The sequence below is a fragment of the Coloeus monedula genome, assembly GCF_965178545.1.
Source record: "Coloeus monedula genome assembly, chromosome: W".
NCBI classification, from domain to species: domain Eukaryota; kingdom Metazoa; phylum Chordata; class Aves; order Passeriformes; family Corvidae; genus Coloeus; species Coloeus monedula.
Genome location: NC_138821.1, coordinates 3,782,689 through 3,926,867, shown reverse-complemented (window position 1 = coordinate 3,926,867; position 144,179 = coordinate 3,782,689).

Genomic DNA, 144,179 nt, shown 5'->3' with positions numbered 1-144,179 from the left:
AATAATGCCCTTTTAAAGCCCAGGTCCCATTGGCAAAGGGGCCTTCCCAATTTTCATCATCAATCGGTGGGTCAAAATACTGCTTGCTTCCTTGCCCTTATTCTTGCTAAGGCCAGTGGTAAGAGCTGTACCCATGGCATCTTAGTTTCTATCACCAGCTTCAGAAGGTGTTTCTTTATTTCTCTATTCATCCTTTCAACCCTGCCCGAGCTCTGGGTGTGCCAGGAGGTATGGAGGTTCCATTGTATTCCTAAAGCAGTCATAACCCCTTGAAGAATTTTTCCTGTAAAATGAGTTCCTCTATCTGAATCTATTGCTTCCCCAACCCCATATATTGGAATTATTTGTTCTAAAATTACTTTAATAACTGATCCTGTAGTTGCTGAAACGACTGGAAATGCTTCTGGCCACCCTGTTACCTGACATACTATTACCAGAAGATATTTAAACCTTCTCACTCAGGCATTTCGGTAAAATCCACCTGGCATCTCTGGAAGGGACGTACAGCCCAAGGCCTCCGTCCCCTGGCAATTTTCTTGGTAACCTTGTTATTGGTTTTAGCACAAATCAAACAACCCTCAATAGCTTGCTTTGCCAGAGTAAAAAGACCCACAGCAGCATACATTTTGAGGAAGGCTTCTGCCGGTCCTCGGGAGCCCCAATGACTCCTTTCATGGAGTTGTTTTAATAACTTTAAGGCCAGAGCTTTTGGTATCCACTGTTTACCATCTCTTGTAAACCAGTTATCCCCTCTTTCCCCTGCCCCACTCTTTTCAATTATCTCAAGCTCCTCTGGTGGAAAAGACAGTTTTTCTGGCAGCGGTGCAGTTACTGGGACCAAGGGGAGGATCTGAGAGATTTCTGGCAACAGTGCAACTTTCCAAGACTACTCATCAGCCAGTCGGTTACCTATTGCCTCCTCTGAGCACCCTGCCTGATGTCCCCTGATGTGTATAATTGTCACCCTTTTTGGTAAATTCACCACCTCCAATAGGCGAGAGATTAAGTGCTCATGAGCTAACGTTTTTCCCCTGCAGGTTAATAAACCTCTTTCTTCCCATAGCTTCCCAAATGCATGTATCACCCCATATGTGTAGAGGGATTCCTCGTGGAACAGGGGCATATGATACCCCAGAACAGTCTGGGCACCCCAGGGTTGCTAGGGAAGAACCACTGAAGGGGCCTCAGGCTGCAGACAGGCTTGAAAGACACCTGGCAGCAGGCAGCCTTGAAAATCCTTGGCAAAGTTACACACTGGTCGGCTCCCCCGCTGCTTAGAGGCTGTCCTGTGGGAATAGGGCGTGAATCTTTGTGTCTTGGGGTGACTTTATGATGTGTATCCCATATCTCTGCCCTATGCCCAGAAATTAACTTTGTGTCTTTCTATGCCTCTAAACTGAGCCTGAGAGGGGGAAGGAAAAACTGAGCAAAACTTTTTCAAAGCAGTTTGCAGCTTGTTCAAGGTCACACACAGATAGCAACTTTTTTTTCCCAGCTGCGGCAGGGGAGGGAGGAGGCACCCGGCTTGCTGTTTTCCAGTCAGCTTTTGGCCAGTTGTTCAGTTTCTTTTTCTCTGGAGAGAGACTGAGAGTTGAACTTTGCTTTTCCTTCCCTGGAATTTCAGATTTTCTCCCTTTTCTACTGGACTGCTTCAACCTCAGAGCACATCAGGAGGACTTTCCACCGAGCACAGAGGGCCTGGCCCTGGGCCAAGCCCCAGCTCCAAGGAGACCAAAGGGAGGACTCTTAACACTTTCCCAGGTTTTTTCTCCACAGCAAGAGATTTTATTATTTAGCATTATTTTCCTTTTCCCGTGTGTTTGTTAAATAAATAGTTTTATCTCTTTCACTTTCCTTCGAGGAAAATTTATTTTTTTCCCGAACGTGGTGGGGGAGGGGTGGTTGTGCCTTCTCTCAGAGTATATATTTCTAAATTTGGCCAAACCGGAACACTTTGTAAAGTTGATATAAGTTGGTGTAAGTAAACAATAAAGGGGAGCACGATGCTCAAATCGTATTGGTGTTCGTATCGTGACTCTGGCCGGCTCCCCTGCACTCGGAACCCCCCCCACTAAACCTGGCGTCCGAAAAGGGACCCGAGTGGTTTTTTGCTTACATGCAGTGTGTTTTTCGCTTAAATGCAGTAAGACTCCGAATCATATTATCGGTGTTGGAGCCTGTGGGAGCTGGATGCGGGAAGGGTCTCAAAGCCGAGTGATGCCGGAGACCAGAGCTCGCACGGCCAAACGAGTGCCCACAGGTAAGAAGCTATGGAGTATGAGGCTGGAACTCGCCTCCTAGCCAGTATCCTCTCTAAGAGAGGCGAGACTATAAAAGATCGAGATCTTAAAGCCCTCATTACGTGGGCCCGGGCACATGGATTTTTGAAATACACTTCGCTTTTGTTTTCGACCGAAGCGTGGTGGGAAGGTGGGCACACACTGTGGCTGTCCACAATTGAGGGTGGAAAGGAAAGTAAAGAAGCTAAAGCTCTCAGATTAACTTGGAGAGCTGTGACTAATGCTCTCGCAGAGATGAAAGCAGAGAGGACAGTGGCCGCGGTGGCCATGGAAGCTTTAGGGGATGGCAACTCCGGGCAGGAAGGTGATGGGGGTCTTACGGAGCGGGAGCCAGAGACCAGGGCGGAGTCCAGGGTTGCACGATTCTTCGGGCTGACCGCGGGCAGACCGATTAAGGGAACAGCAGCACCCATACGCTCCCTGTGGGAGCTGCTGGACTCGGCGGGGAAGGAAGTTACCCCTCCGAAGTCTGAGGGAGAAATGGCTGCAAAGGCGGAAGTGCAGGCTCCCGACCCTGGGGGCAGGGCACAGGCGAGCAGAGGAGAAACGAGCGGTCCTAGCTCCCGGCTGAAAGCGGCGGCACGCAACCCCCCTCTGCCGGACAGCGGATCATCGTCCGATGGCGAAGCAGCCTCTACGGCTTTGTCGCCCGCTGAGGCAGAGCCAGTCAGGGCTGCCCCAAGAGGAGGAGAACCACCGAGAGATGATGCATGAATTAATGAAGAAACTTGCTGAATTGTCTACACATCAGGACGCGCTGGAATCTAAGGCTTGCAAAACCACACCATCAGCACCGTGGCATCCCGTGGACCCACCGGTCAAGATAGCCACCAGAACTCCTACGTTCCCACTGGGAGAACCGGGCACAGTGCCTACGGCCCCTCCCTTCCCGCGATGCGGGGGTGCAGCCATCGCCTCCATCAGCCCCGACGGTGAGGACTGATCCATTGCGAAGGAGATGGAATGAAGTTATCCGTGACGCAATTATTGAAGGTGACTGGCACGCCTCGCTTGCCCTGTACTGATACAAGGGGACACTGCAAAGTGGGAACCCCATGATTGGAAGCTCTTGCAGCAAGCAAAGCAAACGGTCACCATACATGGCCTACGGTCCGAAGCTACACGGAGCATCCCACAGTTTACAGCAGATGTCCTGTGTCCTAATGATTGCATCAGCATCACACAACTGTTGTTAACCCCTTCACAGTTCCTGCTCTGGGAGCTAACGTTAAAAAGTGGGTGGTATATGTGCCCGCCTTGTGCAGACCGTGATCGAAGGCGGAAACAAGAAGGGGAGTTGCGTAAATTCTTGGGTATAGCACCAGACACAGAGGGGAATTGTTTTGACTGTCTTGAGATGAGGACATTGGCAGGCATCTTCGATCAGCTGTCCGCCCATTTAGATCGAGTGAAGGCAGTATGGAGTGTGGCAGTGTTAGGGTGAGAGAGCAGCACACAGGTTCATGTTCTGTGGCAGCATGTGGTGGACCCCAAGCACTGGGAAGCGACAAAGCAGCGCTGGGCCTGCAAACATTCTGAGAGGTTTGCTTCTCGTAAGCATCCTAACCGGGTCCCACGCAATGTCGACAGCAATTCAAAAGAGACAAAACATGTGGGTCACCCTAGCTGAATTAATGGGGCAAGACTCCATGTGTTTGAGCCTGGCCACGCCAGGGGACCCATTTCGCACCTGTTTGATCGGGGTCCCATATTTTAACCCGCAAGACTTTCGAGGGATGCTAGACTGTTGCAGTGGGGATACTGCAACACGCATATATCAAACCAGGAGTCCCGTGGAAAGGAAATATATATGGACAGACAGATTCTTGCTAGATGTTTCAGAGATGTTTATTTCTCCAGCCGCATGGCCGGGGCTCTGCCGAGGAACTGTTCCAGTCACCGGACCAAGGGTCCTTCTGCCCGCGCAGGGAACACAAACCAACCAATGGGAACGAGGCTGAGCAGGGGCAGGGAAACCCCGTGTCTGTCCCCTCAGGGCCCCTCTCCCAGGGCTACATGGCAGGGGAGGGACCCCAACACTAGACAACAGCTCCCTCATAGGGAACGCCACAAATAACGGCAATTGTTCAGGGCTGATCGGACTCAAGCCTGAGCAGCAGCGTGCCTGCTGGCAAGGTGCATTCTTGAAAAGCATCAATGTCACCATGGGGACACCAGAAGAGTTAGATCTACTGGGTTCCACAAACCAAACTGGGGATGGTTACATGACATTCAAGCCTCCCACTGCCAGTCAATTAAATGTTAATAAGCTCCTTTGGGCCACTGTTGACCCTCTTGCAGACTGGTTTCTGAGAAACTACGAGTCCGAAGCTATTTACTACTGAATCAACCTCACGGGTCAAGCCCCGAAACGCCTCCCCTGTGGTACATTCTTAATATGTGGGGACCGCGTGTGGAATGGGGTTCCCACCAGCCCACATGGGGGACCATGCTACTTAGGAAATCTCACTCTGTTCCATCCAAGCCTGCATCAACTCTTAAATATCACCCACCGCACTAAAACCAGGGTGCGGCGTTCAGTCCATGAGCTCAAATGTAAAAGAAATGAAGAGCCCGTCTTTTGGAGTCGTAGTACAATTTGGCTAGCATCTCTGTTTTTACCTGGTGCTTCAGCAGCCAGGGCTCACACAGTTTTACATAAACTTGCTTGCTGGGCGAGGGATGAGCTAAACATAACTTCGCAGATGCTTGACAAGCTAAGCGCAGATGTTACTAGTGTTAGACATGCAGTATTACAAAATAGGGCAGCCATTGATTTTCTATTAATAGCCCACGGCCATGGCTGTGAAGATTTCCAGGGTATGTGCTGTATGAATCTTTCTGACCACTCTGTCTCAATTCACAAGCACCTCTCAGACCTCCAGAGGGGCCTGCACAACCTTTGGGAGACAGACGACCATACTGGAGATTTGCTTAAGGGTCTGGGTATCACCAGATGGCTGCGTACCTTGGTAGTAGAAGGCTGCCGATTGCTATTTGTAGTTATATTAGGCTTAATAGTATTTGGGTGTATTTTTTCTTGCCTTAAAGCGGGGCTGCGAAAGATCATCGACCAGGCCTGGGTTGCCCAAAAAGAAAACGGGGGATGTGTAGAGGGATTCCTTGTGGAACAGGGGCATATGATACCCCAGGACAGTCTGGGCAACCCAGGGTTGCTAGGGAAGAACCACTGAAGGGGCCTCAGGCTGCAGACAGGCTCGAAAGACACCTGGCAGCAGGCAGCCTTGAAAATCCTTGGCAAAGTTACACTGGTCAGCTCCCCCTCTGCTTAGAGGCTGTCCTGTGGGAATAGGGCGTGAATCTTTGAAAAGTAGATGTAAGTTGGTGTAAGTAAACAATAAAGGGGAGCACGATGCTCAAATCTTATTGGTGTTCGTATTGTTACTCTGGCCGTTTCCCCTGCGCTCGGAACCCCTCCCCTGCTAAACATATGCATATTTAGAATCAGTAAAAACATTCACTCTCTTGTCCCGGTATAATTCACAGGCTCTCACAAGAGCATACAGCTCTGCTGTCTGAGCTGACCATGTGGGTGGTAACCTTCCCCCTTCCTTTAATACCCTTCCATTAACAGTAGCGTATCCTGTAAATCGTTTCCCTTCTACCAACCGTGAAGACCCATCAATAAACACATTTTCTCCCTCAGGCCAGGGACTGTCTCGCAAATCTTCCCTAGCCCGGGTCTGGAGATCTACCACTTGAATGCAGTCATGGGTTTCTTCCTGGCCCCCCTCTTTAGGGCTGTTCTGACAGGGGGCTGGGTTAAACACTTCCCCACTTTTCAATTCTAAGTCTTCCTGTTCCATTAAACAAGATTCATACTGTAATAACCTAGCGCTGGTCATCCACTAAGAGGCTGTCTCGGCTAACAAAGCTTTAACCTGATGTGAAACTTTAACAATCAGATACCCTCCTTACATAGGTTAGCAAAGCACAGTCCCGGAAGTGATGTCCTTGCTAAGGGGTGCTTACAGCTTCCTCTATGACCTGACAGAACCAATCAGATGGCCAGTTTGAATATGGACAATTATTTGAGCCACTTAAAGTTGTGACCACCTTTGTGATGCACATTTAAGAATAGAAACCCTGAGGCAGACTTTCTCTCTCATTTCTGGTGCTGGGGCAGGTGGCTGTGGGCCCCTTGTGGGGGCCAGTGGGCCCGGCCCAGGCCCTGCTCGGGCCAGGCCAGGCAGATCCATGGCCATCCTGGAGCCAATGGGCCCTGTTCCACCCACGGAACCCCCCCACAGCCCTGCTGTGGGCAGCCAGAGCGGCTCGGTTCCCCCCCCCCCTCCACTGCGATAAGCCACATTCCAGCTGCAAGGCCTAGGTGAGATTAACACTTTTAGTGCTGTGAAGAGCTGAAAACCTGAGGGAAGAGAAAGAGGAGATGCTTAAAGCTGAAAGTCTGTTGTAAAGCTATGATAAATCAGAGTACCAGTTGTAATTTCACAAAGATATGGGGGGTGGAGTGTTCAACTCGTGCTTGTTAGCAAAAGCACCTGCGCTGAGATAGGCAGATGCTGACGCAGCTGTAATTTCATGAGAAGTTTGAACAGGGAGCGATGGAAGCGATGAGGACTTTTGCTCCAAACGGGAAAGGAGAAAACCTCGGTTCCTAGAGATGCTCCCAGAGATAGTCCTAAAGATATAGATGAGGAAGACCCTTTGCTCCCAGGGAAGGAGAAGGGCCTCTGTTCTTACAGATGAAATGCTCCCAGAGATGGGTGAAGAGAACTTTTGTTTCTGAACGGCTCAACCTTAAAATTGTACCCCAAAAACCTTCAAGAGTAGACCCTCGAAAGCAGTTGTGGGAAAAGCTGCAAGTTGGGGGAAGGGACTCGCATGCGAGCAGAGAGACTCCTCTTCCTAAATGGACTGAACAAAGTTATTTGGAAGTGGGCGGCTGTCTCATTGTGATAATGCGTTCATAGCATGAGCAAGAGAGAATCCTCTTCCTAAATGGACTGAACAAGGTTATTATGGAAGTAGTAAACAGACTGAACATCTTAAGGGTTGTCTTTTTACATTGTCAGTGGGAGAAGGGAGGAAGGTGGGGGGAGGAGGAGAGTTCTGAAGGTGTGGTATAATTTTTTTTCTTCGTTTAGGTCTGTTAATAAACTTCTTTATATTCTTTCAAGTTTGGTGCCTGCTTTGCTTTTCTCCTAATTCTTATCTCACAGAAGGTAAACAGTAATGAGTATCTTGGGCCAAACCACTACACCTCCCATTGTCAATTTTCGAGCCTCTGTTACCATCAGAGCTGTGGCTGCACAATTCTGCAGACAATGAGGCCAGACTCTGGCCACTGGGCCTAACAGCTTGGAAAAATGAAAAACCGGCCGCCATGTTCCCCTGTGCTCTTGCACCAAAATTCCTTTAGCATGGCCCTGTTTAACATCCACATACAGCTCAAATTCCTTTTCTGAGTCTGGAAGAGCTAAGACTGGGGCATTAACCAATTTGTCTTTTAATTTTATAAAGCTTTGCTCTCCTTCGGGTGTCCATACCACAACATTACGACTGTCTTGGGTTAAAAAGTCATATAAAGGTCTGGCTAAAACAGAAAAATCCTCAATCCATGCTCTGCAGTACCCAACCAACCCTAAAAACTGCCATAGCTCCTTTTTTGTCTGGGGTAATGGTACTTGTAAAATTCCTTGTGTTCTTTCTGGATCAATACACCATAACCCTCCAGTCAAAATGTGTCCCCAATATTTAACCTTTTTCTCTACCAACTGCTCCTTCTTTTCAGATACTCTAAGCCCCTTTTTAGCCAGAAAATTAAGCAGCATTACAGTAGCCTCTTCAACCATTTTTCCCTGTTCCCCTGATAAAAGCAAACCATCCACATACTGCAACAACCTAACTCCTGAGGGTGGAATAAACTTTCTTAATATTTTCTGCAAGGCTTGCCCAAACAAAACTGGTGACTCTGTATATCCCTGCGGGAGCACTGTCCAGGTCAATTGTTTTACCATTTTGCCTCCTTCTTCCTGTTCCCACTCAAAGGCAAAATACTGTTTACTGTCCTCTGTAATTGGAGACCCCCAGAAAGCATCCTTCAAATCCAGTACTTGTTGAGAGTCTTTCTGAAGAATGGCTAAAAAGCAAAGGTCATGATAACACAGCAGGTTTAGTAAAGATGCAGACACTGAGTCCTTGAGCAAGAAGTTGCATAGATAACAGAATGTGCATTCAGATAAGTAAGAAGACAGAAACCATATGGAAGAGGAAGATAAGACCACCGTGTTTGCAGATCCCACGGAATAGCTCCCACCAATGAGGAGCTCAACTTTTGCAATATGTATGAGCTAATTAAAGGTACTATAAGTAAGTGTAGTTTTGAAAAATAAATCGAGACTTGCTGATCAAATTGCTTGAGTGCTTGTCTCCCGCGACTCCACCCAACAAGTACTGAATAATACTGATGTGAAGAAGGGATTTGATTCAGGATGGTATAGGGATCTGGAACAGTGGGATGCCTTGGTTTGACAATTTCATTTATTATTCTTAAATCTTGCACCTTTCTGTAGGTTCCATCTGGTTTCTTAACAGGCAGGATAGGGGTGTTGTAGGGAGACATACATGGCTCCAAGAGACCTGCCTTTAGCAGGGACTCAATGACAGGCTGTAACCCCTTCTTTCCCTCCCTCAAAAGCAGGTATTGCTCTTTAGACACTACTTGTCCTGGTTGCTTCAAAGTAACTTGGAAATGCTCGATGTCTAGTTTTCCATATTTCCCTGGGGCTGCCCACACCTCTGCGTTTATTTCAGCATAAGCCTTCTCAGACATTTTACACAAAGTTACCACAGTGTTAGACTCTGTGTCATTTTTTACAATACTAATTTGCATTCCCATTTTAGCCATCAAATCCTTTCCCAGTAAATTACAATCACAATTAGGAACAAACAGGACTTCATGCATTTCAAACCTATCCCCCACATCTACCAACAGTAGTTGAATAAAATGCACTCGCTCATCCTGTCCACTCACCCCTTGAATAATCAAAGATCTTTTTGACAATTTCCCTCCCTTAGGGATAAAATTTAAGGTGGATTGAGAGGCCCCTGTATCTATCAGGAAACACACCTCCTCTCAATCCGGACCCACCTTAAAAGTTAACAAGGGCTCTAGTGTGGTGGGTCCCTGGTATAATGGGACGCCCTGACACCCCTAGCAATCCATCTCCAGTATCCTCTGGACCTCCTTCTCCTGAGGGTCCTGCTGTCTCTGTGGACAGAAGCTCTCCAACAACGTCATTTCAATGTTAGAGAATCAAGGCATTCGTGTATTCTGGCCAGGATGTTGTTCTGTCCAGGATGAGGAAGGGGCAGTCAATAGCTAACTCATGTAAACACAGTTAACTATTGGGAGACAGCAAATGTTAGTTCAGACAGCAGATGTTAATTACAAAACCTAAGAAGCTGAATTCACCCTACTCTTGTCAAGATAGGGGGGACAAGGATCATCTCAGAGACTGCTGAATCATTCCTCAAAGGACTACACATGCCCAGGAAGAAAGGTGAAAAGTGCACTGTGAGGAAGACTACTGACCTGCATCAGAAAGACCCCCGAGGAAGAGGAGAGGCCTTCCTCAGCGCGACCACCAGGACACACAGTGCATGCGTGACCCATATACTAATGATATTAATGACTTCCGATAAATAATTTGTATAATCACGCCCGTCCCAAAGAATGTGATGACTATTCATAATTTAATCCATAATACTGTGTTGTAGGGAGCACCGGTGTGTGTGTTTGGAGGAGCGATCCCCACACACCCAGCACACCGAATAAAGCAAATACCCACTTCTCTGACTCTGTCTCTGAAGTGTCTCCTGGCCCAGTTTCAGCACGATTCATCTGGCACGCCAAGATGGGACCCTCTCTGCCCGGCTGCTGGATCCAGGGGTAAGCAGACCTTCCAGTCATGACCCCGAATTTTCAGGGTGTCATAGGTTAGCAAGCATAGTCCCGGAAGGGATGTCCTTGCTAAGGGGTGCCTACAGTTTCCTCTGGGAACTGATAGAACCTATCAGCTGGCCAGTTTGAATATGGACAATTCTCTAAGCCACTTAAAGTTGTGACCACCTCTGTGATCCACATTTAAGAATAGGCAAACTCCCCCTCCAAGCTCTCTCTCGTTTCCGGCGCTGGCACAGGTGGCTGCGGGCCCCGTGTGGGAGCCAGCGGGCCGGCCAGGCCCTGCCTGGGCCAGGCTGGGCCGGGCCACGGCCATCCTGGAGCCATGGACCTGTTCCAGCCGTGGAACCACCCCCCCCACTGCCTTGCCGTGGGCAGCCGGAGCGGCTCGGCTCTCCCCACTGTCCACTGTGATAAGAAAAATTCAACATTCCAGATGCAAAGCTGCAAGGCCGAGGTGAGATTAACCTTTTTTATTGCTGTGAAGAGCTGAAAACCTGAGGGAAGAGAGAGAGGAGATGCTTAAAGCTGAAATTCTGTTGTGAAGCTATGATATATCAGAGTATCCTGTTGTAATTTCATGAAGATATGGGGGGTGGAGTGTTCAACTCGTAAGCAAAAGCACCTGCGCTGAGATAGGCAGATGCTGACGTAGCTGTAATTTCATGAAAAGTTTGGACAGGGAGAGATGAACCAGATGGGGACTTTTGCTCCAAACGGGAAAGGAGAAAACCTCAGTCCCTAGAGATGTTCCCAGAGATAGTCCTAACGATGAAGATGATGAAGACCCTTTGCTCCCAGGGAAGGAGAAGGGCCTCTGTTTTTGTTTCTGAACGGCTCAACCTTAAAATTGTACCCCAAAAACCTTCAAGAGTGGACCCTCGAAAGCAGTTGCGGGAAAAGCTGCAAGTCGAGGGAAAGGACTCACACGCAGGCAGAGAGACTCCTCTTCCTAAATGGACTGAACAATATTTGGAAGTGGGCCGCTGTGATACTGTTTTCATTCATAGCATGAGCAAGAAGAGACTTCTCTTTCTGAATGGACTGAACAAGGTTATTATGGAAGTGGTAAACAGACTGAACATCTCAAGGGTTGTCTTTTTACATTGTCAGTGGGAGAAGGGAGGAAGGTGGGGGGAGGAGGAGAGTTCTGAAGGTGGTATAATTTTTTTCTTCCCTCTTTTAGGTCTGTTAATAAACTTCTTTATATTCTTTCAAGTTTGGTGCCTGCTCTGCATTTCTCCTAATTCTTATCTCACAGCAAATAAACAGTAATGAGTATTTTGGACCAAACCACTACACAGGGGGAGCTCAGCTGTCCTTTGGCTCACGGCGGGGGCAGACAAGGACCATCTGCACCAAATTAAGGTATTTGCTATTCCTTTTAAACACAGAAATACCTGCAGGTCCAGGGTTCGAGTCCCTGAGGGTGGTTGAAAGTCCCGAGGAAGACTGGGTTTCCCAAAATTAGTCCTGGGCAAGAGGAAAACTACTTTTAAAGGGGTTGGACCCCACTGTGAAAGGTACCTTTAAGGGGTTGGACCCTGCTGTCATGTGCTATTGTACTGCTATTTTTGTTTTGTCTGTTGCTATTCTGCTGCTGTGTGAGTGAGAGTGGGTGAGACGTGCTGTCAAAGCATGAAGCGAGTGGGGGGCTCTATCTGTGGTTCTGTACCCCGGCGACAGGCTCGGCCAGAGAAAAGCGAAGCGTTTGGCAAAGAGTGAATGAGTATAAATCATATAAACCAGTGGTTTGGATTTCAACCTTACTGTCCGAAGGGGGGGTGGATTTTTAGAGGAGAAAGATTTTAGTTACTGGATTTAGAACACCCAGGCCCCAACACTTTTCTAATATAGCCCCAGCTGACTTCCCTTTTGAAATCCCATGCCTAGTGTGGAAACTGTTGTGAAGCTTGGGTTTTTTGTACATGTATTAGAAAGTGGTATTGTCTATTAGAAAGAGTGAACAGTGTCCAAGTTGCTGGAGGAGAGAGCTTGGTATTAGACAAGAGTGGCAGAGTGTGGCTTTGTGGAAGGAAGGAGATGGTTCTCTGGTTTTGGGGGTTTTTGGCCGTGGAAGAGAGAAAAGAGAGGGAGAAAGGACAAAAGAGGCAATGGGATCATCAGAAAGTAAGGAAATAACCCGGAAAAGTCTTCTAGAATGCGTGCTGGCACATTGGAAAGAGCTGGGGGGAGTCCCTGGAGGGAATATGAAAAAGAGCATCCTAATTAAATATTGTAATCAGTGGTGGCCACTCTACAAATTGGATGATGGTGAAAAATGGCCAAAGAATAGCTCTTTAAGATATAACACTCTATTGCAATTAATGTTATTTTTAAGGAGGGAGAATAAATGGGATGAGACCTCCTATGCAGATTGTTTTTTTACCTAAAGGCGCAAACCAGAGTGGCAGAAACAATGTGGCATCAATCTGGCACCACAGGACTCCATGGTCCTCCTCTTAGAAAAGGAGGCAAAAGGAAAAAACTGCATGAAGAGGTGATGCTCATCATGCAATATTGGGCAAAGATGTTTAAAGCTCAAAGCTGAGAGAGACCAGGATCCCTTGGAAACCCAGGAGCTAATGAGGTGCAGTGGTGGCACCCTAACATCAGGAATAATGTCCCCAGAGCCCCAAACATCCTCAGAGGATAGTGGGGATGAAAGAACAAGTGAGACTGTCTCAGGAATATCATCCAGAACTAGGAGCAAGGCCCCTGTAGAGAAGAAGCTCATAGCACCACTTAGACAAGTGGTGGGGCCAGACGGAGGAATAACAAAAGTTAAAACACCATTTACAGCTTTGGATTTAGATACCTGGAGGGAGGCAGCCAGAATGTATACAGAAGACCCTGAAAAGGTAGCAAAGAAGTTTGAATTGGTTGTTAGAAATCAAGATATTGATTGGGATGATATAGACCTCATGCTATCAGAATTAACTGAGACAGAAAAAGCTGCTGTAGTATCCACCGCAAGAACACATGCGCAGGGACAGATAACTGCTGGGACATTGCATGGAAATGTAGATAACCTTTTTCCTACAGGAGATACACACTGGGACCCCAATGATCCACAAACATATCCGTTCTTGGTTAGATACAGGAAATTAGTACACTGGGGGCTACTAAATGCTATACCTAAAACAGTTAACTGGTCATCGTTATTCAGTATTCACCAAGAAACCACTGAATCCCCAGGCGCATTTATAGAAAAATTAAGGGATAATATGAGAAGACACACTACACTAGACCCAGCTTCTGAAATTGGGCAGCAACAGTTAATATCCTTATTGATGGGTCAATCAGCACCAGATATACGTAGAAAACTGCAAAAGATTAAGGAACCAGATAACCGAAACTTAGAGAAACTTTCTAGCAGGGGCATGGGAAGTTTATAAAAACAGGGCACAGCCCCACACAGTCGCAGTGGCCCAGGTCAGGGGATCGGGATTCCCCAGGGGCAGGAGAAGGCCCCCACCTAGAGGACAAAGGCAGCAATGCCCAGGCTCAGACCGATGTTTGTTATGCGGACAGCCTGGGCACTGGAAAAGAGATTGTCCTACGAACCATGCCGCAACCCCAATGACACAATCATCAGCACCGCCGGGACCAGTGACTGTAGCACAGCTATACCATGAGTGACGGGGACCGGCGGGTCCCTCCCTAGCTGACCTGCTGGTCAAAGTTAATCTAGGGGAACGGGAGGTGGAGTTTTTGGTGGATACTGGAGCCACATTCTCAGTCCTGAATCAGACTTTGAGTCCTGTAAGTAATGATTATGTCCAAGTTGTTGGGGCTACAGGGAAAACTGAGAAAGCCTATTTTTTGAGATCCTTAAAATTTACATTAGGCAAAAAGATGGGAATACACCAATTTCTATGTCTTCCAAACTCTCCTAAACTCCTGCTAGGCAGAGATCTATTAACCTGGTTACAAGCAAAAATAGAATTCACAGAACAAGGAATGAGACTACAGGTTCCTGAAGAAAAATTAATTTTGGCCTTCAGTTTAGCAAATGTCCCTGAAAAAGGAGGATTACCCATAGATGATGAGATAACAGATCAAGTGATCCCACTAGTATGGGAGGTCAAAATCCCTGGAAGATCAAAACGAGCTTCCCCAGTGGTTATTGAATTATTAGAAGGGGCACAGCCGGTGTCAGTCAAACAATATCCACTAAGGCATAAAGCACAAGTGGGTATAGAACCAATATGCCTCTGTGTCCTTTTTGGAGCAGTTCCCACTTTGCCCGGTCAGCTCTGGACGCAGCAGGCTGCAGGGGCCAGCCTCCGGAATCCGGGAGACCAGAGGTCTGGCTCGTGGGTCCTTCCACAGGACCACGGCAATAGAGGCAGGTGGTGGAAGAAGGAGGCAGGCTCAATTGTGGATGAAATCCGGAAGGTTTATTGTGTCTCCAAACAGGGGACCTCACCCCCCGGGGGTGTCCAGCAATGAGCAACCCTGAATGCGCTTGCCAGGGGTTTTATGGGGGGGTGGCGACAGGGGAGGGATGACAACGGCATCGAATCAGGGAAGGAGGACGGGTCTGCGGGATGAGGGACACACAAGGGAACCTATCTTGGGAAAGGAAGGGAGGGATCCTCCCCCCAAGACCAGTCACTCGACGCCCCTGACAGAACTTTCTGGAAGCTTGGGAGGGTCACCGGAGCGATTGGCAGGGGTCTGGGAGGAGACAAATAGAGAAAGCAGGGTTATGAACACGAAACCAGGAGGGTATAAACTGGGATGGTACAGTAACACAAAACCCAAAGGGGAGACCCGGACTGAACCAAACAAGACACACTCCCACATCTCCCCCTTTCTTGTTTTTTAAGATGGTTTAAAGTTCGGCTGGGGGTAATATTCAGAGTCTGGATAAAAGACCTCGAACTCTTGCAACTCAGGAGCCGTAGGTTCGAGCTCCGGTTCTTGCAGGGTCTTTGCATCCGGGAGTATCTCGGCTCGGTCAATATCCATAGGGGAGGGGGAGCTTGTAATCAACTTTACTAACATTCTCTAGAGGAGTCCAAACAAAATTAGGGCAACCAACAAAACAAAAAGAAAAATCAGTCCAGATCGGAAAATAGATCCTGCCCATCCGGAGAGTCCCCATTTGCTGAAGATGTCGCCGAGCCAGTCACCAGTTTCTTTCCGAATTTGCATCACCATGGCCTGCATCGTCTGTGGATGTTGTCCGCCCTTGATGTAAACATATGTGGTCTTGACCCATGGTTTGCGCCAGGACTGACCACACGTTTGCTGCCGGTTGGGGACTATCCATGGCGACGCAGGCCATGGGAGCAGCTGCAGGATGACAACAAGCTGCAGGCTTCTGGCGACGGCTCGGATGGACGGTGCAGGATCCATTTCTGTAGTCTCTAAACTAGAAAGAAACTCAAAAGGAAGAATATCAAAATTGGGAAGAATACCTGGGGGCGAACTTAGGGTCCAAAGGGGCGTAGGATTAACCCACTCCGGTTTTAGGGGGTGCTCGACTCCTTCCTCCGGTGGGCTGGGAAATACATGGTTTCACCCATTTTGATGGGATCCACCTGGGGCCCTCGGGGGTGGATATGCATGCCTATCCTTTCCCCCATGTAACTAGTTCATGAGGGCCCTGTATTTCCCAAGTCTCCAGGTCTTTAACCAACACCGGAGACCTTTCTTTCATTTGCAGCTGCTGAGACTGCCCGAAGTGCCGCACGATCGGTGGATTCAGGTTCTCAAAGGCACAGTTGAAGAAGTTTAGCGTGAACAGTGCCCTCGAGAGCCTGACAGCTGGGGATTCTAATTTCTTTGAGGAGCTTTGCCTTTGTAGCATCCTCTTGATATTTTGGTGAGCCCTCTCGACTATCGCTTGACCTGTCGGGGAATAGGGGATGCCTGTCTTGTGCTCTATTCCCCATTGCTGTAGGAAGCTCCTGAACTCATTGGAGGTGTAGGCTGGGCTGTTATCGGTTTTAATAACCTTGGGGATGCCCAGGGTAGCGAACGCCTGCATTAGATGTTTTTGGACGTCGCTAGCCCTTTCCCCTGTGTGGGCAGAGGCAAAGACGGCTCCAGAGAAGGTATCTACTGACACATGTACATACTTCATTCTGCCGAAAGAAGCGACATGTGTCACGTCTATCTGCCACACCTCACAACTATTAAGGCCACGGGGGTTTGCGCCGGTGCCAATGGCAGGAAGAGCTAATTGGTGACATTCAGGACGCTGCCATGATCGCTCTGGCCTGGTCATGCTTCAAATTGAACTGCCGAACCAGGGCAGGCGCATTCTGATGGAACAACTGATGGCTGATTTTGGCCTGCTCAAATACATTTGGAATCGGGGCCATCACGGCTGGAGCAGAAAAGGCATCTGCCTTCCTGTTGCCTTCCGCGATGAACCCGGGCAGGTCCATGTGTGATCTGACGTGCTTCACGTAAAATGGTTGCTCTCGGTGGGACACTAGGCTAACCAATTTTGAGAGCACCTCATACAAGGCTGTGTTGGAGACCTCTCGCAATATGGCATGTTCAGCTCTGGAGACTACCCCTGCTACATATGCAGAGTCAGTTATCAAATTAAATGGTTCGGGGAATCTTTCAAAAGCCCTGACTACTGCGTCTAACTCAGCAACTTGAGGTGATCCTTCCACCTCCTTAATATCAGCCTCTCACCACTGAGTTTGGGGGTCTTTCCAAGTCATGACTGACTTGTGGGACGCCCCAGACGCGTCAGTGAAAACGGTCAAGGCCTTTAAAGGTTCCTTGCTCCGAACTCTCTTTGTATTTAATTCAAATTGGATTTCCGAATTAAAAATTTTGTGGGCTGGCCTGTGTAAGGAAATTTGGCCTGTGTAGCCCTCCAGAGCGAACTGCAAAGCTTCACAATCATGAAGCAAGCTCTCCAACATTGCCTTGGTAATTTGGCCCGTTTGTGTCCTGATTGGTACGTGAATGCAGTCGAACTCACACCCCGACAGTTCCCTGATCCGGACTCTAGCTTTCCGGATCAGTTCAGCCATCAGCTCCTGTGGCTGTGTCATCCTTTTGGACCTGTGATGGCTGAGAAAGACCCACTCTATTATCAAGAGGGGGTCCCTCTGGTCCTGGTCTTCCTTACTCTTCCTCTTGTCCTCCCATTGGAAGACAACCCCGTGCAGGTGTGGCAGATTACCCAGGATGATGAACTTATGTCCTGGGTTGCAGTGTATTCTATTACCATCCCCATCAGCCTTTGAAATCAGGTGGGGCAGTGTTTCCTTGCCTCCTCCCCCCAGACTATCTTGCTGTTAATGGCCCATCATTGTCCTGCCGAATGACTCAGACATAACTCCCTCTGGACTACCATCTGTTAATGAGCTCAATCAACACCTGGCCTCATGACTCATTACCCCATTGTGAGATGCTCCACCCAGAGGGAGGAACCAAGCATCCCAGCGTGGATATAAGCTGAGGCTGAACACCAGAGAGGAGGCCTTTCCACTGGATTTCCAGAGGACAGGAGCTACACAGCCACCACTGGACCTTCTGAGGAAGAGCAGACCCTCTTTTCTACAGGATCACCGCTTCAGAGGACTGCAGCCACCATTCTACCAGACTGCTACCACCACCCTGCCTAACAGGGACTCAGGTTGTATCTTGACTCTGTCAGTTTGAACCAGTGTTTTGTTTTATGTTTTTTTTCTTTCCTTTTCTTTAACTTCCCCATTAAATTGTTATTCTGACTTGGTGCCTCCCACTGGTTTGTTTTCAAACTAGTACAACTTAAATGGCAAGTCAGGTCTATACCTGCTTGCTTGCCTGGTGGACATCAGGTGTTGCACCCTCTCCAGGGCTGTCCGTGCCTCTGGGGTAAGTTTCCGGGGAGAACTAAGCTCCTCTCCCCCTTTCAATACATCAAAAAGGGGGACTAGGTCTTCGGTGGACAGACCCAGCCACGGCCTTACCCAATTTAGTGACCCACACAGTTGGTGGACAGCTGCTGAGGTCTTCATATTTGTATTGATAGCCAATTTTTGAGGCACAATGGTCCGCTTTGTAATTTCCAGGCCCAGGTATTTCCAAGGTGGCATCCTTTGAATTTTCTCTTCTTGGAGCTCGAACCCTGCAGCAACCAATGCACTGATTGTCAGGTCAAGCACACTCGCAAGCATGTCATTGTCGGGGGCACATACAAGGACATCATCCATGTAATGAAAGATGATGGCCTCTTTTGCGGCTGCGCGAACTGGGGCAAGCAAGGAAGAGACATACCATTGGCAGATGGTCGGGCTGTTCTTCATGCCCTGCAGCAGCACTTTCCAATGGTATCTCTTCCTCGGGGCTTCTCGGTTGATAACCGGAACCGAGAAGGCGAAACGCGGGGCATCGTCAGGGTGCAGAGGAATTTGGAAAAAACAATCTTTAATATCGATTACTGCCAGGTTCTAATTTTGGGGAAGCATCGTTGGGGATGGCATTCCCGGTTGGAGAGAGCCCATGTCCTCTATCACGTCATTAATTTGGCGAAGGTCCTGGAGGAGCCGCCATTTGTCTTTGTTAGGTTTTTTGATGACAAAGACCGGGGAATTCCAGGGGTTGTCGGTCTCCACGATATTCCCCTTCTTAAGCTGCTCTTCCAAGAGCTTCTTGAGCGCCTCTAATTTCTCATTATAGAGCGGCCACTGCTCTACCCACACCAGCCGGTCCGTTTTCCAATTCAGTTTTTGGGTAGGGCGCCCTTCAGTGGCCGCCACGCAAAAATTTATTGGGGGGTCACGTATGTCAATTGTGACTCCCCACTGTTGCATGAGGTCTCTCCCCAAGAGGGGTTCCTTGTAATCCAATACGAACGGACGTATGTTCGCCAATTGTCCGCTCGGCCCCTTAATTTGCACGACGCTTTTGGACTGTTTCGCTAATTGGATGCCCCCAACACCCTGCACGTGTCCGGTCACGTTTTGCAATTCCCAATGAGCCGGCCATTCCCGTGTGGGAATGATGGTCACATCTGCCCCTGTGTCCAGAAGCCCCTTGAGATGTAGGACTTCTTCCCCTCTGTTGATCTTACAGTCTACCCGCGGTTTCCCTGTTCCTATTACATGTGTGGCACACACCGTCGGGTGTGGCCCTTCTGCAGGGATAGCCTGGGCGACCATCTGCCCTCTAGGCAGAAACAGAGGTGGACGGACACAGCGCAGCCAGAGAACGGGTCCTTCGGGACTGGATGTCATGAGTCCCGGAGCGACTTCGATCTCTGGTGGTGTGCATTTAACATCTCCAACAATGACATACCTGCTAGGGCTTGGGTCCCACATCCCCAGATCACCACCGACACTTACTGGTGCGGCGTGCCGTTGGTTTTCAGGAAGAGCGGTGTCGACAGCTGCAACCTGAAAGAACCATCAGCAGGAGAAGTGAAATCAGGCTGAAAAGTCACATCTGGTAATTTTGCATGGTCTTTTTTGGCACCTTTCTGTTCCCCATCCCCCTCACAGCCCGACCTTTTTATATTGTCACGCGGGTCGGGGGTGCGCTCCCCACTCAGTTTTTTTGTAACTGGCTCCCTAATCCCCCAGACCCTTGCTCCTGTTTAAATTGATGAAATTGCCGCTTGAGCGGGCAGTCTTTGGTCCAGTGCCTGGGTTGGTCACAAAGGAAGCAGGTGTTTCGGGTCTGCTGTTTGGCCCGCTTCTGGCTGTTCCTCAATGGAGGTTGTCCACTGCTTCGGCCCGTGGTCCTCTTCTGGTCCACAGCAGGATGGTTTGTTGCTGCTCCCACCGAGACCGCTCCTCGGGACCGTTGCTTGTCCGAGCTGGCAGGTTGCAGGTGCGGTGCTTTCGCAGCACAGACTTCTAACATGGCTTGGATTGTCGGCGGGAGGTCCAGTGGGAGGCTCAGGATAGCTGTCTTGCATTGGGAATTAGCATTTGCCATTGCCATCTCTGTTATGACCTCCTCTCTGGCCGCCAGCTGCCTGACCTGCAACTCTACTGCTCGGGTTAGTCTCTCTACAAACCGGAGGAACGACTCCGTGGGCTGCTGTCGGACCCGTGAGTAACTTTCCATGGGCGCGTCCGGTCTCAGGCCAAGGAATGCCTTACCGGCCAGTTCCTTGACCTGCTGCAGCACCTCTAGGGGCAGACTCTGGGCCTGCTTCGGCGCCAATGCCCATTCCCCCTCGCCGCTTAAATGGTCCATAGTTAATGCTTGGTTGTCAGCATCAACAGGCGTATCAGAGCTCTGCAGAAGCGCAGGAAGGAGTCGGCGGAGCTCCTTTTCCCATGCCGCCCTCCAGAGCAGAAACTCTGCCGAGGAAAGCAAGCACGAGAGAAGCTGACGCAGGTCAAAAGGCGTCATTACTGCTCCTGAGAGATTTGCCTTTAAAAGGCCACGAAAATATTCTCTTTCTCTCCCAAACTCTTTCCGTGCCTTGCAGAGTTCTTTGATCATTTGGTGGGAGAGGGGTTCCCAGTTGGTGTGGGTCATTCTCCCTCTCCTGGACCTTTGATAAAAAACCGGAGCCGCCGAAGGAATGGAGTCCAGTTCCGGGTTCCGGTCCTCAGGCCCCTCCCCTTCCGGCCACTCACCGTGGGAACCAGAAGGCCAAGCGTGGGAACCGGAAGCAGGAAGCGGGTGGCAACCAGACACAGACCTACAACAACTTCTAGGGGCGGAGCACGGGGGCGTGCACTGATGACAAGTGGGAGTGGCAACAGGGGTGGACCCAGCTTGGGTGTGGGAGGAGTTAGGGTACTGGGAGGGGTCATGACGAAAGGGTTTGGGACTTGAGAGAAAGGGGTTTTGGGATGAAGAAACGGGGGGAGGGCAAGAGGGGGTTTCTGTCATGTGACACCCGCCATCTTGTCCTCGTTGGGCAGGGAATCCATTTTCTAAGTTCTCAATATAACTAAAGCGAACCCGGGGTCTAACAACTGGGGAAGTTGGGGAATGGGATAAGCCCCGGGCAGTCTGGCCAGGACTGTCTGGGCGGGGGGGCCGAGAATCCCGAGGGGAGCCAGGGAGCCGGTAGCAACCCTGCGCAGCATCGCGGTTTGCTTCCTTCAGGATGCCCGGTTTAGGGGACACGGGTTTAGGAGAAGGCTTAGGGGTAACTGGGGAACTGGGGGCAGGCTGTCCTCCCCTCTCCTTTTTTGATTTAAAGCAGCCCGAATTTGTAGGTATAATAAAGAAAATCTATCTAGATCTTTTTCTTTTGTCAGTTCAGACTGAGCTATTTTTGCTCCCACGGCGTTCCAAAAGGGAACGCTTAAAACCGAACTGTGGGAGCACTGAGGGAAGTGCTGGAACAGCCGCCACACAAACGGTTTTAAACACCCTTTAGAGAAACGTTTTCCCCCCCCCTCCAGGAGTCCCGCAACTTGGAAAAATACCCCCTTTTGTGCTGTGGACAATTTTGCGCCCATAATCCACAGCACGACGTCTCGAGCTCAAAAACCAACCCTTGGACACTAGCTCCCAACAGAAACCAGAGGTGACCGGACACAGTCGCCCTGGGGCTGCGCAGAAGGCTTTACGGTAAGTTCCCTCCCCCGGGGAAATACTTACCTGCTGCTGTCCAGGCGAGCTCAAGGCGTCCCGATTTCCACCGAGGACGACTCTGCTGGCGCGGGCGGAACTACCGTCCTCCTCCCCAGGAGCGCAGCTCACTAAAACGGAGCCTGCTACAACTGGGGTAGCTTGACGTCCCAAGGATGCACTTGGAAGTCCAATCAGTCCCTTCCGTGGGGCCCGGTGGAAGCGGGGGCCCCGCGATGGGCGCCAAGCTGCCTCTGCTTCCTTTTTGGAGCAGTTCCCACTTTGCCCGGTCAGCTCTGGACGCAGCAGGCTGCAGGGGCCAGCCTCCGGAATCCGGGAGACCAGAGGTCTGGCTCGTGGGTCCTTCCACAGGACCACGGCAATAGAGGCAGGTGGTGGAAGAAGGAGGCAGGCTCAATTGTGGATGAAATCCGGAAGGTTTATTGTGTCTCCAAACAGGGGACCTCACCCCCCGGGGGTGTCCAGCAATGAGCAACCCTGAATGCGCTTGCCAGGGGTTTTATGGGGGGGTGGCGACAGGGGAGGGATGACAACGGCATCGAATCAGGGAAGGAGAAGGACGGGTCTGCGGGATGAGGGACACACAAGGGAACCTATCTTGGGAAAGGAAGGGAGGGATCCTCCCCCCAAGACCAGTCACTCGACGCCCCTGACAGAACTTTCTGGAAGCTTGGGAGGGGTGCCGGAGCGATTGGCAGGGGTCTGGGAGGAGACAAATAGAGAAAGCAGGGTTATGAACACGAAACCAGGAGGGTATAAACTGGGATGGTACAGTAACACAAAACCCAAAGGGGAGACCCGGACTGAACCAAACAAGACACACTCCCACACCAATAATTGCCAAATTTATCGATCAAGGGTTGCTGAGAGAGTGTAGGTCCCCCTACAACACCCCAATTCTACCAGTACAAAAGCCAAATGGAAGTTATCGGTTAGTCCAGGACCTGAGGGCAATAAATGCAATAACAAAAACACTGCATCCCATAGTAGCAAATCCTTACACTTTACTTACAAAATTACAAAGTGACTGGGTGTGGTTTTCAGCTTTAGATTTAAAAGATGCTTTCTTTTGTCTGCCATTAGCTAAAAAGAGTCAGGAAATTTTTGCCTTTGAATGAGAAAACCCAAAAACAGGGAGAAAAAGTCAGCTCACATGGACTGTATTGCCCCAAGGATTCAAAAATAGCCCCATGATATTTGGAGATCAATTATCCAAAAAACTGGAAGCCTGGACACGGCCACTTGGAGAAGGTACATTTCTGCAGTACGTTGATGACCTACTAATAGCAACAAGGACCTGTGAAGACTGCAAGAATTGGACTGTAAGTCTTTTAAATTTTCTGGGACTAAGTGGATATAGAGTCTCTCCTGAAAAGGCTCAGCTAGTCCTCCAGAAAGTTACATATCTGGGATATGAACTGGCAGGAGGGGAGAGACCCTTGGGAAATAACAGGAAGGAGGCAATTTGTCAAATGCCCCGGCCAACTACAACCAAAGAACTGAGAACTTTTCTGGGAATGACAGGATGGTGTAGATTACGGATCTACAACTATGGACTCATTGTGAAACTGTTGGGGTCTCCCTCCCCTGCCATGTAGCCCTGGGAGAGGGGCCCTGAGGGGACAGAGACGATGTTTCCCTAGCCCCTGGGCAGCCTCGTTCCCTATTGGTTGTTTTGTGTTTCCCTGCGCAGGCAAGGACCTTCGGTCCGGCGAATGTGAGAGTTCCTCGGCAGACCTCCGGCCATGCGGCTGGGAAAATAAACATCTCTGAAACATCTACCAAGAATCTGTCTATATATTTCTTTTCCACAGGACTCCTGGTTTGATACATTGTGTTACAGAATCCCCGCTGTAACAAATGGAGGTGAATTGCGAGCAGAACGATCCCTGATCCCTAAGCAACTGATTTGTGTGAGTAAACCCTGGAAACTTTGGATTCCTTTTCTTGGTTTTGTTTTGCTATTCTATATCTAAACTATGGAGGAACCATGGGAAGACTCTTGGCTTTCAGAGCTGCATATGGACATCTATCTTAAAATGATTCTTGAACAATGATTTGTAAATTTTAGCTTGATTCAAGCTCAAAAGGAACTGAAACACTTCCTGGCATGGTTGTTTAAGAACTTTTTCTATGTTTCTTGGGATTTAATTCTTACCAAAGACTTTTGGAACACCATTTGTACACAATTAATTTTTGAGTCAAAATATATGCCGATGGAAGAATATTTTCGTGAATATTATTTAATTACCGAGACTGTTGAGCAATGTCAGTTGTATCCTTGCGAAGTTAAAACTGCTTCAGGGACCATGCGGCCTCGGCCACGTAGACCGAGCCCTCTGCGCGAAGCCCCGAACGCGACCCCAGGAAGATCACGCAGGCACGAGCAGCTCCGGCAGCCCCGGCAGCCCCAGCAGCTCCAGCAATTCCACCACTGGAGCGAGCGAAAGAGAAAGCAAGAATGCAGCGAGACAGAAAAAAGCAGCCACTCAGAAAAAGGAAAAGATCATAGTAGCCAAAGTTTTAGGAATAGTAAAATGGTATAATGTTAAGCAAAATTATGGTTTTATAACAAGATGTGACAACCAGCAAGACATATTCGTGCATAGAACTGCTATTAAAAAGAATAACCCTGAAAAATGCATCCCAAGCTTGGGAGATGGAGAGGTGGTTGAATTCAAAATTGTACAAAGTAGAAAAGGGTTACAAGCATTGCAGGTCACTGGGCCTGCTGGTGTTCCTGTAAAAGGCAGTATATATGCTAAAAATCGTAGTCATGTTAGACAATATCTCCATTGTAGGCCCCCCCTACAGTCTCCCTTTCCTAATCCCATCTTTCCCTTTTACCCTATGTCCTATTACCCCCAGTGTATTCCCAATCCATTTTTTCATCCATGGTTTCCCTCACAAAAACATACCTTTGCCAATTGTTTCCCCAAAAATCCCTTTCCAATGCCGAGTGGGGGATGAAAAGGGGGAGGGAAGAAATTAAACCCTCTCCTGCCTCAGTTTCCCCACAAAGTATGGTCAGAGAGTTCTGTCTCCCTTCTGTCAGCCTTAAGATGTTCCACAGAATCTGTTTGGACATTCAAAGACTCAGGAGGGTGGTTTGTTTTGTTTTGAAACTGTCCTTGTTGTTTTCAATGTTAAGTTTTACATCTCTTTTCTTAAAAATAAACGGGTGAGGTGTTGGGGTCTATTACAGCTGGGGATGGGGTCCGTGGCTGCGACCCAGGAAGATATGACCGGTCCGGGGAGATGGTCCCGAAAGGAATCGACTGCCCGAAGTCTGGTATCTTCCTCTCAGCTGCTGGCAGAGGAGCCCTTGCAGAAGCTATCAGCTCTTTAGTGATTATCAGCTCGTGATTTCAGCTCAGCTCTGCAGGGCTGCCTCTTAGGCCAAACCAGACCAGAGAGAGAGACGAGAAGACCCGTATGGCTGGTTCCGCACGAAGGTAGCTTTATTGGTGGTTCCCTCCGGCGAAGGGAAGGCCAGTGACGAGCTCTCCTGTACAGAAGCGAACTGGTCTTCTTTTATAGGGATACAGGGGATCAGCAAGGGGACCAATGGGTTACAGAGGGTCTGGGACAGACCAATGGGTTACAGAATGATCTGCATAGGGTCTCCCAAAGGATTGTGGGTCTACTTTTCCTCACCATGACTCAAAAGTCCTTTCCTTTCCAGGGAGTCCTGCTGGGCGATTGCAAAATCTCTTATCTCAGCAGACATCCCTCCAGGGCAGTGGCTGGGCATATCCCACAACTCCCCCTTCTGTGTTTATTAAAAGGGCATTCTCAGCAGCCTTTTGGCAGCAATGTAGGAGGCAAGAGAACATAAGTAACACAATAATAATTACAATGAATACCCACAAAGCTCCCTTAATCAAAGATACAATCCATCCCGTTATTCCCCATCGTCCAAAAAGTCATTGTCTACTTTTAGGTCATCAAGGCTGTGGTGAGGAGAGCATCAATGTAGACACATTTCATCTTTGGGCAGGGATGGGGCTTCTGAGAGGGAATACAAGCAAGATTTTGTTAGCTTTGTGGTGAGAGGGGAGGTTTTGGGGTTTTTAGGGAAGTTTGACAAGGGTTGAGGGAAGGGGATATTTTGGGGTAGCAAGGGGTGATAACATATAAACTAGGGATCAGTTTTTCCAGGCTGTGTCTGGCCTACGGCTTGACTGTTTGCTGTAGCTTCTTGTTCAGCTTTCTGTTTCGTCTGCTGCTGTGTGGTGGGACGATCTTTTTCCTGGTTGGTGGGCATCTGGCGACGTTTTCGTCTCCATGCCGAGCTGGTCTGGTTTTGTGGAGGTCCTGTATTTGTCTCAGGAGAGTTCTTGGTGTTTGTAGTAGCAGTGTTTGTAGGGCCTAAGTACGGTTTAATGCTTTTTCCTGGGAACCACTTCGGGCCAGATGGTAGCTGGACACAGGCGTAGCCTCTCCCCCAGGTAATCAATTGGAAAGGCCCAGATACCTGGTGTGTTTCAGGGTCCTTCACCAGCACTGGTGGCTTCTCCGTGAGCTTAGCTTGGGTTGAATTTGAGAAGTGGCGGAGTACTGGTGGGTCCGGCTCTGACGAGGTACCATTTAGGAAGTTAATGACATAGAGAGCCTTACAGAGTCTTTCAACAGGAGACAAGATTTCCGTTTCTCTCCGTTGCTGGTTGAGGACTCTTTTGAGGGTTTGGTGGGTCCTTTCTACAATGGATTGTCCTGTGGGATTGCTAGGTATGCCTGTCTTGTGTTTTATTCCCCATTGGTTGAAGAAATCTTTTAACTTGTGAGAGGTGTAGGCAGGCCCATTATCTGTTTTGATTTCTTCAGGAACTCCCAGGGTGGCGAAGGCAAGGAGAAAATGCTTGATGACGTGGATGGCACTTTCTCCTGCATGGGCTGACGCAAACACTGCCCCAGAAAATGTGTCAACTGACACGTGCACGTATTTGGATCTCCCAAAGGATGGGAAGTGGGTTACATCAGTTTGCCACAATTGGCAGCTGTTCAGACCGCGGGGGTTGACTCCGGTACCCATAGATGGTATTTGGTAGTTCTGGCAGTTCGGGCACGTTGCAATGATAGCTTTTGCTTGATCTTTTGAAAGCTTGAACATTCTGACGAGTGCAGGAATGTTTTGGTGAAAAAATGCATGTGACAACTTTGCCTGGGCAAAGATGTCAGGGACGTTTGCAGTCTCTGCTGGCATGGCCAGTGCATCTGCTCTCCTTTTCCCTTCAGCAATGGGGCCGGGGAGGTCAGTGTGTGACCTCACATGCATAATATAGTAAGGCTGTTTTCTGTGCGAGATTAAATGGATTAATGTAGAAACCAATTGGTATAATTTTTGGTTGGAGACCTCCTTTAGAAAAGCATGTTCAGCCCTCATAGCTATACCAGCGACATAAGCCAAATCTGTGACCAGATTAAAAGGTTCATCTTTAAACTTCTCAAAGGCTCTGACAACAGCTGCTAATTCAGCAATCTGTGGAGATCCCTCTACTGTTTGGATATCAGATTCCCATTTCTGGGTATTGGGTTGTCTCCATGTCATGACAGACCGATGTGATGAACCATCAGTAAAGACGGTCAGAGCTTTAAGAGGTTTTCTACTTTGGATTAATTTTGGAATCAATTTAAAAGCTGCTTCACGGTAGAAAAGTCTATGTTTTGGCATGTGAACGGAAATTTGGCCTGTGTAGCTATCTAGGGCTAACTGGAGGCTCTCATTGGTCCGAAGCAACAGCTTCAGATCTTCAGTGGTCAATGGCAAGTATATGCATGTGAACTCACACCCTGCAAGAGAGCGGAGACGAGTTCTGGCCTTTTTTATTAAATGTGCCATTACTTCTTGGAAGGTGGTTAATCTCTTTGTAGGTTGATGGCTTGTAAAGACCCATTCAAGTATCAGCAAAGGGTCTCTGAGTTTAGGGTCCCATTGGAAGATCAGTCCATGGAAACAGGGAGCTTTACCCAAAACTGCAAACTGAAGAGGCAGGCTGGGTTCAATGCGATGGGCTTGGCGTGAAGACAGGGCTTCTTGAACTTTAGTGATGGTATCTCGGGCTTTAGGTGTGAGGACGCATGGAGAGTCCAAGTCTTTGCTGCCGTGAAGGAGGTTGAACAAGGTCTTCATTTGTAACTCCCAGTAGGGGGCGTATCCAATTTATGGATCCACACAGGCTGTGTAAGTCCCTTAGGGTTTTAGGGTCCTTTTTGATGGAGAGTTGCTGGGGTACGATGGTTCTCTCATGGATCTGGAGGTCGAGGTAAGTCCATGGGCTGGAGTGCTGCACTTTGTCTTCACGAATCTCGAACCCTGCTTCTTCTATGGCTTCAATTGTCTTTTTAAGAGTTCTGTCCAAGTAAGTTTTTTCTGATGCACAGATTAATATGTCATCCATATAGTGGTAAATGATTGCTTCTGGAAACAGGCTTCTGATGGGGGATAGAATGTGGGCGACATACCACTGGCAGATGGTCGGGCTGTTCTTCATGCCTTGTGGGAGGACGAGCCAATGGTACCTTCTGAGTGGGGCTTTATTGTTAAGAGAAGGGATGGAGAAGGCCAACCGTGGTGCATCCTGGGGATGGAGCGGGATGTTAAAGAAACAGTCTTTAATGTCTATGATGGCCAGCAGCCAGTCTCGGGGCAGCATTGATGGTGATGGCAGGCCGGGTTGGAGGGGACCCATGTCTTCAATGACCTCATTGATCTTTCGTAGGTCATGGAGTAGTCTCCATTTGTTTGTGCCAGGCTTTTTCAGTACAAAGACAGGAGAATTCCAAGGACTTGTAGTCTCAGTGATATGACCTTTGGCAAGTTGCTCTTCCACCAGGGCTTCCAGCGCGCTGAGTTTTTCTTTATCAAGGGGCCACTGCCTTGTCCATTTTGGGTTGTCAGTCTTCCAGGTGAGCGGGGGAGTAGATGGCAGCGCGCGTTTCTCAGTGGCCCCAGTCAGAAATCCTGGCTGGGAATGGTAAGAGTGGCACCCCACTGGGATAGAAGGTCTCTGACCCATAAGGTGATGGGGGCTCTTACCACGAATGGTCGGGTGGTCGCTATCTTGCCCTCAGGTCCTTCAATGACAACATTCCGTTTGCTTCTCATGGATACTGCAACTCCACCAATCCCGGAGATCATACCTGCCACTGGCTCCAGTTCCCAATTCTCTGGCCACTCGGAGCGGGCGATGATGGTCACGTCTGCTCCAGTGTCCAGCATCCCTGGGCGGTAGACCCTCTCTCCTTTACAGAACAAGCTGCACTCAATGGTCGGTTTGTTTGAGCCCACGATCTCTATCCACATTGCTGTAGGATTGAGGGGAAGCTGTTCTGGGCGGTTCTGTGGAAGTAAAAAAGCTTGAGCAATCGGTGTTCCCTGTGGGAGAAAGAAAGGTGTGTCCGTGCAGCAAAGCTGGACAAGAATCTCTTGTCCAGGGTGCACTGTTTGTATCTCAGGTAATACAAAGAGTTGTTCTGGACCATGGATGGTATCGCTTAGGATAAGAATGTCCCATGGGCCGTCATGCGGTCCATACTTTCCTGTGGGAATACGATAAAAACGCTTGTCAACAAAGTTAAATGGCAGTGATGTTACCAGTTGGCGTCTCGTTCCGATCGGTAGCGCTCCGTGTGTTGGATCCTTTTCATGTGTTCTGGGATCGCCTGGGATGATGGTGCCGGGCGAGGTCCAGCTGTCTGCTCTCAGTGGTCCGATGTGGAGTTCACCGCTGCGGCAGGGTAGTATGGCCTTTGATTTGTTGTCTGGGCCCGGGGCCTTGACACCGCACTCCGATAGAAGTTTTTTGGACGCTGCTGGTGCTGTTGCTGTCTCTGGTGCCTTTGGTAGGCGGCGCGGTGGTCCTGGGTGGGTGACCTTTGTGGGCAGTCCTTTATAAAGTGTCCAAGTTCGCCACAATAGAAACAGCGGGCATTCTCCTTAGAGGCTGCTGCAGCAAATGCACTGGAAACTCCCTCTGTGATGCCCTTTATAACTGCTTGGGTCATTGTGTTCTCTGTGGATGTGTGTCTAGTACAGGTCTCTATCATTTGTTCTATTGTGGGTTCTGTGTCCATGGGTAGGGCCCTCAAGATGTTCTTACATTGTTCGTTAGCATTTACCATGGCAAGTTTGCTCAAGAGTTCTTTTCGTCCATCCGGACTTTCTATCTGTTTTTCTAAGCTAGCTTTCAAACGATCAACAAACTGAATGAAGCTTTCATTTGCTGACTGTTTGATGTTAGAGAAATATTGTGTAGGAACAGAATCATCAGGGGTGAGAAACAGCGATGTCTTAGCTGCAATAGCTATGTCTTGTAATGCTACTTCAGGTAAGGTTGTAGCTTGATCTAAAGGTTTTTGGAGGTCACCTTCTCCAGCCAGTTGTTCTATTGTCCAATTTGTCTGATTTGCATCTTTAGCATAAGTGTCAGATAGTGTTTTTAAGTGTCTTTTCCAATGCCTTTCCCATAACATATATTCGGCAGGGGAAAGGATGCAGTTAATAATGTTTTTAATATCATGTGGTACTAATGTATAGGCAGAGAAAGTGGCTTCCAATAAGTTTCTAAAGAAATGTGATCCTCTCCCATGGTCTTTTGCTGCCTTGCTAAGCTCTTTGATTTCTTTGTATGGGAAAGGCTCCCATGTTTTTGTAGATAGGCCACCCCTCCTCCCTCTCCCTATAATGACTGGAAAAGCTGAAATTTTCTGAGCCAACTCCCAATCCCCCTCCCGGTTTGCTTCTCTGCGTGTCTGTGCCCACCGGTCTTCAGATTCAGAGTCAGAGCTGCTGCTACTGTCATCTGAACAGAAAGGATAGGCCATGGCAGGGCGGGGCTGGGATACAGGCGTAGCGCGGCGTTTTTGAAATGCCGGCTCTGCTTTACCCAGAGTGGGAATGGTGCGGGGTCGGGGGTGCTTTGAGGGGTGGGAAGGGGTCGTGTTATGGCAGCAAGTGGGTGGAGAGGTTGTACAGCAGGAGGTCGTTTGGGGGGGCAGATTACAGGTAGTGCCGGTTTCGCAATTCCATGTGGAGTCGGGGTGGGCGATAGGAGAGTGGGGGGGGGCAGTAGGCTCTAGGACAGCAGCGGGGGAAATGGGGATTGCGCAAGAACCCGTAGTAGGGGGAGGGGGGGGTGCAGGGAGAGGGGGAACATCAGCAGGGATTGCGCAAGATGCAGCTGGGTGGGGGGAGAGCGGGTGTGCCGGCGCCTGCCAGGGTGCCAGAGCCATGTGCGGTGGGGGAAGGGGGGAGGGAGATTCCATTCTATGGGCGATAGCCTGAGGCGGTGCCACGGATAGCTGCGTTCCGCCAGCGGCGAGAGGGGCAGACGCGGCAGGAAACTGGGACGCGGTGGGGTGGGGGGGGTCGGAGGCACCGCGGGCCGGTGCGAGAGGGGGAAGGGTGGTGTCGTGCGGGGAGGGTTGCGGGATACCAGGGGCACAGGGAGACGGGGCTGGGGGGGGTTCAGAGTCATCCACGCCGGGGAGGGGGGATGAGTCTGGGGTGGGTACCGCGTGCGCTGCCTGGGGGGTGACAGCGGAACCGACGGGGCGAGCGGGGGGGGCCGGGTACGGGGGGACCGCCGGGAACAGGGGATCGGGGAAGGGAAGTGGTGGGGCCCGCGCCCCAGCCGGGCCAGGGCCGGGGCAGCTGGCTGGGTCCACGCTCTGGCTGGCCAGTGCCAGAGGCGGAGAGGGGGGGTGGGAGGGGGGAAGGGCAGAGAAGGGGTTTGGCTGAGGGGGGGTTTTCGCACGACACGTTGTAACCAGTAAATGAAATAAAGGAATGAATTTGGAAACTGACAGGTTTCCCGAGGCTTGAGAGGAATACAGTTTGTTCCCCACACTGTCCCAGAAAGAATCAGAAAGAACAGAATCGATGGTAGCTTCAGGGAAATTTAGAGATAGCCAATTACTGAAAGATTTGAGATTTTTCTTAGAAAGAACACCTTTACAGAATTTAAAGTCAGATTTTAAGAGAAGAGTCAGAAGAAAGGGGTATAGGTCTCTCTCAGATTGGGAAAGGCTGGGTTTAGTTTGCCTTTGTCCCATCTTAGTTCCTCCCTCAGCAGAAAAAGAGAAAAAACAAAAAAAAACTTAAAATGCGCGCAAGACGAGAGCAGAGCCCCAAGTTTAAACTTACAAATCCCTTTTCTGGTGGGGCTGGCTCCTGGAAAGGTCTGCTGGGGGGATGGTCTGGCAGTTCGATCCTCAGGGACTGTGTCTTCGGTGGGAGATGAGGGACTCGAACTGTCCCCGTCCGAAAGGCCTGCTAAAACGTAGGTCTATCTTCAGAGGAGCAGCACACGAACGGCTGGTTCTGTCTTGGTGATCAAGACGCAGCTCAGGCCGGGTCCGGGTTGTCCAGGATCCAAGGCTGTTCGGGCGCCAGTTATTACAGCTGGTGGTGGGGTCCGTGGCTGCGACCCAGGAAGATATGACCGGTCAGGGGAGATGGTCCCGAAAGGAATCGCCTGCCCGAAGTCTGGTATCTTCCTCTCAGCTGCTGGCAGAGGAGCCCTTGCAGAAGCTATCAGCTCTTTAGTGATTATCAGCTCGTGATTTCAGCTCAGCTCTGCAGGGCTGCCTCTTAGGCCAAACCAGACCAGAGAGAGAGACGAGAAGACCCGTATGGCTGGTTCCGCACGAAGGTAGCTTTATTGGTGGTTCCCTCCGGCGAAGGGAAGGCCAGTGACGAGCTCTCCTGTACAGAAGCGAACTGGTCTTCTTTTATAGGGATACAGGGGATCAGCAAGGGGACCAATGGGTTACAGAGGGTCTGGGACAGACCAATGGGTTACAGAATGATCTGCATAGGGTCTCCCAAAGGATTGTGGGTCTACTTTTCCTCACCATGACTCAAAAGTCCTTTCCTTTCCAGGGAGTCCTGCTGGGCGATTGCAAAATCTCTTATCTCAGCAGACATCCCTCCAGGGCAGTGGCTGGGCATATCCCACAGGGGTCTCCTCCCCCTGCCATGTAACCCTGGGAGAGGGGCCCTGAGGGGCCAGACACGGGGTTTCCCGAGCCCCTGGTCAGCCTCATTCCCGATTGGTTGGTTTGTGTTTCCCTGCGTGGGGAAGGACCCTCGGTCCCGTGGTTGTAAGAGTTCCTCGGCAGAGCTCCGGCCATGCGGCTGGAGAAATAAACATCTCTGAAACATCTATCAAGAATCTGTCCATATATATTTCCTTTCCACAGGACTCCTGGTTTGATACATCGTGTTACAGAATCCCCGCTGTAACATGAAACCTTTATACCAACTCCTAAAAGAGACTGGGGGAACACACCTATGCTGGACACCAGAGACTAATAATGCATTTGTAACTCTGAAACGTGAGTTGATGAAAGCTCCAGCATTGGGCATACCAGATGTCACTAAACCTTTTCTATTGTTCTCACATGAGAGACAAGGACTGGCGCTGGGACTTTTGGCACAGAAGCTTGGACCATACAAAAGGCCAGTGGCTTATTTCTCCAAACAGCTGGACGTGGTCAGCCAAGGATGGCCCCCCTGCCTGCGTGCAGTGGCAGCTGTGATCCTGAACATAGAGGAAGCTCGCAAGTTCACACTGGGACAGCAGATAACTGGTTTTGTCTCTCACACAGTGTCAGCAGTGCTCACACAGAAAGGAAATCACTGGCTAGCCCCATCTCACTTTCTCAAATACCAGGCTGTCCTAGCAGAGTTGGAGGACATGAGTATCCAAGTAACTAACGTTTTAAACCCAGCAGCTTACCTCCAGGGCAAAGCTACTGAGGAGCCTGTACAGCATGACTGCATTGAAACCATAGAGGCAGTTTACTCCAGCCGCCTGGACCTAAAGGACTCTCTGCTAGAAAATGCGGAAAACTGGTTCACCAATGGGAGCAGTTATGTCAGGAATGGTAAGCGGCTCTCTGGGTATGCAATTACAACCACAGACACTGTCATTGAGGCAAAACGGTTACCTGTGGGGACATCAGCTCAAAAGGCCGAGATAATAGCCCTGACTCGAGCCTTGGCATTAGCCAAAGGAAAATCTATCAATATTTGGACTGATTCAAGGTATGCTTTTGGGGTGGTACACGCTCATGGGGCTGTCTGGAAAGAAAGGGGTTTATTAACCTCACAGAAGAAAGAAATCAAGCATGCTACTGAAATCATACAGTTACTGGAAGCAGTGGTAAAACCTTCAAAAGTGACTATAATGCACTGTAAGGGACACTCCCAGGGTAACACTATCCCTGAACTGGGAAATGCTATGGCAGACAAAACAGCAAAGGCAGTGGCTGGCTGGGATCAAATTCTAAGCCTTTGCTCTAATCCCTTCTAACATCCTTATGGGTGAAAAACTCCCACCATACTACACCGATGATCTAAATTGGGTACAAGAAGGGAAGGGACAAATAGGATCTGATGGGTGGGCTAGAATAAAGGATCTCATTGTCATACCCAGAAAACTGCTAAAATTATTCATCCAAAGAGAACATTCTAAGACACATTGGGGAGGTGATGCTTTACGTAACCATTTGAAGGACAAAGTGACAGCATCAAAATTAAAGGAAACAACTGAGGACATAACTTCCACTTGTGAAATCTGTCTTAAAAACAACCCTAATACCACTGTTAGGCTAAACACAGGAACTATCACTAAAGGAGTTTTACCAGGGGATGTGTGGCAAATTGACTTTTCTGAATTACCTAGGAAGGGGGGATACAAGTACCTTCTAGTCCTCACAGACACTTTCTCAGGTTGGCCAGAAGCTTTCCCTTGTAGGACAAATAAAGCTAGAGAAGTTGTTAAAGCTTTAATACAAGAAGTTATTCCACGATTTGGGGTACCCAGAGAAATTAATTCTGATTGGGGATCACACTTTGTAGCCCAGGTGGTGCAGGGAGTGAGTCATCTACTGGGCATACACTGGCAGTTACATACACCATACAGTCCTCAGGCAAGTGGACAAGGAGAAAAGATGAATCACTTAATAAAGCAACAATTAGCCAAAATTTGTCAAGAAACTAATTTATATTGGTATCAGGCTCTGCCCATGGCTTTGCTAAGAATTAGGGTAAAACCACAGCTCAAAGAAAAATTAAGTCCCTTTGAAATTCTGTATGGAAAGCCCTATGGAACAAATGTGATTCACAATGACAGTGTGGCTCTGGTAGGGCAAAGCTACTTAATAGATTATGTAAAGCATTTAAGTCAAAAATTACAATCAATATGCACTACAGTTGTTAAGTGTCAACCACCGCCACCTGATAAAGCCTTTCATACTGTGAAACCAGGGGATTGGTTTTATGTTAAGTCTCTTTCAGGGGATCCACTTCAGGAAAAATGGGAAGGACCTTATCAGACACTGCTGACCACTCATACAGCAATTAAAGTACAAGGAAAACCGACCTGGATCTATTATACCAGGACCAAACCTGCGCCAAAACCAGAGTGGGAGGCAAGAAGAACAGGACCTCTGCGCCTTCAACTACAAAAAATCAACACAACATGATTTGGACCATGCTAGTAATGTTGGTAATTGGGGTAGGTGCATGGAACCAGAATACATACCTTCGATTGCTCAAAGGTGTTGTTGAGAATTTTAATCTAACTGATTGCTGGATATGTTCCCAGCTGCCTGAGAATTCTGCTAGAGGCTCTCCTTTGGTTGGGGCAAGATTCCCTAATACAACAACAATCTATGCTGCACTTAGTACTAACAGGCTTTCACATTATGTCAACATATCCCTAGATCAACTTCAGTGGAAATTAGAGTTTGAAGAGCCAATAACTGGGTCCTCACCAGTATCCTGCATGCAGCGGTGCTGGGAAGAATCTGTACCTAAAAACTCAGGAGGGAATAAGACAGACTTCAAATGCAGGAACTTAACATTTATAGGGAGTTATGCTAACTGCTGAGAATTCTGGACCTATGGGGGGACCAACATGTAGAATAAGAATCAAACAGGACGAGGACCAAAGCCCAAGGGTTGGCCAGTGCCCACAGGGCAGGGTTGGTACTGGATACGTGGTCACAACGCCTATAAAGTTTTACCCTTGGGATGGCAAGGCCGCTGTGCCATAGGACCAGTATTTCCCGACATTACTGTTGTTTCTCAACTACAAGGCTTACTCCGGACTTTTATACGGAGGACCAAAAGGACATCAAACCCCTTAATAGATAGGCCCACTAGATTTCACAGCTTTGCCAGATGGTTTATACCCGGACTCGGGAGTAAGTGAACTAGAGAAAGCGATAGTGAGCCTTTCTGCTACTGTAGAAATCTTAATGAATGCCAGTGCAGATGCCATAAGAGTGCAGCAAATCAAGATTAAGAGCATCTCACAATTAGCCATACAGAATAGACTTGCATTAGATTTGCTGTATGCCAAGGAAGGAGGAGTATGTACAATTATAAATACAAGCTGTTGCAGCTATGTTGATTTAGACAAACGAATAGAAACAGATTTGCAGACAATTCTGGAAAAAACACGAACATTACATCAGATCACCTTGGATGACACTTCTTGGGGGTTTAAAGAGGTATGGGACAAACTTACATCATGGTTACCCAATTTATCCTGGCTTAAACAATTGTTTGTAATAGCTATTTGTGTTATTGCATTGTTACTTAGTGTTTGTATTAGTAGTTACTGCTGTATGATTGACTTGGGGTGACCTTATGATGTGTATCCCATATTGCTGCCTATGCCCAAAAATTAATTTTGTGCCTTTCTATGCCTCTAAACTGAGCCTGAGAGGGGGAAGGAAAAAACTGAGCAAAACTTTTTCAAAGCATTTTGCAGCTTGTTCAAGGTCACACACAGATAGCAATTTTTTTTTCCCAGCTGTGGCAGGGGAGGGAGGAAGCACCCGGCTTGCTGTTTCCAGATTACAGGGGTTTTTTTGGCCAGTGGTTCAGCTGCTTCTTCTCCGGAGAGAGACTGAGAGTTGAATTTTTCCTCCCTGGAATTTCAGATTTTCTCCCTTTTCTACTGGGCTGCTTGATTGCTTCAACATCAGAGCACATCGGGAGGACTTCCCACTGTGCACAGAGGGCCTGGCCCTGGGCCAAGCCCCAGCTCTGAGGAGAACAAAGGGAGGACTCTTAACACTTTCCCAGGTTTTTCCCCCACAGCGAGAGATTTTATTATTTAGCATTATTTTCCTTTCCCATGTGTTTGTGTTGGGGTTTTAGTTTAGTCTTAGGTTTTTTTTTCTGTTAAAGGAATTTTCTCCCATATGCATGTTGCTAGGGGACAAATAGCTGTACTTAAGAAAGACAAAAAAAAAGGAGTGGGGCGGGCCTGGCTACTTTTTTGTCTACACCTGGGTGTGGGGGCAGTTCGCTCTGAGCGTCCGGAGAGAGAAGCTGCAGAGAAAGGAGCTGCTGCTTCTTCTTTTTAGCCGTTCTTCTCTTCCTGCTGGAAACAACGCCGGGACCCCAAAAGCCGCTTTCCCTGCCCTGCTGGAGGCCGAGCTGTGGCTGCCCTGCCCCACTGCTGCTGCTTCGAGTTTTCGCTACGCTGTAGCCCTGCTCGCCCTGCCTGCCTGGGCATCCGTGGGGTTCTCCCATCTGGATACATCTCGCCTGCCACCCGGGATTTGCGTTCGTCCCTGCCGCTCTAGCCTGCCGCTTTAGCCTGCTGCTCCCACCTGCTGCTCCAGCCTGCTGTCCCTGAGAGTCCGGGATCGGCTGCCCAGGGGTTTGTGAAGCCTTTGTTCCTTCCCTTCCCGGGATCCCAGGCCGCCATTGCCCGCGTGTTTCCCGAGCTCGCTCCGGAGCGCCCCCTGCAGCCGCGGGGGAACCATCGCACCTGCCCTGCTCACCGGGAGCCGCCAGCGCCCCTGCCGGCTGCGAGCGGAACTGCACCCGAGGGGAAATAGCCTGACAGCCGAGAAGGCTGGGACTGGGTTTGTGTGTGCTGTTACTGTCATAGTTGTTGTTGTTTTGTTTGACTGGTTATATACATATATATATATATATATATATATATATATATAGTAAAGAACTGTTATTCCTATTTCCCACATCTTTGCCTGAAGGCCCTTGATTTCAAAGTATAATAACTTGGAGGGAAAAAAGGTTATATCTGCCACTTCAAGGAGGGCTTCTGCCTTCCTTAGCAGACACCTGTCTTTCAAAACCGGGACAGATCTTGGCGCCCAACGTGGGGCACGAGGGCATTAAGAGAGAGAGGTGAAAAAAAGGAATAACAGTTCTTGGATAACTTTATTTTGTGTGCCAGATATAGGAACCTTGTTAGGCTGCACTATGTGGTCTAGTTTACCCTGGTTCGGGTGGCATGTGGCCGTGGCTATATTCTTCCCCTTTGCAGCTCCTTACTTGAATATGGGTCCTCTGACTAAGGCTACCATTGCTGTTATCCAGCTTGCGTTATGGGTCGAGAAGGTGAGGAATTCATGGGTTTTTAGCTTCCTCCGGAATGTGGGCACATGGATAAACGGCTATCACACACTGAGCACATGTTTTTGGGGTTATGTTAACAATGGTACCTTCTGTGAGGAAATGACACCAGGGGAAGTTTTCCCCCAACCCCTCAACCAGTTCTTTGGGCCCACCCCATCAATTTTCGAAGGGTTTAAATTCCCTCTGAATATTAACCATCTGCTGCTGATAGGCCTACTCTATTTAGCACTCAAAGATAAGTTGAGATTGGCTTGGATATCTACCCGGACACCAGCCCCAGAGACTAGAGATCCTGCCCCAGAACCTGACATGGCCCCAGAGAGTAGAGTTCCTACCCCAGAGCCGGATCCTGCCCCAGAACCTGACATGGCCCCAGAGAGTAGAGTTCCTACCCCAGAGCCTGATCCTGCCCCAGAACCTGACATGGCCCCAGACACAAGAGATCCTACCCCAGAGACCTATCCTGCCCCAGAACCTGGCACGGCCCCAGACACTAGAGACCCCGCCCCACAGACTGATACCGCCCAACAGCCCACCTCAGAAATGGACTACCCAAACTGGGTGGGGGTACTGGCAAAAGGGATGCAAGAGATGTGCCAAGAGATGGGTCAGGTGCGCAAGGAGATGTGCCAGGAGATGGGCCAGGTGCGCAAGGAGATGTGCCAGGAGATGGGCCAGGTGCGCCAGGAGATATGCCAATTGCTAAGGGAATACACCTCCTCAGCTAGTGAAAAACCCTCTCCCTGCCCCAAAGAGGGTGAGTCCGATGGTGCAGCAGTAGAACCCACGGATGTTACAACCGTCCAGGCTTCAGCTGAACCACAAGGACAACCACAGCCAGCAGCAGTCGCCCCTGTGCAAAGGAGGAAGTGTAAGACCAAATCAGTACGACCAGTTAATGATGATGGGCAACCAGGGCCCTCACAACCAGCAGGAGAGCCAGAGCCAGAAATCATCACTGAGTCCCTGTCGCACGACAGTCTCCGTGCTATGCGAAACGACATTGTGCGAAGGGGGCGTGAGCCTTATACCACCTGGCTGCTTCGGGTTTGGGACCTTATGGGCACAAGTGTGCAACTGGATAGTGGTGAGGCAAGGTATCTGGGATCATTGACCCAGGACCCAGGTGTGGACCAGGTATTTGTGAGGGAGCCAGGGCCCCTTTCTCTCTGGGAGCGGCTCTTAATGAGTGTGAGAGAAAGGTTCATTCACAAGGAAAGAATGCAGGAGTACCATCATAGAATGCAGTGGAAGACACTCGAGCAAGGGATCCAACAGCTAAGAGAGGTGGCAATATTAGAGGTACTCTTTGGGAGGGATGGACAGCATGATAATGACCCCGATAAGGTCAGGTGCACAGGACAGATGATGTGGAACCTGGCAAGGCTAGGGCCATCGCAATACACCACCTTCATTGCAACGATTGATGCTGACAATACCCGAGAAACCGTGGGCTCTGTTGCCAGCAAGCTCAGGCATTATGACAGCATGATCAATGGCCCGCTGAAAGCTCATGTCTCTGCTGTGGTCCAGGACCTCAAAGAGGAGATGAAGGAGATGAGGAAGGAAATGAGGGAGGAGATGAGGGAGGAGATGAGGGAGGAGATGAGGAGGGTCAGTGTGGCACCAGTGCGAGTCACAGGCCCCCAAGTCAGAGCCCGTCGTCCCCCTGCTAGAGAGAGTGGGTACACCCCACGAGCTGAGCTGTGGTTTTTCCTGTGTGAGCATGGGGAAGACATGAGAAGGTGGGATGGGAAACCCACCTCTGTCCTGGCAGCGCGGGTGCGTGAACTCAAGGAGGGAGGCACTAACCGAGGGGGTTCCGCTAAGGTGAAGGTAGCCTCAGCCTCCAGTGACCGAGCTGCCAGATATTACAGAAGGGAGGATGATATGTCGGATCCCCTTGAAGGTACCTCGAGCATGTACACCCAGGGAAAGAATGATAACCAGGGCTAGAGGGGCCCTGCCTCTAGCCAGGAAGAGGCACGGGAGAACCGAGTTTTCTGGACGGTGTGGATCCGATGGCCTGGCACATCAGAGCCACAAAAATATGATGCATTGGTTGATACTGGGGCACAGTGTACTTTAATGCCATCGGGACATGTGGGGGCAGAACCTGTATCCATCGCTGGGGTGACCGGGGGATCACAGCAGTTGACCCTTTTGGAAGCTGAGGTGAGCCTGACTGGGAAGGAGTGGCAAAAGCATCCGATTGTGACCGGCCCAGAGGCCCTGGGTATTCTGGGCATAGACTTCCTCCGGAATGGCTATTACAAAGACCCAAAAGGACTCAGGTGGGCATTTGGTATTGCTGCTGTGGAGGCAGAGGGCATTAGGCAATTGAACACCCTGTCTGGACTATCTGAGAATTCTTCTGCAGTTGGGCTCCTGAAAGTGGAAGAGCAACGAGTGCCAATTGCCACCTCGACAGTGCACCACCGGCAGTATCGGACAAATCGAGATGCTGTGATCCCCATCCACAAGATGATCCGTGAGCTGGAGAGCCAAGGGGTGGTCAGCAAGACCCACTCACCCTTCAACAGCCCCATCTGGCCTGTGCGCAAGTCTGATGGGGAATGGAGACTGACTGTGGACTATCGTGCCCTGAATGAAGTGACTCCACCGCTGAGCGCTGCCGTGCCGGACATGTTGGAGCTCCAGTACGAGCTGGAGTCCAAAGCAGCGAAGTGGTACGCCACTATTGACATTGCCAATGCATTCTTCTCTATTCCTATGGCAGCAGAGTGCAGGCCTCAGTTTGCTTTCACATGGAGGGGCGTGCAGTACACCTGGAACCGACTGCCCCAGGGGTGGAAGCACAGTCCCACCATCTGTCATGGACTGATCCAGACTGCACTAGAAAAGGGTGAGACTCCAGAACATCTGCAGTACATTGATGACATCATTGTGTGGGGGAACACCGCGACCGAAGTGTTTGAGAAAGGAGAGAGAATAATTCAAATTCTCCTGCGAGCTGGTTTTGCCATCAAGAAGAGCAAGGTCAAGGGACCTGCCCGAGAGATCCAGTTCCTGGGAGTAAAGTGGCAAGATGGACGGCGTCAGATTCCCACTGAGGTCATCAATAAGATCACAGCAATGTCTCCACTGACCAACAAGAAGGAAACACAAGCTTTCCTAGGCGCTATAGGTTTCTGGAGGATGCACATTCCCGAGTACAGCCAGATTGTGAGTCCTCTCTACCTGGTTACCCGCAAGAAGAATGATTTCCACTGGGGCCCTGAACAGCAGCAAGCCTTCGCCCAGATCAAACAGGAAATTGCTCACGCCGTAGCCCTTGGCCCAGTCAGGACAGGACCAGAGGTGAAGAACGTGCTCTACTCTGCAGCCGGGAACAATGGTCTGTCCTGGAGCCTCTGGCAGAAGGTGCCTGGTGAGACTCGGGGCCGACCACTGGGATTCTGGAGCCGAAGCTACAGAGGGTCTGAAGCCAACTACACTCCCACAGAGAAGGAAATCCTGGCAGCCTATGAAGGAGTCCAGGCTGCCTCAGAAGTAATCGGCACAGAGGCACAACTCCTCCTGGCACCCTGACTACCGGTGCTGGGGTGGATGTTCAAAGGAAAGGTTCCCTCCACGCATCACGCCACCGACGCTACTTGGAGCAAATGGATTGCCCTCATCACGCAGCGCGCCCGAATTGGAAACCCAAGTCGCCCTGGGATCTTGGAAATAATTACGAACTGGCCGGAAGGTGAGACTTTTGGGTTATCTTCTGAAGAAGAAGAGGAGCAGGTGACACGTGCTGAAGAAGCCCCACCATATAACGAGCTACCAGAGAGTGAAAGACAATACGCCCTCTTCACTGATGGTTCCTGCCGAATTGTAGGCGCTAGCCGGAAATGGAAAGCCGCTGTATGGAGCCCCACACGACAAGTTGCACAGGCTACTGAAGGAGAAGGTGGATCGAGCCAATTTGCTGAGCTCAAAGCTGTCCAATTAGCTCTGGACATAGCTGAAAGAGAGAAGTGGCCAAAGCTCTACCTCTACACTGATTCATGGATGGTAGCCAATGCTCTGTGGGGTTGGCTGGAAAGGTGGAATAAGGCAAACTGGCAGCGCAGAGGAAAACCAATCTGGGCTGCTGAAGAGTGGAAAGACATTGCCACTCGGGTAGAGAAGCTATCCGTGAAGGTCCGTCATGTAGATGCTCACATTCCCAAGAGCCGGGCTAATGAAGAACATCGTAACAACAAACAGGTAGATCAGGCTGCGAAAATAGAGGTGTCCCAGATAGACTTAGATTGGCAACATAAAGGAGAACTGTTCCTAGCTCGATGGGCCCATGATGCCTCAGGTCATCAGGGCAGAGATGCCACCTATAAGTGGGCACGAGACCGAGGGGTGGATCTAACCATGGACAGTATCTCCCAGGTTATCCATGATTGTGAGACATGCGCTGCGATCAAGCAGGCCAAGCGGGTGAAGCCTCTGTGGTACGGTGGGCGATGGTCCAAATACAAGTATGGGGAGGCCTGGCAGATTGATTACATCACACTGCCTCAAACCCGCCAAGGCAAGCGCTATGTGCTCACAATGGTAGAAGCCACCACAGGATGGCTGGAGACCTACCCTGTGCCTCATGCTACTGCCCGGAACACCATCCTGGGCCTGGAAAAGCAAGTCCTTTGGAGGCATGGCACCCCTGAGAGAATCGAGTCTGACAATGGGACTCATTTCAAGAACAGCCTTATAAACACCTGGGCTAGAGAACATGGCATAGAGTGGGTGTACCACATCCCTTACCATGCACCAGCAGCTGGGAAGGTTGAGCGGTGTAATGGATTGCTTAAAACCACCTTGAAGGCACTGGGTGGGGGGACTTTCAAAAATTGGGTGATGCATTTAGCAAGAGCCACCTGGTTAGTTAACACCCGAGGCTCCACCAGCCGAGCAGGCCCTGCCCAATCCGAACCCCTACAAACAACAGACGGGGATAAAGTTCCAGTGGTGCACATGAGAGGTATGCTTGGAAAAACTGTTTGGGTAAAGTCTGCCTTGAGCAAAGACAAACCCATCCGTGGGGTCGTTTTTGCTCAGGGACCAGGTTGCACCTGGTGGGTGATGCAAAAGGATGGAGAGACCCGATGCTTACCTCAAGGGGACCTTGTTTTAGGGTGAACTACCCATGGCTCTGTACTTGTATCACTATCAGCATGTATATTTGTATATAATTTGGGTAATGCATAGATTTATATGGTTAAGAAAAAAGTTAAGTTTCATGTAACATGTTAGTATGGGAAAAAATTCGGGGTGGATAATGTTGGGGTTTTAGTTTAGTCTTAGGTTTTTTTTTCTGTTAAAGGAATTTTCTCCCATATGCATGTTGCTAGGGGACAAATAGCTGTACTTAAGAAAGACAAAAAAAAAGGAGTGGGGCGGGCCTGGCTACTTTTTTGTCTACACCTGGGTGTGGGGGCAGTTCGCTCTGAGCGTCCGGAGAGAGAAGCTGCAGAGAAAGGAGCTGCTGCTTCTTCTTTTTAGCCGTTCTTCTCTTCCTGCTGGAAACAACGCCGGGACCCCAAAAGCCGCTTTCCCTGCCCTGCTGGAGGCCGAGCTGTGGCTGCCCTGCCCCACTGCTGCTGCTTCGAGTTTTCGCTACGCTGTAGCCCTGCTCGCCCTGCCTGCCTGGGCATCCGTGGGGTTCTCCCATCTGGATACATCTCGCCTGCCACCCGGGATTTGCGTTCGTCCCTGCCGCTCTAGCCTGCCGCTTTAGCCTGCTGCTCCCACCTGCTGCTCCAGCCTGCTGTCCCTGAGAGTCCGGGATCGGCTGCCCAGGGGTTTGTGAAGCCTTTGTTCCTTCCCTTCCCGGGATCCCAGGCCGCCATTGCCCGCGTGTTTCCCGAGCTCGCTCCGGAGCGCCCCCTGCAGCCGCGGGGGAACCATCGCACCTGCCCTGCTCACCGGGAGCCGCCAGCGCCCCTGCCGGCTGCGAGCGGAACTGCACCCGAGGGGAAATAGCCTGACAGCCGAGAAGGCTGGGACTGGGTTTGTGTGTGCTGTTACTGTCATAGTTGTTTTGTTTGACTGGTTATATACATATATATATATATATATATATATATATATATATATATATATAGTAAAGAACTGTTATTCCTATTTCCCACATCTTTGCCTGAAGGCCCTTGATTTCAAAGTATAATAACTTGGAGGGAAAAAAGGTTATATCTGCCACTTCAAGGAGGGCTTCTGCCTTCCTTAGCAGACACCTGTCTTTCAAAACCGGGACAGTTTGTTAAAAAAATAGTTTTTATCTCTTCCACTTTCCTTAGAGGAAAATTTATTTTTCCCGAACCTGGTCAGGGGGGAGGAGTGGTTGTGCCTTCTCTCAGAGTATATATTTCTAAATTTGGCCAAACCAGAACAAATTGAGTGGCGCCCAACTGCGTGGCTCGAAGGAAAGTGAAAAACCCTGTAGTAATTACATTTTGGTTTGAATTTACTTATTCTGTGTTGGGGTAAAGTAGTCACCATACTGGTTGAATTCATAATGTCTCTCTGGCTTGATGTACTCATGTCTTTCTGGTACTTAGGCTTCATTGAGGTACTGGTGTTTTTTTGGTCCCTAGGGTTGTTTGCCTATCCACAACTTGCTCCAATCTTGTCCCTGATATGTAAATTTTACAGAGAAGGGAGACGAATCAGGATTTCTATCTTGCTGTGCTCGGTGATAATGATTTATAAGAAGTTAACAAAGGTACAGGCAGCTGTTTGAAGTGTGTATGATATGTGGTTTCTCCATCCTAACCCCCGTCCTAGCTTCAGTAGCCTGTTTTGGGAATTTATTAGTAATTGCACCCAGATTGTGAAAAGAGGAGGAGACAGGGTTTCCCTTCCCTTTAAATTTGATAGGTTATCTTTTGAGAATGTTCAGTATCCCCTGGATGTTAAAGAGACTACCCTCCTGGTACTTAATCTGGTAATCTTCCTCCATGTGATTTGCAGCTTGTCTAGAATAAGAGCTCAGATTTCCAGGGTGACTGCCGAGACACCTGACCCAGAGGTGGAAAATCCTGAGTGGTGTGGGGAATGGGAGGACATAGGCCAAACCCTAAAGAAATTCTCTGACCCGATAGTTTGGGATTTCCCATCTGAACAAATTCAGAAACCAGCTGAGGTGGGGAAATATCTGAAAGAGAAATACAATGAAAATTCTGAGAAAAAGATCTTTGCAATATGTTGGGCTTTGGCATATGCCTATCGCACATGCAGCAGGTAAAGGTAGAGGGGCCGGAAGATAAATCAACAAAGGCTGCAGACACCCCAGTCACTGAGACTGCAGCCACACCAGTGTCATAGGTTAGCAAGCGTAGTCCCAGAAGGGATGTCCTTGCTAAGGGTTGCTTACAGTTTCCTCTGGGACCTGATAGAACCTATCAGCTGGCCAGTTTGAATATGGACAATTCTCTAAGCCACTTAAAGTTGTGACTGCCTCTGCGATCCACACTTAAGAATAGACAAACTCCCCCCCAAGCTCTCTCTCGTTTCTGGTGCTGGGACAGGTGGCTGCGGGCCCCGTGTGGGGGACAGCAGGCCCAGCCAGGCCTGTTCCATCCGTGGAACCCCCCCCCCCCCCCCCCCCCCCACTGCCTTGCGGTGGGCAGCCAAACCGGCTTGGCTCTCCCCCCTCTCCACTGCGATAAGAAACATTCAACATTCCAGCTGCAAAGCTGCAAGGCCAAGGTGAGATTAACCCTTTTATTGCTGTGAAGAGCTGAAAACCTGAGGGAAGAGAGAGAAGAGATGCTTAAAGCTGAAATTCTGTTGTGAAGCTATGATATATCAGAGTATCCTGTTGTAATTTCATGAAGATATGGGGGGTGGAGTGTTCAACTCGTAAGCAAAAGCACCTGCGCTGAGATAGGCAGATGCTGACGCAGCTGTAATTTCATGAGAAGTTTGGACAGGGAGAGATGGACCAGATGAGGACTTTTGCTCCAAACGGGAAAGGAGAAAACCTCAGTTCCTAGAGATGGACCAGATGAGGACTTTTGCTCCTAATGGGAAAGGAGAAAACCTCAGTTCCTAGAGATGCTCCCAGAGATAGTCCTAATGATGAAGATGATGAAGACCCTTTGCTCCCAGAGAAGGAGACGGGCCTCTGTTTTTGTTTCTGAATGGCTCAACCTTAAAATTGTACCCCAAAAAACTTCAAGAGTGGACTCTCGAAAGCAGTTGCGGGAAAAACTGCAAGTCGGGGGGGAAGGGACTCACATGCAGGCAGAGAACCAACCCAGGCGGCTGTCTCGTTGTGATACTGTTTTCATAGCACGAGCAAGAAGAGACTTCTCTTTCTAAATGGACTGAACAAGGTTATTATGGAAGTGGTAAACAGACTGAACATCTTAAGGGTTGTCTTTTTACATTGTCAGTGGGAGAAGGGAGGAAGGTGGGGGGAGGAGGAGAGTTCTGAAGGTGGTATAATTTTTTTCTTCTTTTAGGTCTGTTAATAAACTTCTTTATATTCTTTCAAGTTTGGTGCCTGCTTTGCGTTTCTCCTAATTCTTATCTCACAGAAGATAAACAGTAATGAGTATTTTGGGCCAAACCACTACACTAAACTGGTGTTTCTGCCCGGTTACAAACCCAACCCGCTACAACCAGACAGCAAGCCCAAACCAGATGGAGAGTCTAAGCCACTGACAGTGGCTCCTGACACGAGGAAAAAACACAAAACCAAAACTGATTGCCCAGTGAAAGATGATGATGATGCAGGGGAAGGAACCTCAAAACCACCGACTCAGGCACAGAAACCATTACTGAGTCCATGTCCATAAAGGACCTTCACAGCCTAAGAAAGGATTACACCCGACGGTCTGATGAATCCATAGTAAGTTGAATGGTCCGTATTAGGGATGCGGCAGGTGATGATGTGATGCTGGACGGTGCTGAAGCGAGACATTTGGGATACCTGTCATGTGATCCAGTGATCGACCAAGCCATGATAAGGGAGGCTGACTCTGCCAGTGTCTGGAGACGGGTTTTGACAGGCATGATTGAAAGATATATATGTGCGGAGATGATCTCTACATGCAGCGAACCCCATGGAAGACCATAGAACAAGGGATCCAATGTCTGAGAGAACTAGGGGTGGTAGAGGTTGTCTTTGCAAATGACCCAGGATTGAGGAGTCCAGACCGGGCCAGAGTTATTCCATTCATGTGGCGAAAACTCATACGACTTGGGCCACAAGAATATGCTCCTGCTTTAGCAATAATGAAACTGGACTATGCTGTGAATGAGACCGTGCGGGATATGGCAGTGAAGCTCCGAGCATATGCAGACTCTGTGCATGGCCCAACACATGCAAAAATCGCAGCTGTGGAAACACGTCTGCAGAAAATGGAAGATACGATGGAGAAGAATCATCAGGAACTCAAGGAGATTAAAAAGTGCCTTCGCCAAATCTCGGCAGTAAAGATCAGAGATTCTGATGCCAAATGCAGATGTTCCCCAGAGAGAAGGAGCATCCCACGAAGTGAGCTATGGAAATACCTGTGTGACAGAGGGGAAGACGTGAAGAGGTGGGGTGGACAACCCACATCTGCTCTGGCAGCACGAGTGCGTGAATTGAAGGAGCGCAAGTTTCAGAAAGGAAGTTCTACCAAAAAGGAAGTAGCTCCAGTTGCCTGTAGCCAAACTGGGGGAAACGATGGAAAAGACGATGACATGTTCGATTCCCATGAAGGAACCTCTAAGATGCAGGCCCAGGGAAAGAAGGATAACCAGGCATAGAGGGGCCCTGCCTCTAGCCAGGTAGAGGTCAGGGAAAACCGTGTTTTTTGGACTGTGTGGATTCGCTGGCCTGGTACATCAGAACCACAAAAATATGATGCCTTGGTTGACACTGGTGCGCAGTGTACAATAATTCCACCACAGCATGTGGGGGTAGAATCTGTTTCTATTGCTGGTGTAACAGGTGGATCACAAAATTTGACCTTGGTGGAAGCCGAGGCGAGCCTGACTGGAAATGAGTGGAAGAAACATCTCATTGTGACTGGCCCAGAGGCCCCGTGCATTTTGGGCATAGACTTCCTCTGGAATGGGTATTTTAGAGGCCAAAAGGGACTCAAGTGGGCTTTTGGAATAGCTGCTGTGGAGACAGAAGGCCTTAAGCAATTGAACACTTTGCATGGACTATCAGAGAACCCATCTGCAGTAGCCCTTCTGAAGGTGGAAGAACAAAGAGTACCAATTGCTACCTCGAAAGTGCATCGCCGACAGTATCGGACAAATCGAGATGCTGTGATTCCCATCCACAAGATGATCCGCGAGCTGGAGAGCCAAGGGGTGGTCAGCAAGACCCACTCACCTGTCAATAGTCCTATTTGGCCTGTGCGCAAATCTGAAGGGGAATGGAGATTGACTGTGGACTATCGTGCCTTGAATGAAGTGACTCCACTGTTGAGCGCTGCTGTGCCGGACATGTTGGAGCTCCAGTACGAGCTGGAGTCCAAAGCAGCGAAGTGATACGCCACTATTGACATTGCCAATGCATTTTTCTCCATTCCTATGGCAGCAGAGTGCAGGCCTCAGTTTGCGTTCACCTGGAGGGGTGTGCAGTACACCGACTGCCCCAGGGATGGAAGCACAGTCCCACCATCTGTCATGGACTGATCCAGACTGCTCTGGAAAAGGGTGAGGGTCCCAGAACATTTGCAGTACATTGATGACATCATTGTGTGGGGGAACACTGCAAGAGAAGTGTTTGAGAAAGGAGAGGGAATAATCCAGATTCTCCTGGAAGCTGGTTTTGCCATCAAGAAGAGCAAAGTCAAGGGACCTGCTCAAGAGATCCAGTTCCGGGGAGTGAAATGGCAAGATGGACGGTGCCAGATTCCCACCAAGGTCATCAAAAAGATCACAGCAATGACTCCACCAACCAACAAGAAGGAAACACAAGCTTTCCTAGGTGCCATAGACTTTTGGAGGATGCATATTCCTGAATATAGCCAGATTGTGAGCCCTCTTTACCTGGTTACCTGCAAGAAGAACGATTTCCACTGGGGCCCCGAACAGCAACAAGCTGTTGCCCAAATCAAGCAGGAAATCCCTCATGCTGTAGCCCTTGGCCCAGTCAGGACAGAACCCGAAGGGAAGAACATGCTCTACTCTGCAGCCGGGAGCCATGGAGTCCTGGAGCCTTTGGCAGAAGGTGTCTGGTGATACTCGAGGTCGACCACTGGGATTTTGGAGCCGAAGCTACAGAGGGTCTGAAACCAACTACACCCCAACAGAGAAGGAAATCTTGTCAACCTATGAAGGAATCCAAGCCGCCTCAGAGGTAATTGGCACAGAGGCACAACTCTTCCTGGCACCCCGACTACTGGTGCTGGGGTGGATGTTCAAAGCAGAGGTTCCCTCTACCCACCACGCCACCAGTGCCACATGGAGCAAATGGATTGCTCTCATCACACAGCGTGCCCATATCGGAAAACTGAATCGCCCTGGGATTTTGGAAATAATTGCAAATTGGCCTGAAGGTGAAAACTTTGGTCTCACTGATGAAGAAGAACAAGTGATACATGCTGAATAAGCTCCACCGTACAACCAACTGCCATCAGAAGACACACACTACGCTCTTTTCACCGACGGTTCTTGTCGCATCATGGGGATGAAACGAAAGTGGAAAGCAGCCGTATGGAGTCCCACACGACGAGTTGCAGAAGCTACTGAAGGAGAAGGTGGATCGAGCCAACTCGCTGAACTCAAAGCTGTTCAACTAGCCCTGGATATTGCTGAAAGAGACAAGTGGCCAAAGCTCTACCTCTACACTGATTCATGGATGATAGCCAATGCTCTGTGGGGATGGCTAGAAAAGTGGAAAAAAGCTAATTAGCAGCGTAGGGGAAAACCAATCTGGGCTGCTGAAGAGTGGAAAAACATCGCTGCCGGAGTAAGAAAGCTGGTTGTGAAAGTCCGCCATGTAGATGCCCATGTCCCCAAGAGTAGGGCTAATAAAGAACACCAAAACAACAAGCAGGTAGATCAGGCTGCAAAGATAGAAGTGTCACAGGTAGACTTGGACTGGAAACACAAGGGAGAGTTGTTCCTAGCTCGATGGGCCCATGATGCCTCAGGTCATCACGGCAGAGATGCCACCTATAAGTGGGCACGAGATCGAGGGGTGGATCTAACCATGGACAGTATCTCCCAGGTGATCCATGATTGTGAGACATGCGCTGCGATCAAGCAGGCCAAGCGGGTGAAGCCTCTGTGGTACGGTGGGCGGTGGTCCAAATACAAGTATGGGGAGGCCTGGCAGATTGATTACATCACACTGCCTCAAACCCACCAAGGCAAGCGCTGTGTGCTCATAATGGTAGAAGCCACCACTGGATGGCTGGAGACGTACCCTGTGCCTCATGCTACTGCCCGGAACACCATCCTGGGCCTTGAGAAGCAAACCCTTAGGCGTGGTACCCCTGAGAGAATTGAATCTGACAGTCGGACTCAATTTAAGAATAGCCTTATTAACACCTGGGCTAGAGAACATGGCATTGAGTGGGTGTACCATACCCCTTACCATGTGTTGGGGTTTTAGTTTAGTTTTTTTTCCTGTTAAAGGAATTTTCTCCCATATGCATGTTGCTAGGGGACAAATAGCTGTACTTAAGAAAGACAAAAAGGGGAGTGGGGCGGGCCTGGCTACTCCTTTGTCTACACCTGGGTGTAGAGTCAGTTCGCTCTGAGCATCCGGAGAGAGAAGCTGCAGAGAAAGGAGCTGCTGCTTCTTTCTTTTTGGCCGTTCTTTTCTTCCTGCTAGAAACAACGCCGGGACCCCAAAAGCCGCTTTCCCTGCCCTGCTGGAGGCCGAGCAGTGGCTGCCCTGCCCCGCTGCTGCTTCGAGCTTTCGCTACGCTGTAGCCGTGCTCGCCCTGCCTGCCTGGGCCTTCGTGGGATTCTCCCATCTGGATACATCTCGTCTGCCACCCGGGATTTGTGTTCGTCCCTGCCGCTCCAGCCTGCCGTTCTAGCCTGCCGTTCCAGCCTGCTGTTCCTGAGAGTCCGGGATCGGCTGCTCAGGGGTTTGTGAAGCCTTTGTTCCATCCCTCCCGGGATCCCAGGGCACTGGTGCCGCGTGTTTCCCGAGCTCGCTCCGGAGCGCCCCCTGCAGCCGCGGGGGAACCATCGCACCTGCCCTGCTCACCGGGAGCCGCCAGCGCCCCTGCCGGCTGCGAGCGGAACTGCACCCGAGGGGAAATAGCCTGACAGCCGAGAAGGCTGTCACTGGGTTTGTGTTTGCTGTTACTGCCATAGTTGTTGTTGTTTTGTTTGACTGGTTATATACACATATATATATATATATATGTATATGGTAAAGAACTGTTATTCCTATTTCCCACATCTTTGCCTAAAGGCCCTTGATTTCAAAATATAATAACTTGGAGCGAAAAGGGGTTATATCTGCCAGTTCAAGGGGGTCTTCTGCCTTCCTTAGCAGACACCTGTCTTTCAAAACCGAGACACCATGCACCAGCTGCAGGCAAAGTGGAACGGTGCAATGGATTGCTTAAAACCACTTTGAAGGCACTAGGTGGGGGAACTTTCAAAAATTGGGAGCAGCATCTGGAAAAGGCCACCTGGTTAGTTAACACCGGAGGTTCCACCAACAGAGCTGGTCCAGCCCAATCTGAATCCCTGCATACAACAGATGGAGATAAGGTCCCAGTAGTGCATGTCAGAGGTCTGTTAGGAAAGACTGTGTGGATAAATTTTGCCTCGAGTACAGACAAACCCATCCGTGCGGTTGTCTTTGCCCAGGGACCTGGTTGCACATGGTGGGTAATGAAGAAAGATGGAACAACGCGTTGTGTACCGCAGAGAGATCTGATTGTTGTGTGAAAACCACCTGTAGTGTGAAATGCCAGTATACCCCTGCTTGCTGATTGTCACTGTCACTGTTCGTATATAGCTATATATATATACGTATATATAAATGTGTGTGTAGAATTAAAATGTCTTAGTTTGGGCATTGAGCCAGCGATATGGGATAAGGTGTGGAATGTCTTGGCGTGATGTTATGATCTGTATCCCATATCGCTGCCTATGCCCAGAAATTAATTCCTGTGCCTTTCTATGCCTCTAAACTGATCCTGAGAGGGGGAAGGAAAAAACTGAGCAAAACTTTTTCAAAGCAGTTTGCAGCTTGTTCAAGGTCACACACAGATAGCAATTTTTTTTTTCCCAGCTGTGGCAGGGGAGGGAGGAAGCACCCGGCTTGCTGTTTCCCGAGGACAGGTTTTTTTTTGGCCAGTGGTTCAGCTGCTTTTTCTCTGGAGAGAGACTGAGAGTTGAATTTTTCCTTCCTGGAATTTCAGATTTTCTCCCTTTTCTACTGGACTGCTTGATTGCTTCAACATCAGAGCACATCGGGAGGACTTCTCACCGGGCACAGAGGGCCTGGCCCTGGGCCAAGCCCCAGCTCCGAGGAGACCAAAGGGAGGACTCTTAACACTTTCCCAGGTTTTTCCCCCACAGCGAGAGATTTTATTATTTAGCATAATTTTCCTTTCCTGTGTGTTTGTTAAATAAATAGTTTTATCTCCTTCACTTTCCTTCAAGGAAAATTTATTTTTTTCCCGAACCTGGTGGGGGAGGGGTGGTTGTGCCTTCTCTCAGAGTATATATTTCTAAATTTGGCCAAACCGGAACAATGATATTATATACTTGGAATCGCGATGCTTATGCTCAATGGCACAAGCACAAACTTAGAGATAATATAGAGAAGGGTACTTACTTTAAAGACATGTGAGATTTGTAAAGAATTACAATTAACCAAAGAAAAGGGGGGATTGAGGAAGGGGCAGTCAATAGCTAACTCATGTAAGCACAGTTAACTATTGGGAGACAGCAAATGTTAGTTCAGACAGCAGATGTTAATTACAAAACCTAAGAAGCTGAATTCTCCCTAATCTTGTCAAGATAGGGGGGACAAGGATCATCTCAGAGACTGCTGAATCATTCCTCAGAGGACTACGCATGCCCAGGAAGAAAGGTGAAAAGTGCACTGTGAGGAAGACTACTGACCTGCATCAGAAAGACCCCCGAGGAAGAGGAGAGGCCTTCCTCAGCACGACCACCAGGACACACAGTGCATGCGTGACCCATATGCTAATGATATTAATGACTTCCGATAAATAATTTGTATAATCACGCCCGTCCCAAAGAATGTGATGACTATTCATAATTTAATCCATAATACTGTGTTGTAGGGAGCACCGGTGTGTGTGTTTGGAGGAGCGATCACCACACACCCGGCACACCGAATAAAGCAAATACCCACTTCTCTGACTCTGTCTCTGAAGTGTCTCCTGGCCCGGTTTCGGTGCAATTCAAGGATGTGAAATAGGAGTTGTGGGAGCAGTGCCAAACACTTAGCATCCTGTTCAAGATTAGAACAAGAAAATGTTAACCCTAAGGGCCCTGCTAAATTGGGTGCTTGCTGAAGGATGCTATGGAATGTCATTTCTTGACAGAACATGGCCGTGTGGGTGTGACTGTGTGGCTTATTTTTGCTCCCTGTTCTGAGCTTCCCCTCCCCCTCCCAATGACACTTGCTCCTGCCATGTGCTCTGACCTCCTTTGTTCTAAGCGCCAGCAAAACCAAATGTAACTCAAACTCTTTAGCAGTGTCTGATTGGCCGGTCACCCTGGGTCCTCCCCCAGTCCTCCCCTTTCCCCTTCTCCTAATAAAAGAGATGGTCGAGGGAGGCCCCGCCCTCTCTTGGCTCAGCTATCTTCCTGTGAACACCTCTTGTTGTCTGTCTCATTTGAAAGCTTCTAACTGCCGGAAATTGAGCGAGCAGAGAGCTATATTTCTCCCTCTTTGCTTCTGCTGAAGGTATTTGCTTTGCAGCTGATACAGGTACAGATTTTAGAGCTACTAAAGTGTGCTAGATCGCCCGTGCTACCTCTCTAGGCTGCTCGAGGCTTTCTAAGGCATTAAACTACTAGCCTAGCTGGTATAAAGCTGAAAAGATACCTTCCACATTTGGCGCCTAACGTGCTATCTCTGAACTCCGGTTCTGAGAGACTTTCAGGGTGTCCCGGCAGCTGTGTGTCTGCTGGAGTTAGCTCTGCACGTCCTGCTGTGCCAGCTCTGTGTAGCGAGCTGTTACTTTTTGTGTAACAGTGAGCCCAGAGCCTCAGCCTGTACCCTCCCCCACACCACGTGGCGAGGGAACGGCTGGTAAGCAGAAGACCCTTCTTGCATGTTTTTTTTCTCTGGACCTGCTTTCCTGTGGTAAATCCAGAATTCTGGTGAGTATTTCCCTGCTGGTTTAGGGGCTCCTGTCTTAAGCTGGTGCCGGTGCAAACTTTCTCTTTTTTTTTTTTCCCTCCTTTTTGCAAATAAGGGGTTGAGGTTTGTGGTGCTGCATTCATAATGGGATCTGAAGTTTCTGCACACCATAGAGAAATATAGCACCAAGTTCAAAGCTACCTTTCTTTAACTGGGCATAAATACCCTAAATATCTAGTTCAATCTTTTGTACAATGGCTTTTTCAGTACTTTCCTAATCTGACCTCCGAAGACATAAGATCTTCTGAATTTTGGGATAAGGTGGGGAGAAAACTCTCCTCTCTTAGGCGTACAGGAGATGAAACAGTTTCAAAATTCTTTCCTCTCCCATTACTAAGTTATACTTTGCCGGAGAAAAAAGCAGTACATTAAAAGCCTCTTCAAAAGGCCCCTGTTAATTCCCTTACACCCTCTTCCAACCCCTCTTCCCCTACGCTGGAAAACACAGCTAGAGCAGACTGCTTTTTAGCACAGGAGAGCTATCGTCCTCCTGGCTCACCCGTGTTTCCTCAGCACCCTGCCTTGGACGGGAATCTGGAGCCAGTACAAGGACCTTTCCAACCCCTTTTCTCCACTCCTTTGTCCCCAGTTTCTAGCCCTCATGTTTCAAGCGCACATAAAAACCCCTTCTCCCCTGATCTCTTTGTTCCCAGGGACAGCCATTGCCATGTGCACGCAGCCCGGGAAAAAACCCCTCCCCCCAACCCCTTTTCTCCGAGTTTGTGTGTCTCCAATAATGGCGGACGCAACATTTCTTCATCCCCAAACTACACCTCCCACAATCCCTTTCTCCCCCACCCCAAAAATCCCTTCTTGTCCCCATCCCCTCCCACTCCTGTGTCACAACCTGACCCCGCCCCTAACCTCACCCACACAGCGTCGTGTTTCACCCCTCCCTCTGTGCCTGCCCATGACTCAAGTACCACCCCTGCCTCCCACAACCCGCCCCCAATCCCTCCCCTCCTTCAGCCGCATCTCCACCTCCACTCCCCACCCCTGCTTCTCACAGTCATGGGACTACCTCTCTAAATCCGGGAACCCATCGCTACCAGGAAGTAACTCCAACTGCTTCTACTATGCTCTCTCGTACTAGCAATGGAGAAAACCCTGACTGGAAACCCTTTCCTTATTCTAATATTAAGGATTTGTGCAAGGCAATTAAGGAGTTTGGAATGCAGAGTAATTATTTTAAGAGCCTTTTAAATGCTACTTTTGCGACTCACTTGTACCTCATGATTTACTTACATTGATGCAAACTCTTCTCACACCTGGTGATTTTATGATGTGGAAAAAGCAATGAAAAATAATTTTATCTGATTTATTAAAAATTTTGTGTCAAACTCCAGATAATTACCTGGACTTTGAGAATAATTATATCACATTCGACCTTTTATCTGGTGACAATAATATGGCAAATCCTCAAAATCAAGCAATGCTTATCCCTCGTCCAGTTCTTACTCAAGTCACACGTGCTGCTGAAAAGGCCTTAACATTACTACTATCTCAGACTCCTCTCATTATACCACCACGAAGCAATTGCCAAATGAAAATATTATTCAATTTTATAACCATTTGAGTGAAGCTGTCTCTTCCCAGGTCCCTGATCCTGACCTCCAACAAGCGCTCCTACTCGAACTTCTCCAAGTTAATACGAATGATACTTGCAAACAAGTCATCCTCACTCTCCCTCTGCATCCTCCTCCTACTGTTGAATCCATCCTCGAAGTCTGTACAAAGAAGGTGCAGCTGAACACAGCTGCTCCCTGTTTGAAAAAAGTGGGGATGGTTGGGGAAGTTGTAGGGAAACTAGTGACTCAACGTGTCCTAACAGCTCCACGTTCAGATATAAATAGGGCTGCAGACAAAGCAACTTGGACTTCTGGACTCAGGTTTAAGGTAACCTGTGATAAAGCACACCATTTCAACAACAACAAACAGACTGTAATACCCATCTCATTCCAGAATGTGGAACACATGCCAGAATTTACATACCTTTTTGTTATTGGGGACACTTGGGAAACACCTGCTGGGATCGAGGTTACACCCACACTCATGAAAGTGGATCAGAACGGGTGTTCTAACCCAATTGTACAATGTATATATCCACCGTACTTCATGCCAAAGGGTCAAGTCATTGCACAGGCCATTCCACTGCCCAAATACCTGCCCACAGATGGTCATATCCCAGCCATCTTTTGGACTGAGGTTTTGGGAAACAACAAACCTTTAAGAGAATGTAAGCTCGGTCACAAATCACATAAAATCAGTATAATGGGAATGATAGACACAGGTGCTGATGTGTCTGTCATTCCATTTGATAAGTGGCCTGCGCAATGGGAATTGCAATCTCAGGGCATCATACATGGGATTGGAGGTACCCAAATTGCAAAGCAATCCAAACACACCATCCAAATTGAAGGTCCTGAAGGACAAATAGCAACACTTCCTCCATATGTCCTAGACACCAAATTCACCCTATGGGGAAGGGATGCCATGTCTCAGTGGGGAACAAAAATCGATATCACCCCTAGACATCAAAATTTTCCCTTGCAGGCCACTGAAGCAGAGTGCCATCCACATAAGCTAACTTGGAAAACAGATGAATCAGTGTGGGTTAACCAGTGGTCGCTAAAAAAAGAAAACTTAGAGGCACTCAAAACATTAGTAGCTGAACAATTGGCTAAAGGAAATATAGTTCCAACTAACAGCCCATGGAACACACCCGTGTTTGTAATACAAAAACCGGGAAAGAACAAATATAGGCTACTCCAAGATCTTAGAGAAGTTAATAAGGTTATTGAAGACATGGGACCCCTTCAACCAGGTATGCCATCACTTTCATTGCTCCCACAACATTGGCATTTAGCTGTTCTTGACATTAAAGATTGCTTCTTTCATATTCCACTCCACCCTGCAGATGCCCCTCGATTTGCACTTTCTGTGCCTTCTCTTAATCGTGAAACTCCCATGGAACATTACAATTGGCTTGTGTTTCCCCAAGGTATGAAAAATTCCCCAACTCTCTGCCAAGAGTATATTGCTAAAATTCTATCTCCCATCCGTGCCAAAGCAGAGAAAGCCATCATCCTGCATTACTGGATGATGTGCTGGTGTGTGCTCCCAATAATCAGTATCTCGAGCAGACCCTTAACATGGTGATTGAGGCCCTAGAGGCCAAGGGCTTTGAATTACAACCTGAAAAAATGCAGAGAACAAGCCCTTGGAAATACCTCGGACTCAAAATCTCAGAAACCTCTATCACCCCAACACCCGCCACCATTAATAATAACCCAAAAACACAAGAGGAAGTACAACAGATCTGTGGGACACTGAAGTATTTAAGGTCCTGGTTAGGACTCACCACAGAGGATGTAGCTCCTATTGCAAACCTGGTAAAAGGGGAAGGCGGTCCAGCATCTCCTAGACCCCTGACAGAAGAGGCAAGGCAGTCTCTCAAAAAGATACAAGAGCTCATTTCCACCAGACAAGCACACAGGTATCAGCCCTCCCTACCCTTTAAGCTTGTCATTCTAGGGAAGGTACCACGCTTTCATGGCCTCATATTTCAGTGGGACAAAGAGCAGAAGGAACCCCTCATCATAATTGAATGGGTATTCCTTCCACTCCAACCTCCTAAGACCATCACACAGCCACAAGAACTAATGGCAAAAATTATCATGAAGGGTAGAGCAAGGCTCCGCACCCTGGCAGGATGTGACTTTGCATGCATCTACTTACCTGTAACAACTGACACATTAGATCACCTACTCCAAAATAATATAAATTTACAATTTGCATGAGATAGTTACTCAGGCCAAATCTCCAATCATTACCCAAAACATGACATGTTTAATCTGCCATTCTCTTTCATCCCTCGAGAGATTCAAAGTAGAAAACCCCTCTATGTGACAACCATTTTTACCGATGCTTCAGGAAAAAGTAAAAAGTCCGTGGTCACATGGAAAAATCCAAAGACACAAAAGTGGGAATCTGACATCGATGTAATCCAGGGATCACCACAAGTAGCTGAACTAGCAGCCGTCGTTAGAGCATTTGAGAGGTTCAAAGAACCCTTTAATTTGGTCACAGACTCAGCATATGTAGCTGGAGCAACTGTTAGAGCTGAGCATGCTCTCCTAAAAGAAATCTCAAACAAAAAAATTTATGATTTGCTCTCAAAATTAATTTATTTGGTTTCCCACAGAGACCATCCCTATTTTGTCATGCATGTGAAGTCACATACAAACCTGCCAGGATTTATTGCAGAAGGTAATCACTGAGCTGATGCTCTGGCTATGCCAGCAGACATAGTTCTATCAGCCGACTTACCAAAGCCCCCCCAAGTTTTTGAACAAGCAAAATTGAGCCATGCCATGTACCATCAAAATATTCCTGCTCTTATCTGCATGTTCCATCGCGGACACAGGCAAAAGCAATAGTGGCAACATGTCCCAACTGCCAGAAGCTACAGCTTCCATCACTGGGCATGGGGGTCAACCCCAGAGGCATTAATAGCAGTGAAGTATGGCAGATGGACATCACACATTTCCCTGAATTTGGGAGATTAAAATACGTTCATGTTTCTATTGATACCTTCTCTGGTGCTATGTACGCCTCTGCACATGCAGGTGAAAAAGCTAAGGATGTTGAAAAACATCTTGTCCAAGCTTTTGCTGTGCTCGGTATACCTGAGGAGATAAAAACTGATAAGGGACCTGCCTACACCTCTCAGGAGTTTAAAAACTTTCGTCAGCAGTGGGGATTTCGACATGTTACAGGTATTCCTCACTCCCCAACTGGACAAGGCATTGTTGAACGTGTCCATCAAACCCTCAAGCGAATGCTGCTACAACAGTCAGGGACCACCAAACTCAACTCACCTGTCCTCAGACTCAGCAAAGCATTGTTTACCATAAACTTCCTGAATGGCACCTTTGAGGATCCAAACCCTCCCATCTATCGTCATTTCCAGAACACCGGGAGACAGAAACTGAAGGAAAATCCAGAAGTCCTTATCCGGGACCCAGAGACTCAAAAAATCCAAGGACCATACAAACTTGTAACTTGGGGACGTGGGTATGCCAGTGTATCTACCCCTCAAGGACTGAGGTGGATCCCAGGGAAATGGGTAAAACCTTATGTCACTTCCTCAAAAGTTAAGGAGGTTAAAACTGCCTCCTAGAATAGACGCCGTAAAAAGGATCCTGATTTTGCACCCTCATGTAAACCCACTACTGCAGATTTTGATGTTAATTCCTTAAGTTATGTTGCACTGTTTTGCACTCAGGTTTTGCACTGTATTTTGTAAATCTTCGTCCTGATACTCCATACCATAGATGTCCTGACTAAACCCCTGAGTTTTGACTGGGGAACTAGGTTAAAGACATCCTAGGTACTGTCGAGTTGTAGGGACGATAGATTCCAATTATATTTTGCACTGTTGTTTTGTTACTGTTCTATGCACTTTTAAGTTACAAAGAGTTACAACCCAGCTTTGAAGAAAAAAGAATAGGGAATTGTTGCTGCCTGTTCTGAGTTTCCCCTCCCCCTCCCAAAGACACTTGCTCCTGCCACGTGCTCTGAGCTCCTTTGTTCTAAGCACGGGCAAAACCAATAGTAACTCAAACTCTAGCAGTGTCTGATTGGCCGGTCCTCCCCTTTCCCCTTCTCCTAATAAAAGAGATGGTCGAGGGAGGCCCCGCCCTCTCTTGGCTCAGCTATCTTCCTGTGAACACCTCTTGTCTGTCTCTTTTGAAAGCTTCTAACTGCAGGAAATTGAGCGAGCAGGGAGCTATATTTCTCCCTCTTTGCTTCTGCTGATGGTATTTGCTTTGCAGCTGATACAGGTACCGATTTTAGAACTACTAAAGTGTGCTAGATCGCCCGTGCTACCTCTCTAGGCTGATCCAGACTTTCTAAGGCATTAAACTACTAGCCTAGCTGGTATAAAGCTGAAAAGATACCTTCCACAGCTTATAGTGATTGAAAACAATCACATGCATGGAATGCTAGAGACGTGTTTTGTGGTACAAAATTAGCAAGAGGCCCTAGGGACCAATAAGAAGAGGATTGTTTATTTGTAATGAGATTAAATAAAAGGGGTCTCACCTGAGAAATGAGGGGATGGAGACGAGGAGGAAAACAACACCTGCCGAGCCCAACACCACTATAACACTGTATCAGTGTGTTTTCTTATCATCACCGAGGCATATATATATATATTTTATATTTAGGTTTTTCTTTGCATCTAAACCTGGTCGCCAACAGGAATCATTTCATCCACACATTGCCCAGGTTGTACAATGAAAATCATTCCATCACATATAGTTCTTTACTACACTTTTCACATATTTATACAGACAAACCCCAAAGAAATTCTTGTTCATTGGTCTTAAATTATGCAACTCTTAGTATTTGATTTCCTATTGGTTATTAATCCCTTTGCATTCGATGCTAATTTGGTCTTCATTCTTCAGTTCTCTTATGAGTCTTTTCTCAGACTAGGTGTCTCCGACTGCTCCAGGGGGTGATGTTCAGGAGTAATGTTTGTTACTGGTCTTTATCTCCTGTGTATCTTCTGGCTACTCCCAATCTGTGGATGTTAAGCTCATCAGGCGTCTCCCAGTGAGCAGTCTTTTAAAGAGAAACTTAAATTCCCCTCCCCCGGGAAAAGGAGAACAAACCCCTGACTAAATTTACAAAAAAATTTTAAATGTTGTGTCACTTCCAACAGTTTGATGCTGGAGTGTTCCGGTTTGGCCAAATTTAGAAATTCATCCTCTGAGAGAAGGCAGGTCATCTCCCCTCCCCCACCAGCTTTGGGAAAAATAAATTTTCCTTGAAGGAAAGTGAAAGAGATAATAACTATTTATTTAACAAACACATGGGAAAAGGAAAATAATGCTAAATAATAAAATCTTTTGCTGTGGAGAAAAAAACCTGGGAAAATGTCCTCCCTTTGGTCTCCTTGGAGCTGGGGCTTGGGCCAGGGCCAGGCCCTCTCTGCCCGGTGGAAAGTCCTCCCAATTTGCTCTGAGGGTGAAAGCAGTCCAGTAGAAAAGGGGGAAAATCTGGAATTCCAGAGAAGGAAAAGCAAAGTCCAACTCTCAGTCTCTCTCTGGAGAACAAGAAACTGAAAGAAACTGGCCAAAAGCTGACTGGAAAACAGCAAGCCGGGTGCTTCCTCGCTCCCCTGCCGCAGCTGGGGGGAAAAAACCTGCTATCTTTATATGACCTTGAATGAGCTGCAAACTGCTTTGAGAAAGTTTTGCTCAGTTTTTTTACTTCCCCCTCTCAGGCTCATTTTAGAGGCATAGAAAGGCACAAAGTTAATTTCTGGGCATAGGGCAGCGACATCATGAAGTCACCCCAAGACATGGAGTTACAGTAATAGTATTGTCTTAGACATGCACTGTGCAATGCTTTCAGAACAGCTGTGTGAATCCTCGTGTCTTGGGGTGACGTTATGATGTGTATCCCATATTGCTGCCTATGCCCAGAAATTAATTTTTGTGCCTTTCTATGCCTCTAAACTGAGCCTGAGAGGGGGAAGAAAGAAAAACTGAGCAAAACTTTCTCAAAGCAGTTTGCAGCTCGTTCAAGGTCATATAAAGATAGCAGGGTTTTTTTTTTCCCCAGCGGCAGCAGGGGAGCGAGGAAGCACCCAGCTTGCTGTTTTCCAGTCAGCTTTTGGCCAGTTTTTTTTCAATTTCTTGTTCTCCAGAGAGAGACTGAGAGTTGGACTTTGCTTTTCCTTCTCTGGAATTCCAGATTTTCCCCCTTTTCTACTGGACTGCTTTCACCCTCAGAGCACATCAGGAGGACTTTCCACCGGGCACAGAGGGCCTGGCCCTGGCCCAAGCCCCAGCTCCGAGGAGACCAAAGGGAGGACTCTAACTCTTTCCCAGGTTTTCCTCCACAGTGAAAGATTTTACCATTTAACCTTATTTTCCTCTCCCGTGTGTTTGTTAAATAAATAGTTTTATCTCTTTCACTTTCCTTAGAGGAAAATTTTTTTTTTCCCGAAGCTGGTGGGGGAGGGGTGGTTGTGCCTTGTCTCAGAGGATATATTTCTAAATTTGGCCAAACTGGTACAAATTTAGTGGCGCCCAACTGTGGGGCTCGAAGGAAAGTGAAAAACCCTATAGTAATTACATTTTGGTTTGAATTTACTTATTCGGTGCTGGGGTAAAGTAGTCATCATGTTGGTTGAGTTCATAACATCTCTCTGGCTTGATGTATTCATATATTTTTGGTCCGTAGGCTTGTTTAAGGTACTAGTGCCTTTCTGGTCCCTAGGCCTATTTGCCTATCCACAACTTGGTCCGATCTTATCCTTGATAAGGAATTTTTGCAGAGCAGGGACACGAATTCGGATTTCTATTTTGCTGTGCTCGGTGATAATGATTTATAAGAAGTTGACAGAGGTACAGGCAGCTGCTCGAAGTGTGTATGATAAATGGTTTCTCCCTCCTAACCCCCGTCCTAGCTTCAGTAGCCTGTTTTGGGAATTTATTAGTAATTGCACCCAGATTATTAGAGGAGGGGGAGTCAGGGTTTCCCTTCCCTTTAAATTTGATAGGTTATCTTTTGAGAATGTTCAGTTTCCCCTGGATGTTAAAGAGACCACCTTCCTGGTATTTTATCTGGTAAGCTTCCTCTATGTGGCTCGCAGCTTGTCTAGAATAAGAGCTCAGATTTCCCGGGCGACTGCCGAGACACCTGACCCAGAGGTGGAACATCCTGAGTGGTGTGGGGAATGGGAGGATATAGGCCAAATCCTGAAGAAATTCTCTGACCCAATGGTTTGCAATTTTTCCCCTGAACAAGTTCAGAAACCAGCTGAGGTGGCAAAATATCTGAAAGAGAAATACAATGACAATTCCAATGAGAACAAGCTCCTTGCAATATGTTGGGCCTTGGCATATGCCTATCGCACACTGCAGGAGGTAAGGGTAGAGAGGCAGGAAGATAAATCAGCAAAGCCTGCAGATACCCCAGTCACTCAGGCTGCAGATAAACCAGACAGCAAGCCCAAACCAGATGGAGAGTCTAAGCCACTGACAGTGGCTCCTGTCACGAGGAAAAAGCACACAACCAAAACTGATCGCCCAGTGAAAGATGATGATGATGCAGGGGAAGGGACCTCAAAGGATGCAGGGGCAGGAACCTCAAAATCACCAACTGACTCAGGCACAGAAACCATTACTGATTCCATGTCCATAAAGGACCTTCACAGCCTAAGAAAGGATTACACCCGACGGTCCGATGAATCCATAGTAAGTTGGATGGTCCGTATTTGGGATGCGGCAGGTGATGATGTGATGCTGGACAGTGCTGAAGCGAGACATTTGGGATCCCTGGCACATGATCCAGTGATCGACCAACCGATGGAAAGGGGAGCTGACTCTACCAGTGTCTGGAGACGAGTTTTGACAGGCGTGAGTGAAAGATATATGTGCGGAGATGATCTCTACACGCAGCAAACCCCATGGAAGACCATAGAACAAGGGATCCAATGCCTGAGAGAACTAGGGGTGGTAGAGGTTGTCTTCACAAATGACCCAGGATTGAGGAGTCCAGACCGGGCCAGAGTTATTCCATACATGTGGCGAAAACTCATACATCTTGGGCCACCAGAATACGCTTCTGCTTTAGCAATAATGAAACCGGACTACGGTGCGAATGAGACTGTGAAGGATATGGCAGTGAAGCTCCGAGCATATGCAGACTCTGTGCATGGCCCAACACATGCAAGAATCGCAGCTGTGGAAACACGTATGCCGAAAATGGAAGATGAAATGAAAAAGAATCACCAGGAGATTAAAGAGTGCCTTATCCGCGGACGTTCCCCAGAGAGAAGGTACATCCCACGAAGTGAGCTGTGGGATTTCCTGTGTGACAGTGGGGAAAACATGAGGAACTGGGGTAGACAACCCACTTCTGCTCTGGCAGCACGAGTGCATGAATTGAAGGAGTGCAAGCCTCAGAAAGGAGGATCTACCAAAAAGGAAGTAGCTCCAGTGGCCTGTAGCCAAACTGCCAGAAATGATGGAAAAGACGATGGCATGTCCAATTCCCATGAAGGAACCTCTAAGATACAGGCCCAGGGAAAGAAGGATAACCAGGCATAGAGGGGCCCTGCCTCTAGCCAGGTGGAGGTCAGGGAAAACCGTGTTTTTTGAACTGTGTGGATTCGTTGGCCTGGTACATCAGAACCACAAAGATATGATGCCTTGGTTGACACTGGTCCGCAGTGTACAATAATCCCATCGCAACATGTGGAGGTAGAATCTGTTTCTATTTCTGGTGTAACAGGTGGATCACAAGATTTCACCCTGGTGGAAGCTGAGGTGAGCCTGACTGGAAATGAGTGGAAGAAACATCTCATTGTGACTGGCCCAGAGGCCCCGTGCATTTTGGGCATAGACTTCCTCCGGAATGGGTATTTTAGAGGCCAAAAGGGACTCAAGTGGGCTTTTGGAATAGCTGCTGTGGAGACAGAGGGCATTAAGCAATTGAACACTTTGCCTGGGCTATCAGAGAACCCGTCTGCAGTCGGCCTTCTGAAGGTGGAAGAACAAAGAGTACGAATTGCTACCTCGACAGTGCATCACCGACAGTATCGGACAAATCGAGATGCTGTGATTCCCATCCACAAGATGATCCGCGAGCTAGAGAGCCAAGGGGTGGTCAGCAAGACCCACTCACCCCTCAATAATCCCATTTGGCCTGTGCGCAAATCTGAAGGAGAATGGAGATTGACTGTGGACTATTGTGCCTTGAATGAAGTGACTCCACCATTGAGCGCTGCTGTGCCGGACATGTTGGAGCTCCAGTACGAGTTGGAGTCCAAAGCAGCGAGGTGGTACGCCACTATTGACATTGCCAATGCATTTTTCTCCATTCCTCTGGCAGCAGAGTGCAGGCCTCAGTTTGTTTTCACCTGGAGGGGCGTGCAGTATACCTGGAACCGACTGCCCCAGGGATGGAAGCACAGTCCCACCATCTGCCATGGACTAATCCAGACTGCTCTGGAAAAGGGTGAGGGTCCCAGAAAATTTGCAGTACATTGATGACATCATTGTGTGGGGGAACACTGCAAAAGAAGTGTTTGAGAAAGGAGAAAAAGTTATCCGGATGTCATAGGTTAGCAAGCATAGTCCCGGAAGGGACGTCCTTGCTAAGGGGTGCTTACAGTTTCCTCTGGGAACTGATAGAACCTATCAGCTGGCCAGTTTGAATATGGACAATTCTCTAAGCCACTTAAAGTTGTGAACACCTCTGTGATCCACATTTAAGAATAGGCAAACTCCCCCTCCAAGCTCTCTCTCGTTTCCGGCGCTGGCACAGGTGGCTGCGGGCCCCGTGTGGGGGCCAGCGGGCCCGGCCAGGCCCTGCTTGGGCCAGGCCGGGCCGGGCCACGGCCATCCTGGAGCCATGGACCTGTTCCAGCCGTGGAACCCCCCCCACTGCCTTGCCGTGGGCAGCCGGAGCGGCTCGGCTCTCCCCCCTCTCCACTGCGATAAGAAAAATTCAACATTCCAGCTGCAAAGCTGCAAGGCCGAGGTGAGATTAACCCTTTTACTGCTGTGAAGAGCTGAAAACCTGAGGGAGGAGAGAGAGAGGAGATGCTTAAAGCTGAAATTCTGTTGTGAAGCTATGATATATCAGAGTATCCTGTTGTAATTTCATGAAGATATGGGGGGTGGAGTGTTCAACTCGTAAGCAAAAGCACCTGCGCCGAGATAGGCAGATGCTGACGCAGCTGTAAGTTCATGAGAAGTTTGGACAGGGAGAGATGAACCAGATGAGGACTTTTGCTCCAAACGGGAAAGGAGAAAACCTCAGTACCTAGAGATGCTCCCAGAGATAGTCTTAATGATGAAGATGATGGAGACCCTTTGCTGCCAGGGAAGGAGAAGGGCCTCTGTTTTTGTTTCTGAACGGCTCAACCTTAAAATTGTACCCCAAGAAACTTCAAGAGTGGACCCTCGAAAGCAGTTGCGGGAAAAGCTGCAAGTCGGGGGAAAGGACTCACACGCAGGCAGAGAGACTCCTCTTCCTAAATGGACTGAACAATATTTGGAAGTGGGCAGCTGTCTCGTTGTGATAATGTTTTCATAGCATGAGCAAGAAGAGACTTCTCTTTCTAAATGGACTGAACAAGGTTATTATGGAAGTGGTAAACAGACTGAACATCTTAAGGGTTGTTTTTTTCACATTGTCAGTGGGAGAAGGGAGGAAGGTGGGGGGAGGAGGAGAGTTCTGAAGGTGGTATAATTTTTTTTTCTTCCCTCTTTTGGGTCTGTTAATAAACTTTATATTCTTTCAAGTTTGGTGCCTGCTTTGCATTTCTCCTAATTCTTATCTCACAGCAGATAAACAGTAATGAGTATTTTGGACCAAACCACTACACTAAATTGGTGTTTCTGCCCGGTTGCAAACCGAACCCGCGACACCGGATTCTCCTGGAAGCTGGTTTTGCCATCAAGAAGAGCAAAGTCAAGGGACCTGCTCAAGAGATCCAGTTCCTGGGAGTAAAGTGGCAAGATGGACAGTGTCAGATTCCCACTGAGGTCATCAATAAGATCACAGCAATGTCTCCACCAACCAACAAGAAGGAAACACAAGCTTTCCTAGGTGCCATAGGCTTTTGGAGGATGCATATTCCTGAGTATAGCCAGATTGTGCGTCCTCTTTACCTGGTTACCTGCAAGAAGAACGATTTCCATTGGGTCCCGAACAGCAACAAGCTTTTGCCCAAATCAAGCAGGAAATTGCTCACGCCGTAGCCCTTGGCCCAGTTAGGACAGGACCTGAAGTGAAGAGCATGCTCTACTCTGCAGCCGGGGGCCATGGCCTGTCCTGGAGCATTTGGCAGAAGGTGTCTGGTGAGACTCGAGGTCGACCACTGGGATTTTGGAGATGAAGCTACAGAGGGTCTGAAGCCAACTACACTTCCACAGAGAAGGAAATCTTGGCAGCCTATGAAGGAATCCAAGCCGCCTCAGAGGTAATTGGAACTGAGGCACAACTCCTACTGGCACCTCGACTACCAGTGCTGGGATGGATGTTCAAAGCAGAGGTTCCCTCTACCCACCACGCCACCAGTGCCACATGGAGCAAATGGATTGCTCTCATCACACAGCGTGCCCATATCGGAAAACTGAATCGCCCTGGGATTTTGGAAATAATTGCAAATTGGCCTGAAGGTGAAAACTTTGGTCTCACTGATGAAGAAGAACAAGTGATACATGCTGAATAAGCTCCACCGTACAACCAACTGCCATCAGAAGACACACACTACGCTCTTTTCACCGACGGTTCTTGTCGCATCATAGGGATGAAATGAAAGTGGAAAGCCGCTGTATGGAGTCCCACACGACGAGTTGCAGAAGCCACTGAAGGAGAAGGTGGATCAAGCCAACTCGCTGAACTCAAAGCTGTTCAACTAGCCCTGGATATTGCTGAAAGAGACAAGTGGCCAAAGCTCTACCTCTACACTGATTCATGGATGGTAGGCAATGCTCTGTGGGGATGGTTAGAAAAGTGGGAAAAAGCTAATTGGCAGCGTAGGGGAAAACCAATCTGGGCTGCTGAAGAGTGGAAAAACATCGCTGCCGGAGTAAGAAAGCTAAATGTGAAAGTCCGCCATGTAGATGCCCATGTCCCCAAGAGTAGGGCTAATGAGGAACGCCAAAACAACAAGCAGGTAGATCAGGCTGCAAAGATAGAAGTGTCACGGGTAGACTTGGACTGGAAACACAAGGGAGAGTTGTTCCTAGCTCGATGGGCCCATGATGCCTCAGGTCATCACGGCAGAGATGCCACCTATAAGTGGGCACGAGATCGAGGGGTGGATCTAACCATGGACAGTATCTCCCAGGTGATCCATGACTGTGAGACATGCGCTGCTATCAAGAAGGCCAAGCGGGTGAAGCCCCTGTGGTACGGTGGGCGGTGGTCCAAATACAAGTATGGGGAGGCCTGGCAGATTGATTACATCACACTGCCTCAAACCCACCAAGGCAAGCGCTATGTGCTCACAATGGTAGAAGCCACCACACGATGGCTGGAGACCTACCCTGTGCCTCACACTACTGCCCGGAACACCATCCTGGGCCTTGAGAAGCAAATCCTTTGGAGGCATGGTACCCCTGAGAAAATTGAATCTGACAGTCGGACTCAATTTAAGAATAGCCTTATTAACACCTGGGCTAGAGAACATGGCATTGAGTGGGTGTACCATATCCCTTACCATGCACCAGCTGCAGGCAAAGTGGAACGGTGCAATGGTTTGTTGAAAACCACTTTGAAGGCACTAGGTGGGGGAACTTTCAAAAATTGGGAACAGAATCTAGCAAAGGCCACCTGGTTAGTTAACACCGGAGGTTCCACCAACAGAGCTGGTCCAGCCCAATCTGAATCCCTGTATACAACAGATGGAGATAAGGTCCCAGTAGTGCATGTCAGAGGTCTGTTAGGAAAGACTGTGTGGATAAATTCTTCCTCGAGTACAGACAAACCCATCCGTGCGGTTGTCTTTGCTCAGGGACCTGGTTGCACATGGTGGGTAATGCAGAAAGATGGAACAATGCGTTGTGTACCACAGGGAGATTTGATTGTTGGGTGAGAACCACCATAATGTGGAATGCCTGTGTACCCCTGCTTGCTGAGTGTCACTGTCACTTTTCGTATATAGCTGTGTATATATATATATATATATATATATATATATGTATTAATGTGTGTGTAGAATTAAAATATATTAGTTTCGGCATTGAGCTAACAATATGGGATAAGGGGTGGAATGTCTTGGGGTGATGTTATGATGTGTATCCCATATCGCTGCCTATGCCCAGAAATTAATTTTTGTACCTTTCTATGCCTCTAAACTGAGCCTGAGAGGGGGAAGTAAAAAAACTGAGCAAAACTTTCTCAAAGCAGTTTGCAGCTCATTCAAGGTCATATAAAGATAGCAGGTTTTTTCCCCCCAGCTGCGGCAGGGGAGCGAGGAAGCACCCGGCTTGCTGTTTTCCAGTCAGCTTTTGGCCAGTTTCTTTCAGTTTCTTGTTCTCCAGAGAGAGACTGAGAGTTGGACTTTGCTTTTCCTTCTCTGGAATTCCAGATTTTCCCCCTTTTCTACTGGACTGCTTTCACCCTCAGAGCAAATTGGGAGGACTTTCCACCGGGCAGAGAGGGCCTGGCCCTGGCCCAAGCCCCAGCTCCGAGGAGACCAAAGGGAGGACTCTAACGCTTTCCCAGGTTTTTCCTCCACAGTGAAAGATTTTACCATTTAACCTTATTTTCCTTTCCCGTGTGTTTGTTAAATAAATAGTTTTATCTTCTTCACTTTCCTTTGAGGAATTTTTTTTTTTTTTCCCGAAGCTGGTGGGGGAGGGGTGGTTGTGCCTTGTCTCAGAGGATATATTTCTAAATTTGGCCAAACCGGTACACCTCGGTAGGGAACTGTTGAATTTTGGGAGGTGGAATATATTTGCATGACTCATAGATAGAAGAGCTGTTGGTCTGAATGCAACTTAGCTGGATTTCTTCTCTGGCTATTTGAGAGTCAGGCAGCAAAGCTGGAGAGATCCCAGTCAATTGGATGCTGGAAAATGTTTTCCCAATTTTCAAGAAGGATAAGAAGGAAGATCCTGGTACTTACAGGCCTGTCAGTCTCAATTCAGTGCCTGGTAAAATTATGAAGATTAGTGTGGGAGTTATTGAAAAACACTTGGGAGAAAATGCAGTTATATGTCATAGCCAACAAGGGTTCACAAGGGCAAAGTCCTGTTTAACTTAATTTCCTTTCATGACAAGGTCACCATCTAGTTGATCAAGGGAAGCAAGTAGATGTGGGTTTTTTAAATTTTATTTTAGCAAAGCTTTTGATACTGTCTTTCACAGTATCCTTCTGGACAAAATGTCCAGTATACAGCTGGACAAGTCCATAATAGATTGGGTGACCAATTGGCTCATAGGTTGGGTTCAAAGAGTTATAGAATATGGCGTTATTTCAGGCTGGTGGCCAGTCACCAGTGAGGTTCTCCATGGTTCAATTTTAGGGCCACTGCTCTTTAATGTTTTTATAAATGATCTGGACACAGGAATCAAATGTACATTTGAATCAGGGGGAGGAGGGGGAAGCAGAGGTTAAATGATTTGCTAAGAAGTTGTTTGTTAAAAACAATGCATACAGCTTGCTCAACACTTATTGTGCCTACCAAAGCAGAATGAGAAGATAGAAGACTATTGATAAAGGGAAGGAATCTTGACCAAAGATCCTGTTTTCGAACCTAAAACTAACTTAAACCAGCCTTGAAGTTTGGACTTGGGCCAGGGACATAAAGAGCATGCACAGGGAAGCAAGGTGAAAAGTTCAGAATGAAGAAGACTCTTAATTCATCCTGGAGACCCCTGCCCACGACGACCAGACGACACTGCGCAAGCGCAACGCAGATGTAAATGACTTTTGAGCTCATTATAATACGAGGCGAGGCTAGGCAGGGCTAGGTAATGAATATGTATAGGCGTATTGGGAAACTTAATTAATATGGAGCTTGTAACCCAATATATACCAAGCTGAATGCAGCTGTCGGCACACATGACTTTGGAGGAATTATCCCCCATGCTTCCCAGCGCTGGAATAAACATACCTACTTTACTACTTATTCCAGTAGTGGAGTCTTTTCCACATATCACATTAACTAAGTTTACCAATGATACTAAACTAGAAGGAGCTATGGACTCCCTCTATGGTAGAGTGGCCTTACAGAGAGATCTGGATAGACTAGAGAGCTGGGCAATCACCAACTGTATGAAATTTAACAAGAGCAAGTGCTGGATTCTCTACCTGGGACAGGGTAATCCTGGTTATACATGCAAATTGGAAGATGAGAGGCTGGAAAGCAGCCCTGTGGAAAGAGATTTGGGGCTTTAGGTTGACAGCAAGTTGAATATAAGTCAACGGTGTGCCCTGGAAGTCAAATGGGCCAACAATGTCCTGGGGTGCATCAAGCACAGCATCGCCAGCTGGTTGAGGGAGGTGATTGTCCCCCTCTACTCTGGGCTGGTACAGCCCCACCTCGAATACTGTGTACAATTTTGAGTGCCACAATATAAGAAGGACATCAAACTATTAGAGTGTGCCCAGAGGAGAGAGATCAACATAGTGAAAGATCATGAGGGCAAGACTTACAAGGAGCAGCTGAGGTTACTTGGTTTGTTCAGCTTAGCGAAGAGAAGGCTGAGGGGTGACCTCATCACAGTCTGCGACTTCCTCAAGGGGGGCAGCAGAAGGGGAGGTGCTGATCTCCTCTTTCTGGTGACCAGTCATAGGACACAAGGAAATGGAATGAAACTGTATCAGGGGAAGTCCAGATTGTACTTTAGGAAAACGTTCTTCACTGAAAGGGTGGTCAGTCACTGGATCAAGTTCCCCAGAGAACTGCTTATGGCACCAAGTCTGCCAGAGTTCAAGGAGCATCTGGATGATGGGCCTAGTCATATGGTTTAGTTTTAGGTAGTCCTGAGAGCAGCAGGGAGTTGGACTCAATGTTCCTTGTGGGTCCCTTCCAACTTGAGACATTCTATGATTTATGTCAACTATTTTCTGCAACTGTAACACAGCAAACTTAGATCCATTATTGCCTGTATATCAAGCATGCAGGCTCTGTTGTTACCCTGATGGTAATTTTAAAATGTTGTTTTGCTTTGAAAGACAGGTGTCTGCCAAGAAAGGAGGGAACCTCCCTTGGAATGGAAAAAATATGACCCCCTTCTCTCTGAATGACTATAACTTTGAAATTAAGTGGCTTTCAGGCAAAGATATGGGAAAAGGAATAACAGTTCTTTACTAGTATGTATATGTATAACAAGGCAAACAAACAACAACGATGGCAGCAACAACAAACAAAACCAGAAATCCAACCACAGCCTTCTCTCGGCTGTTGAGCACCTTCCCCTTTGGTGTAGTTATAGTCACAGCTGGCAAGGGCGCTGTGACTCCCAGATGGGCAGGGCAAGTGCAATGATTCCCCCATGGCTGCAGGGGGCGCTGTGGCGTGAGTTCAGTCACATGTCCCTCACATAGTAATGGCATACGGGCTGGATGGCAAAAATGGGCTGCAACAAGAACCTCGGAGCAGAGGCTGGGATAGCAGGCATAAGCAGACCCCAGAGTAGCAAAGGAAATGTATCAGAAACTCCACAACTGTAGCAGGAGCTGCAGGGTGTGGGTTAGAGAGTAGCAAAAAAGCCTGAGGCAGTGGCAGAAAACATTGGGTCTTAGCAGTGGCAACCGGGCTTCTCCATAGCAGCTGCTGCACGCAGCCAGGGAGACATACCCTCCAGGAAGGGGGAGGGAGTTGGGGTCCTGGGTTTTTCCCCTGAGGCACCCGAATACATGGTGAGGGCCCCTTCCCATTGGATTGGGTGTTAGTAAGGTCCCAGTTCAACAGCTGCTCTAACGAGCAAAGACTCACCCACAGTAGGAGAAGCAATGGGAAGACAAAAGCTCCATAGTGGCTGCGAATCCTCTGGGCAGCAACAGCAGACCGGCTGTCCCTCCTCCGATGCCAAGAATGAGAGAGGGAGAAGAGCCGAGTCCAGCCCCTCACCACCCAGCCAAATTCTCAGGGTATCTTTGCCCTTCCCAAGAGAAAACCTCCCAGCTAAGAGAGTAGCCAGCTGCACCCTTCCCCCACCTTGGCCATTTCTTTTGTCTCTCTTAAGTACTGGTCGTTATTGTCTTTTAGCAACAGATGGGACAAAATTCCATGAGAGAAAGAAACAAAAGGAAAAATCCTAACCCCCAACAAATGTTCTTATTGAATAAAAAGCATCATGGGCTGCAGGATTCACCTGATCCTGATATGCAGAAAGGGCTCTAAAACTCGAAAGTTGTAAAGTAGGTATGTTTATTGCAGCGCCGGATGCATGGGGGCTAGCCCCCAAAAACCATGCATGTCGACTGCGGTATCCAGCTTGAAATATATCTGGTTACAAATTGCATATGCATCAGGTTACACAATACACCTATACATATTCATCATTTATCTCCGCTTTGTATTATAATCAGCTCAGCATTCTATTATGCCTGCGCAGTGCCACCTAGTGGTTGTGGGCCGGGGTCTCTGGGATGAAGTAAAGTCATCCTCTGATGAAGTAAGCAGTCTACCTCAGACCTGAACTTTTCACCTTGCTTCCTTGCACATGCTCTTTGAGGTCCTGGTCCAAGTCCAAACCCCAAAGCTGGTTCAAGCCAGTTCCAAGGTCTGAAAGTAGGGCTTCTGGTCACAGTTTCTTCCTCTTATCAATGGTCTGGCATCCTATCCTTATCCTCCCATACATCCTTCCCCTTTGCCTGACCAGTATAGCAAATGTTCAGCAAGCAGTACATTGTTTAGCAAGCACCTGCAAAGTTTTGTGGTACTAGCAGTACCCACAGCAATTAACCCCTAAAATCTAAACCCTTTATATCAATCCCATATCAGAGATAACTGGTCATTTCCTTAAATTCAGTGCTCCTCTTCAGGGGCTACTGACTTACCAGAGTTGGTGTCCTTTCACCAAGAAGTTTGCTTTAACATCTGACTGGCATTTCATCAGACTGTCCAGCACATTGGGATTGTGAGTCCAGGTTTCTTTTGATGGTTGTTGATGCTAGCTCATAAATCCACATTCTGCAAGGAAGTACTGATCTGAACAGCTTGGGCTTTATTTGGAGGGTGGTATGTGTCCTCCTGCACTTCCTTGGGGTGGGCACGCAGGTTTACAAGGACCATAAATAAAATAGCTGTTGGAGTCATTGGTTATTGCCCAGTTATTCTCCCTAGGGATCTGTAACTAAGCTGGGGAGGTGCAGAGGAGAGTTCTTGCACTTTCCTATTTCAGACATTTTCAGATTTCTTTTACCAAAAGAATCTTTTAGCAAAAGAACTCATATACCCTTTCCCATTATCTGGATGCTTATTAGCAGCAAGAATGAAGGTCTGCTGTGGCCTGCAAGCAGCAGGGCTGCAGACCCTACAGGTCCCTGGTTAACTTCTACAGGATCTGAAGAAGGTATCTGATAAAACCGAGTTGTCAGTCAGTGTGAGAACAGCGCCAAACACCTGGCATCCTGACCAAGATTAGAACAAGAGAATGTTAATCCTAAAGGCTGTGCTAATTTGTGTGTTTGCTGAGGATGCTGTGAAAAAAGTATTTTAGTGGAAAAATCCACTATATGAGTGTGCTATTATTATGATTGAAAACAATCACATGCATGGAATGCTTGAGACGTTTTGTGTGTTACAAAATTAGCAGAGGCCCTAGGGACCAATCAGAAGGCGGCAGTTTATCTGTAGCAAAATAAAATAAAAGACAGCTCGCATGGGAAAAGAGGGAACAAGGAGAAGAGAAAAAACACCATCTATGGAGCTCAAAACTATTACACTGCATCAGTGTTTTCTTGCCATTGCCGATATATTTATTTTTTATATTTAGATTTTTCTTTGCATTTGATCTTGTCACCAACAAGGAGGCTACAGCTCCCTCTCTGGAGGCATGCATCATAGTGGAAACGCTTTTTGATGGCTGCAAATCAGAGATTTAAAACGTCTGCTCTGTAGTTTCTAAACTGTTCCTGGATGAGTGTGAGTGCGTGAGTGAGTGTGGTAGCCCCATGCTTCAGCTTTTGCAGGAAGTGCTGGGAACAGCTCAGGCAGCATGAGAAGTGGTGTGCAGAGCTGGCAGAAAAGAGGGGGATACTCACAGGGGGACCAACTGTTTTGTAAACACTGTTTTGACGTGCTTTTTGTTTCTACATGGTTCTTGGTCCCATTAAAACCCAAGCTAGTGCCCCAGCATAGGGCACTGTGCTGTCATGTTGCTATATGCCACCTTCCCATCAAAGCTACACTTTCTGCCTTGGGGACTGTGAGCAAGTTACTGTCTTTCCTATGGCTTCATTGAACTGTGAAGTGTCACATTCTGACAAGCATCACTGCCTTGTTGTATTGGTGGAGATAAAAGTCTGGGTCATGCTATGATTTTGAGTGAGGAATTGGGGGGCAGATGGGTGGAAGCAGGCCTGCCCTGTGAGCTGTAGGAGCCCAGGACAACATGACACATTATATGTCACTATGTAGAGTTGTCTGCCACGCAAAAAGTTATGCAAATATCAGCCATTATCAAAAATGCTAAGTTGCACAAACTACCTGACTGGGTGGCAGCTCTCATTTCAACACTGATGGAACAACTTGCTCTCCACGGAGAGGGTTTGGCTGTATCTATGGCTCTGGCCATCCTGGCTCCCTATAAGTCTGAAGCTTGAGTTATATGCAGGGTCAGGTGGCACTTCTCTGGGTCATGTACCCAGAGAGGGCTCAGCGTGAGAGACCTGAAAAGCTGTCTTTGCATGTAAACAGCGATCTATAGTCTGGAGGTATAAGGCCCACCAGGGTGGTAGGGTGGAGACAACCTGTGTGCTGTTGGTGAGTCTCTGGGGTAGGACATTTGTCGTGGGTAGCCCAAAATGTTACTGTATTCCTGTTGGGGGTTAGGTTTCTTCAGGGAATTTTCTTCCAATTTGTTGTCATGGAGATGGCAAATGGGCATTGATTAGGAGACAAAAGATATAGCCAATGCCTTGGCATACCGTTGGAATGGTTCTGGGGGAGGGGGGGTGAGGGGGAAGCGGTGTGGTTTTGGCAGTTTCTTAGCTGGGGGTGGGTTCGGTCTTTGCCCAGCTTGGAGGGGAGATGGTGTCCTGGGTTGCAGTGTATTCTATTACCATCCTCATGAGCTGTTGAAATCAGGTGCGGCAGTGTTTTCCTTGCCTCCTCCCCCCAGACTATCTTGCTGTTAATGGCCCATCATTGTCCTGCCGAATGACTCAGACATAACTCCCTCCGGACTATCTTCTGTTAATGAGCCTAATCAACATTTGGCCTCATGACTCATTACCCCATTGTGAGATGCTCCACCCAGAGGGAGGAACCAAGCATCCCATTGTGGATATAATCTGAGATGCTGAACACCAGAGTCAACCCTTTCCACTGGATTTCCAGAGGACAGGAGCTACACAGCCACCACTAGACCTTCTGAGGAAGATCAGACCCTTTTTTTCTACAGGATCACCACTTCAGAGGACTGCAGCCACCATTCTACCAGACTGCTACCACCACCCTGACTAACAGGGTGTCAAGTTGTATCTTGACTCTGTCAGTTTGAACCAGTGTTTTCTTTTCTTCTTTTTTTTTCCTTTTCTTTGATTTCCCCATTAAATTGTTATTCTGACTTGGTGCCTCCCACTGGTTTGTTTTCAAACTAGTACATAATTTGGCGCCCAAGTGGGGCTTGCTCTGAAAGTCAGAATTACAATTTTGTATTACCAGAAACCTACTCACCATGGTGCTCAGCTTGTCTACATGGGTACTGTATATTGCTCTCTATATTTTTCCTCACATGAGGAACTACCTGCCTGTAGTATTACTCCTGTTAAAACCAGGGAATGGTATGAGAATTGCTTTAATGGTTTATTATGTCTATAGCATAATAACCTGTGAGGCAATGAATACCATTCGGAATATATACTCAGTTTTGTTTGGCTGTCTTAGTCTGGGCTCCTGTGTCTGGGATCTCCTCAACAATCACACACAGCCCCTGGTGGGAGGAGTAGAGAGTGGTTTCTTCCAGCCTTTCAGGCCAGGCACAGCAGTTTTTGAAAATATTGAATTCCCTCTGGATGTCAAAGACGGCATAAACTTGGCTGTCAGTTCTGCTTTGTCTTCTCTGTACAGCCTGCACCATGTACACCATGCTTAGAATCAGAGCTATGGCACAGCATCCTCAAGATGAGGGAGGGAAAAAGAGCAGAGCAACAAACACCATGTCTACACAGACTGTCACAGAGAAGAAAGAAACCAAATGCAAAACAACAGCGACAATGTCTACGCAGACTGACACAGAGGAGAAAGGAACCAAACGCAAAGCAACAGTGTCCATCTCTACACAGACTGACACAGAGGAGAAAGAACCCAGACGCAAGACAACAGCGTCCATGTCTACGCAGACTGACACAGAGGAGAAAGAAACCAAATGCAAAACAATGGCGTCCATCTCTACACAGACTGACACAGAGGAGAAAGAAAACAAATGCAAAACAATGGCGTCCATGTCTACACAGACTGACACAGAGGAGAAAGAAAACAAATGCAAAACAATGGCGTCCATGTCTACACAGACTGACACAGAGGAGAAAGAAACTGAAAACACCGTCAGCATCTTCACACAAACTGTCACTGAACCAGAACAGCCTAAACCGATTGCAGTTGCCCCCGTTCAGAAGAAGAAATCAAAAAGCAAATCAGTCCGCATAGGGACTGACGAGGATGCAGCAGGACCTTCACACCCAGCAGAAAAGGCAGAGCCAGAGATCATCACTTGGTCACTATCCCTGGGTGAGCTGCGTGACCTGCGGAGGGAATTCACCCTCCAGACAAATGAGTCCATCCTGACCTGGCTGCTCTGCATTTGGGACGCTGCAGCCAATGACACCATTCTGGACGGAAGTGAGGCCAGGCAGCTGGGATCTCTGTCCCGGGATGTGGTCATTGACCAGGGAATCAGGAGAACCCAAGAAACTCTCAGCCTCTGGCAGCGACTGCTTACAAGTGTAAGGGACAGGTATCTTTGTAAAGAAGACCTCCAGGTGCACCAAGGGAAATGGAGCACAATGGAACAAGGTATCCGGTGCCTGAGGGAACTGGCCATGCTGGAGATCATTTTCTCAGAAGACGAGAGATTTCCTAAGAGCCCAGATGGTGTCCAGTGCACATCACAGATGTGGTTGAGGTTTGCACGCCTTGGACTGGAGATGTACTCCCGTTACATGGCAACGCTGCAATGGAGGGAAGGTGACAGGGTGGGCGTCTTGGTGAACAAACTGAGGATTTACGAGGACACCGTCACAGCCCTGTTTTGCACCCATGTCTCATCTGTGGAAACAAGTCTTTTGGCTGAGCAAGTCCGGAGCTTGATCGAAGAAGGCCATCAGAAACTGAAAAAGGAACTAAAGGAAGAGATTTACCACATCCCGCCAGAACCAACAAGAGTCTCTGCCATTAGGAGCAGGAGTCCCCCAACCAGGGAGAGAGGATACACCGCACGAGGTAATCTCTGGTTTTTCCTTCAGGAACATGGAGAAGACATGAGTAAGTGGCATGGAAAACCCACCTCCTCCTTAGCAGCCCAAGTACGTGAACTAAAAAGAGGGACAACTACCATAAGAAGCACATCTAGAGTCAACACCACTCCGGTCTCTCGCACACAGAACTCCAGACGGTATAGGAATGATAATATGACCGATCCTCTTGAAGGGACCTCAGGAATGTATTCACCGGGAGGGAGCAACATGCACCATGACCAGGAATAGAGGGGCCCTGCCTCTAGCCAGGTAGAGGAAAGGGATAATCGGGTCTTTTGGACTGTGTGGATCCGATGGCCTGGCACATCTGACCCACAAAAATACATGGCTTTGGTTGACAACGGCACTCAGTATACTCTGATACCATCAAGGTATGTGGGAGCAGAACCAATTTCTATTTCTGGGGTGACAGGAGGTTCCCAGCATCTGGCTGTACTGGAAGCTGAAGTGAGTTTAACTGGGAACAAGTGGCAGAAACACCCCATCGTGACTGGCCCAGAGGCCCCGTGCATTCTTGGCATAGACTATCTCAGAAATGGATATTTCAAGGACCCAAAAGGACATTGTTAGGCTTTTGGGATAGCTGCTGTGGAGACAGAAGATATCAGACAACTGAGTACACTGCCTGGCCTCTCAGATGACCCCTCTGCCGTGGGACTGCTAAGAGTCGAAGAACAACAGGTGCCAATCGCCACAGCAACAGTGCACCGTTGGCAATACCGCACCGACAGAGACTGTGGTTCCCGTCCATGAGATGATTCGTAAACTGGAGAGCCAAGGGGTGGTCAGCAAGGCCCGTTCACCTTTCAACAGCCCTATATGGCCAGTGTGTAAGTCCAGTGGAGAATGAAGACTGACAGTGGATTACCGTGGTCTGAATGAGGTCACGCCACCATTGAGCGCCGCTGTGCCAGACAGGTTGGAACTTCAGTACGAGCTGGAGTCCAAAGCAGGGAAGTGGTACTCCACTATTGACATTGCCAATGCCTTCTTCTCCATTCCTCTGGCAGCAGAGTGCAGGCCCCAGTTTGCTTTCACCTGGAGGGGTGTGCAATACACCTGGAACCGACTGCCCCAGAGGTGGAAGCACAGTCCCACCATTTGCCACGGACTGATCCAGACTGCATTGGAAAAGGATGAGGCTCCAGAACATCTGCAATACATCAATGACATCATTGTGAGGGGAAACACAGCAAAGGAAGTATTTGAGAAAGGAGAGAAAATCATCCAAATTCTCCTGGAAGCCGGCTTTGCCATCAAAAGGAGCAAAGTCAAGGGACCTGCCCGAGAGATCCAGTTCCTGGGAGTAAAGTGAAAAGATGGACGGCGTCAGATTCCCACCGAGGTCATCAATAAGATCACAGCAATGTCTCCACCGACCAACAAGAAGGAAACACAAGCTTTCCTAGGCGCCATAGGTTTTTGGAGAATGCACATTCCCAAGTACAGCCAGATCGTAAGCCCTCTTTACCTGGTTACCTGCAAGAAGAACGATTTCCACTGGGGCCCTGAACAGCAGCAAGCCTTCGCCCAGATCAAGCAGGAAATCGCTCATGCAGTAGCCCTTGGCCCAGTCAGGACAGGACCAGAGTTGAAGAACGTGCTCTACTCTGCAGCCGGGAACAATGGTCTGTCCTGGAGCCTCTGGCAGAAGGTGCCTGGTGAGACTCAGGGCCGACCACTGGGATTTTGGAGCCGAAGCTACAGACGGTCTGAAGCCAACTACACTCCCACAGAGAAGGAAATCTTGGCCGCCTATGAAGGAGTCCAAGCTGCCTCAGAGGTAATCGGCACTGAAGCACAGTTGCTTCTGGCACCCCGACTACCAGTGCTGGGTTGGATGTTCAAGGGAAAGGTTCCTTCCACGCATCACGCCACTGACACCACATGGAGCAAATGGATTGCTCTCATCACACAGCGTGCCCGTATGGGAAACCCAAATCGCCCTGGGATTCTAGAAATTATAACAAACTGGCATGAAGGTGAGACTTTTGGATTATCTTCTGAAGAAGAGGAAGAGCAAGTGACTCGTGCTGAGGAAGCCCCACCATATAATGAGCTACTGGAGACTGAAAGACGTTATGCCCTCTTCACTGATGGTTCCTGCTGAACTGTAGGCACTTACCGGAAGTGGAAAGCTGCAGTATGGAGCCCCACACAACGAGTTGCACAAGTTACCGAGGGACAAGGTGGATCGAGTCAGGTTGCAGAGCTTAAAGCCGTCCAGCTGGCTTTGGATATTGCTGAACGAGAGAAGTGGCCGAGGCTCTATCTCTACACCGACTCGTGGATGGTAGCTAATGCTCTGTGGGGATGGCTGGTTCACTGGAGAAAGGCCAACTGGCAGTGCAGAGGAAAACCCATCTGGGCCGCTGAGATTTGGCAGGACATCGCCGCCCGAGTAGAGAAGCTGACCATGAAGGTTCAACACGTGGATGCCCACGTACCCAAGCATCGGGCTAATGAAGAACATTGCAACAACGAGCAGGTGGACCAAGCTGCCAAGGTGAAAGTATCACAGGTGGATCTGGACTGGCAGCACAAGGGAGAATTATTCCTAGCTCGTTGGGCCCATGATGCCTCTGGTCATCAGGGGAGAGATGCAACATACCAATGGGCCCGTGACCGAGGGGTGGACCTAACCATGGACAGCATCTCACAGGTCATCCACAGTTGTGAGACCTGTGCTGCAATCAAACAGGCCAAGCGGGTGAAGCCTCTGTGGTATGGTGGATGATGGTCAAAGTACAGGTATGGGGAAGCTTGGCAGGTTGACTACATCACCCTTCCCGAAACCCGCCAAGGCAAGCGCTACGTGTTGACCATGGTTGAAGCAACCACAGGATGGCTGGAGACCTACCCTGTGCCTCATGCTACTGCCCGGAACACCATTCTGGGCCTGGAAAAGCAAGTCCTGTGGAGACATGGCACCCCTGACAGGATCGAGTCGGACAACGGGACTCATTTTAAGAACAGCCTTATCAACACCTGGGCCAGAGAACACGGTATTGAATAGATATATCATATCCCTTATCATGCACCAGCTGCTGGAAAAGTTGAATGCTGCAATGGACTACTTAAAACCACCCTAAAGGCACTTGGTGGGGGGACCTTCAAAAATTGGGAAGTGAACTTAGCAAAGGCCACCTGGATGGTCAATACCCGAGGGTCCATCAATCGAGCTGGTCCCGCCGAGTCTGAATCCTTGCGCACAGTGGATGGAGATAGAGTCCCTGTGGTACACCTGAGAGGTATTTTAGGAAAGACTGTTTGGATTAACCCCACATCAGGCAAAGACAAACCCATCCGTGGGATTGTCTTTGCTCAAGGACCTGGTTACACTTGGTGGGTAATGCAGAAAGATGGGGAAACCCGTTGTGTACCACAAGGAGACCTAATCTTAGGTGAGAACTGTGTGTAGGGTTTCATTGTATATATATGTGTGTGTGTGTAGAGTTTAAGGAAGGTATTGATTTGGGATGATGTAGATGGCAATAGAATAAGGGGTGGATAATGTCCTGGGTTGCAGTGTATTTTATTACCATCCTCAGGAGCTGTTGAAATCTGGTGCGGCAGTGTTTTCCTTGCCTCCTCCCCCCCCAGACTATCTTTCTGTTAATGGCCCATCATTGTCCTGCCGAGTGACTCAGACATAACTCCCTCCGGACTATCTTCTGTTAATGAGCCTAATCAACACTTGGCCTCATGACTCATTACCCCATTGTGAGATGCTCCACCCAGAGGGAGGAACCAAGCATCCCATTGTGGATATAATCTGAGATGCTGAACACCAGAGTCAACCCTTCCACTGGATTTCCAGAGGACAGGAGCTACACAACCACCGCTAGACCTTCTGAGGAAGATCAGACCCTTTTTTTCTACAGGATCACCACTTCAGAGGACTGCAGCCACCATTCTACCAGACTGCTACCACCACCCTGACTAACAGGGTGTCAAGTTGTATCTTGACTCTGTCAGTTTGAACCAGTGTTTTGTTTTATGTTTTTTTTCCTTTTCTTTGATTTCCCCATCAAATTGTTATTCTGACTTGATGCCTCCCACTGGTTTGTTTTCAAACTAGTACACATGGTCGTGGTGTTTGGTGCTGGACTTCTCCTGCCCAGGGGGTTTGGCACTGTTGTGGAGTTTCTCCTGACTGCCTATTGGTGAGGCCAGTGCTTACAGTGAACTGTCCGTGCTTTAAATGCAGAAGATATGGACACATGAAAAAGTATTGTCCAGGACAGAAAAAAAAAATGAAAATGTCAGGCCTCTGTCCAAGATGTAGAAGAGGAAAGCATCACGCCAATCAATGTCGCGCCAGAATAGATGTGGATGGGAATATTTTGCCACTTCCGGGAATTCAGTTACCTTGTGGTAGGTGGGGTGGTGCTGAAGAGGGGCAGCTTTGCACAGGCGCTGGCATAGGTGGTGCGAGAGCTCAATGTAAGGATGTCTTGGGGTGACCTTATGATGTGTATCCCATATTGCTGCCTATGCCCAGAAATTAATTCCTGTGCCTTTCTATGCCTCTAAACTGAGCCTGAGAGGGGGAAGGAAAAAACTGAACAAAACTTTTTCAAAGCAGTTTGCAGCTTGTTCAAGGTCACACACAGATAGCAATTGGTTTTCCCCGCTGTGGCAGGGGAGGGAGGAAGCACCCGGCTTGCTGCGCCCAGAACAGTTTTTTGGCCAGTGGTTCAGCTGCTTTGTTCTCCGGAGAGAGACTGAGAGTTGAATTTTTCCTTCTCTGGAATTTCGGATTTTCTCCCTTTTCTACTGGACTGCTTGATTGCTGTAACATCAGAGCACATCGGGAGGACTTTCCACCTGGCACAGAGGGCCTGGCCCTGGGCCAAGCCCCAGCTCCGAGGAGACCAAAGGGAGGACTCTAATGCTTTCCCAGGTTTTTCCCTCCACAGTGAGAGATTTTATTATTTAGCATTATCATCCTTTTCCCGTGTGTTTGTTAAATAAATAGTTTTTATCTCTTCCACTTTCCTTTGAGGAAAATTTATTTTTTCCCGAACCTGGTGGGGGGAGGGGTGGTTGTGCCTTCTCTCAGAGGATATATTTCTAAATTTGGCCAAACCAGAACACCCAGGCCCAGCTTGGTAACCATGAGGTGAGGGTATCAAAAATATGATCAAATTTTAAGGTGTTATTTCTAGAAGCTACTTCATGTAGAATTTGAGTTCCCTTCCTAATTTCATCCAAATCTTTCTTAATTCTCCCATTTTGGTCCACATAAGAACAACAGGTGGTATTGACAATAGCACATACACCTCCTTGTGTGGCAAGTATGAAATTGAGAGCTATCTTGTTTTGCATAACTGCACGGGACAGACTGTCAGCTTCTTCCTGTAAGGCTGAAATTGCATCTGCAGTATGCTGCTCAATACGTTCAATGACGGCCGAGATGTTTACAATTGCTCTCTCCAGTTCAACTACTCCGTAAGCAGGTACAAGGGCTCTGATTATGCTATGGAAAAGTGTGGGACATTCAATGAGGGGATTAAGATATCTTTTTCTCCTCTCATTTGGTTCCTCCACAGCGAAAGATTTTACCATTTAACATTATTTTCCTTTCCCGTGTGTTTGTTAAATAAATAGTTTTATCTTCTTCACTTTCCCTCGAGGAAAATTTATTTTTTCCTGAACCTGGTGGGGGAGGGGTGGTGACCTGCCTTCTCTCAGAGGATATATTTCTAAATTTGGCCAAACCGGTACAAAGGAGCTTTCAGTAGCATGTGCGAGAGTAGGAGGGTATAGCATCCATAGCTGAAGGCAAAAAAGGTCAGAGCATGTAAGCAGCCACAGTAATGCTAAGTTGTTAATCTTTGCAAACTGTTTGCAGAGTTGTTCCTTTCCAAGGTAATGGGGATTTGTATCAACCAGAACTGCATGTGGTCTGTATTTGCAGATGATGTTACTTGGACTGTTGGTGAAGTAAGTGTAGCAGTTTATATGGCATTCTGCACAAAAGTGACAGGCCTTTCTGTGTTCCTCAGTTCTGTGAAGTTAATGAAACCCTGAAAATAGGTTTTTCAAAACATCAGATTTTTTTCCTACTAGCACTAGAGACAAGCATAGTCACCTTGTCTTTAAGAAAGTAAAGGTTATATATTTTTCTCCAAGACCATCAAGTGCTTTTGGTCAATGTTTGTGTGCATGCATTAGCCTTGTTCTTCCTTGGAGAACTTTCACAACATTCAGATGATCTGTGTAGGCTGTAGACTGCAGTAGCGGACTTCAAGGCTTCCAGCAGCAGGGAGATGCTGTCCACATTTTGGATTTTCCTTTGTCTGAACCTTGTCCAAGGCTTCCATTTTCAAGCAGTTTGAAGAGCTCCAAATTGACATGAACATGTACTTGTTTTTTCATCGCCTCAGTTACCACTGATGGTTTAGTCAAGTTATCCTGTGCACTGGATTTAATTGACTAGTGAAGCATGTGCTAAAAATATGTACAGTATCTCCTCAATTACCTTCCCAGAAGGGTTTGATTGGAGAACAAGGAGTTCTGAAGACACATATTTAGGGTACAAGAAGTAGAGTTTAGGAGTTGATTGCAGAGCACTGCATGCACAAATGGTTAGAGGATCCATCTTTTTATGTCCCCTCTATGCTTGTTCTTATTTAAAATAGTAAACATTCTGCAGGTTGGTTTTGCAAGACGTGGGGTTTTTTGGGTGGGGGGAAGGATGTGGGTGCTGGTTTTTTTTTATTTCCAGAACAGTGTGCAAAGAACTTGTGCCCAAAACCAGCACTATGAAACAATGCAGGTGTAAAAGAAGGTCACAGAAATGTAGGATAATAGGAATCTGAAAATGTTTCAGTATTTACCCAGGTGTTTCACTCCAACAAGGTGATTGTCCTTCACAGAAATGTAGTGGCAGGCTTATACCATACTAGAAGTGATGACCTTTCTCTGCCCCAAATCGACCAGCAAAATATTTTGACCCTTGATTTAAGCCTCTGACCCAGCCGTGTTTCAGGCTGCAGAAGCTGCAGCTGATGTGACAGAGGCGGGGTGCAGCCCTGCCTGCTGGTCCCAACCTGGCACCCTCAGGTGGCAGCCGTCAGGGCCCAAGGTCTCCTGTGGCACCCTGCTGGGGCTAGGCCTGCCTCCCTCCCACCCTTGGTAGCCTCAGGGAACCAGCACACTACTCCATCTGCTTTAAAAACAAACAAGCAAAGAAAAAGTCCACCATAAAAATATGTAAAAGTCTTCAAACTAATTACCAATGCTTGCTTGGAGTTTGTTGATGGAGCAAATGGTTTTCAGATAAACCGGTATTGCTGGTACTACTTTTACATTAGGTTCCTAAACTTCAGAAAGGAGCAGATGATGGTCACATACCCCTGAGGAATGTTCGAAATGGGAAGACTGCTCAGTCATATAAAGGTGGCCAGAAAATGGGTGTAGCAGTGGAGTGGACACACTGTGAGTAAGCCTTAAGTCATGTAATGACTGGCACTTCAGTGGGAATTTCACATCAACACCAAGAGATCGCATCATGATGTGTTGCATGGCAGCAAACTGGGCCAAAATTCTACCAAGTTTGACCAAGGTGGATAGGCCACCTTCACTTAACCTGGCAAAGGGACAGAAGTCAATGATGTTTGAAAAGCAGCCATAAAACCCAGTCCCTTTAGTTTGACTGTTGCCACTGTGCAAAGCTCTGTTGAGGGGTCATTGGAAGTAGCTGCTGAATTCTAATTGCAGTTTGACATGTCATCGGTCAGCATCACTAAGAGGCTTAATGGTTTAGATTGAGAGGTGGTGCACATTTTTTCAGAGTAATGGCCCAGTGAAGAGCAGTGTTCACTGCCATTACTGCTGTTGTACCCTTGTCTTGGTTTGAGACAAATTGGGAGGAAATGTCTGAAATGAATGTGTCCTCTAATAGAAGGCAGGTTTCAGCAGCCCCTCCCCCACCCAGGTTCATAAAGAAATTTCTTGGAGGAAGGTGAAAAAAATCCTGTTTATTTAACAAGCAGGGTGCACGCAGGCACAAGGGGGAAAAAAAAGAATAGTGTTAGATAATAAACCTTCTGGTTGTGGAGAAAACCTGGTAGATTCAGAGTCCTTTCTGTAAGTGTGGCTCTGCTCTCTCCAGAGCTGGAGTGTGGTGTGAGCCCCTCCGGGCTACGGTGTGGGGCCTCCTGGTGATGGGGTTCCCGGCCGGAGCAAAGCTGAACAGTTCCAGGAGAAGAAGAAGCCACAGTCCCAGGAAAAACTTCCTGCCTCAGCTAATGACCGAGAAGCTAGCTAAAAAGCAAAGGAATGCAACTCTTTTCCCAACTGCAGAGCTGAGAGCAGAAGAATGGGTAGAAGAATGAGCCAGTTATCTGTATTTTTTGAACATGGCTGCTGAAGGAATTCCACCACCTCCTCCTCCCCCCTTGGATCTGGCTTAAAGGCACAGAAAGGCACAGGATTTATGTCTGGGTAATAAGCAGGGGGTAGGGGATGCAGCATCATAGTCACCCCAAGACACCCCTTCAAGAGAAATGGGCTAGGCTTAGCAATGTGTAAGAATTTTTGGTTCATTCTAAGAGAACCTCCTTGGTTCTCTTGGTTTGGTTTCACAACTAGAGCAAAGGTACAGCATTGGAAGCAATTCCTAAGGCAGAAGTGGAACATATCCAAAGCATTGGACTTCATTGTCCTTCAGCACAGTGTAATTCAGTGTAGTCTAATTGGGGGAGTGCTGACTGTCATACATGAAATCCCTATTTGTGCTTGGTCTTTGCATATTAAGTGCTTTAAATAATTAATTTTGAGTTAATTATTTTTAAATTGAATGTTACAATTAACCCATCAGCCCAGGTACAAAAATCCAGTTCCATTATCAGTGTTTCTATTTGTTTAAAGTTTATTAATAGAGTTGCACCCTTCCCAGTTAAAATTTTCCCAGTTAAAAATCACAAACTTGCCCCTTTTCAAGCTACAAACCACTGGTACACCATAAGAGTTACCTTTCCTGTGTTTACTGTATACTTTTACAAGTGTTCTGAGGTGTGTTGGATGTATTTTAATACTTTTTGTAGGTGTTTCACTTGCATTTTGATTCCAAGGCCAAAACCCCCCCACCCAGTCTTAATAGCCAGCAGCTATTTCTAGCTACAGAGCCATTACTCTGCAGGCAAGTTCCATGGCAACCTGAATACCTGAATTTTAATGAAGGTATTGTATTCCCTTATCTTTAACTGATACCACCCCCCTTGACAACGATGAGCCATTGGTGGACAGAGATGATCCATCAAAGGGAAAGCACCAATCGCCTTGGACCGAAGGGGCGGGCTGTGGGCGGATTGGGGGCGGAGCAAAAACTATAAAAAGGACGAAGCCGAGAGGCGGGCTCTCTTCTCTCTTCCCCTCTTGCTCTCTCCAGACTAGCTGTGGGAGACATCGGTGCTGGGCATTCAAAGCCTTACCCCTTTTAAGGGGCTTTTAGTAATTTTTTTAAGTCAACCCAGCACTGCAAGTTTTTTCTCTACCTGAGGTCTAGTGCTGTCTCAGCCAGAAGATCTCAAATCCCTACGCTCCTGGGGCATACCATCTACCGAGCCATAGGATCCCAAATTTTTATATTTTTCTGATTTCTGTAATTTTTCAATTTTTTCTGTTTTCAATAAATTAATCTTTTTAAGAGTTGTCTCATTTCTCACAACTCTTTTGGGGGCTCGTCCGGGATCCTTCTTTTTGCCCTAAAATCCAGGGTTTTTGGTTAATTTTATTATTTTTGAATTTTTGCGATTTTTTTTGGTTTTTTTTCCCTTGGATTTTCCGGGCTGCCACGAGGATTACTGCAGTGGAGAAAGGACACCTCCGGTGGAGAAGGACTTGGAGGTAAGGCTTGAACCCTTCTTAAAGGGGAATTTAGTTAGGACTTACCCTGTTTAAGGGCAACTAGCTTTTGGGGAAACCTCCGGGTGGAATTCCTTTTGTGAGAGTGAGTGTGGGTTTGGCCATCCCCAGTGTGTGTGTGAGTGTGCTTGAAAGGATTCATTTTTAAGGGGCACCACGAGGGATCACCCTTTAGAGACACAGAGGGTAAGATCGAGTGTGGTGATCAGCCTTTTTTGGGGGAGGTTTCCACGTTTTAGGGGTGCGCGCAGCCCCAAATTCAGTTTTTTTGTGTCTCAGTCTCCTCGGGTCTAGAACCGAGGAGAAACCTCATTTTAAACCCCTTCTTTTCTTTCTTTTCGGCGGGGGCGCCCGCCATTTTGTAATCTTGAATTTCGGCGGGAACGGCCGCCATTTTGTAATTTTGCATTTCGGCGCGAACGGCCGCCATTTTGTATTTTCAGCGGCAGCGGCCGCCATTTTGTGTCCTTGTAATCTGAACTGCACCTTTTGTTGTTCTTAGTGAATGTGTGAACTTGTTTTAGTTTGACTCTTTTAGTCAGTGCTATCTAGCACCTTTATACTCTCTGTTAGTTCAGATTGTTTGAGTTATTGGATTATAGTTGTAATTTGCTTTATCTGCTTTAATAATAAGATACCACTTTGGTATTTTGGCTTATTATTTGTGTTATTCATTATAATCTTTTTCTTTAATTCGATTATAAATATTTTAAATTTACCTCTCCTTTGCTAATTAGGACAACTTTTGTCTCTTATATATATATAAAGCTGTCTAAATTCCAATAATACTTTAAACATTTTAAATGCATGTTAATTATTCTTATTTTAATTAAAATTAATTTTTTTGGTACACCATATTTGTTTTTCTCACAGCCTACCATATTCAATTTTCCCACAGATTCACCATCATTAATTCTCTTTTACATCTACTATCCCTACTTACTTTTCTCTACATTAGTTGTATTGTATTTTATGCTTATAAATCTACTACCGTTATTATTTTATATTGTGATAGTGTATTGATTTTAAGCTATTTCATAATATTATCTTATTTTACAGTATTTTGGTTGTTTTATACAATATAATACTTTGGTTTATTTAATATAATTAAAAAAAAAAAATCCTCTTCTGCACAAGCTACTTGTTTGTTCCCCAGTAACAAAATGGGACAAGCAAATAGCAAAAGAAAAGACCCAATGAAGAAATATAAAATCTTCCCAGAGAGTCCATTAGGACAAATGCTCCTAAAGTGGGAAGAAAATCTTTTAACTAAAGAAAAAGACCAATGCCAAATGATTAGATACTGTGTTTTTAAGTGGCCAAAACATAAAATTAACAAAGATGGGCTTAAATGGCCCAAGCATGGGTCTTCTGAAAAGTGGCTTTGTGAAGCTTTGCATTCTTATGTACATTACAAAGCTCCAAAACATTCTGATGAATTAGACTATGCTAAAATTTGGTTAAATTATTGGCAAAACCAAAATGAAGAACAAGACAAAAAAAGAGAATTGGAAGAGGAAACAAAATCTAATTCAATTGGACTTAATACAAATTCAAACCAAATTTTTTCCATTGCAGAAGAACCAAAACAAAAAGAAAAACAAAAAACTATATTAAATCAACCAAAGTGGGACCCCCTAGACTACCTTCCTCCAGAAAGGAGGGTCCTTCCTTCATCAAGTCACCCAACTGAAAGGGACTCAGAAAGTGAGAATGAAATTGAAAAAGAGATTTCTGTTCCTTCCTGCTCTCACAAAAAGACAACCGGACAAAGGATTTCTTCTAGTCAGGATGGCCCAGCATCTTGCACTAGAAAGAAATCATTTAAAACACCTGACTGTCCCACCTGCCTTAGCACTCCCCATGAGTCTAAAATTTTACCTCTTAGAGAGGTACCCATGGGAAATGCTCAAGGAGGAATTGGTTATGTAGTTGTACCTCTTGCTTCATCTGAGGTACGAGAATTTAAAAAAGAAATGAAAAGTCTAATGACTGATCCCATTGGACTAGCTGATCAATTTGATCAATTCCTCGGCCCTAATATTTATAATTGGGGAGAAATACAATCCATCCTACATTCCTTATTTACCATTGAAGAACGAAAACTGATTAGAGCCGCAGGAGTGACAGTCTGGGACAGAGAAAATAATTCTAATCAGGGCCCAATTGGAGAACAAAAACTACCACTGACAGATCCTGAATGGAATCCAAATTCTGAAGAGTGTAGGAGGAACATGAAAGACTACAGAAATCTAATTGTAAAAGGTATCAGAGAAGCTGTTCCCCAAGTTAATAATATGAAAAAGGCATTTTGTGGGGAACAAGAAAAAGATGAGTCCCCAACAGCTTGGATGGCTCGGTTTAGGAACAACATCCAACTTTATTCTGTCATTGATTTAGACAGTGAAGGAGGCAAAACTATGCTAAAAGTACATTTTGTGCTTCACTCCTGGCCTGACATCAGGAGAAAATTGGAAAAATTAGAAAAATGGCCAGAGAAGGAACTGGATGAATTACTGGAGGAAGCCCAAAAGGTCTTTGTTAGAAGGGATGAAGAGAGGATGAAGGCCAAAAGCCGAATAATGAATAACAGCACTAATACCCCAATCCACAACCCTCCTACACAAAGAACTTTCCAAGGGGGCATCCCACAACAGCAAACCCAAATTTGCTCTCACCAACAGCCACAAGTTTGCACCTGAAATATACAACCAACCCTACAGTCTACCTCAATTGCTCAAGGACCTAAGAGGTTAATCTGCACATACTGTAATAAACAAGGCCACGGGCACTGGTACTGTTTTAAAAGGCAGAGAGACCAAGGAGTCCTCCAAATGGAGGGACAAATTTTGAACAATTGAAGGGGTCAGGGGCTCTATTCTCTGGGGCAAAAACATCTTAAAGAGCCCTTGATAAAATTAGAAGTTAAGCCCCAGAGACAGCAAGTGGAGTTTTTGGTGGACACAGGTGCTGAAAGAACCTGTGTCACTAAAATACCTCCAGGATGTTTTATTTCTCAAGAAACATTAGACATATGTGGTGCTAATGGTGAAAGTTTCGCTGTTCCTGTAATTAAAAATGTAACCTTTTCCATACAAGGGCGCATCCATACAGGAGACATTCTATATCTACCTCAAGCTGGGATCAATCTTTTAGGACGTGACTTCCAAATACCTCTGAGAGTGGGAGTGGTACCGCAAGGTGGAAAAATGACTACTAAATTGTTTGTTTTGTCTTTAGTAGATGAGCAACACATTGACCCGGTAGTGTGGGCCAGACCTGGCAACCGGGGAAAAATGGACATCACACCTCTAACAATTGAGTTGCTCCCAAACAGCCAGCCAGTACGCGTACCACAATATCCCCTCTCCAAGGACAAAAGAAAGGGCCTGAAGCCTGTTATCATGGACTTACTACGAGATGGAATTCTCGAGACCTGCAAGTCCACCTACAACACTCCAATTTTGGCTGTCCAGAAACCAGATAAGTCATTCCGGCTGGTACAAGATCTGCGTGAGGTGAATAAGAGAGTCCAAACCAGGTATCCGTTGGTGCAGGACCCCTATACACTCCTGAGTCGGGTACCCCCAACACATGCCTGGTTCTCTGTTATTGACCTTAAAGATGCTTTCTGGTCATGTCCTCTAGATTCTCGTTGCAGAGACATCTTTGCATTTACCTGGGAGGATCCAGACACTGGACGGAAGCAGCAGCTGCGCTGGACTCGCCTGCCTCAAGGTTACACCGAGGCACCCACCCTCTTTGGCCAAGTGCTAGAAGATTTGTTAAGTTCCTTTTCTCCACCCGAAGGGATTCAGGTAACTCAGTATGTAGACGACCTGCTCCTCTCTGGGGAACAGGAGTCTATGATAAGAACTGCTACAATTCAGTTACTGAATTTTCTAGGGAGGAATGGGCTGAGGGTGTCAAAACCTAAATTACAATTCGTGCTACAGGAGGTGAAGTATTTGGGACACTTAATTGGCCATGGCACAAAAAAACTCAGTGCCGAAAGAGTAGAAGGGATCCTAAATCTACCGCCTCCAACTTCAAAACGAGAAATTCAGCAATTATTAGGCCTATTTGGATACTGCAGACTGTGGATCGATCAGTATTCACAATCTGCCAAATTTTTATATGAGAAATTAATGGAAGAGGAACCTTTTAATTGGGATAACTCAGACACACAGAAATTACAAAATTTAAAAGAGAAATTAACAAAAGCACCCGTTTTAAGCCTCCCTTCGCTAAAAAAACCCTTCGATCTATTTGTTAATGTGGAGAAGGGAATTGCCTATGGCGTCTTGACCCAGGAGTGGGGTGGAGTCAGGAAGCCAGTTGCTTTCCTTTCCAAATTACTAGATCCAGTGTCCAGAGGATGGCCAGTCTGCATCCAGTCCGTCTCCGCAGCAGCTGTTCTGGTTTCGGAGAGCCAAAAACTCATTTTTGGTGGAGATTTGACAGTACATACACCACACTCAATAAAAACCATCTTGGCACACAGGGCTGCAGAGTGGTTAACTGACTCGAGGATGGTCAAATATGAAGCCATTCTCATGCACTCAGACCACCTGAGGCTAGTTGTATGTGCACACCAAAATCCAGCCCAATTTCTTTATGGGACCCCTTCAGAAAATGAAATAGAACACAATTGCATTGATATAATTGACATCCAGACAAAAGTTAGAGAGGACCTAGTGGACTGTCCCCTCAATGAAGGGGAAATCCTCTTCATTGACGGGTCATCTCGAGTGGTAGATGGAAAACGGTGCTCTGGCTATTCAGTGGTTGATGGACACCAAATGTGCGTGCTAGAAAAAGGCAAATTACCATCAACCTGGTCAGCTCAAGTCTGTGAGCTCTATGCCCTAGAAAAAGCACTCCACCAACTAGCCGGAAGCATTGGGACCATTTACACCGACTCGAGATATGCCTATGGCGTAGTCCACACCTTTGGAAAAATCTGGTCCGAAAGGGGGTTCCTAAACACCAAAGGAAAAGATATCCTACATAAGGAATTAATTCTAAAAGCACTACAACTGCCTCAGGTGATCTCAGTGGTGCATATTCCAGGCCATCAATCAGGAACCACAAAAGAAGCCCGAGGAAACAGCCTAGCAGACTTGGCAGCAAAAGAAGCAGCAGTGGAAGAAGAGGTAAAAGTGATGGAAGTGAACCAACTTCCAACCAACACCACCACAACTGACACTATTCCACAAACTAACACTTTACCCACACCCATTTTTACTGATCAGGAAAAACAAAAATTAGTTTTAATTGGAGCTAATGAGGATTCTCAAGGCCGCTGGTATTTACCAGATAAACGCCAAATTCTAAACAAAAATTTAACCCGAGAAATTCTACAAAATATCCACCAAACCAATCACTGGGGTTCAAAGGCTCTGGCGGACCACTACCTCAGAACTTTTGGATGCATTGGTGTTTATGAAATAGCCAACCAAATAACACGGGACTGTGTCATCTGTCAAAAAGTTAACAAAAAGGTAATGAAAAAGAACACTGGCGGAGGAATTGAATTAGCAATCAGGCCTTTCCAAAACATTCAAATTGACTTTACAGAAATGCCTCCTGTCCAGAGGTGGAAATACCTATTGGTAATTGTTGATCACCTTACTCACTGGGTGGAAGCTATTCCAACTGTCAACGCTACAGCCCAGACAGTGAGTAAGGTGATCCTCGAGCAAATTATCCCACGGTACGGGATAGTCCACCGCATAGACTCAGATCGAGGTACACATTTTACCTCCCAAATTGTACAACAATTAGCTCAGCAATTAGGAACAAATTGGAGATTACACACCCCGTGGCATCCACAAAGCTCTGGGAGAGTGGAACGGATGAACCAGACAATCAAGAACACCCTCACAAAATTAATGCTGGAAACAAAATGGACCTGGGTAAAATGCCTTCCACTCGCTCTTCTTAGAATTAGAACGCAGCCAAGATCTGATTTGGGTTGTTCACCATACGAGATGTTGTATGGATTGCCCTACCTTGCTACACCACAAGAGCTGAATGCAAAAGAGTGTGGAAACACCAATGTACAACAATATGTACAGTTAATTGCCAAAAATCTGGGGTTGCTAAGGGAAAGAGGTTTTCTTCCACAAACACCCCCACTTGATTTTAATTTACATCACATTAATCCAGGTGACTGGGTGTTAATAAAATCCTGGAAAGAAAAGTCATTAACCCCATCTTGGGAAGGTCCATTTCAGGTCCAGCTAACCACCGAAACAGCTGTCCGAACATTTGAAAAGGGCTGGACGCATGTCAAGAGAGTGAAGGGTCCGGTAGCAGCACCAATTGAAGAAAAGAAACCTCCGGACAAACCATCAAACTGAACACCCTGTTTAAAAGCTCCACTCAGCATCCCTCAGTCCAAGTTAATAAAACCCTGTACTCCCAGTTTATTCCCAGTTATACCCCGTCAATAAGTGCAGTTTATCCCCTGTTATACCTCGGTAATAAGTGCTAGCTACAAGTTGTTAAGTTGAAAATGTTTATCTGTTAATTTTGTTCCTTGTTATTCCCTTTTACAGACTCTGCCTTCACACAACCATATTGTCACATCAGCTGTATAGTAAGGGTCCATTTGAAGCCAGCATTCTCTTTCAATAACAGTCCAATCAGACTCCAAATTTATGGGCATGATAACTCTAATCTTTGACAAGGCCAACCCCAAAATAACCATGAGTTTCCAGAAGCCTGAAATCACTGAAGAAGAACCATCTGAAGGTGAGAAGCCTAAAGAAAGGACAAAAGAAGCAAAGATGACAAGCCCCACCAGCAGAGGCAACCCAAATGCTAACAACTGCTTCCTGGTCTGCCTAAAGGGGAAAGTGAGCAACATCCTGCTACTAAATGTCATCTATCTCTGGGTCCTCTGGCCTCCCTTCACACAAGCAGCTGACAGCCGCTGTAACAAATGTTACAAGACGGTGTATCAGGCAGAAGGAAGCTCATTCCAAATTCGACACTTTTTCCGAGCACATACTTATGTTAATCCATCTTGTTACAACATAACAGAGCTAGGTATCTGCTCAGAAAAAGGTCACAAGTATTGGATTGGCAAAAACATTGGCACCCAAACACATAAGCAGAAGGGAGAGTGCCCCTCCCAAGACAATTGGCTCTGTTTCAATTTTAAATACATAACCAGGACAGAAGATTTGTTAAAAAGAAAGACCTATGACACCGACCTGATCCAAGAGGTGGTCATAGAAGAAAAAGAAAAGCAAAAAGAAAACAATCCTTTAATGTCAAGGAAAAACTTATTTATTGACCTGGCAGAAAGGATTGGAAAACAGCTAAATTTAACAAATTGCTGGGTGTGCGGAGGAACTTTAGAATCGGAAAGTTGGCCTTGGCGGGGAGTCAGTCTTGGACCCCCCGATTTACTCCGACTGAGTAATCTTTCCCCCACAACCCGACATGATAATGAAACCTGGCTGCTAAGCAATTCTGTTATTGGAGAAGAATGCATCTGGAGGAAAGGAAGAAAATTCTTAGAAGAAGTTGGTGAGACAATATGCAAAAGGTACCTGGTAACTGATGGGCAAAAACACTGGTGGATACCCCAAGAACCAGATGTATTCTGGTCTGCAGAAAAGATTAAAAACAAAAATTGCATTTTTAATCCCGTTAAAAAACTCTGGCAATGTTGGGATCAAGGAAATCCATACTCTGTCCTGCCACAAATTTCCAAATACTGGATCACAGCAGCAAGTATATAACCCCACTTCTGGGAAGCACCACAAGACCTCTATTGGATCTGTGGTAACCGAGCTTACTCCAGCTTACCACCTCGCTGGAAAGGGAGCTGCACTCTTGGAGCCATTCAGCCAAACTTCTTCCTACTTGCTGAAAACGCTGGAGCCCACCTTGGAATCTCCCTTTATGACGAACTTTCCCGTACCAAAAGACATGTAATAGGGGGAACCCAGAGATGGGGAGAGGAAGAATGGCCAGCCGAGAGGATCCTAGAGACTTATGGACCTGCTACGTGGGCACAGGATGGGAGCTGGGGGTACCGAACTCCCATCTACATGCTAAACCGGATCATCCGACTGCAAGCACTAATTGAGGTAATCACCAATGAGACCTCTCTTGCTCTTGAACTACTTAACATACAGCAAGGGCAAACTCGAACAGCCGTGTACCAAAATCGGCTGGCATTGGACTATTTACTAGCAGAAGAAGGTGGAGTATGTGGCAAGTTTAACACCTCAGACTGCTGCATCCACATTGATGATCACGGTGAAGCCATCACCAAGATTACCCAAAACATCAGGAAACTAGCCCATGTTCCAGTGCAGAAATGGCAGCCCTTGATCACTTCTGAATGGTGGGAAAATATTTTCCAAGGACAATGGTGGAAGAAAGCTTTATTGTTGGACTTTCCCTTACAGGACTTATTTTTCTCCCTTGTTTAATCCCTTGTTTCATCCGTTTAATCACCACTGTCGTCCAAAGCATGCCACTGATCCAAGACCTCCAAGGACAACAGCAGCATCCACCATCCACTCAAAAGATTATGTATATCAATAATAATAAGAAAACCAAAAAGGAAAGAAAAATTGCCAAGCAAGTGTGGGACAGTTTTAAACAGCTTGAATCCATCCCTGAAGAAGCTACCCACCTTCACTTAAATGCAAAGACCAAAGATGCGAGCATAAGAGAAAAAGGGGGGACTTGTCATGCATGAAATCCCTATTTGTGCTTGGTCTTTGCATATTAAGTGCTTTAAATAATTAATTTTGAGTTAATTATTTTTAAATTGAATGTTACAATTAACCCATCAGCCCAGGTACAAAAATCCAGTTCCATTATCAGTGTTTCTATTTGTTTAAAGTTTATTAATAGAGTTGCACCCTTCCCAGTTAAAATTTTCCCAGTTAAAAATCACAAACTTGCCCCTTTTCAAGCTACAAACCACTGGTACACCATAAGAGTTACCTTTCCTGTGTTTACTGTATACTTTTACAAGTGTTCTGAGGTGTGTTGGATGTATTTTAATACTTTTTGTAGGTGTTTCACTTGCATTTTGATTCCAAGGCCAAAACCCCCCCACCCAGTCTTAATAGCCAGCAGCTATTTCTAGCTACAGAGCCATTACTCTGCAGGCAAGTTCCATGGCAACCTGAATACCTGAATTTTAATGAAGGTATTGTATTCCCTTATCTTTAACTGATACCACCCCCCTTGACAACGATGAGCCATTGGTGGACAGAGATGATCCATCAAAGGGAAAGCACCAATCGCCTTGGACCGAAGGGGCGGGCTGTGGGCGGATTGGGGGCGGAGCAAAAACTATAAAAAGGACGAAGCCGAGAGGCGGGCTCTCTTCTCTCTTCCCCTCTTGCTCTCTCCAGACTAGCTGTGGGAGACATCGGTGCTGGGCATTCAAAGCCTTACCCCTTTTAAGGGGCTTTTAGTAATTTTTTTAAGTCAACCCAGCACTGCAAGTTTTTTCTCTACCTGAGGTCTAGTGCTGTCTCAGCCAGAAGATCTCAAATCCCTACGCTCCTGGGGCATACCATCTACCGAGCCATAGGATCCCAAATTTTTATATTTTTCTGATTTCTGTAATTTTTCAATTTTTTCTGTTTTCAATAAATTAATCTTTTTAAGAGTTGTCTCATTTCTCACACTGACCATCAGTGTTACCAGATTTTTAAAAAGTTCTTAATTCTGTCAAAACAAGAAAGAAGGAAACTGATGAAGATGAAATCCTTTCCTCTTAAATCTGCCTACCCAAGAACTTCAGGGGTAGTTGTAATGTATGCTCACCTATTTTAGCGCTGAAAGATACTGGAGTCACTTAAAGAGAGGTTTCCTATGTGTCCCAGTTTGAGACAAATTTGGAGGAATGTCTGAAATGAACATCCTCTGATAGAAGGCAGGTTACAGCCAGCCCTCCCCCACCAGGTTCGGAACAAATTTTCCTTGGAGGAAAGTGAAAAAAACCCCCTATTTATTTGACAAGTAAAATGCACGCAGGCATGGAAAAAAAGGAATAATGCTAAATGATAAAACCTCTCACTGTGGAGAGAACCTGGGTAGATTTCAGAGTCCTTTGTGGGTGTGGCTTTCTCCTCTCAGGAGCTCGGGTTCAGCATGGGCCCCTCCGGGCCAACAGTGTAGGGTCTCCCAATGATCTTCTGGTGTTGCTGAACAGTCCAGAAGAGAAGAAGCCAAAGTCCCAGGGCTCCATATTTTAGCTAATGAACAAGAAACTAGCTAAAAAGCAAAAGGAATGTGTCTGTTTTCTGCGCTTCACGTGTCGGAGGAAAATAACTTTAAGGGATGGGACTATGCAATTACACGAATTTATTGTTTAAAATAACAAACGCATCAGTCGAGGTGTGAGATTTTACAGCACCTCCGAGTAATGGCGACTAGTCACAAGATTTAGGGTTACGTCGTAATTTATAACTTTCTAATCCAAGAGATACTTAAAACGACACTTTGTTTTAGATTAATGACCTATCACCTGTGGCACTTCTCACTGCAATGCAGCTATGTCTTGACCAATAACTTCTGATGTCACGTACACACAGATGTCTCTCTTATACTATCTACATTCTTAACTTAAACTATATAAAATCACACTATTATATTTTAAAACCCTTCACCAAAACACCCGGTGTACAATTTTACTTATAATGATAGGAACACAAGTTTGTAATCCTTTTGCTTAAAGTCCACAAATCTCTGTCAATTAAGCCAGACCTAGTCTCTTCCAGGGTTGTAAATCAAAGCCTCCTTTAATTGCAGGAGTTTCTACTCCTCTGTCTCCCACAGGAATGTAACTCTTTTCCCTGATGCAGAAGCAGAGCAGCCTGGCAAGAGAAGCCAGCTAGCTTATCTATGTTTTGAACACAGAGCTGAAAGAATTCCACAGGCTCTCCCCCCTCTCCCTTAAAGACACAGAAAGGCACAGGATTCATATCTGAGCATAGAGCAGGCGATAGGGAATACAGCATCATAAAGTCATCCCAAGACACTATGGTGTGCTATAAAACTGCCATAACGGTAACAAGTTTTCATACAGTAGTTTGAGCACAGAGGTAATATATGTACAATCTTGGATGTTCAATCCTGCTGGCTCAAGAGCCAGTGTTGAGCTTTTCTGTTTTAAATCCAGTCTTACAGCTCTGCAGGGATCACTGCAGCATGACGTTGTGACAAGGGGATGCTGATTCATGCATAAACCTTAGATCCTTTCATTATATCTTCAACCAGCTTTGAAAACCTATGAATATCTGACATGTTGCAACTTGAGAGTCATGGCCAAGGTTTCCCCAAACATTTTGTAATACAAGCTATAGCTTTCATTCCTACAGAAATAGCATTAAGCATATTGACATATTGCTGGCAAAATGCTGAAAGAATAAGCAAAAAAAAAAAAAATCCTTTAATGGGAAGGATGAAAAAATTTAGATGTGTTTATTTGAATTCAAATTACTGTGGACCAAAACTAAATGTATTTCACAATAAATTCTTAGAACTGATTTTAAGGGAAGGAGGGATTTATTAGCTGCTTGTGTTTCAGTTCATTTGTATTCCTGGTCCTTGTCTTTTCCTTTTCACTATAAAACATTTCTCAGGATCAGTGAGCAGATGTGAAATAGGTTCTGTGCGTCCTTGTAATTCAGATGGTCAGGATCAGATGGGTTTATGCAGTAAAAGGATGCAATAAAATGGGGATGTAGCCTACAGTGGGAACTCCTGTGATTTTTCTTCTCTCAAAACATTTCTCCTCTCAAAATTGATCTCTGTAGCAAACTTTGCACATTCTTCTGGTCCCAAGAGTTATATGAATTTAAACAATTGCATTGCTCAACCAACAAATATTAACGAGCCAGGTTTATACCCAGCTTTAAACTTTTGAAGCCATTTTAAATGAACAGTTGGAAATATAATCATATAATTTTGTTATCTTGAAAGACTAGATGGATTTGAGGGATCAGGAAGATGAGAGTATGAGGCACTATATATTATATACTGCGGTAGAAGTATGGATTTCATTTCACTCACAGCCTTACATCTGCTCCATCTGAAGGTGCTTTCATTTGGTGAGAGTGGAACGTGCTGAAATTCTGAAAAGTCGTGACTGAAAAGTCATTCAGTCCTTTTACGAACTAATCGGATTTGTTGATGCATTCAGCAACCTGATCCTGTGGTCTGGAGTCCAGACCAATAGGACCAGGCTGTTTTCACTCAACCAAATAAATGGTCAAGCTTCTGCTGATGGTAGTAGGAAGACAACCAGATCCAAATATTGTATTCATTACTTTTTCTGTATAAATATGGAAAATGGATTTGGTTTTTTTGTCTATGGAAAGAGGCGGGGATGAAACAATTCCTTAAAAGATCAATAATGTCTGAGCACCCATCTGACCTATACAATATTGTTTCCAAACTTTCTGGTACATGCTCATATAACACCCCATGTTTGTTTGCTTGGGGTTTTTATGTATTTGACACTTTTAAAAAGTTCTTTGTCAGGTTTCAGTACGGAAATCTTAGAAAAATTATTGGACCATTTCAACTCCGTATAAATATGTAAATAGAACTGGTAGCTAAAAAAAGAAAGGTTTGGTCTACGCTTGTGTGGGTGAAGGGAAAAGACATCATGCTTATTCCTCTCCTTTGTTTGTATTTGATCTTGGATATTATTTGATGAAATCTTTGCTTAAACTTGAAGTTTTAATTTTCTCTTAGCTCCTTATTTTACTTGTAGTAAAATGTGTTTTAGCTTGACTTTATAAAACTGAGTAGCATACTTCTACTTTAGAAGTAAGCAAGCATCTGTGGTCTGCAAATACTGATTTTGTTAGCAAGTGGAGCACTTAATGTTTCTTTGAGCTTCTCTCTTTTTACTTCTATTTCAGTATGATAAAACCAGAATATACGGTTCAAGGTCTCCATTTGTGGAGGCACTTTTCATTCACTTGCAGTTAGTATACCTGAAGACCCAGTTTGTGATATTCACCCCATCTTGTGTGACCTCACGGGGCAGCTCCAGAAAATGGGAGTGTCCTTGAAGTTCTGTGGCACATCTGGCAGCCTGTGAAGGTCCTTCAGGTACTCCAGTGTCTGAAACAGTGCTTGGAACATGTACTTTGTAACGCCAATAATTTCCTGAGTTTTGTGAGAAAAGAAAAATACCCAAATGCTGTAGAGGGATTCCTTGTGGAACAGGGGCATAGGATACCCCAGGAGAGCTTGGGCATCCCAGGGCTGTTGCAGAAGTACCCCTGACGGGGCCTCAGGCTGAAAACAGGCTTGCAAGGCACCTGCTAGCTGGCAGCCTTGAACAGCCTTGGGAAAAGGTATACACTGGTCAGCTCCCCTGCTGCTTAGAGGCTTTCTCATGGGAAAGGGGCGTGAACTTTGAGAAAGTATATCTTGGTGTAAGTGAACAATAAAGGAGAGCACGATGCTCAAATCGTATCGGTGTTCGTGTCGTGACTCTGGCTGGATTCCCCTGCACCTGGGACCCCCCCCCCCCCCCCCGCTAAATGTGGCGCTCAAACAGGGACCCGAGTGAGTTTTGCTACATGCAGGTTTGCTTAAACGTGGTAAGACTCCGGATTTCATCATATCGGTGCGGCGGAGCCAGGGGAACCAGAGTGGGTGGCCCCAAAGCCGAGTAAAGCCAGGGGCCTGGTCTCAAAGCTGAATAGAAGGCCGGAGGATAAGCCCCAAAGCCAAGTAAAGCCAGGGGCTAAACCTCAAAGCCAAGTGGCCGGAGACCATATTTTAGCGTGGCTAAGCGAGTACCCGCAGCAAAGAAGCTATGGATTACGAGGCAGGGACTCGACTCCTAGCTAGTATTGTCTCTATGAGAGGTGAGATTGTGAAAGACCGAGATCTGAATGCCCTCGTTACGTGGGCCTGAGAACATGGGTGTGTGAAACACACTTCGCTTTTGTTTTCAAGCGAAGCGTTGGGGGAAGTTGGATACAAATTGTGGCTGTCCACGATTGAGGGAGTAAAGGAACCTAAAGAAGCTAAAGCTCTCGGCTTAACCTGGAGGGCAGCAACTGGCACTCTCACAGAGATGAAAACAGAGAGGACAGTGGCCGCGGCTGCCATAGAGGCTTTAGAGAGTAGCAGCTCCGGGTGTAGTGGCTCTGGGAAAGGAACAGACGGGGGTCTTACGGAGAGGCGGCCAGAGACCAGGGCGGAGTCCAGGGTAGCACGGTTCTTTGGGCTGGCCACGAAAAGACCAATTAAAGGCACAGCAGCACCCATCCGGTCATTGCAGGAGTTGCTGGACTCAGCAGGGCAGGATGTTATCCTTCCGACGTCTGAGACAGAAATGGCTGTGAAAGTGGAAGCAGAGCCACCCGACTCAGGAGGCGGGACACAGGCAGGCCAAGGAGAAACAGGTGGTCCTAGCTCCCGGCCGAAAGTGGCGGCCCAAACCAGTGGTCCTAAAGCCCAGCCGAAAGCGGCAGAGAGCAACCCCCCTCTGCCGGACAGCGGAGCAACATCCGGCAGCGAAGCAGCTTCTGCAGTTTCGTCGCCTGCAGAGCCAGAGGCAGCCAGGGCTGCCGGAGGTCAGCCCCAAGAGGGGGAGAAGCACCAAGAAATGATGCAAGAAGTAATCAAAAAGCTTGCTGACTTATCTACATGGCAAGACGCGCTAGAGTCCAAAGCTTGTGATATTACACCATCAGCACCGTGACGTCCCGTGGCCACAGCGGTCAAGTTAGCACTCAAAGCTCCTACGTTCCCATCGGGAGAATCTGGCACAGTGCCTACAGCCCCTCCCTTCCCGCGAGGGGAGGTGCAGCCGTCGTTTCCATCAGCCCTGATGGAGAGGACTGACCCATTGGGAAGGAGATGGAATGGAGTTATCTGTGATGCAATCATTGAAGGTGATTGTCAAGCAGTGAATGCCCTCGCTTGCCCTGTACAGATACAAGGGGACACTGCAAAGTGGGAACCCCATGACTGGAAGATCTTGCAGCAAGCCAAGCAAACAGTCACCATGCATGGCTTTCAGTCTGAAGCTACATGAAGCATTCTGCAGTTTATCTTTATAGCAGATGTCCTGTGTCTGAATGATTGCATCAGCATTGCACAGTTGTTATTAACCCCTTCACATTTCCTGCTCTGGGAGCGAACATGGAAGCAGCTAGAACAAGACGAAGCTAGCAAACACCAAGGTGATACACAAGACCCACTGTATGCACTCCAAGCTGACATGCTAACTGGGAGCGGAGCTTATGGCGCGACGGTGACACAGCTGACCATGCCTGTAGTCATTCATCAGTTGTCGCAGACTCTTGCCCACAAAGCCTTGTTGTCAGTACCTGAAAAGAAGAAGTCTCCCCCGTATGCAGAAGTCTGACAGGGGCTGTCCGAGCCATATGGTCAGTTCATCGACCGTTTGTCAGCAGCCTTAAAGGATGCAACTGAGCTCTCTGAAGAGCTCCACGAGCAAATGTTCCCAACACTTGCCTTTGAAAATGCTAATAGGCAAACTAAGACAATTCTTGCCACGCTGACCTAAGGAGCAGGTGTAGATGAGATGCTCGTACGTGCTACCCGTGCAGAACAGTAATCTCAAACAGCTGCTTTTACTGCAACGCTGCAGAATGTCCTGCAACAACAGGGACAAGCCATCGCCGCAGCACTGACCAGAGGGGTGCCCAGCAAGTGGTGCCGTGCTACGCATACAGAACCCCGAAACGAGAAGGTGCAGTCAGCATCAGCTCCTGAGGAAAGTGACGCCACTACTTCAACAGCTGAAACTCTGGGAACTCCCTCCCGAGAAGCCTTGGGAGAGGCTGCAGACGTGGCTGAGTGACGGAGCTGAGGACTTGCCAGATCCACCACTCACCGTAGCAGGAGAAATAGCGAGACCCTGGGGCAAATGTGACAGCTGCCCTGGGTGGTTGCTAGTGACTTGTGGTGGGTGTCAGGGAAACCCTCTCCAAAGGCAAAACTAAGAAGGAGAGTTGCATAAATTTTTGGGTATAGCACCAGACCCAGAGGTAGAGTGAGAAATTGTTTTCTGACTGCCTTGAGACAGGAGCATCAGCGGACATTTTCAATCAACTGTCCGCCCATTTAGATCGAGTGAAGGCAGTTAATTTGGCTAGCATCTATGTTTTTACCTGGTGCTTCAGCAGCCAGGGCTCGCTATTTTGCATAAAACTTGCTTGCTGGGACAGGGATGAGTTAAACATAACTTCGCAGATGCTTGACGAGCTAAGCGCAGATGTTACTAGTGTTAGATATGCAATATTACAAAATCAAGCAGCCATTGATTTTCTACTACTAGCTCACGGCCACAGCTGTGAAGAGTTCCAAAGTATGTGCTGTATGAATCTTTCTGACCACTCTGTCACAATTCACAAGCACCTCTCTGACCTCCAGAGGGGCCTGCACAACCTTCGGGAGACAGACAACCCTATTGGAGATTGGCTTAAGGGTCTGGGTATCACCGGATGGCTGCGTACTTTGGAAGTAGAAGGCTGCCTGTGGAAGGTATCTTTTCAGCTTTATACTGGCAAGCGCTTGTATTTCAATGCCTTAGAAAGCCTCGAGCAGCCTAGAGAGGTAGCAAGGGTGATCTAGCACTTTAGTAGCTCTAAAATCGGTACCTGAATCAGCTGCAGAGCAAATACCATCAGCAGAAGCAAAGAGGGAGAAATATAGCTCCCTGCTAGCTCAATTCCCTGCAGTTAGAAGCTTTCAAATGAGACAGACAACCAGAGAGGTTCACAGGAAAGTAGATGAGCTGAGAGAGAGGCGGACCCTCCCCTCGACCATCTTTTATTAGGAGAAGGGGAAAGGGGAGGACTGGGGGCGGACCCGGGGTGACCGACCAATCAGACACTGCTAAAGAGTCTGAGTTACATTTGGTTTTGCCCGCGCTTGGAACAAAGGAGCTCGGAGCACATGGGCAGGAGCACGTGTGTTCCGGTTTGGCCAAATTTAGAAATATATATATATTCTGAGAGAAGGCACAACCACTCCTCCCCCCACCAGGTTCGGGGAAAAAAAAAAATTTCCTCGAAGGAAAGTGAAGAAAATAAAACTATTTATTTAACAAACACACGGGAAAGGAAAATAATGTTAAATGGTAAAATCTTTCGCTGTAGAGGAAAAAACCTGGGAAAGTGTTCGAGTCCTCCCTTTGGTCTCCTCGGAGCTGGGGCTTGGCCAGGGCCAGGCCCTCTGTGCCCGGTGGAAAGTCCTCCCGATGTGCTCTGATGTTACAGCAATCAAGCAGTCCAGTAGAAAAGGGAGAAAATCCGAAATTCCAGAGAAGGAAAAGTTCGACTCTCAGTCTCTCTCCGGAGAACAAGAAGAAGCGGAAAAAAAAACTGGCCAAAAACTGACTGGAAAAGCTGCAAGCCGGGTGCTTCCTCGCTCCCCCCCCACTGCCCCAGCTGGGAAAAAAAACCTGCTATCTTTATGTGACCTTGAACAAGTTTCAAACTGCTTTGAGAAAGTTTTGCTCAGTTATTTTCTTCCCCCTCTCAGGCTCAGTTCAGAGGCATAGAAAGGCCAATAATTAATTTCTGGGCATAGGCAGTGATATGGGATACACATCATAAGGTCACCCCAAGACATTCCACCCCTTATCCCATATTGTTGGCTCAATGCCCAAACGAAGATATTCTAATTCTACACACACATTAATACATATGTAAATATATATATATATACAGCTATATACGAACAGTGACAGTGACAATCAGCAAGCAGGGGTACACAGGCATTCCACATTATAGGTGGTTTTCACACAACAATCAGATCTCCCTGTGGTACACAATGTGTTGTGCCATCTTTCTGCATTACCCACCATGTGCAACCAGGTCCCTGAGCAAAGACAACCCCACGGACGGGTTTGTCTGTACTCGAGGCAGAATTTATCCACACAGGTTTTCCTAACAGACCTCTGACACGCACTACTGGGACCTTATCTCCATCGGTTGTATGCAGGGATTCAGATTGGGCTGGACCAGCTCTATTGGTGGAACCTCGGGTGTTAACTAACCAGGTGGCCTTTGCTAGATTCTGTTCCCAATTTTTGAAAGTTCCCCCACCCAGTGCCTTCAAAGTGGTTTTCAACAACCCATTACATCGTTCCACTTTGCCTGCAGCTGGTGCATGGTAAGGGATGTGGTACACCCACTCAATGCCATGTTCTCTAGCCCAGGTGTTAATAAGGCTATTCTTAAAATGAGTCCCATTGTCAGACTCGATTCTCTCAGGGGTGCCATGCCTCCAAAGGACTTGCTTTTCCAGGCCCAGGATGGTGTTCCGGGCAGTAGCATGAGGCACAGGGTAGGTCTCCAGCCATCCTGTGGTGGCTTCTACCATTGTGAGCACATAGCGCTTGCCTTGGTGGGTTTGAGGCAGTGTGATGTAATCAATCTGCCAGGCCTCCCCATACTTGTATTTGGACCATCGCCCACCATACCACAGGGGCTTCACCCGCTTGGCCTGCTTGATCGCAGCGCATGTCTCACAATCATGGATAACCTGGGAGATACTGTCCATGGTTAGATCCACCCCTCGGTCTCGTGCCCACCTATAGGTGGCATCTCTGCCTTGATGACCTGAGGCATCATGGGCCCATCGAGCTAGGAACAACTCTCCCTTGTGTTTCCAGTCCAAGTCTACCTGTGACACTTCTATCTTTGCAGCTTGATCTACCTGCTTGTTGTTTTGGTGTTCTTCATTAGCCCTACTCTTGGGGACATGGGCATCTACATGGCGGACTTTCACAACCAGCTTTCTTACTCGGGCAGCGATGTTTTTCCACTCTGCAGCAGCCCAGATTGGTTTTCCCCTACGCTGCCAATTAGCTTTTTCCCACTTTTCTAACCATCCCCACAGAGCATTGGCTACCATCCATGAATCAGTGTAGAGGTAGAGCTTTGGCCACTTCTCCCTTTCAGCAATGTCCAGGGCTAGTTGAACAGCTTTGAGTTCAGCGAGTTGGCTTGATCCACCTTCTCCTTCAGTAGCTTCTGCAACCCGTCGTGTGGGACTCCATACGGCTGCTTTCCACTTTCGTTTCATCCCTACGATGCGACAAGAACCGTCGGTGAAAAGAGCGTAGCGTGTGTCTTCTGATGGCAGTTGGTTGTACGGTGGAGCTTCTTCAGCACGTGTCACTTGTTCTTCATCAGCGAGACCAAAGTTTTCACCTTCAGGCCAGTTGGTAATTATTTCCAAAATCCCAGGGCGATTCAGTTTTCCGATTCGGGCGCGCTGTGTGATGAGAGCAATCCATTTGCTCCATGTGGCATTGGTGGCATGGTGGGTAGAGGGAACCTCTGCTTTGAACATCCATCCCAGCACTGGTAGTCGGGGTGCCAGGAGGAGTTGTGCCTCTGTGCCGATTACCTCTGAGGCAGCTTGGACTCCTTCATAGGCTGCCAAGATTTCCTTCTCTGTTGGGGTGTAGTTGGCTTCAGACCCTCTGTAGCTTCGGCTCCAGAATCCCAGTGGTCGACCTCGAGTCTCACCAGGCACCTTCTGCCAGAGGCTCCAGGACAGACCATTGTTCCCAGCTGCAGAGTAGAGCACGTTCTTCACCTCTGGTCCTGTTCTGACTGGGCCAAGGGCTACGGCGTGAGCGATTTCCTCCTTGATTTGGGTAAAAGCTTGTTGCTGTTCGGGGCCCCAATGGAAATCGTTCTTCTTGCGGGTAACCAGGTAAAGAGGACTCACAATCTGGCTGTACTCAGGAATATGCATCCTCCAAAAGCCTATGGCACCTAGGAAAGCTTGTGTTTCCTTCTTGTTGGTTGGTGGAGACATCGCTGTGATCTTATTGATGACCTCAGTGGGAATCTGACGCCGTCCATCTTGCCACTTTACTCCCAGGAACTGGATCTCTTGAGCAGGTCCCTTGACTTTGCTCCTCTTGATGGCGAAACCAGCTTCCAGGAGAATCCGGATAACTTCCTCTCCTTTCTCAAACACTTCTGCTGCAGTGTTCCCCCACACAATGATGTCATCAATGTACTGCAAATGTTCTGGGGCCTCACCCTTTTCTAGTGCAGTCTGGATTAGTCCATGGCAGATGGTGGGGCTATGCTTCCACCCCTGGGGCAGTCGGTTCCAGGTGTACTGCACACCCCTCCAGGTGAAAGCAAACTGAGGCCTGCACTCTGCTGCCAAAGGAATGGAGAAAAATGCATTAGCAATGTCAATAGTGGCGTACCACTTCGCTGCTTTGGACTCCAACTCGTACTGGAGCTCCAACATGTCCGGCACAGCAGCGCTCAATGGTGGAGTCACTTCATTCAAGGCACGATAGTCCACAGTCAATCTCCATTCTCCTTCAGATTTGCGCACAGGCCAAATGGGACTATTGAAGGGTGAGTGGGTCTTGCTGACCACCCCTTGGCTCTCTAGCTCACGGATCATCTTGTGGATGGGAATCACAGCATCTCGAGTTGTTCGGTACTGTCGGCGATGCACTGTCGAGGTGGCAATTGGTACTCTTTGTTCTTCCACCTTCAGAAGGCCGACTGCAGATGGGTTCTCTGATAGCCCAGGCAAAGTGTTCAATTGCTTAATGCCCTCTGTCTCCACAGCAGCTATTCCAAAAGCCCACTTGAGTCCCTTTGGGTCTCTAAAATACCCCTTCCGGAGGAAGTCTATGCCCAAAATGCACGGGGCCTCTGGGCCAGTCACAATGAGATGTCTCTTCCACTCATTTCCAGTCAGGCTCACCTCAGCTTCCACCAAGGTCAAATTTTGTGATCCACCTGTTACACCAGAAATAGAAACAGATTCTACCCCCACAAGCTGCGATGGAATTATTGTACACTGCGCACCAGTGTCAACCAAGGCATCATATTTTTGTGGTTCTGATGTACCAGGCCAACGAATCCACACAGTCCAAAAAACACGGTTTTCCCTGACCTCTACCTGGCTAGAGGCAGGGCCCCTCTATGCCTGGTTATCCTTCTTTCCCTGGGCCTGTATCTTAGAGGTTCCTTCATGGGAATTGGACATGCCATCGTCTTTTCCATCATTTCCGGCAGTTTGGCTACATGCAACTGGAGCTACTTCCTTTTTGGTAGATCCTCCTTTCTGAGACTTGCACTCCTTCAATTCACTCACTCGTGCTGCCAGAGCAGAAGTGGGTTGTCCACCCCACTTCCTCATGTTTTCCCCACTGTCACACAGGAAATTCCACAGCTCACTTCGTGGGATGTACCTTCTCTCTGGGGAATGTCCACGGAGAAGGCACTCTTTAATCTCCTGGTGATTCCTTTCCATCTTATCTTCCATTTTCTGCATACGTGTTTCCACAGCTGCGATTCTTGCATGTGTTGGGCCATGCACAGAGTCTGCATATGCTCGGAGATTCACTGCCATATCCTGCACGGTCTCATTTGCACCATAGTCCGGTTTCATTATTGCTAAAGCAGAAGCGTATTCTGGTGGCCCAAGATGTATGAGTTTTAGCCACATGTATGGAATAACTCTGGCCCGGTCTGGACTTCTCAATCCTGGGTCATTTGTGAAGATAACCTCTACCACCCCTAGTTCTCTCAGGCGCTGGATCCCTTGTTCTATGGTCTTCCATGGGGTTTGCTGCATGTAGAGATCATCTCCGCACATGTATCTTTCAGACACGCCTGTCAAAACCCGCCTCCAAAGACTGGTAGAGTCAGCCCCCCTTTTCATCACTTGGTCGATCACTGGATCATGTGACAGGGATCCCAAATGCCTCACTTCAGCACCGTCCAGCATCACATCATCACCTGCAGCATCCCAAATACGGACCATCCAACTTATTATGGATTCATCAGACCGTCGGGTGTAATCCTTTCTTAGGCTGTGAAGGTCCTTTATGGACATGGACTCAGTAATGGTTTCTGTGCCTGAGTCCGTTGGTGGTTTTGAGGTTCCTTCCCCTGCATCTTTTGAGGTCCCTTCCCCTGCATCATCATCATCTTTCACTGGGCGATCAGTTTTGGTTGTGTGCTTTTTCCTTGTGACAGGAGCCACTGTCAGTGGCTTAGAATCTCCGTCTGGTTTGGGCTTGCTGTCTGGTTTATCTGCAGCCTGAGTGACTGGGGTATCTGCAGGCTTTGCTGACTGATCTTCCTGCCTCTCTACCATTACCTGCTGCAATGTGCGATAGGCATATGCCAAAGCCCAACATATTGCAAGGAGCTTGTTCTCATTGGAATTGTCATTGTATTTCTCTTTCAGATATTTTGCCACCTCAGCTGGTTTCTGAACTTGTTCAGGGGGAAACTTGCAAACCATTGGGTCAGAGAATTTTTTCAAGATTTGGCCTATATCCTCCCATTCCCCACACCACTCAGGATGTTCCACCTCTGGGTCAGGTGTCTCATCAGTCACCCTGGAAATCTGAGCTCTTATTCTAGACAAGCTGCGAGACATACAGAGCACATAGAGGAAGCTTACCAGATTAAATACCAGGAGGGTGGTCTCTTTAACATCCAGGGTAAACTGAACATTCTCAAAAGATGACCTATCAAATTTAAAGGGAAGGGAAACCCCATCTCCTCCTCCTCTAACAATCTGGGTGCAATTACTAATAAATTCCCAAAACAGGCTACTGAAGCTAGGACTGGGGTTAGGACGGAGAAACCACTTATCATACACACCTCGAACAGCTGCCTGTACCTCTGTCAACTTCTTATAAATCATTATCACTGAGCACAAGAAGATAGAAATCCTGATTCGTCTCCCTGCTCTGTAAAATTTACATATCAGGGACAAAATTGGAGCAAGTTGTGGATAGGCAAACAACCCTAGGGACCAAAAAAAAATCAATACCTCAATGAAGCCTAAGGACCAAAAAGACATGAGTACATCAAGACAGAGAGACATTATGAACTCAACCAACATGGTGATTACTTTACTCCAACACAGAATAAGTAAATTCAAACCAAAATGTAATTAGCACAGGTTTTTTTTTCACTTTCCTTCGAGCCCCACGTTGGGCGCCACTAAATTTGTTCCGGTTTGGCCAAATTTAGAAATATATATATATTCTGAGAGAAGGCACAACCACTCCTCCCCCCACCAGGTTCGGGGAAAAAAAAAAATTTCCTCGAAGGAAAGTGAAGAAAATAAAACTATTTATTTAACAAACACACGGGAAAGGAAAATAATGTTAAATGGTAAAATCTTTCGCTGTAGAGGAAAAAACCTGGGAAAGTGTTCGAGTCCTCCCTTTGGTCTCCTCGGAGCTGGGGCTTGGCCAGGGCCAGGCCCTCTGTGCCCGGTGGAAAGTCCTCCCGATGTGCTCTGATGTTACAGCAATCAAGCAGTCCAGTAGAAAAGGGAGAAAATCCGAAATTCCAGAGAAGGAAAAGTTCGACTCTCAGTCTCTCTCCGGAGAACAAGAAGAAGCGGAAAAAAAAACTGGCCAAAAACTGACTGGAAAAGCTGCAAGCCGGGTGCTTCCTCGCTCCCCCCCCACTGCCCCAGCTGGGAAAAAAAACCTGCTATCTTTATGTGACCTTGAACAAGTTTCAAACTGCTTTGAGAAAGTTTTGCTCAGTTATTTTCTTCCCCCTCTCAGGCTCAGTTCAGAGGCATAGAAAGGCCAATAATTAATTTCTGGGCATAGGCAGTGATATGGGATACACATCATAAGGTCACCCCAAGACAACGTGTCTTTGGGAGGGGGAGGGGAAGCTCAGAACAGGCAGCAACAATTCCCTATTTTTTTTTCTTTAAAGCTGGGTTGTAACTCTTTGTAACTTAAAAGTGCATAGAACAGTAACAAAACAACAGTGCAAAATATAATTGGAATCTATCGTCCCTACAACTCGACAGTACCTAGGATGCCTTTAAACTAGTTCTCCAGTCAAAACTCAGGGGTTTATTCAGGACATCTATGGTATGGAGTATCAGGACGAAGATTTACAAAATACAGTGCAAAACCTGAGTGCAAAACAGTGCAACTTAACTTAAGGGATCAACATCAAAATCTGCTTTTGGGGGTTTACATGAGGGTGCAAAATCAGGATTCTTTTTACGGCGTCTATTCTAGGAGGCAGTTTTAACCTCCTTAACTTTTGAGGAAGTGACATAAGGTTTTACCCATTTCCCTGGGATCCATCTCAGTCCTTGAGGGGTAGATACACTGGCATACCCACGTCCCCAAGTTACAAGTTTGTATGGTCCTTGGATTTTTTGAGTCTCTGGGTCCCAGATCAGGACTTCTGGATTTTCCTTCAGTTTCTGTCTCCCGGTGTTCTGGAAATGACGATAGATGGGAGGGTTTGGATCCTCAAAGGTGCCATTCAGGAAGTTTATGGTAAACAGTGCTTTGCTGAGTCTGAGGACAGGTGAGTTGAGTTTGGTGGTCCCTGATTGTTGTAGCAGCATTCGCTTGAGGGTTTGATGGGCACGTTCAACAATGCCTTGTCCAGTTGGGGAGTGAGGAATACCTGTAACATGTCGAAATCCCCACTGCTGACGAAAGTTTTTAAGCTCCTGAGAGGTGTAGGCAGGTCCCTTATCAGTTTTTATCTCCTCAGGTATACCGAGCACAGCAAAAGCTTGGACAAGATGTTTTTCAACAGCCCTAGCTTTTTAACCTGCATGTGCAGAGGCGTACATAGCACCAGAGAAGGTATCAATAGAAACATGAACCTATTTTAATCTCCCAAATTCAGGGAAATGTGTGACGTCCATTTGCCACACTTCACCGCTATTGATGCCTCTGGGATTGACCCCCATGCCCAGTGATGGAAGCTGTAGCTTCTGGCAGTTGGGACATGTTGCCACTATTGCTTTTGCCTGTGTCCGCAACAGATGGAACATGCGGATAAGAGCAGGAATATTTTGATGGTACATGGCATGGCTCAATTTTGCTTGTTCAAAAACTTGGGGGAGCTTTGGTAAGTCGGCTGATAGAACTATGTCTGCTGGCATAGCCAGAGCATCAGCTCTATGATTACCTCCCGCAATAAATCCTGGCAGGTTTGTATGTGACCTCACATGCATGACAAAATAGGGATGCTCTCTGTGGGAAACCAGATAAATTAATTTTGAGAGCAAATCATAAATTTTTTTGTTTGAGATTTCTTTTAGGAGAGCATGCTCAGCTCTAACAGTTACTCCAGCTACATATGTGTTCCAGTTTGGCCAAATTTAGAAATATATCCTCTGAGAGAAGGCACAACCACCCCTCCCCCACCAGTTTCGGGGAAAAAAAAAATTTTCCTCGAAGGAAAGTGAAGAAGATTGTTGCAGTGGGGATACTGCAACATGCATATATCAAACCAGTAGTCCCGTGGAAAGGAAATATATATGGACAGACGGATTCTTGATAGATGTTTCAGAGATGTTTATTTCTCCAGCCGCATGGCCGGGGCTCTGCCGAGGAACTGTTCCAGTCACCGGACCAAGGGTCCTTCAGCCCGCGCAGGGAACACAAACCAACCCATGGGAACGAGGCTGAGCAGGGGCAGGGAAACCCCGTTTCTGTGCCCTCAGGGCCCCTCTCCCAGGGCTACATGGCAGGGGAGGGACCCCAACAGCTCACCTGTTTTATTTTAATAAAAGGAGAATGAAAACAACTGGATAAACATAACAAGAACAGTTTCAAGACAAAACAAGCCACCCTCCTGAGTCTTTAAATGTCCAAACAGATTCTGTGGAACATCTTAGGGCTGACAGAAGGGAGACAGAACTCTCTGAGCATGCTTTGTGGGGAAACTGAGGCAGGAGAGGGTTTAACTTCTTCCCTCCCCCTTTTCATCCCCCACTCGGCATTGGAAAGGGATTTTTGGGGAAACAATTTGCAAAAGCATGGTTTTGTGAGGGAAGCCATGGATAAAAAAACGGATTAGGAATACACTGGGGGTAATAGGACATAGGGTAAAAGGGAAAGGTGGGATTAGGAAAGGGAGACTGTAGGGGGGGCTTACAATGGACATATTGTCTAACATGACTACGATTTTTTGCATATATACTGCCTTTTACAGGAACACCATCAGGCCCAGTGACCTGCGATGCTTGTAACCCTTTTCTACCTCGTATAATTTTGAATTCCACGACTTCTCCATCTCCCAAGCTTGGGATGCATTTTTCAGGGTTATTCTTTTTAATAGCAGTTCTATGCACGAATATGTCTTGCTGGTTGTCACACCTTGTTATAAAACCATAATTTTGCTTAACAGTATACCATTTTACTATTCCTAAGATCTTAGGTACTATGATCTTTTCCTTTTTCCGAGTGGCTGCTGTTTTCTGTCTCGCTGCGTCTTTGCTCTCTCTTTCGGTCGCTCCCGTGTTGGAATTGTCGGGGCTGCTCGTGCCTGCACGCTCTTCCCGGGGTCGCGTTCGGGGCTGCGCAGGCCAGGTCGGGCCGTGCTGCTCAGTTCTCCGTGCGTCGCCTCCTCTGGTCGCAGCTTCGCTGCCGCTGCCAGGCGCTGTACCCACATCTCGGCCGGGCCCCCGAGCGACGACTCCCCCGCGCTCCGCTCCAGCGCGCCTTTCGGCTGGGCGCGGCTCCATTCCACCGCCATCGCCGCCAGCCGCTGCCCGCGCACTGCCCCTCTCGGTCGGGCGTTCACGGGGCTCACTCCACCACGCGCTGGGCGGGACCGGGTGGGCACCGCCGGGTCCCACCGCGCCTCGCTGTGCTGCCGACACTGCGGCTCGCACGGCTCCACCCGCACGCAGGAACTGCCTCGCTGCTGCTCGCAGAGCGCTCGGTGCACGTGGCCTGGGCCGCACGGTCCCTGCGCCAGGCTTCCCTTCGCCAGGACACAGCTGACATTGCTCAACAGTCTCCGTAACTAAATAATATTCACGAAAATATTCTTCCATTGGCATATATTTTGACTCCAATATTAACTGTGTCCAAACGGTTTTCCAAAAGCCCTTCGTAAGAATTAAATCCCAAGAAACATAGAAAAAGTTCTTAAACAACCATGCCAGGAAGTGTTTCAGTTCTTTTTGAGCTTGAATCAAGCTAAAATTTACAAATCGTTGTTCAAGAATCATTTTAAGTTTAAGATAAATGTCCATATGCGGCTCTGAGAGCCAAGAGTCTTCCCACGGTTCCTCCATAGTTTAGATATGGAATAGCAAAGCAAAACCAAGAAGAGGAATCCAAAGTTTCCAGGGTTTACTCACACAAATCAGTCGCTTAGGGTTCGGGGATTGTTCTGCTCACAAATCTCCACCATTATGTTGCAGTGGGGATACTGCAACATGCATATATCAAACCAGGAGTCCCGTGGAAAGGAAATATATATGGACAGACGGATTCTTGATAGATGTTTTAGAGATGTTTATTTCTCCAGCCGCATGGCCGGGGCTCTGCCGAGGAACTGTTCCAGTCACCGGACCAAGGGTCCTTCAGCCCGCACAGGGAACACAAAACAACCAACGGGGAACAAGGCTGAGCAGGGGCAGGGAAACCCCGTTTCTGTGCCCTCAGGGCCCCTCTCCCAGGGCTACATGGCAGGGGAGGGACCCCAACAGAAGATAAAACTATTTATTTAACAAACACACGGGAAGGAAAATAATGTTAGATGGTAAAATCTTTCGCTGTATAGGAAAAAAACTGGGCAAGTGTTCGAGTCCTCCCTTTGGTCTCCTCGGAGCTGGGGCTTGGGCCGGGGCCAGCCCCTCTGTGCCCGGTGGAAAATCCTCCTGATGTGCTCTGATGTTACAGCAATCAAGCAGTCCAGTAGAAAAGGGAGAAATCCGGAATTCCAGAGAAGTAAAAGCAAAGTCCAACTCTCAGTCTCTCTCCGGAGAACAAGAAACTGAAAACAACTGGCCAAAAACTAACTGGGAAGCAGCAAGTCGGGTGCTTCCTCGCTCCCCTGCTCCAGCTGGGGAAAAAAAACCTGCTATCTGTGTGTGACCTTGAACAAGCAAAAACTGCTTTGAGAAAGTTTTGCTCAGTTTTTTTTCCTTCCCCCTCTCAGGCTCAGTTTAGAGGCATAGAAAGGCACAAAAATTAATTTCTGGGCATAGGCAGCAATGTAGGATACACATCATAAGGTCACCCCAAGACAATATGCTGAGTCTGTGACCAAATTAAAGGGTTCTTTGAACCTCTCAAATGCTCTAAAGACAGCTGCTAATTCAGCTACTTGTGGTGATCCCTGGATTACCTCGATGTCCGATTCCCACTTTTGTGTCTTTGGATTTTTCCATGTGACCACAGACTTTTTACTCTTTCCTGAAGCATCAGTAAAAACTGTAATCGCATCGAGGGGTTTTCTACTTTGAATCTCTCAAGGGATGAAAGAGAATGGCAGATTAAACATGTCATGTTTTGGGTAATGATTGGAGATTTGGCCTGAGTAACTATCTCATGCAAATTGTAAATTTATATTATTTTGCAGTAGGTGATCTAATGTGTCAGTTGTTACAGGTAAGTAGATGCATGCAAAGTCACATCCTGCCAGGGTGCGGAGCCTTGCTCTACCCTTCATGATAATTTTTGCCATTAGTTCTTGTGGCTGTGTGATGGTTTCAGGAGGTTGGAGTGGAAGGAATACCCATTCAATTCTGATGAGGGACTCCTTCTGCTCTTTGTCCCACTGAAATATGAGGCCGTGAAAGCGTGATACCTTCCCTAGAATGACAAGCTTAAAGGGTAGGGAGAGCTGATACCTGTGTGCTTGTCTGGTGGAAATGAGCTCTTGTATCTTTTTGAGAGACTGCCTTGCCTCTTCTGTCAGGGATCTAGGGGATGCTGGACCGCCTTCCCCTTTTACTAGGTTTGCAATAGGAGCTACATCCTCTGTGGTGAGTCCTAACCAGGACCTTAAATACTTCAGTGTCCCACAGATCTGTTGCACTTCCTCTAGTGTTTTTGGGTTATTATTAATGGTGGCGGGTGTTGGGGTGATAGAGGTTTCTGTGATTTTGAGTCCGAGGTATTTCCAAGGGCGTGTTCTCTGCATTTTTTCAGGTTGTAATTCAAAGCCCTTGGCCTCTAGGGCCTCAATCACCATGTTAAGTGTCTGCTCGAGATACTGATTATTGGGAGCACACACCAGCACATCATCCATGTAATGTAGGATGATGGCTTTCTCTGCTTTGGCACGGATGGGAGATAGAATTTTAGCAATATACTCTTGGCAGAGAGTTGGGGAATTTTTCATACCTTGGGGAAACACAAGCCAATTGTAATGTTCCATGGGAGTTTCACGATTAAGAGAAGGCACAGAAAATGCAAATCGAGGGGCATCTGCAGGATGGAGTGGAATATGAAAGAAGCAATCTTTAATGTCAAGAACAGCTAAATGCCAATGTTGTGGGAGCATTGAAGGTGATGGCATACCTGGTTGAAGGGGTCCCATGTCTTCAATAACCTTATTAACTTCTCTAAGATCTTGGAGTAGCCTATATTTGTTCTTTCCCGGTTTTTGTATTACAAACACGGGTGTGTTCCATGGGCACTGGCCACTTATCAAATGGAATGACAGACACATCAGCACCTGTGTCTAACATTCCCATTATACCGATTTTATGTGATTTGTAACGGAGCTTACATTCTATTACAGGTTTGTCGTTTCCCAAAACCTCAGTCCAACAGATGGCTGGGATATGACCATCTGTGGGCAGGTATTTGGGCAGTGGAATGGCCTGTGCAATGACTTGACCCTTTGGCATAAAGTACGGTGGAAATATTCATTGTACAATTAGGTTAGAACACCCGTTCTGATCCACTTTCATGAGTGTGGGTGTAGCCTCTATCCCAGCAGGTGTTTCCCGAGTGTCCCCAATAACAAAAAGGCATGGTAATTCTGGCATGTGTTCCACATTCTGGAATGAGATGGGTATTACAGTCTGTTTGTTGTTGTTGAAATGGTGTGCTTTATCACAGGTTACCTTAAACCTGAGTCCAGAAGTCCAAGTTGCTTTGTCTGCAGCCCTATTTATGTCTGAACGTGGAGCTGTTAGGACGCTTTGAGTCGCTAGTTTCCCTGCTGTTGACCTGGGGAAACAGTCTTTGAAGAGTTTTTATCAGCAGTTATAATCGCTCTGCAATTGCGAGCTACATGTCCCTTTTTCTGACAACAGTAGCATATAAAGTTACCACGCGATTGAGTTTCTCCTGTACCCATAACATTCTCCACAACTTCCCCAACCATCCCCACTTTTTTCAAAAAGGGAGCAGCTGTGTTCAGCTGCACCTTCTTTGTACAGACTTCGAGGATGGATTCAACAGTAGGAGCAGGATGCAGAGGGAGAGTGACTTGTCTGCAAGTATCATTCGTATTAACTTGGAGAAGTTCGAGTAGGAGCGCTTGTTGGAGGTCAGGATTAGGGACCTGCGAAGAGACAGCTTTGCACAAATGGTTATAAAAGTGAATAATATTTTCATTTGGCAATTGCTTGATGGTGGTATAATGAGAATTAGGAGTTTGAGATGGTAATAATGTTAAGGCCTTTTCAGCAGCACGTGTGATTTGAGTAAGAACTGGACGAGGGATAGGCATTGCTTGTTTTTGAGGATTTGCCATATTATTGTCACCAGATAAAAGGTCTAATGTGATATAATTGTTTTCAAAATCCAGGTAATTATCTGGAGTTTGCCACAAAATTTTCCATAAATCAGATAAAATTATTTTCCGTTGCTTTTTCCACATCATAAAATCACCAGGTGTGAGAAGAGTTTGCATTAATGTAAGTAGATCATGAGGTACAAGTAAGTGAGTTGCAAAAGTAGCACTTAAAAGGCTCTTAAAATAATTACTCTGCATTCCAAACTCCTTAATTGCCTTGCACAAATCTCTAATATCAGAATAAGGAAAGGGTTTCCAGTCAGGGTTTTCTCCATTGCTAGTGCAAGAGAGTGTAGTAGAAGCATTTGGAGTTACTTCCTGGTAGCCCTGGGTTCCCAGATTCAGAGGGGCAGTCACAGGATTGTGGGAACCTGGGACGGGACAATGGGAAGCAGGGGCGGGGAGTGGAGGGGCAGGGGCGGGGAGTGGAGGCGGGGACACGGCCGGAGGAGGGGAGGGGTTGGGGGCGGGGTTGTGGGAGGCAGGGGCGGTACTTGAGCCACGGGCAGGAACAGAGGGAGGGGTGAAACACGACGCTGGGAGGGTGGGGTTAGGGGCGGGGTCAGGTTGTGACACAGGAGTGGGAGGAGATGGGGACAAGAAGGGATTTTTGGGGTGGGGGAGAAAGGGATTGTGGGAGGTGTAGTTTGGAGAGGAAGGAACATTGCATCCGCCATTACTGGAGACAAACAAACTCGGAGAAAAGGGGTTGGGGGGAGGGGTTTTTTCCCAGGCTGCGAGCACATGGCAATGGCTGTCCCTGGGAACAAAGAGATCAGGGGAGAAGGGGTTTTTACGTGCGCTTGAAACATGAGGGCTAGAAACTGGGGAAAAGGGAGTGGAGAAGAGGGGTTGGGAAGGTCCTGGGACGGGCTCCGGATTCCCATCCAAGGCAGGGTGCTGAGGAAACACGGGTGAGCCAGAAGGACTAAAAAGCAGTCTGCTCTAGCTGTGTTTTCCAGCGTAGGGGAAGAGGGGTCCGGGACACAGGGGTTGGAAGGGGGTATAAGGGAATTAATGGGTTTTGCAGTGGCTTTTCATGTACTGCCTTTTTCCCTGGCAAAATATAACTTAGTAACAGGAGAGGACAGAATTTTGAAACTGTTTCGTCTCCTGCACACCTAAGAGAGGAGAGTTTTCTCCCCACCTTATCCCAAAATTCAGCAGATCTTATGTCTTTGGAGGTTAGATTAGGAAAGTAGTGAAAAAGCCATTGTACAAAAGATTGAACTAGATATTTAGGGAATTTATGAGCAGTTAAAGAAAGGTAACTTTGAACTTGGTGGTATATTTCTCTATGGTGTGCAGGAACTTCAGATTCCATTATGAATGTAGCACCAAACCTCTACCCCTTACTCGCCAAAAAGGAGGAAAAAAAGAGAAAGTTTGCACTGGCACCAGCTTAAGACAGGAGCCCCTAAACCAGCAGGGAAATACTCACCAGAATTCTGGATTTTACCACAGGAAAGCAGGTCCAGAGAAAAAAAACGCGAGAAGGGTCTTCTGCTTACCAGCCGTTCCCTCGCCACGTGGTGTGGGGGAGGGTACAGGCTGAGGGTCTGGGCTCACTGTTACACAAAAAGTAACAGCTCGCTACACAGAGGTGGCACAGCAGGACGTGCAGAGCTAACTCCAGCAGACACAGCTACCGGGACACCCTGAAAGTCTCTCAGAACCGGAGGTCAGAGATAGCACGTTGGGCGCCAAATGTGGAAGGTATCTTTTCAGCTTTACACCAACTAGCGCTTATATTTCAATGCCTTAGAAAGCCTCGAGCAGCCTTGAGAGGTAGCATGGGCAATCTAGCACTTTGGTAGCTCTAAAATCGGTACCTGTATCAGCTGCAAAGCAAATACCATCAGCAGAAGCAAAGAGGGAGAAATATAGCTCCCTGCTCGCTCAATTCCCTGCAGTTAGAAGCTTTCAAATGAGACAGACAACCAGAGATGTTCACAGGAAAGTAGATGAGCTGAGAGAGAGGCGGACCCTCCCCTCGACCATCTTTTATTAGGAGAAGGGGAAAGGGGAGGACTGGGGGCGGACCCGGGGTGACCGGCCAATCAGACACTGCTAAAGAGTCTGAGTTACATTTGGCTTTGCCCGCGCTTGGAACAAAGGAGCTCGGAGCACATGGGCAGGAGCACGTGTCTTTGGGAGGGGGAGGGGAAGCTCAGAACAGGCAGCAACAGCTGCCGATTGCTATTTGTAGTTATATTATGCTTAATAATACTTGGGTGTATTTTTCTTGCCTTAAAGCGGGGCTGCAAAAAATCATCGACTGGACCTGGGTTGCCCAAAAAGAAAACGGGGGATGTGTAGAGGAATTCCTTGTGGAACAGGGGCATAGGATACCCCAGGAGAGCTTGGGCATCCCAGGGCTGTTACAGAAGTACCCCTGACGGGGCCTCAGGCTGAAAACAGGCTTGCAAGGCATCTGCTAGCTGACAGCCTTGAACAGCCTTGGGAAAAGGTATACACTGGTCAGCTCCCCTGCTGCTTAGAGGCTTTCTCATGGAAAAGGGGCGTGAACTTTGAGAAAGTATATCTTGGTGTAAGTGAACAATAAAGGAGAGCACGATGCTCAAATCGTATTGGTGTTCGTGTCATGACTCTGGCTGGATTCCCCTGCACCTGGGACACCCCCCCCCCCCCCCCCCCCCCGGCTAAAAAATGCCTTTTAGGATCTCTGACTTTTTTTTAAGTACTGTTGCAACTAGTCTGTTTTTGTAGTGGAAAACAGGGATCATATTAAGTCATGACTTAGACATTCCAAATAAATACAGGTTCAAGGATGGTATGTGCCTGTTCCAACATGCTGAAGAACCTTCAGCATTATTGCATATACTTTTGTTCTTCCAGGGATACAAAAAAAAAAAAATTACTCACTTGAAGATTTTTATTTGTCTCTCTGTATGGAAGTGTTTCTGGCTTCCTTTTGAACCTGTGAATACAGCGGCTCTGTCAGGGTTGTGACGCCTAGCATTACTTTTCGTTTTCTGGTACACAGAATCACAATTTCCTGTGCCAGTGCTTCTGGCTTTATCTTACATTCCAGGACCCTGCAGTGTTTAATTTTTGCAGTATTTCATTGCTACGTGACATCTTGAGATGTGTATGTTGCAATACATAGAAGCCATTTTATAAACTAATTTTCACCTGCCTTAAAAAACAAAGGTATTAGGAAAAATGTTCCCTTGGCTTGTTCCTCTCTTCACATTGGCGATAAATTTCAACACTGTAGATTGATGTAATCCTGAAGTTTCTTTATTTCTTCTTTTGTTTGTTTGGTGGGGTTTTTCCCTTCTTCTGTCCTCATAGTGCCTAAAAGAATTCTCCAAAACTAGTGTTGCTACTACTGGATTATTAAAAAGACTGTGAAAAGAATTGTGCTAATCATTTAACTGTGACACATTGGTGGTTTTATAGCAAGAAATTTGCGCCTTTAAAATTGTCTTATTTAATAAATGTCCTTTAAAACTTCCTGAGGAAGCTAGCAATGGTCCCATGGTTAACCTAGTCATATCACTACAGATTGCATAGCAACTTTTGTTTTGTGCACTGCAATTGAACTGTATTTGCTTTCAATCATAAATTTTTTCCTCTTCAAGAAAAATTCTGGCCTTTTTCTTCAGTAGAGTTTTTTTTTTCCTCCTTTCGTTTTTGACAACCAGCTAAATGTACCAGAAGTAGTTGTTTCGGGAACCCTAGTCCATCTCAGTAGGGCTGTCTTCTGGTTTTGAGGTTTAAGAACTCCTTGCTCCGTGACTGATTCTATGTAGGATACAGATTGTTTGGGTGAGAGGTGTAAAGTGGGCTTTTTGTTTGCTTGTTTGGCTGGTTTTCTGAATGCTTAAAATACTAGGACTCAAGACATCTCATCTTGTTACAAAGCAGTTTCTTAACTGTGTATGACAGACCAAAGGAGAGACTGTGTAACTTGACGGAGCGGCAAGAGGTGTGCCTCACTGTTGATACGCTGGAGGAGGGTTTTGAGCAAAAAAAATCTCATACAGTTCAGATTTGTCCTACACATCCTTCCAAACATAGAAGACAGGTCAGATATGCACCTTTCAATTTACGTTGCTTCTGGTGTTTCTGGGAATTTCTCATTCTGTAATCCTTGGTGGCTTTATATACTTTTGATGAGTCCTTCCTAGCTGTGGTGAATCTCCAATTCTCTTCCATACAGTAGGCCAGGACTGACCAGTTCCTCAAGTAGTTTGGAAACTATAGTGTGTAACACTGTTATGTTACACGTCAAACTAGGAACATTCTTCAGGAGTCCAGGGCTAGGTCAAAGATGGAAGCATCTGTGTTACCCAGACTCAGGGGTGAGAATGAGGTGCCTCCCAATGAAATTTGCAACAGCTCCTAATGGAAGAGATGTCAGGCTAAGTGACGGAAAGCTGCTATTTAGAAGCTTCCAAGTGAAATGGTGAAATGAAAACTGCTCTTCTCCCTTCTTGGGTGACTGACTGCAGCTCTGAGGCCAAGGGAGTGGGATTACTGGCCAGAAGCTACTTTCTGAACTCTAATGGGTTAAAGCACTGTGGTTGTAATGGTGCTTTGGGTGCTGTGCTGATCTGCCACCTTTCAGCTGGAGCAGTGCAATGGTCTAGAAACAAGTGAGAGAGTCTGGGAGCTCAGAGCGTGGTAGAGAAGAGGAGCTGACTTTTTGCCTTATCTTTGGAATGACTTTGAGCCAGGGTGAGAAGGGTATTTTTCAATGTGGAAAGAGAAGCAGTTATACAGTCAGGTCTCCTTTTCTCTGGGATGTACTAACCTTAGAGTTTCTCATTAGATTGAAGTGCTTCATCTTAATTTGTACTAGTAGACCTGCAGTTTTGAACCTAGTATTGTAGCAGAAAATACGGGTTTTTGCCTCCCTTAGGAGGAATTGAAATGTGTTTGGGGTTTTTTTAACTAGTTCCATATGATGCTGGAGGTACAGTTGGTAAGATCTGCTGCCTATATATTTTAGGTGGCTGTTCAGGCTGTTTGTATTTTAAGTTGCACTGGCTACGTTCACCGTGGTACTTGCTATTTCCGTGGGTCTAGCCACTTTGCTGTTTCTAGATTCCATTTGTGGTAGGGAGTTTAATCTCTAGACGTCTGCATGTGTTTAGTTCTGGCTATGTGGGTAAAGATTTCTTCTTGTTTAGCTGTTAGGACAGCTACATTTATGGACACTTAAGCTAACAGGCATCAGCTTTAAAGATTAGAAAGCTGTTGACAGGATGTTTTCTGTGATGGATGCGAAACTTTCAATATGCTTTCCATCATCTGTCAGACAGTCTGTTTGATCCAAAGTATTTGCTGAAGGAGCTTGCTGGAAAATGAGAAAAGGAATTATATTTAGGAATTTTATTTTCCTTTTGGTCATCGGGTAAAATGAGATTACCTTGCTTTTTTTCTGTATAATCTTCATGCAGGGAATGATTAATTCATATCATGGTCCATTTCTATGAAGGAGAAAGTAGGACATAAAAATAAAGCACTCAGATTTCTTTTCCTTGCCTTTTGTGGATTACTGAGCACAAAGGATGGAAGTTCAATTTAGGGTAAAGTGCATAAGAAAAATACGTTCCTATCACCCTTTAGAGGTACATAATATGTGTTCTATACTAGGCTGATTTTTCATTTCCTGTAGAAACAGGAGGGAACACTTCAAGGAAAAACATGCTTACAAAGAAATAAAACAGTCTTGTCAAGATCTGGGTTATTCATACATAGGACAAAAAGGGGGCTATTTAAACCCGCAAGTGTCATGGGTTAGCATAGCTATGGAAGTGATTTTCTTGCAAAGAAGTGCTTACAGCTTCCTCTATGACCTGACAGAACCTATCAACTGGCTAGTTTGAATATTGACAAATTTTTAAGCCACTTAAAAAGCTTGACATGCCTCTGTGATCCACATTTAAGAATGGACAAACCCCAGGAAAGCTCTTGCTTCCGGCCTTGGGACAGGTAACTGGGCCGGGCCGGGACACAGCCATCCTGGAGCCGTGCAGCCCTGTCCCATCCGCGGGCCCCCCACTTTAGCAGGGGGGAGTCCCAGGTGCAGGGGAACCAGCCAGAGTCATGACACGAACACTGATACGATTTGAGCATCGTGCTCCAGTTTTATTGTTTACTTACACCAAGTTATACTTTGCAAAGTTCACGCCCCATTCCCACGAAACAGCCTCTAAGCAGCGGGGGAGTCGACCAGTGTATACCTTTTCCCAAGGCTGTTCAAGGCTGCCAGCTAGCAGATGCCTTGCAAGCCTATCTTCAGCCTGAGGCCCTGTCAGGGGTACTTCTGCAACAACCCTGGGTTGCCCAAACTGCCCAGACTGTCCAGGGGTATCATATGCCCCTGTTCCACAAGGAATTCCTCTACACCCCACAGCCCTGTTATGTGCAGGTGGCGCAGCCCGGCTCTACACACCCTGCCCCAGTGCGGCCAAAGATTCAGCTGAAGCTGCCCGCTGCCCGGCAAAGATCATGTGACTAACAGCAATAAGCAAATTCCAGCTGCAAGGCCCAGATGAGATTAACCCTTTTTTAGTGCTGTAAGTTTCCCCCTGAATAGATGAAGCCTGGAGACATCAATTCTCTCCTGAGAAAAACACCATAGGGACACCAAAGTCAGTAAAGAAGGAAGAGCTGAAACCCTGAGGGAGGAGAAAGAGGAGACGTTTAGAAGCAGAAATTCTGTTGTAAAGCTATGGTGGTGATAGACTATGATATATCAGAGTGCCTGTTGTAATTTCATGAAAGCGTGGGGGGTTGGAGCGTTCAAACTGTAATTGTGAGCAGAAGTACTTGTGCTGAAATAAGCAAATGACAGTAGCTGCAATATGATGAGACCCCTTTGCTCCCAGGGGAGCAAAAAGAGGAGGAGAGCCTCTATTCCTAGAGAGGAAGATGATGAGGACCCCTTTTGCTCCCAGGGAAGGGGGAAGGCTGTGGATACAATATTGCTGCTAGCAAGAATTTTCTTGCTTCTTTCTAAGCCCATGGGATACTTTTCTCTCTCATGAAGAGATTAGCAGAAGTTCTATAAACTATGAACACCTGTGACCTTGTAGAACTATGTTTATGGTACAGTAGAAAAATATTTTGACAATGGATGTTTAGGATTTCTAGCCAATCCACCCAGGGGGTGGCTGATCCTTTGTCCAATTAGACTATGAAGAAAAAAGTCTATAAAAGAGTTTGTAAAATAATTAAAGAAATCAATCTTGCTGCACAATTCCTGCCTGTTGGATCTTCTCTCCTCTCCTACGGCTGCGGGATACAGTAATAGAGGGCCTCTGTTCCTAGAGATGAAGTGATGAGGACTCTTGTTCCAAATTGGAAGGAGAAGACCTCTATTCCTAGAGATGAAGATGCTCCCAGAGATAGGTGAAGACAACCTTTGTTTCTGAACAGCTCAACCTTAAAATGTTACCCCAGTAGCTCAAGATTGGACCCTCGAAAGCAGTTGTGGGGAAAGATGTAAGTCGAGGGAAGGGACTCTCACATGTGAGCAGAGAACCAACCCGGGCAGCTGTCTCGTTGTGATACTGAAGCCATGAGAGAACTTCTTGTGGAAATGTCTCCATAGCATGAGCAAGAGAGACCCCTCTCCCTAAGTGAACTGAAAAAGGTTATTATAGAAGTGGTAAACTGACTGAAAATCTCAAGGGTTGTCTTTTTACATCGTCAGTGGGAGAAGGGAGAAACATCGGGGGAGGAAAAGTGTTCTGAAGGTGTGGTCTGGTTTTTTTTTTCCCCTTTCTTTTAGGTCTGTTAATAAACTTCTTTATATTCTTTTAAGTTTTGTGCCTGTTTTGCTTTTTCCTAATTCTTATCTCACAGAAGGTAAATAAGTAAGTAATGAGTATTTTGAACCAAAACCACTACAGCAAGTCAGAATAATAGCATGAATAACTGTAGTGATATGCTGTTGAATATCAAAGGAAGGCATCGAGAGATGAATGAACAGAACAGCCTTGTTCTGGTGTGCCTGTACCTTTTGACAGGCAATGAAATAACAGGGATCACAGAGTATTATGCAGCCCTTAGGAACAGGTTTGCTAGATTTTTCTTCAAAATCTCTATTCAACTGCTGTAACTATCTCTGACAGCTACTATGGGGCTGAATCCTTAAAGGTCCCGTGTACCTGAGCATGCCAGCAGTAGTTATCTAGAACTGCAAATGGTCAGCAGCACTGCAATTGACAGGACTTGTGCTAGCCTTCCCCATGCATCTGACTTGTAGTTCATGCCATTTGTAGCTCACTCAGGTAAGTATGAAAAAAAAAGTAGATGGAAAATATTTGGTATTTGAAATTCAGAATAAGCATTCTACAGAGTTCACGCATGGCTGAATTAAAGAGTGAGTTTTCTATGACTAAATTACTACAGCTGATGTCAGGTGGAGGCTGTAGTTCTAAATCTATGGTGATCTCAACTGGGTACCAGTGCACACAACCATTTTGTTTTCTGTGTGTCTGGATTTCCTTCCCACACAGAATGGTGTTTTTGAAGGGACCATCAGTGCTCTGTCACCCTCCCAAATGTCAGCAAGAACTCTTGTCCAGACCGCAGGTGCTCTGCAGGGTTCCTGGGTCTGCTGAGCACAGGTAGTCAGAACTGAGTAGAACATACAGTCCTTATTAGAAGCATGCCATTTTCTTAGGTAGCAGTACTAGCAGCTCCAAATGATTAATTTGGAATTCATCAACCACTTGGCCTTAAGAAACTATAAATAGTAAAAAAAATATAGGAATTCTGACAATTTTCTAGATGGAAATTCTGTGGAACCGTTGCTTGTTCTTCAATGCAAATATTCTTCTGCAGATTATTTGCAAACATGATGTAAGACTTGTTGAACAGAATAGTCTAGAGCATATGCACCCTCCCTGTCTCTAAAATTAATTCTCCTGAAGTTCATTATCTTTGAATCTTTAGACATATATCTTCCCTCATAGTGACTGTCATGGAATTTTTCCTTTTTTTTGAGAAATTATTAATTTTAATCACATCTAGTTCTAATTCATAGGAAGCTGTAATGACATTTTTTAAAAGGAATCATTTCAATTAAATCATCAGCATTGTGGTTGAGTTTTCTGATAAAATGGTGGGAAGCAGTTAGTGATTCCTCTAAAGTAACACCTTGATGGTGTTTCTTTCAATCTTTTAAATTATTTTCACAAACTTTTTAACAGCAAGTGAAACAAAGCAAACCAAAATGTCTCTCTGCAGAAAATATATAGGTGTATACCATCCTGGGGTGATGATAACCTACCACATTTTAAGATTCAAGCAATACATAGAGCACAGAGTGGCTTTTTTGTTCACCGTGCATGGTCTAGGAAGGATTTTTTCTTTTTCTTTCAATGATGATTGACTCTCATAATGTAGTGGTTTGTTTTTTCTTTAATTTCTAATTTCATGTTTTGAAACTTGGGAATATAGTCATTTAGCAGAAGCTTAACCTATAGTAATTTTGTGACTGAAAACTAGATTGTGACATTGGAGAAGAGAGCTCTTTTTCTTGCTACCATGACCTTAGACTTTCTTCTTGTAGGCAGAAGTTGGAGGCAGTTGAGTTAAAAGTCAGGAGGTGTCAGTTTAAAACAGTTAATAAATGTGTTGTGCATTGAGAAGGGATTGAGATTTTTTTGTAACTCTTGATCTTGTTTTATTGGAGTCCTTCAAAATATGTTATTTTTTAAAATATAAGAATAAACAAACAATTCAGCTTGAAAATTTGTGAAGCCATTTTTCAATGGCATAGGAAAGAATATCTGTTATAAAAGAATATGTCATGGTGTCTTGGGGTGACTGTATGATACTGTATTCCCTATCTTCTGCCCTATGCCAGACATGAATCTTGTGTCTTTCTGTGTCTTTAAGCTGGGTCTGAGAGAAAGGGAGGAAAAAAACCCGAGCAGTTTTGTGCTCCAAGGACACACACACTCCCCTACATTCCTGGCTGCTACAGAGAGGAGGAAAGCACCTTCCTGTTTTTTCCCAGCTCTCGACTTTTTGCAGCAGGGAAGAGAGTGGCATCCTCTTATTTTTTAGCTAATTTTTTGATCGTTAGCTAAAGCATGGAGCCCTGGGATTTTGCTTCCTTCTTCTTCTCTTCTGGACTGTTCAGCAACACCAGAACATCATTGGGAGGCCTTACATGCTGGCCCGGAGGGGGCCCACACCGAACCCCAGCTCCGAAGAGGAGAAAGCCACACCCACAGAAAGGACTCTGAAATCTACCCAGGTTCTCTCCACAGTGAGAGGTTTTATTATTTAGCATTATTCTTTTTTTTTCCCCCTGCCTGCATGCACTTTACTTGTCAAATAAACAACTCTTTTTTCACTTTCCTCTGAGGAAATGCTTTCTGAACCTGGTGGGGGAGGGCTGGCTGTAACCTGACTTCTATCAGAGGATGTTCATTTTGGACATTCCTCTGAATTTGTCTCAAACCGGGACACATGGTGATTAAAACATTCTTATTACTTGATATGGTATAAAGTTTTTGTGAATAATAATAATAATAATAATAATGTAGGATTATCTGCTTAGCATGAGTTATTTCAGCTTTAAGTAAACTTTCTGAGTATTTATTTTGCAACTTGCAAGTAGTCTTCTCCAACTTGTGGTAATGCCCTATAACTTGCTGTAATCTAGTGGGCTTATATCCTTAGTTACTCCAGCTGTACCAGCACTCCAGGTTTGGATCTATGCCAGTTAGCCAGAGACAATGCCCAGGCATGGTTTAGGGAAAGTGGAGTCCAGGATCTGTGTGCAGTAGGCAATTGGATTTGGCCACCACATTTCTAAGGGAAGGGTGATTGGCTGCTTGAATAGAAGTTTTCCAGCCAGAGGCAGTGGGGATGGGCAAGGCACAGGGGCTCATCTTGTTTGCTGTATCACCCTTGTATTCCCTATTTTGGGACATCAAAGACTTGCCTGGCATATGGTAGGTGACTTCCAATCTGCCTTTCTGCTTTATGTCATGCTCGTGTGATTTTGTATATCCCCCCAGTAGAAGAGCTGATCTGTCAGAAGTCCATCCCAGGGAGGAGTGAATGGGGGCACGTGTTCGGAGAGCATCCATTTGGAATTCTTCTTTGCATCAGAGAACCAGAGGGGAAAGCCTTGTCAGCATGATAGAATTAAGGACAGCCTTGAGTTCACACCAGTGTTCCAGATTTCTTGCCATCCACTCTGGGAATTATGAATACAGAGAGCTGTCAGAAGTGTCTTTTTTACCATTCTACTTGTATGACTTAGCCTTTGCTCTGGAATATTTGATAATAGGAACCAATATGCTTCCAAATGCATATTTTTGGTAATGAAAAAGATGAGCCCTTTTGTGCAAAAGAATATACAAACCACAAAGCAAATGTTAGTGACTTGCTTTACATTTGGCTTAACAGAAGGAAATCTCCAAAGAAAGGTGCAACTGCTTTCCTAGTAATCTACTAAAATCTTTCTTTCTGGTTGCAATGGTCTCTGTGGTTTCATGTTGCATTAATCCTCAGGTTGGTTAGTTTCTAAAAAAATGGACTAAGATGAAGAAGAAGAAAAAAGCAGTTGCTGTGCTATCAAGAAAACTCCATGCACTTTTCTGACAAAAGATTCTGAATGTACTGGCATGTATCCTTCAGGGAAACTGGGTGCAGTTTTTCCTATGCCTTTGTCACGGGTTAGCAAGCATAGCCCCAGAAGTGAGTCTTTTGCAAAGAGGTGCTTACAGCTTCCTCTATGACCTGACAGAACCTATCAACTGGCTAGTGTTGCTGCCTGTTCCGAGCTTCCCTTCCCCCTCCCCAAGACACTTGCCTCTGCCACGTGTTCTGAACTCCTTTATTCCAAGCACGGGCAAAAACAAATGTAACTCAAACTCTTTAGCAGTGTCTGATTGGCCGGTCACCTCGGGTCCACCCCCAGTCCTCCCCTTTCCCCTTCTCCGAATAAAATAAGGGCCCAAGAGGGGGCCCGCCCTCTTTGGCTTGTACCCTTTCTGTGAACATCTTGTCGTCTGTTTCTGTTTGAAAGCTTCTAATTGCAGGAATTGACAACCAAAAGCTATATTTCTCCCTCTTTGCTTCTGCTGGTGGTATCAGCTTTGCAGCTACTATTGCCACTTTTAGAGCTACTGAAGTGCTAGATTGCCCATGCTACCTCTCTAGGCTGCGCGAGGCTTTCTAAGGCATTGAACTATGAACTAGCCAGTAAAAAGCTGTAAGTATCTCCACAGGCTAGTTTGAATATTGACAAATTTTTAAGCCACTTAGAATTTTGACAGCCTCTGTGGTCCACATTTAAGAATGGTCAAACTCTGGGAAGCTCCGTCTCTTGCTTCTGGCTGGAGGACAGGTAACTGGGCTGGGCCCGTGTGGGGCCCAGTGGGCCCGGGTCAAGCCCTGCCGGGTCCGGGCCGGGACCTGCTCGGCCGGGCCTGGGTCAGGACACAGCCATCCTGGAGCCGTGCAACCCTGTTCCATCCACACCCCCCCCCCCCCCGTAGGTACAAAAATGCTGTTAGTGAGGATCTTCTTGTTATTTTTCTAAGTCCGTGAGAGACTTTTCTCTCTCACAGAAGAGGTAGCAGGGAATGTAAACAACCAAGCCACCTGCAACCTTGGAAAGTCTTGTTTATGGTATAGTAGAAAATATTTTGATAATGGATGTTTTAGGATTTTGGCCAATCACCCCCAAGGGGTGGCTGGTCCTTTGTCCAATTAGACTATGAAGAAAAAAGTCTATAAAAGAGTTTGTAAAATAATTAAATAAATCAATCTTGCTGCACAATTCCTGCCTGCTGGATCTTCTCCTCCTCCTCCTCCCTATGGCTGCGGGACACGGTGATATACCGTAGGAACCAGGCCTGCGGTAATATTTGGTGCTGCCCGACGTGATTTGCACTCTCTGACGTGTCCTGCTGCTGCGAGCCAAGCCTAATTCCTGTAGAGGTACGCTGTTCCTTTTTCCCCCGGGACCGGGAGGTCCGACAGGACTGAGAAATGGCGAACAGCGGCTCACAGAACGACGCTGTCGTACTGGTCTGGAAAGGTGTGTTTAGCATATTGCGCACCTCCATTCCTGAAAACTCAGTTCGGGAATTATTAGACTGGGCTGCTTTAAAAGGGATTTCCATGGACAGAGATACTGCCCTGGACTTTTCCTTATGGCAAGAGCTCGGATGCACTGTCCGACACGAGCTCCCGACTGGGGAGCCGGCAGCGTTAGAATTATACAAAACCTGGCGGTCGTTATTTATTCTGCTGACAGCCCTTGACTGTGATAGCAGGGCTGGATCGCCTGTCTCGGTGATGAGTGACGGAGGAGTGTCCGAGGGGGGTCCCGCTGACTGGGCTTCCGGGGCAAGTGATGGTGGATTTGGAATAACCCCCCCGGCTCCACAGGCAGAACCTGCGCCGGCTCACCCTGCACAGTCTCAGGACTCCGCAGCCCCCAGGAACCCCGCGCCGCCAGAGGCGGGGGGGTCAGGGCAGAGGCAGGGCGCACAGCCTGCCTTGCCGTTCGGCTGGACGGCAGCCACGGCTTATCCAGGGCCGCAGATCAGCGGCTTAGCCAACTGGACCCCCAGAGCGGCTCCTAGTTCGGTTCCGTATGCACCTGGATCTAACTTAGCGGGCGTAGCGCCGGGCGTGCCCTTCCCGGGACTGCCTGGCTATGGCCCGCTGCCCTCCCTGGCGCTGGACTGTTCTGCGCAGTCGCAGAACCGAACCATGGACCTTTTTATGCAGCATTTGCCCTTTCTGGCAGAGCTACGAAACCTATCCCGTAGGATGGAGGACTTGCTCAGCCTGTTAGAGCGGCGAATGCCTGAGCCCGCGCCGCAAGCGGCGCCAGCGCCGGCCGTGCCGTCCGCGACGCCCGCACCCCCCCCCCCCCCCGCCAGAAGCGGGAGCCGCGGCTCCGAGCCGAGAAACGGCGCGGCCAGCGGCGAAACCGGGAACAGCGCTGCCACGGGAAAACCCGGAAGCGGCGGCGGCTGCTGAGCAGCGGGCAGAGACGGCGGCGCCGAGCGTGCCCGGGGAGCGCGAAACAGCAGCGGAAGCAGCGACTGCGCCGAACGCGGCTGCTGTGCGGGAGACGGCCGCGGCGCCGGGCGCAGCCGTAGCCCCAGAGTCGGCTGCAGCTTCAGTACCGGCTCGGTCGGATGTGGCCGAGACGGCCTCCCGTAAAGAGACTGCTGTAAAAACTGCCGCGCAGCCAGCTGCAGTCTGTCCTGTCTGTTCTGGCTCTGGCGAACTTAGCCAAGGTGCTCCCCCTCCCCGCACATTTCTGTTCTCTCCCAGCACCCCAAAGTTGCCTTTGCCTGATGACTCCTCGTCAGGCAGTGAGGCAGATGAGGTTCTGGCCCCAGGTCGTCAGGCGGCTGTAGCCGCGCGGCGAAGAAAAAGGCTGCGCCGGTCTCGGCCCTGGACCTTTCCGGACTGCACGGTAACAGTGCGTCCGACGCATTATAATCGCTTCCTAGAGTCTATTAAGATGCAAGCATTGGGGGAGAGTGACTGGAGGTTATTAGAAATCCTTGGAATGCCAAATAGATCTGAGGATTCTGGGGGTAACCGGGGAGCTGTTACACTCCATCCGCAGGCTGTGCCCGAAGTTCAGGATGGTACTGGTTCCCCAAAAGAGATCCAAGCTTTCCCAGTGTATAAGGCTCTCCCAGATTCAGGAGAGCATGACAAGCATGAGGTAATTGCTTGGAAAGTTGCCCAGGACCTCCAATCCAAGGTGGCACAATATGGACTAGGTTCTGCTGAGGTTATGCAGATAATAAGGGTGATAAATACAGATTTGCTTTCTCCATTTGATATCAGACACTTAGGTCAAATTCTATTTCAACTTGTACAATTTACAGTTTTTGAGAAAACCTGCAGAAAGCTGGCTGACAAGACTGCATTGGCAAATTTGCAGCTCCCTGCTGCTGATCCTAGACAGGCAGCAGGAGTGGATGCTTTGATGGGGACTGGTCCCTTCTCTGATCCCAGTCTACAGGGTAACTTGCCCTCTAGCATCCTGCAGCAAGCTCAACAGGTCGGCATGGCTGCCCTGTTGAAAACCATAGAGTTGTCAGCACCCAGAAAGCGATATACTGAAATAGTTCAAGGCAAATCAGAGTCATTCCTTTCTTTTGTAGAGAATGTCGCTGCTTCTCTCGAGAAGCAGGTTGAAGATGACGGGTTAAGGCAGTTGTTGTTGAGGCAGTTAGTGAGAGATAACGCAAACGAGGAGTGCAGAAAAATCATAGATGCCTTACCAGGGGATCCTGAGGTAACAGACATGGTTGAAGCCTGCGCTAAGGTGGGATCTGGGAACCAGAGAAGGTCTGCTTTGGCTGCGTTCCTGCAGCCTGTTCACGCATCTTCTGGTCGTGAACCAAAGCAACCAAAACAGGTGAAAAAACGGAAGCGGCCTAAGCCGAGCCAAAAAGAGAACACACTGATCCCCCAGTGCAAGAGGTGTGGCAGGCCAGGGCATTGCACGGGCTACTGTAGATCCCGGACTCATGCCAATGGTCAGCCGTTGCCGGGAAACTTCCGCTGGGGTGCAAGGAGGGGGAATTGCTCTCCGATGCAGTCGCTCCCCCAGAGAGTGGCACAGGCACAGGCCTACCCAGCCACCCTAGAGACGGCACCCAGGGATCAGACAGCACCCACGGATCAGACGGGTTTGATGTCCACACCGCAGCCACAGTCGTCTTAGACTCTAGCGGTATTTATAAGGCTCCCTTGGACGCATATGGACCCTTAGGCCAGGGATCCAGTGCAATGCTGGTGGGAAAACCTGATGTTGCCCATCAAGGAATCTTAGTGCACTCAGGAGTTATTGATGCTGACTTTAAAGGTCAGATTTGCGCTATGGTCTCCACGCAAAAACCCCCTGTAACTATTCCTAAAAAGACCTGCCTTGCTAAATTAGTGCCTTTTAAGTCTTGTGTCCCCAGGATAGAACAAACTCACGAAGATAACGGCAGTGGATCTACGGGACTTCCACAGGCCTTCTGGACTGCAGACATCTCTGACCAAAGGCCACAGATGACATGTACCCTGGTCCTGCCGAACGCCCGTCCACCCCGGACTCAGCTTCGAGGTTTGATTGATACGGGTGCTGATGTAACTATCATCTCCTTCTCTGCATGGCCTCCCTCATGGCCTTTAGCCCCGGTGGGATCGGCCATCGCAGGATTAGGAGGAACCACACAGAGCTATTTAAGCGAACGGCCTGTGGTGGTGAAGGATTCAGAGGAGCTACAATTAGGCCTTATGTTGCTACCACTTCCCTTAACCTTTGGGGATGGGATGTGTTGGCAGCTTGGGGCGTACGGATTGGGACAAATTTTAGCAGGGGTCACTGTGTGTAAGGGCGCACAGCATCTTACACTGCCTTTGCAGTGTTGATTAACACACCAATCCGAGTCAGGCTCTGCTCAGTTAGTTGAATTAAGGGCTGTTACCATGGCTTTTCAGCGATTCTCACAGGAACCTTTGAATTTGGTTACTGACTCTGCTTATGTAGCAGATATCACCCAACGCTTAGATTGTTCACTTCTGAAGGAGGTGAACAATGCGGCTCTGTTTTCGCTGTTGCAAACCTTGTGGTCTGCAATTCAGGCTCGAGTGCATCCGTATTACATTCTGCACATTCAAAGCCACACCAATTTACCAGGGTTTCTAACAGAAGGCAATGCCAGGGCTGACATGCTGGCCAACCCTGAGTGGGTAGGGCCTCAGCCTGACAAAATTGCACAAGCCAAGGCATCGCACGGTTTCTTCCATCAAAGTGCACATACCCTGCAGAAGCAGTTCCATTTAACGCCAACCGAGGCGCTTGTGCTGACTGTCACGGACTCGCTGCGCCTTTGCCAGCGGGGGTAAACCCCAGAGGGCTAAAAGCCTTGCAGATTTGGCAGACGGATGTAACTCACATCCCTGAATTTGGTCGGCTGAAATACGTGCACGTGTCTATTGACACTTTCTCCTCGGCTATGTGGGCTACTGCTCACACTGGAGAGAAGGGCCATGATGTCATTGCCCATTGGAAATTGGCTTTCTCAGTCCTGGGCGTGCCAGCTTCTGTGAAAACTGATAATGGTCCTGCCTACGCCTCGGAGAAGACGCGGCAGTTTTTACACCTATGGGGTGTAGACCATACCTTTGGTATCCCACATTCTCCTACTGGCCAAGCCATTGTTGAACTCACTCATGGTACCTTGAAGCATGTTTTGGACAAACAGAAAAGGGGAATGCATGGAGAAACCCCACAGAGCCGACTAGCAAAAGCTTTGTATACAATTAATCACCTTACAGTACCACAAAATTCAAATAATCCTGTTATTCTGAATCATTTTCTCTCATTGCAGTCTGCAGGCGACAGACAGCTGCCCCGGGCAAAAGTCTGGGTGCGGAATTTACTCACTAACCAGTGGGAAGGCCTGCATGAGCTTATCGTTTGGGGTCGTGGGTATGCTTGCGTTTCCACAGATACTGGGATACGGTGGCTACCTTCAAAATGCGTTCGCCCTGACCTACGGCACCAGAGGCAGAACAGGCAACCTCCAAATGATGATCAGAACGCCAACCATCCAAATGGCGACCAGAATGTAGATCATCAGCCTAATGACTCTTCTGATGATGACCAGGATGTCGACCATCAGGCAGATGGTCCTTCTACAAGCAGAGACTGGGATGGTCCTTCCACAAGCAGAGACTGAACTTTAAATTTCATGTTATGGAGTCAGATAGTTAAAGCCTTAAGGACATTTTTAGAATTAATAACTGATGTAGATTTCTATTTAGGATTAATAGTAGGGTTGTTATCTTATAAAACAAAAAGGGGGAATTGTAGGTATAAAAATGCTGTTAGTGAGGATCTTCTTGTTATTTTTCTAAGTCCGTGAGAGACTTTTCTCTCTCACAGAAGAGGTAGCAGGGAATGTAAACAACCAAGCCACCTGCAACCTTGGAAAGTCTTGTTTATGGTATAGTAGAAAATATTTTGATAATGGATGTTTTAGGATTTTGGCCAATCACCCCTAAGGGGTGGCTAGTCCTTTGTCCAATTAGACTATGAAGAAAAAAGTCTATAAAAGAGTTTGTAAAATAATTAAATAAATCAATCTTGCTGCACAATTCCTGCCTGCTGGATCTTCTCCTCCTCCTCCTCCCTATGGCTGTGGGACACGGTGATATACCGTAGGAACCAGGCCTGCGGTAAAGCCCCCCCCCCCCCCAGCCAAGGTCAACCCACCACAGGGAACCAGCAGGACTGGAAGGGAGTCTGGGGACAGGGACTGCCTATGCTCTCGCTGTGCTGCTGAGTCAAATCCTGGAAGATGCAAGACAGTTGCCTCATAAGCACAGCTGGGAGTCAGGCTTGATGCCTTAAAGAACCTAGAGATGAAACAACTCACTTTTGAGATAATATTAGTACAGGAGGTAATAAACAGGCTGGTCTTTATTGGAGGCCTCCAGGGGCAGATATAGAAAAATGCCGTCCTCCCCCCCCATTTTAATGCCAATGAGGAGTGTCAGCGAACGATTAGAGCTCTGCCAGGGATACAGCCAAGTATTTCAGACATGCTTGAAGCTTGCAGTAAAATTGGTACTGCACAGCATACGGCTATCATTCAAGCTGATACATTAGGAGAAAGGCTGGAATGAGCTATTAACAATCAAGCTGAAATGATGGACAAAAGGTTCTCTGCTCAAGCTGAAGTGTTGGATAAGAGACTTATAACAGCACTTAATGCTCTTGCTGTAAGCAATTCTCGAGCAAAGCCACAAGCTGATACAGATGAGAGAACATGTTTTCGGTGCAGCAAGTCTGGACATTTTATGAGAAACTGTCCAGAGCCTAGAGAGATTATAAGAGCATCAGTTCACTGTCCCAGATGTAGAAAGGGAAGACATTATGCACATAGGTGTCACTCTAGATATGATGTAGATGGGAATCTTTTGCCAGGAAATGGATTTTCGACCGCGATGCCCCGCCACCTGACGAAACAAATAGCAGCAGTCCATCACCCAGAGCTCCAGTTCTCTGGAGACCAAAACCACATACAGTCAGCCAGATGGTTAGATGCCTCCCGAACGACCCAAACCTCCTGCCCCCTGGAGCATTCTGTACCTTGGCAGCCTCCAAATTAATATGCTTTATAAATGGTTCCCATTACTTAATACCTAGAGGACTTACTGGGACATCTGAAGAAAGGCAGGACTTTTTGATTATGGGAAAAGATGCATGTCGTGTTATAGGTCTCATAGTTTATCCAACAATTGTTTCAGCAAATTTTCATGAGGAGCTTACAATTTTAGCTCAAGCGTTACAACCTCCTTTAGTTGTTCCTGCAGGAGCACAATTAGCCACAGCTGTCACAGTGCCTACTACAGCTGCACACAGAGCAATAGAAATGGAAGGTCAGCAACCTATTACAGAAAGCTCAGACTTGGGACCAGAGGATTTTTGGACAGAACATATCGGACATAATAGGCCAATGTTGACTTGCAGTTTAATGCATAACAAAAAAACAATTATGGTTAAAGGTCTATTAGATACGGGAGCGGATGTTACTATCATTTCTTACTTGTTTTGGTCAAAAGATTGGAAGCTTGTGACTCCCCTAGATACCCTCACAGGTATAGGGGTGTCCTGGGTTGCAGTGTATCCTATTACCATCCTCAGGAGCTGTTGAAACCAGGTGGGGTAGTGTTTCCTTGCCTCCTCCCCCCAGACTATTTTTCTGTTAATTGCCCATCATTGTCCTGCTGCCTGACTCAGAGATAACTCCCTCTGGACTATCTTCTGTTAATGAGCCTAATCAACACTTTGCCTCATGACTCATTACCCCATTGTGAGACGCTCCACCCAGAGGGAGGAACCAAGCATCCCATCGTGGATATAATCTGGGACTCTGGCCACCAGAGACACCCCTTCCCACCGGATTTCCAGAGGACGGGAGCTACACAGCCACCATTGGACCTTCTGAGGAAGAGCAGACTCTTTTACTACAGGATCACTGCTTCAGAGGACTGCAGCCACCATTCTACCAGACTGCTACCACCACCATGCCTAACAGGGACTCAGGTTGTACCTTGACTCTGTCAGTTTGACAGTGTTTTCTTTTACCTTTTTTTTCCTTTTCTTTAATTTCCATTAAATTGTTATTCTGACTTGGTGCCTCCCACTGGTTTGTTTTCAAACTAGTACAAGGGGGTGCCACTCTATGCTTACAAAGTGAATCTGTGATTACAGTCGAAGGACCTGAGGGAAAAAAAGCAGTCATTCATCCTTTTGTTGTAAAAAAGCCCATTACAGTCTGGGGAAGAGACTTGTTATCTCAATGGGGGGTCAAACTGGAGGTGGATTTTTAGTGGGGGCCATGCAGGCACTCATCACCCCTAAGCTTTCGTGGAAAACCAATGAGATGTTTTGGGTGAATAAATGGCCCCTAGAAGAAAAGAAACTGAGTGCCCTCAAAAAATTAGTTCAGGAATAACTGCAGAAAGGACATATCAAAGAAACAACTAGTCCCTGGAATTCACCAGTGTTTGTTATACACAAAAAGGCCTCTGACACCTGGAGGCTGCTTCAGGACCTTAGAAAGATTAATGAAGTAATAGAGGATATGGGACCCCTCCAACCTGGACTTCCCTCTCTCTCTATGATCCCAAGAGATTGGCCTTTAGTTATCATTGATTTAAAGGAGTTTTTTTAATATTCCACTTCATCCAGAAGATGCCCCATGTTTTGCATTCTCTGTCCCAAGTTTTAATAGACAGGAGCCATTTTTAAGGTATCATTGGGTTGTGCTTCCTCAAGGGATGAAAAATTCACCTACTATATGTCAATGGTTTGTGGCAAAAGCTCTATCTCCAGCTAGACAAAAACATCCTAAAGCAAAGATTCTGCATTACATGGATGATCTGTTAATTTCAGCACCAACACAGAAGGAGATAGAGGAAGCTTGTGACAGTGTTGTAACAGAGATTAAAAATGCTGGACTTGAGATTTCTACATCAAAAATACAGGGAACTCCATTGTGGAAATATTTGGGATGGAAAATGACAGAACAAGCAATAGTGCCACAGAAGATACAGCTTCGGGTTAAAGTTAATACTTTGCCAGATTTGCAGCAGATTTTGGGAGAGATAAATTGGATCAGATCTACATTAGGGATCACCAATGATGAACTTGTTCCAGTTTTTGACTTGCTAAGAGGAGATTGTAACATTACATCCCACGAACCCTCACACCTGAAGCTCTGAAGACACTTAACAGAGTAGCAGAGGCATTTCAGAAAAGACAAGGACATCGTTGTGTGGCTTCACAACCATTTTTTCTTGCAGTATTAGGGGAAAAAATGCAATTGTATGGTCTTATATTTCAGTGGGATGCTTCTGCAAAAGATCCCTTATTGATAATAGAGTGGGTCTTTTTGCCTTACAGGTCTCCAAAAACAATCTTCACAATGATGGAAATGTTAGCTCAGATTATAAACAGAGGTAGATCAAGGTTGTTAACTATGGCAGGCAAAGATTTTGCAATAATTTATTTACCTTTGAAGAAGCAGTATTTTGATTGGGCATTGCGAAAATCAGAAGAACTTCAAATTGCATTATTGAATTACCAGGCACATGCTCTATTTATTTTACTAGTCATAAATTATTACAGGCAAAGTTAAGCTTTAGAGAAAGACCTCTGTTAAGTGAAGTGCCTTTAGACACTGTGACAATATTTAGTGATGGGTCAGGAAAAACAAATCGTTCTGTAGTGATGTGTCAAGACCCAGCAACTAAAGCATGGAAACAAGATATCCAAATAGTAGAAGGCTCAACCCAGGTGGTTGAACTTGCAGCAGTAGTTAGAGCATTTCAGCTTTTTCAAGAACCCTTTAATTTGATTACGGATTCTGCTTATGTTGCTAACATAGTTAAAAGAATAGAAGGATCAGTTTTGAAAGATGTTAGCAATGATGCTCTGTATCATTATCTTACATGTCTTTATACACTTGTGCAAAATAGAACTAATCAATATTTTGTCTCCCATATTAGAGCTCATTCATCACTTCCAGGATTTCTGGCAGAAGGCAACTCCAGAGCTGATAAATTAACAGTAGCTTTAGTGAACACCTTACTTAACATTTTTGAACAGGAGAAGCTTAGTCATGCCTTTTTCATCAGAATGCACAAACTCTTATGTGAATGTTTCATCTTTCCAGAGATCAGGCTAGAGCAATTGTAAATACCTGCCCAGATTGTCAGCTGGTGAAGCCCCCTGTATCCACAGGAGCGGTCAATCCTCGAGGACTACAGAGCTTGCAATTGTGGCAAACAGATATCACAAAATACCCATCTTTTGGAAAATATAAAAATATCCATTTGTCATTAGACACATTTTCCAATGTAGTTTTTGCTTCAGTAAACACCAGAGAAGCAGTAAATCGTGTGTCAGCATTTTTTGCAAGCTTTTGCTTCATTGGGGGTACCTCAAGAAATAAAAACAGATAACGGTTCTGCTTATACAGCCCAGAAGGTATCTATGTTTTTAATTAATTGGGGCGTACGTCATACCTTTGGTATTCCTTATTTGCCCATCAGTCAGGCAGTTGTTAAGAGAACACATCGTTCCTTAAAATGTATTTTAGATCAGCAAAAGGGAGATGTAGCACAGACAACACCACAGATGCGATTAAGTAAAGCCTTGCATGTTTATAACTTTTTGAATAGTTCTTCTGCAGAACCTGATCCTCCAATATTTAGGCATTCCTCTAACAGCACACACACAAAATTAAATGTTCCAGTAGAAAATTGGCCAATACCAGAAAAAATTGATAGAGCCTTACAAGGTACCTTGGCAGGATCAAACATTTGGGAGTACTATACCTGAGTAAATGTATGGGAATGGTGGACTCCTGCTGCAGTGGGGATTCCTGCAACATGTATAGACAGCGAGGCTTGTGGAAAGAAATAGGGACCAATTCTTGGTAGATGTTTTTCAGAGATCTTTATTCTCCAGCCGCATGGCCAAGGTCCAGCCCAAGAACCCTTAATCACGGGACCAGCACAGTCCTTCCTGGGCAGGGGAACACAAAACAACCAATGGGGAACAGGATTAGGGTACATGTGACCATGGAGCAGGGAAACCCCGTGTCTCTACCCCAGGGTCCCTTCTCCCAGGACCCCATGGCAGGGGGGAGGAACCCCAACAGACTCCCTATCTTCCTAAAGCCTCTGATGAACCACAAGAATTGGAAATCCTTGGTTCTGTAAAAGTAAAATTCTGTGTTAAATTCAATTCTGCAAACATTAATCAATCAATGATGAGAGATGTTTCTCTACATCACCCTGTGTATAAAAACCACTCCTTTTGGTGTAATAGTACTTTTATAATTTCATCTGCACCTAGCTCTATTCCTCTGCAATTACCAAGAGGAATGTTTTTTGTATATGGAGACAGAGCATGGCCAACTATCCCTTCAAACATTAAGGGAGGTCTGTGTACTTTGGGAGAGATTACCTTCTTTACTCCTAATATGAAGACAATTGCCAACATAGACAAAAAAGATCTGTTCCGCATCAATATGGACCAGAATGCAGAGATGATTTTACTCCATGGGGTTATGGAAAAAAGCTTGCAGCATCTCTTCTTATGCCACTAGTTGCCTCAGTAGTTGCGTTAAAGCAGTTAGATCGGTTGGGATGTTGGCTGAGTAAACAATCTAATGCCACGTCCCTTGCATTAAGTGGCCTTTTAGCAGATGTTAAAGATGTGAGGCATGCAACTTTACAAAACAGAGCAGCAATTGATTTTCTTTTGCTGGCCCATGGACATGGATGCAAAGACTTTGAAGGAATGTGCTGTATGAATCTGTCTGACCACTCGGAGTCTATTCATAAGAGCATACAACAACTTAAAGAGGGTGTATCGAAAATAAGAATTGATGCTGGAACTTGGCTATATGATTTGTTTAGTGGATGGGGCTTAGCACCATGGATAAAGAAGTGTCTTACAAAAGTCCTATACATTTTGGCAGTCATAGTAATAGTTCTCATAATGGTACCTTGTTTGTTCCAATGTGTACAATGGATCATTGATAAGTCTATTAATGGAATTTACTATGTGCAGAAAGGAGGGGGAGATGTAGGGAACAGAGGAGTAGAAACCTCTGCAATTAAGGGAGGATTTGATTTACAACCCTGGAAGAGATTAGGTGTCTTGAAAAACAGGTGTCTGCTAAGGAAGGCAGAAGCCTCCCTTGGAATGGCAGATGCAACCCCCTTCCCTCCGAGTTATTATAATTTTGAAATCACGGGGCTTTCAGGCAAAGATGTGGAAAATAGGAATAACAGTTCTTTACTATTATATATCTATATGTGTATAACCAGTCAAACAAACAACAATAACTATGGCAGTAACAGCAAACAATCACAAACCCAGTCCCAGCCTTCTCAGCTGTCAGGCCCTTTCCCCTCAGGTGCAGTTCTGCTTGCAGCCAGCAGGGGTGCTGGCGGCTCCCGGTGAGCAGGGCAGGTGCGATGGTTTCCCCGCGGCTGCAGGGGGCGCTCTGGAGCGAGCTCGGGGAGCACTGGTGGCCCGGGACCTCGGGGAAGGATGGAACAAAGGCTTCACAAACCCCAGACGACTGGCCCCGGTGTCCGGCTGAAGCATCGGGAACAGCAGGCTGGAACGGCAGGGACGAGCACAAATCCCGGATGGCAGATGAGATGTATCCAAATGGAGAACACCTTGGAGGTCTAGGCAGGCAGAGCGAGCATGGCTACTATGTAGCGAAGGCTCGAAGCAACGGCGGCGCAGGGCGGCCACGGCCCGGCTCCGAGCAGGGCAGGGAAGGCGGGCTTGGGATCCCGGTGTTTCTCCAGCAGAAAGAAAAGCGGACATAGAAAAAAAAACCAGCTTCCTCTCTCTCCGGACACCGAGACCGAACTGACCACACACCCAGGTGAAACAAAAAGAGCAGCCAGGTCTTTTGTTCTTCTTAAGCACCATGCCATTTGTTT